Here is a 144,179-nt window from a genome sequence, read left to right on the forward strand (position 1 = left end):
CATACTTTGGGCGCAGTCAATGGTAGTATAGTTATTGGGTCTTCATCTTCTTCTACCCACGTGAGCATTGGTACATACTTGATCCACGTCGTCCAACATCGATGATTGTGTGTCTCGATAGTTGAGATAGTTTCTTTTGTTACCATGTTGCTGCCAATCACTCCTATCTCCCAGCTGTTGCCCAGATACACCTTTCCTGTTATCGTCAGTAGCGGCCTCTCCCAGCATCCTTGTTTACCCGGAACTTCAGTGGCGTACCAATCACATGGTAGATACTGCAGTGTTACCTTCTTTGTTTCTCCTTTTGCAGGGCCACTTGTTATGTACCTGAATGCTTCAGCATGTAAACTGGTCTTGTGATAACTCAAATAGGTCTTGAGGAAGTTGTTTTCATATGGGTATGAGTCTCGTGTTTTCCATGTCATGTGCACTACTGTTCCTTGAAATCTTCCTTTCGTTTGGAACAGGGCCAAATAGATTATGCACTGTGCTGTTTTTTCATCTATTTCTGTGGCAACAAATGTTCGTGAAGCGCTCATGGCGTATGGTATTAATGAGCAAACGTAACAGCTGTCCTCGGTTGTCTGCTTACCAATGCGGGTCATTTGCTGGTACCATATGTTGTTTGCGACGTGTGCTGAATCTTGTACATAATTATCAATACCTTTATTGTCTGAGTATGTGCTGCGTTTAACTCTATTTTGCTTGGGTGCAAAATTACTATTACCACCTGACGTAACACCTGTTGCAGCAGGGAACGGGGGTATATTAGGTTTGGGTGCAGCAATAAAATCATTAGCATAGCTGTACTGCCAGACAGAGGCAGCCAAGAACCCGGTGATCATCAAAATCCCTATTATTTTTATTACATATGCTAATCTCACCGGCATTTTGCTCTTACCTTGCTGCAGTCCTGGCAGCGTATTCTTGCGACGTTACAGTTGCCCGCCTAAAAATTCTCAAAAGTGCTCGTTATTAAATGTTAGTTTTGTTTCCTTTAAGCTCTCCCTATCAAGTAGTCATTCAGTGCCCAGGCGAAGAGCTGCTCCCACGCTACTCTAAGTGATTGGTCTCTTAGGACCGGCAAGTATGGGCGGAGGTGGAGCATGTAATATTCTATGGCCAGGAGGAAGGCTGTGTAGTAGACACGTACCCTTCTCTTTTTTAGGTATGTTGGCCTTTTTATTTCGTATACAAATTGGTGTGACAATTCTTCTGGGTAGTTATCGTCTGGCAGCACCATCTACGTCTGTACACTGAACTTGTTAATTAGCTTTTTCTTAACAATACAATATTACGCAGTTCCTGTATGTGCGAGAGAAAAAAGAGAACATTCACGTGTTTACATGTGTATTGGTGCAAGCAATGTCCTTCATTTTTAGTTACAACTGTACTTAGCAGTCAATGGGGGGGGGGTTTGCGCTCAGATGGCGGAAGTATTTTTACTCTTTGAGCGTGTGACCATGGGGTGGGCAGTATGGGGATCACCCCCTTCTTCATCAGTTATTGTCTCCGAGGGAACAATTGGGTCGTTGTCTGTGGTGGAACTTTCTTCCGCTGTCGGGGATGTTGTTGCTGTTCTTCCAATGGACCTGTCGTTGGCGCTGGGGCGGGTCTGCAGTTTGTAGATCTTTACGTCATGTAGGTGGTTCCAGGCACGCTTATCCTTTAGTTTTACTGCTCTTGTTGATACGTCCTCTACCAGATGGGGGCCAGTGAACCTCTTCTCGTTCCACTTTCTATTGAAATTGCGAAGTAGCACGTGGTCACCTTTGGCAATTTGCACAAGTTCTCCTTTCCCAATTCTGTACTTGCGCCTTTTTCTTGATTGCTGGTAGACCCGCCCCGTGTGCGCTCGAGCTGTTGAGACACAAACACGACACTAGTAATCAAAGAAGACACATATTGATACATTTCATCACCTAACACACTCGCTGAACTTTCGTGGTCGGTGAATGCCCTTGACGTTGGGGTTAGGGGAAGGCGCATTTGACGTCCAGTAACCACTTCGTGAGGGGTGAGGTGGTGGTCGGACCCTGGCCTATTTCTAAGTTCAAATAAAGCTAACGGAAGGCAATACAACCAACTTTTCTTTGTTGTTTGTTGTATTTTTGCAATTGCCTCCTTCAATAAGCCATTCAGGCGTTCACATACGCCATTAGCCTGTGGGTGGTATGCACATGCAAATTTGTGTTTAATGTTCAGCAGGGATGTGATATGTTGGAACATTTCGTTTGCGAAATGTGGGCCGTTGTCTGATCTTAATACCTCGCACACTCCCCACCTGGGGAAGACCTCCCTTACTATGAATTTGGCTGCTCTAAACGCATCAGGGTGTGAACAGGGCCCTGCTTCAATCCACCTAGAAAATGGGCATACTACTACAATCATATACCTATTACCTTGACATATGTTGATCATATCAACATAGTCAATGTGAAGGTGCCGAAAAGGTCCTTCTGGCCGGGGTATGGTACCTCTTATCACTTTTAGAGTATGACGGGCCGTAAACTGTTGACATGTGAGGCAATTGCTGATAAAATTTGACACATGAGAGTTTAACTCAGGACAAAACCAATCTTCTCTAATTCGTGCTGCGATTATTTCCTTGCCTGTATGGGCAGGGTGATGTAATTGGCTCAGGGCGGTATTTAACAGTGCCAACGGTATTACAACTTTCCCCGTGCCACCCTGGCGCCATAGTGCGTCGGTTGGGGACATTGTACATCCTCTTTTTACCCATACTTCTTTTTCGGCCATTGGTGCCGCCGCTTGTAGTTCCATAATCTGTGTGGCTGGGAGATGGGTGTACCCTTCTTTTATTAACATCTCCCTAGCTATTCCCCTCCCTCTCCCTCTCTGTGAGTCTGTGGGGTTCCATATCTCACCAAAGTATGCAGCATATTTCGCATGTGCGTCTGCTGCTGCATTCCCTTTTGAGACGTAGTCTTCACCATTGGTGTGTGCGGTGCATTTGACTAGGGCTAGTTCTTGGGGGTCGTTTATTACTTCAATTAGATCAGCCAACAAGAGGGCATGTTGTACTGGAGTGCCATCAGCTCTCCTAAACCCTCTTCTTCTCCATTTTGATAACCCTGAGTGGACAGTGGATGTAACATATGCACTGTCGGAATATATGGTTACTCTTTTATTAAAACTTTCCTTGAATGCCAATATTAGTGCAACCAGTTCCGCGGCTTGAGCAGAGTAGTGCTGTGGTAATTGTACACACTTCATAGCCACACACACCGGCGCCTCCATCATTTTTACTACTGCTGCCCCAGTCCTTCGTATCCCATCTCCTTGATCAATAGTTGATGACCCATCAATAAACAAAAGCTCACCTCCCTCTAGTGCGTTTTCTTCAACTTTTCTAGTACATGAGTACATTTTAGTTATTTGGGTGCAGTCGTGGGCGTAATCTCCCTCTTCAATTACTTCTGCTAGGAACCTTGCAGGGTTAACCGTGCTACATCTAACAATTGCTAGTTCAGCTTTAGACAAAATAATCTCATAACCTGATGCCCTCTGTGTCGTTAGTGTGGACTTAGGTTTATTCAATATCGCAAATAGTGCATGTTTCACAAACAGTGTAGTTGGACACCCCATAGTTATTGCTGATGCTTTTTCTACTGCAAAAGCAGCTGCAGCAAGACCTTGTTCACAAGGGAAGTGGCCTAACATCACAGGGTCTAAGTGTCCGCTGTAAAATGCTACTGGTTTATATCCCATGCTCGTTTTTTGTGCCAATACTGCTTTCATCACTGCTGAGTCGCAATGTGAAAATATAAAAAAGCGTCGCTCATAGTCTGGGGATGCCAGTACTGGAGCAGTTGATATCGCGTCTTTCAATTCGTCAAATGCCTCCCTCATTTCCATAGTCCATCCCAACTTTTTCTCCCCTTTATTTGCTTCCTTCAAACCCTCAAGCAGGGGTCCTATGTATGAGCTGTAATCAAATACCCATGCTCTACAGTAGTTGCACAGCCCCAGAAATTGCTGCAGTTCTCTCACAGTCTGTGGCACGGGAGTGCTTGAGATGGCCTGTGCTCTTTGTGGTGCAATCCTTCTTCCATGTTGGGATATCAGTTGGCCAATGTAAAGTACCTGTTCCTGACAGTATTGTATCTTTTCCATGTCTACCTTGTACCCCTTTTCAGCCAATATTGTCAACATCTTTAAGGAGTCCTCTCTACATTTACTTTCGTTTGTACTGCAAATTATTATGTCATCCACATACTGTAACACTGTGCTTTCCACCTCAACGTTACCCAAATCCATCTGTATTACTCTATTGAAAATTGAGGGTGATTCACAATACCCCTGTGGTAATCTGGTATGTTTCCACTTTGTATTTCGGTAAGTGAAGCTTGTCAGATCTTGTGAGTCTGGGTGTAATGGTATTGAGAAAAACGCATTTTTAAGGTCAATCACTGTAAATCGTGATGCTTCTGCTGGAATGCCACACAATATTGTGGCCGGGTTTGCTGTTACTGGATACTCTGCTTCTACTATGTTGTTTAAGGGTCTGAGGTCCTGTATGAAGCGCCAAGACCCCCCTTTAGCCTTGCGCACCGGGTACACAGCTGTGTTACATGGTGATTCTGAGGGGACCAATATGCCATTGTTTATAAGGGCCGTTATGGTTTCATATATGCCTTCATCTGCCTCTTTTGACAATGGGTACTGTTTCACTCTTGGTAGTATGGCACCTTTTTTCAATTTTATCCTTACACCCCCTATGCTTTTTATGCATCCCACGTCATAAGGGCTAATAGTCCATAATGATTTGGGCACCTTTGGCATATCCTCCTTAAAAAATGGGACTGGGGTGCCTGCGGGTGCCTCAAGTGCCATTGCAATTTTCTGTGCTACTTGTTTGTGAGCCACTCTTAGCCATATTTCTACACTCATCATGAACACCATTTCATCTTCTTCCTTTTCTTCTGAGAACAGCTCTTCATCTGACACCTGGGTCAGCCTACATCCTTCTGCTAGTGCTATCACCGCCCTCCATGCTCTCCCTTCTTTATCTTGGGCGTGCACAGCAACATAATCAGCTGTTGCAATAATGCTCTCAATGTCTATTACAAACACCTTCCCTTCCAGTTCATTAACTGGTGTTTCTGGTCGGAACAGATAGGCTGCTGGCCTCCTCCATATTTTCCCTTCTATCCCTGGCATCCATGCAAATGCCATGTCTGTGCCATACTGGAATAGCTCGCCATCTACTGGCTCCGCCCTAATCGCTGTCTGTCCACAGTATGCTTGCAAAATCTGTCGTGCTGCGAGCATGTTAATCCCTGGAGTAGAGCAAATTATGCCATCCTCTGTAAAGGAGATCGTCATATTCAACCTGTTCATTATGTCTCTCCCCAGTATATTTACTGGTGAGGCACTATAATACAAAAGTGGGACTGACAGATCATAATCTCCAATAGATAATGGAACGTTATCAGTAAATGGAACCAACCCCTTAGCCCCAGAAAATCCTTGGGTGTTCATGGCTTCACCTGACATTTTAAATTTACCTTCCCTTATGCAAGACCGGGTTGCCCCGGTGTCAACAAGAAATTATAGTTTTTTGTCACCTATCGTTACCTCTATGCGTGGTTCCTCCGCACTATTAGGTGTTACTGACAGGATGGGACACACCAAGGCCGTCTGTGGGCTGGCCTATTGGGGGTACAATGATTGGCCATTCCCTGTGTAAGGGTTGTGTCCCAACACCGTCACCCTACCCAATTGCGTTTGTTGAGTTTGGAGTGGTGGTTGTATTAACGCTACTTGTTGTTGTGGCGGTGGCAGTTGTTGTGTTATTTGTTGTTGTGGCAGTGAATAGGTTTGTGGCTGTTGTGTTGTTTGTTGTTGTGGGTCACTCCCTTTTTGTGACATCTGCTGTTGTTGTATGCCCTGCTGTTCTTGTGAGGTCCTAGGTTGTGCTTGTTCATTCCATGCCGGTGTTCCTGGCCTGACCCTACATGTACGTGACATGTGTCCTAATAGTCCGCAGCTCCAACACACGGGTGGTTCCCTGCTTTGCCATGGGAAGCTCCCTGTGTTGTCCTGGTATACGGGTTGCCCTGTGGGGTAGTAATTTCTAAGTCCCCCAGCCTGTTGTTGGGTATTATATCCGTATCCTCTCCCCCTCATAAACCCTCCTCTCCCTCTGTTATAACTATAATACCCAGTTCCTTGCATGGGGTACCCTCCTCCCATGTTTGGTGCGTGTAATTGCAGAGGCGGCACTTGCTGTATTACACCTTGTGGAGGCGCTATTTGGGCGGGATCTTGTGCAGCCACTACTTGCGTTGGGCTTTGGGCCATTGGTGTGGGCGTAGTTATTAGTGCCCCTTCCATTGTGTATTTAGTAAGTTTTTTCTGTACTAGTTTGGCCTCTTCTGTTTTCCTATCCTCTTCCTTTTGTTTCATTTTTCCTTGCCATGTCCTGCAGTGATGTACTATAGTCAGTTGTATTTCTGGCCATGGTTTTGCTTCCATCCCCACTACTTTCTTTAGTTGTTTCTGAACCCCTTCTGGGAGCCCTTGTACTAGTATATGATAAAATATGGCTGGTGTTTTGTCCCATTGCTCTCTAGTTTCCATGCGCCACTTCTCTTGAATATCCTGGATATAATCAACAGGGTCCTCATTTTCACCCATCTTACGGGAAGTAATGGCTCCTATGTCTGATGTGTCTGGGTACTGCACTCTCAGTGCCTGCCATAGCGCATGTCTACAGTTTGCAAATGGTGCCCCATCATGCGATGTGTTCGTTATTGTTACCCCATGGAATCCCGCTCTTTTCCAAATGTCATCCGCTCTATCCCCTAATATTGATATTAACAGGCCCTTCACATCTCCTACTGCTAGTTTCTGTCCTGCGGTGTGTTTCTCCATTTCATATATCCACTTACCCGCACCTCCACTTAGTGATGGGAGCCTACATTTTATATTTTCTTTATCCGTATGTTTCCAAGGTACATACTGTGGTCTAACCCCTCCTCTCTCCAACAGTGGCATTAAATTCTGTCTTGTGTCACCCTTTACGCTCCATAATATTGAGTCTTCACACCCCTCCTCTTCCCCCGTTTCCTTTACTACTTCAAATTCTTCCTTACTACCTCTGCTCCTACCTCCCTCTTCTTCCTTTCCCCTTTTTTCGTCATTTCCTGTGTTCAATATGGGTATGTCTATTTGTCTGTCTTGCCTGCGACTAGGGAGGTCCCTAAGCCGACATGCATAAGGTGTAATTTCGTTCATGAAGGGCGCGAGCTTTATTCTGTGCAGTGAGCGTGCGGTGGTTGAACATGTATGGTGTGACGTGGGAGGGCGTGGTGGAGATGTTGGTGGCGTGGTTTCATGGGTTTGTGTTTCCCCTATTCTTTTCACTCCCTCCTTACTTCTCTCCAGCTCCTCCCATCTTCTACTCATCCAGGGCGAATCTATGTTTGTTCTAGTGAGGTATAGCTTATCTAAGCTTTCCCTTTCACTCTTTCTTCCATCCTTCTCCACTCCTTCTTCCTCCTCACTGCAAAAGTCATTCATAAATGGCACCCCCCACTCTGCCTTTTTTCCTTTTATTGTTACTGTTTTTAAGTCTATTAAGTCTCTTTCTCCCCTTTCGTTGTTACCAACTGTTCCCCCTAGTACTGATGTTGTTGCTACCTCTCTACTTTTATATACATCTCCCCATCTTTCACTCTCCCTACTCCCCCCTTCTCTTCCCCCTTCACTTCTCTCCTCCATTTCCCTACTATTTTCCTCCCTTTTTCTTTTCAATTCCTCCATTACTTCGTTGCTCATCTGTTCCAATATTCTTTCATCCTCTTTCTTCCTTTCCCATTTCACCCTTTCTCTTTCTACTATACTCTCTATTACCTTCCCCTCTTCATATTTCTTAGCTGTCTCTGATAGTACCCTCCTCCTCCATATTTCCATTTCCTTTTCCTTTTCTTCTTCTTCCTTCTTCTTCTCCCTCAGCACTACTCTTGATACCCTATCTGCTGCTGCTTTTACCCTTTCAGCTTCTCTCTTTTGCTCCTCATTTCGTTCCCTTAATTTTTCCAATTCGTTCTTACCTTCTTTCCTTTTCCTCACTCTCTCTCTTTCCTCCCTCTCAAGTTGTTTGATCAATTCATTCTGCTCATCCCTTAGTTTTGCTAATCTTTCCTCCAAAATCTCTTCCTTCTGCCATAGTAGCTCCTCTCCCCTCATTTCACTCTCTCTGGCACTATCCTCGTTTGTTCTCCTTACCGCCTCCCTTTCTTCTCCAGTTAGTGAGCCTCGTAATTTCAATAATATCTGTGCAGCTACCCACTCATCGTTTCCTATCTCTACAGTCTGCTCTTCTCCAATCCTTTCTTCCCCCATTGGTATCTTCCTATGAGCCACATATGGTGGAGGGCTGTATGTCGGGTTCGAGTATCCTTCAGCCGCCCTGAACTGTCCTTCTATTTCTCCTAGTTCTCTTAAAGGGTACAACCCTCCTCCCTCTGTTTTCACTCCCGGTGTTATGGGTGTCTCATTGTTCCGTTCCTTTTTTATGTCGTTTGATTTATCAATCTTTTCTCCTCCCTGTCCTCCGTTCCCCGTATTCTTTGTGCTTTCGCACCCCTTTTCCTCATCCGTTCCTTCTTTCTTAATCTCCTTTTCTTCCGGTGTTTTCCCCATAGTGAACATTCCATTTGGTCCTGGTCGGGACCCCTGGAACATCCTCCATAAGTTAAACACCTCCACATGGTTTGCCAACTTCTTCCCCTTGTATGTATTGTGCAGATGGTTTAGTAGTGAATGTTGGGCATATGGATCGAAACTACCATTAGGCGGCCATGGTGTTAACATTTTGTTGCCCGTCCCCTGGGTCCACTCTATGCTGTACTTAATTAATTTCTCCCTATGTGGTGGCAGTGTGGTGCATATGTGTTGTAATGGGGTAGTGAGGGTGTTCCCCCACCCTCCCGACCCTCTCCCGTATGACATAGTGTCCCTCCCCTTGTTACCCTTCTCTTTACCAGCAGTTTACAATATACAACCTCGTATTGCTTACCTTGCCCCGCAAGTGTGGGGACTTACGACAATCCCTTGACAGATTATGCAATAATAATAAGTATGATGTTATATTATATTCCTTCCCCTACGGCCCCCTGCGGCCGAAGCGCACGCAGCCCCCTGCGGCTGCGTACCCCTAACGACGATCTTATACAGTCGTCCTGTTTCTCCGTTCTTCTCCCCCTTTTACACTTGCCGTGGCCGGCGTTCTCTGTGCGCAGCCACGCCCCTTTCCCCTTCTCCTCTTTCAATCCACTCGTTTATCGTTTATCTCCGTATCCGCTCCTTTATCATTTTTCTCTTCCCCACCACTCTCAACCCAAAGTTTCTTGTGCTCGCGATATCTTATTAAATCCCTACTGGTGACGTCACCGATTTCTTCGAGCTACTGGTATATTCTTGTTATGTTCTTTAAGTTCAAAATACACTTGCAATCTACCCCGTTAACCCTACAGCTGTCTTCCTGTCTCTCCTGGAACAAGGTAATCTCATCAATAATATAACCGGACTGCGCACGCTGCGTCGCCTCGCGTGTGATACGCCCCTCAACAGGAGGGCTTAACCAGCCAATTATCTTCCGTTTTGGGCAACTATGTAACTAGCTACCGGCCACAGGGAAACGTCATCTACCTATCGAGTTTCTTGCTCGAACAATAGGAAACCTCATCTACTCATTGATCAATAAATGTCAAGTCGTAGGAAACCACACACACCCACCCTCACACGTAGTCGCAATTTAGGCCATCAGTGTCTTACGAGCGGCTGCACGTGATGTTTTCGTGCCCCGCCCCCCTCTTTCGCGTAACGTTAGCCGACTGTTCTCGCACTCGTTTCGCTACCATTCATTCCATTGGCAACACTCAGTTAAACCTTCGCTGCACATCTGTACAATACCTCCCTCCTCCCTTATTTACTTCCTCCCCCTCCCTCACAATTTCGCATTGCTTGTTGTGCGTGTCATGCTCACCAAGTTCTCTAGATGCACCGCCGCTCGACTGCGTGCACCCCTCCAAGCGGCTCGCCACCTCCCCTCGTCTGGACCACGTCTGGACACTCGCCGACCGCGGGCGGGATACTTCTCAACCGGCTCCCGAGGGCCAATATCCGGATTGCGCTGTCCGGTCTTCTCGCAGCTCCGCGATGGTCCTGTAGTCCTCAGAAGGGGGCAACGGCAGAGGGGGCCGCGCCGCCGGGCCTCCTCGCAACGGGAGTGCCTGGAAAAACTAAAAATAAAAGTTGATCTTAAACAGATCTCAGCAGTGCCTCCAACTTGTCGGGGGGAAATTCTGCCGGGGTCGGCCGGGCCGTCCGCAGACCTCCGGGCAGGGAGGCCCCAACTCCTCCCGTATATCCCAAACGAGATTGAGTATGAGACACACACAAGGAGCAAGGTGACTCTGCTGTTTATTTAGACAAAACGGCAGGGATGGGTCAAGGAGCGTACGCGTTCGTCCTGACACACACACAATCGTGGGGCTCGCAGGCCCTTTTTACTGCATTATGATGCGCTACTTGCGTCACTTCAGAAAGTTAACAAAAAACCTATCGCCACTCTTAATTGGTTGCTCGAGTGGTAGGGTTAGTATAGTACACATATAGAGAATGATATTAGTGGACAAGGTGTAGTCAGGTGGTATATCTGGGTTGTCCCTACAATTAGATACATAAGAATTGTTACATGAAGACTCCTGAGGATTGGCTAGTATTACTGACGTCTGAGATAAGAGCCCCATGTTCTGATTGGTGCATCCGTGAGCTTCCCAGCCTGGGACCACCGTTGTTCCCAGCTCTCGGTGTACCTGTGTTTGCAACAATGTTTCAATATGGGTACGTGCAGACAATATGAGGATTTATTCATAGGTGGAAGGCTGACCGCTCCCACTGTAGCAGATGTCCATTGAGCCTTTCAAGTGTATCGGCCTGTGTCTCGTAGTGAGGGACCCAGACGCCTTTTCTCTCCTGGGTTTTGGCATCTCGTCAGGTTCGGCTTGGTCACGTGGGGAGGGACCGTGAAAGAGGCAGAATTCTGCACAATTAATATTGTTTTTTCTACTGCGCATCTGGTTTAATTTGTCGGCGTGCCTTTATCGTTGAGGCGCGGAGTGCGAGGTTGCAACATCGTGCCTTTGATGATTTGTTCTTGGATGTGGGTTTGCAACATTGCGACCTTGGCTGGTTGCTCCACCGTGTTCTTTCTGCAGGATCAGCAACCTGACTCTTGCTTTGTTAATGTCCACGGTAGCTCTTGTTTGAGGCCTACTCGGGCCTGGTGCTTAAGTAGTCTGTTTGGTGCATAGGTGCTTTTAGGTTATAATAGCATATATTTCCATGACCAGTATCGTGTTTCCATTATACCTCTCATGGTGGTAACGGGTTTCAAGAGAAGCGTGAGCAAGCGTTATAGATGAGTTCATGATGCGTCTTGCGTTTCTGCGTTCTGAAAGCCTATGTAAAAATAATAAAGATGCACGTCCGTGAATATGCCTGTCGCCTACGTCAGAGCACTGAGTATGTTCTTCGTGTAGATTGGTGTGGAAATGTTAAGTGTGTATAGTTGTACAGATGTGCTTCCCGTTGTCTAGGTCGTCATGGCATCTCTAACGACGTGTGGTTTTTAGTCTAGCTGATCCGAGCCGCAGGTGTCGGCATGGCCAGTGCGGGCTGCTGGGCAGGCAGGTGGACACATCCGTATGTTCCTGTACCAGGGTACCTGGTCGTCTGGTAAATGGACAAACTCTTCTCGCGGCGGGTGTCTGGGCCGTGACCCTCTAGGCCAAGCGCGAGAGGTGAAGGACGGGAGCCTGGTCTTCCATTCTCCCACTTCAGACCACTTTGAAGTGTACATGGTATTTGGCACCTCTTGGCCTTTATCGCTCCCTGACAGCTCCACTTGCCAGCACAAGTACCCCGGTGCGAACTGCCTTTGATAGGGCGGGGGGTGGATTGGGGCGGTGGTCGTGCAGACAAGACACAGGAAGACTCGTGAATGGAGACACACTTATGTGGATTGCAGGGGGGCGTTCAGCGTGAGGGGGGATGCTTGGCAGGAGACACGGGGTCTGGAGGTAGACATGGGAACAACAACCCATGCTCTATAGACCACTTTGAAGTGTACATGCTATTTGGCACCTCTTGGCCTTTATCGCTCCCTGACAGCTCCACTTGCAAGCACAAGTACCCCGGTGCGAACTGCCTTTGATAGGGCGGGGGGGTGGATTGGGGCGGTGGTCGTGCAGACAAGACTCGTTTGCCGCAGGGCCTCACCAAGGAGAGGCCATCTAACTGCATGTAAGAGGCAGGCTGCAGGATCTAGTACATGGAAGGCAAGGGGGTGAGTTTATAAATACCTCAGCCTCCCAGGAGAATATATGGGTGCAGTTCACCCTGGAGACCCTGGATGCCTAGGCAGTTAGTCAGCAGCAGGCAGGCCTGTGGTGGCAAGGCGGCACAGGCCAGAGGGGGTCATCTCTGTACCCGGTGCCCAAAAGGATGATTTATTATGATCAACCATATTGATTATTTACCTATAACCATGTTTTGTATCAATAAAATCCAATGGCCTTTTATTGCCAACGCTTGAACAAAGTGGTGTGGTAAGTATTTTTGGGGGAGGAGGCAAGGCCGGGAGGCTTGATGCCAACCCGCAAAATAACATATGTATGTCTGCTGAATATGGGTTCAACGGTTATGTGGATTGAAGGTGGGCGGCCAGCGTGAGGGAGATTGCTGGCCGGAGGCATGTGGTGTGACAAGACAAGGCACAGGAAGACTATTCAATGGAGACACACTAGATTCATTTAAAAAATCAAAACAACCATTGTTAAAATATATGTTGGGTTTTATTTTAGATCTTAATTTCAATTGAACATAAATAATAAACATTACACATTGTAAAGTTCCGGTTGCAGCACATCCAGGGAAAATCCGCGGTATTGTCCACTGTCGCTGGGGAAATGTTGTCTAATGGCAAGTACCGCACAGGCAGGTATTACTCTCCGAACGCGGTGTCCGAGCCTCCCGTGAAGCCACCAAGTGAAGCAACGATAGGCCACCAGCCTGTACCACCTGTGAAAATGAAAGATGCAAACTGTATTAAAATGACAAAACTTTCTTATCACTGTCGATTCAGGTAAAAAATGTCATTCTGCTTTGAAAAAAATTCTATCTAGAAAATGCACAATATGGAACCAATTTACATGCATTCGAATGATATGTAGATGTAATTTTATATGTGGGAGACGACCATGAAATAGTAGTGGCATCACTGACATCACAACCAGAGTATACTTACTCGTTACTCGGATTACGCGGACGAACAGTGCCGCGAAGTTCGTGCATAAGCACCATCATCATCCTCAACACGGTCCGTGAGAGGCAGGCTTCCCTGAACTCTGGCAGCTCGGTGATGCATTGCGGACTTGGCTCGCCTTCCGAAATGTAGGCCAAGCACCCGGAATTTTCACGGCAGCAGCAGTTCTCCTCCTCAGTTGGCATTAGCTCACACCGATTGCACGTGCACCAGGTGGAGACGCCGTCCATGCAACATGGTCCAGGCTCTTCATCCGTTGACTGGTCCTCCCAACTGCCGTCCGAATCCTCATCGTTTCCGCGTGCTTGCCTTTCCAGTAGTTCTTCCTCGGTGTACTCGGGCTCGTACATATACGGCATTATTGTAGCCATTGTGTGGTAAAGAAAGTAAAATAATTTACAGAGATGGTACAGGTGTTCACAAGGCCTAGAAGCGGCGAAGGTAGCTGACCAGAGCACAGAAACGAGTCACAGAATACTCAAAGTAACACAGAGAGAAAAATGGAATCGAAAATCTGCTGCTGTGTGTTGTGAAACGGTGTGTTTATACTTATTGAGGAAAGAGGCGTCCTGCCATTTCCATGGCGACACGTCATTAGCTGAGGCGCAGCGATTGTTGACACGAAACGTGCTTTGGCGTTGGGAAATGGGCGGTACGTGTCTGCTGATGTCAGGCTCAGGGGCGAGGGATTTGATTTAGTGCCGCAAAAGCAGGTGAGCCAGGGCGATGGGGGGAAATGATAGGATTATCAGAAAATGGCGGCTGATTTCGAGTGCGTTAATGGACGAAAAGTCGGGTAAGGTCCATAGGAAAGTTTTCTACGATCTACCGATTTATGCTTAAAAACACATGGCCGAACTGTAGGGACAATAAAAAAAAAGTCCCGGAACTATCCTTTAAGCATCTGCTACGAGCTGGCACAAGGGGACACTTTGGTTACTTGGATCACGTCTGAGCTCATGGCACATCCTGCTTTAACACAAAAAAATACAAAATAACGGTTAGTAGTGGGTGCTTGCCGGGGCTGGTGAGCTTCCAAGAAGACACTGAATTGTCTACTACCACCAGCCTTGCTGCACAGCAGCCCGATCCCACAATCTGCATTGTTAGCAGTGTATTTGTATTTGTATTTTGTATTTTGTTTATTTTTATAGCACGCTTGGCCCAAAGGCATCTGGTCGCATATCTTCAGTTACAGTGACATATTATACAGCAAGTGATAGCATTACAAGACAGAGAATATATGTACAGTACAGGAATGTAGAATATATAATAATATAATAATATATATAACGCTACGCTCACTTCTGGACACCTAATTCTATGATGGTGTAAGATCATTTTATGAATACACTGCAGTGTGCACGTCACTTTCACCGCAACGTCCTATCTGAAGAGCCTCCATAGAACAGTGAACTTGCAGGCAGCCTGCACCTTACGTCAGCACTTTGCACACAACATGGCCACCACCACAGGTGCTTTAAAGAGTTCATTTTGGGTGGAGATAGGCAGGAATGGGTGGGATTAGCCATAGGGAATATCATGGATAAGAGCAGGGAATAGGAGGGCCTACAACCGAACACCACCTTATGCCCCTCCCCAAGTCTCAATCAAGTGTGTGCCCCTTGTCAGAATCCCTTCTCCAGATGTATACCTGTATCAGTATTTGAATGCAATAGTTTGGGCTATTATAGGTGTTGAAAGCAACATCTACTAGGCCAAACTAGAAATGATGGGCCATAAGTCAGTTCAACATTGATGAAAAGACTGGGGGTTAAAAATTGCTTGTATATACATAACAGAGCCTTCTCAGTGACCAGCAGAGGTGGCATTGTAATCAGTTTCATTGAGATCAAAGAAGACATACTTTGATTCTCATTATAGCCTTATAGTCTAGGGAGGTGTCATATTAGTACATAACGTTAGAACCACTACATGATTTGGAGCTTTGGTGCTGAAGTTAGTTTAAAAATGAGAAAGTAAATTGACAAACTGAGTTAGTAAATTAAATGTGGTTTTATTTTTGTATCATATAAAAGTTTGTCTTCATAAGTGAAGCATTTCATATGCAAAGCAGCTTAACCCAGAGCGAGTTTAACATGGAGATTCATTAAGGGTCAAGTAGAAGTAAACAATGTCTCTAGAGGAAAGTAAAAGCATTTTCCTATTTTTCATCCTTCTTGTTGGTGTACTAAATAGGATGTTGCAGGGAAAATAATAGTTATTTTACAGAGAAAGTGCCTTGTTGAAATACATCTTGCCCAGAAATTGAATTATTGTTCCATGCCTGCTTTGAAGTCAGAACGTTCAGAATACAGTCAATACCAGCAGTTATTGACTGGACTCTTAACATTATGATCGGCTGAGGGAGGTCAATAACGATGTCCACGTGCTTATAAACATTGTAGGAGCTTTTAAGCAGTTATTGCATTTGTTTTCTTGGTAACAGTTATAGTTTGGTAAGTATTGCATGGCAAACACTACTGTCTCTTGAAACTACACAAAACCTCTGTCTTCATCAGAATGATTACTGTTATCCCTTGGGGTGGACATGTGTGCTCTCTGGGTTTCTCGCAAGCACTTTGCAGAGTTTCCTTGAAGTAGTCGTATGCTTTGTCAGGAGATAGTTAATGTACCACACATCTCCAGAGCAAAGGCCTTCTTTTGGGTCTGAGGCGGTTAGATTGTTGGGTATGTCAGGGGCAAGATCCACTTTTGGCAATTCTGTATTTGGGCTCATTCTGATGAACCGAGTAGAATCACTGTATGAAATGTGGCTGATAATGTAACTGCTCAGTCACTCTCGTTGCAGTATCTCTAATCTTTCACAGCATGTAAATTAAATGGATTGTGGCGTAACTGGAAGGACTTCAAAACCCTGAATCTGCATAGGTTTCTGTGTCTTTCAGCATAAACCTTTTCAAGGTGAACTCTGCCGTGGGTGCATGGGTTGCAACATGTATTGGGAATGGTGACAATCAGAAGTAAAATGGCTGTTGTCATTGGTCAGTTGATGCAAGAAGATGGTGCTGGAAAATTGGCACAATTCATTGAAATCATGATGGGTTGCAGGGCTGAGAATGATGATGCATGTGGGGCATGAGGAGTTCCTGCACCACACAGGAACCCCACACAAATACACCAGTGCAGCATTTCTGCATGCGGATTGGGAACACATTGAGCAGTCCTCATTAACTACTATGATGCACATTAGGTAGATGCAGAGAACAAAAGTGGAGAGCCAATTCATACATTAATCCTCTTGATCATGTTAATTTAGAATGAGGGTATTTTTTGATGGTCTAACAATTGATATTCCGTGTTGGATGGTGCTACTGTGTGCAACCAGCATCACCAAATTGCGTATGTTTGCATATTTCATTGGTGTTTATTGTTGGATGTCGACCAGAGAACAGGCTACCAACCCATGCAGTCTGCTAAACTGTCCAGTTGCTATGCTGCAGCCTTGCTCATATACTAAAGTTCTTTGACTTATTTGCACTGCATACCAATGTCCGGCTGTCTCTGAACCATACTGAGGATTCTGTACAAGGAAAGATCTGTCAAAACAACCTATTGGATCCCTACACTCCGAACAAGCCAAGTGGCTGGTAATCCTACAACGCATGTACACATGCTTCACTGCAGTGTTATTCTGCTTCCAGAATAACCTCTTAGGAGACAGAAGTCTAACCCTCAACCTGATGTCTTCACCCAGGACGACCCACTGCTCGCACATGCAAATGCAACAAGAATCTATGTAGTCTCTTACTGATGTTCTACTAATAAAACAAATAAAAACACGTAAGCATAAGCAGATAATTATTAAAAGACTTGTCTATGTTCACATTAGGTTCCCTTCCTTCGAATCAACTCCCATGTATCGCTAATAAGAATTATATTGTGACCTGTATGCAGACAGGTCAGTAGTATATCAGATTACTTTTTGTCAAAGGACCGGAACACCCCAAGGGAATGACCACTAGTCATGATGCCCCGCCCCTTTTTAATTTGTTTCATCACATTGTGCTTTAATATTCTTTTAATTTCTTTTTGATGTTTATTTTTTTATTTTAATGTTCATTTAATTTGTTTTACATTACTTTTATATATTATATTTTTTATCAAGTTCATCATATTGCCCTAAATCAAACAATAGTACAGCTGTGACCAACCCTCTTAAAGTGTGCCACATGAGTGAAAGATAGATGGCCTGTCCCTAATGGTCTGGACAGCTTCTGTTCTGATGGGTGAAGGCAAGACTCTGTACGCACTGTGAGAAACCTGAGGGTATTCTTCCAACTAGATCCTGGAAATCCCTTATTCAGGTGGCCAGAGAAGAAATAGTCCTCGCTTATCCCAAACCTCAGAGTGGCCAGATATGGAAAGGACCACCTGGGTAGAGAGACTCATGGTTATGCTAGGGGAAGTACCCCGGGTGACACGTGGAAGAAGAAGAGAAGGGTGAAGTCACTGAGATCTTCCTTGGTTATTCCATAGCTACCTCCCTTCTGCCAAAAGGAGCTCCCTTAAAAAAATCCTGCCACCTCGACAACTCTGGTAGACCAACTAAGAACCTTGATACCCACAAAAACCACAACCTGCTGAATTATTGCTTTCCTGTTTTCTGACCGAATACTCACAACCATTCTTCTCCACATCGCTATGACTATTGTTTCCCAAACACCAAATCTACTTTGACAAAACCCTACCAATCCCTTCCCTCTGATTGTCATTTTCAGTACTCTCAAATTGCATTGACAAAACACTAACATTCCCACAATTCCCCATGTTCCTTTCACAATAATAATCCCGGTCAGTCATGTCTCTTTCACAAGCCCTATCCATCCCATCCTTCCGAGTTAACCAAACAACCCCAGTCTTATAATACCATTTCCACATGCTACCATGAAGGATATTCCAAAACATTGCCCCCCTCTTCCAACACAATCACTTTCGCACAAAACAAAAGACAATGGACTAACACAAGAGCCATTTACCTGACATTTCGCCAATACAAGTGTTCGGAAAAGTCAGGCAATTGTGCAGACTCGCACACACCTGACTGCCCTTTTCCTTCCCCACAGGGATAAAAGGTGGAGTACAAGAGCACAGGACAAGCAAGGCAGACTGCACAACATGACAGATGACTCATCACAGCACTTCAAGGGAGTAGAACGATGGTGCATACCGAGAGTGTGACTAGAAGAGAAGCAACCTTGCCCTTTCTGACTAAGGCCCATGAAACCTCCTCAGAAGGAAACATAAGACTACAAAAAATAGCCAGCATGTGTTGCAGCAGATGTCAACGGTACATGAGAACCTCCTCCACTGATTACCAAGCTGGGAAGAGACACTTGTCTCTGTGGTACCAACCTTGTCTCCAGAGATAAAGAAAGCCAAGCGGATCATCACAGCAGATGAGTTGAGGGGAGAGTTGATAAGAAACTGAACTGTGTTGAATGAAAAGTAGCCACTGGCTTATTTGAACTTTGAAAGGTTTAAAGAAAGGGGACAAACCAGCAACAGAGGAGTCCAGCCCCATGTGGGTGCTCACGCTGGAAACTCTGGGTGATTATCCAATGGTAGAACCTACGGTAACAAGGCCCTGGAAGGAGGCGAAAAGAGGTTAAAGTGGTCATATGGGGGTCTTGTAAAATCCTCTGTACCATTGAAAGTCTTTGACCCACAGATGGTTGTGAAAGAAAGGGAGATGAATCCCGCTTTGTGAAATTTAGCGCATGAACAGTATGTTGCAAAGGTTGGCAAGAGTGAACCCAGCAAAGGGATGCTAATGAAAAGGGGTGGAGTCTAAAGTCCCATAGAATATGTTGACAAGAGTGAACCCGACATAGGGATGTCCATAGTAAACTGTTTGGTAAAGGATGGCAAGAGTGAACCCGGCAGGAGAAGGCTAAAAAAAAGGGGTGAGGCCGGAAGTCCCTATGAACAGTGTGTTGACCAGAGTAAACCTGACGGAGTGGTGTCCACAGTGAACTGTTTTATAAAAGTTGTCAAGCGTGAACTCGGCAATGGAACGCCGACAAAAAGGAGAGAAGCCTGAAGAACTGGGTAAAAAGACATTAAGATTTGCGAATGCAAGAAGTATTGTAAGACCAGGGGAAGTGAATTGTCACCCTTGTCATTTGTGGCCAAGCCTGACTGAGGGAGACCCAGGGGTGAAAAATCATGAACCAAAGTCCATTTGGAAAGGAACTCTTTGTTTGTTTGTTGTTGAATACAGCAGGCCCTCGAAGGCAAGAGACTTTTGATTGAAAAGCGACTTAACCATCGAAGAATCTGATAGCTCGTACGGAACTGTCGGCTGGTGCTGGGAAAGCTTGAGTGTGTGCTCAGGAAATCCACCTTGTCCCATGCTCAAAACATGGCAATCACATCCTGACACATTATTTGTGAACACTTCTTTCTTTATTGAAAACTCTATCCCACACTCTTTCTGTAATTATTTGTAAGGATTTGGCAATAGGTTTTCTTTTAGTATAGGCCTTTTTACATTGACATTATTTTTCATTTGATGGTCGAAGCTTGCTCCCATTTTAGATTTAGATTTATGTCAGGTGCTTTTCCACCCTGAATTTACAGTTGAATAAACACCATTGAACTATGATCACTTGTGTCTGTATTTACTGTTACCACCATGAGTTCCTTACAACACACAATAGAAATAATGCAACCCTCTAGTGAAGAAGGCCAATAGATTGCTTGCAAGGGAAACAAGGTTTTAATTGTACAAAAGACAAGGGTGCTAGCAGAGGGCTCTGCTGCTCGAGAATTTACAGTGCATTATAAAATGTTCAACGCGTCATTAATGATGTCATCCATAGGGTCTAAACCTGCACAGCTGAGTGATGAGACAATACACAATCGGCCTCATTACGAGGTAGGTGGTAAGGAATTACCATCCCTTTCCACCCTATTCCTAGGTCCCTTAGCGTGTCCCTTCCTTAACGTCTGGTTTTACCAGGCGTTATGGAAGGGACCCGTTAAGGGACTTCAGAGCTAATACTGGTACCGCAAATTGATGTACCGTTATTAGCTCCATCCCCATTCCCATTGAGCCCTATGGGGGCTTGAATGGGAATGGGGAATGGTTCCCGGAATGGGGACATACCGGGTCCTTCATGGTTGGAAGGACCCGGTAAGTCCCTATTTCGGGAACCCGGACCCGGAATGCAGTAAGGGGGTGGCCATGGTGCTAGTAGCACCATGGCTACCTCCTACCTCATAATGAGGCCCAATGTCCTGCTCCATAGGGAATGCCAGGCTATGATTGGTTCCTGTCTCTGATGTCTTTCTGTTTCCACGTGGGTGAGCTGGGCTCATCTTTCCAGGGAGTCAAGGTCTGGCTGTTCACATGTTGCTGTTCCAAAGCTTCTATTTATACGCTAACGCTACTACTACATCATTATGGCATGCACCTGGGTGGCTCGGGACTGGCACCATGGGAAAGGGAAGAAATACAATCATGCTCATCCACACATTCTGTGCTCTGTGTATATTGCACTCCTCACACCCAAGTCTTCCACCCTTGATTTGATGTTGTCATGATTCCTGTCCCTCATGTCCCCAGCCCTCCAAGATGTCAGGCTAGAGCCAGGCCACAATCACCTACATGGCCCTCAAGGGCCTCTCCATCCCTCAAAAGACCCACTTGGAGTCAGACCTGGCTCTTGTGGCACCAGACTCCCTCACTCCCATAGGATAACATTGGGGATTGGACTTGTAGTGCATTGATGGGGACAAGATGGATGACCCACATATTTTGGTTCCCAGAACTGCATGTGCAGTCTAGTCATTTGGGTGTGGTTTAGCCCAGAGAAACCTGGGATACCCAGAGACTATTTAAGCCACGCCCAGGCTGAGAAACATGTTTTGTGTTTTCTGCACCTGCAGCGTGACACTCACCGTGTTCGGATCAGTCTCCAGTAGGCCTGCATCTTTCTTCTGCGCTCAGCTCCTGCAAGAACAAGAACACTGTTAGGAACAGCCTTACCTTGCGGCACTTCTGCCCATCATTCATCACTTCTTCTGTTCTGCGGGCATCTTCGGCGGTGTCATTCCCATCCTGGCACGCCGCTTCCTAAGGAAAAGGGAAAAGAACAGAAAAAAGGCATTAGGAAGAATTCAGCAAATCTTCGCTTATTTTTAAAGACTGTACGAGCTTCAAACGCTTACCTGAATCCCAGCCACTCTGAGGGAACCCTGTCTCCGGAACTTCTCATCCATCTGCAAGAGGGAAAAGACACTTCAGGTTAGCGTGGACACATCTAGAGGCGTCACATACCGCGCTTACTCACTGCATTTCTTCTTCATAACCAGCATCCACGCTGAAAACGTTGCGGCACCTAAAAGACAAAGAAAAAGAACTCAGTTCAGTACAAATACAAAAGGGTTTCATTGCGCACCGCGCTCTCACTCACCTTCAGCACCAGAGGCATTGCTAGGGGGTGGCTAAGGGGGCTATAGCCCCTGGTCTTTTTGGTTGTAGGCCCGGATAGAATCCCAGGAGCTACAACCAAAAGGCTAGCTAGCCCCTAGTCCCGACAGTCCCAACATTAGCGTAGCCCCGGGTCTTGTACAGACCTAGCAACACCCCTGTTCAGCGCTACTCATCTCAGAAGCACGTCGCCATCCCCGGACGCTGGCCATCATCTAAGGAAGGAAAGGAATGAAGATAGAAAACTGTTCAAAAGACTCATTATACTTACCTGTCGGACTCTTGCCAGTGAAGTAACTAGGCAGCAACGAGCCTGCATCAATCAAGGCGCCCCTGCGCTGAAAGCAGGACGCAGAGCACACTTTCCAAGAAAACAAAGTGAGCTGTGGATCAAAAGGAAGGGTTGTACCCCGGGGAAGAAGGGATTCAAGCACACAGAGACAATATTGATTGATACATTTTTTTAATTTTTTTTATAGGGAGTTAAACTCTACCAATCCTGTGTTTCAGGCCCAGTCTCCAGTCGAGTAGACTCCAGGGAAGGGTTCCATATTGTAAGAGATCAGAACAGGCTGAGTGCCATCCCCGTGGATACCAGGTGAGTGTTACAGATCTATAATTCATCCCTCCCTGTACCTCCTACTACAAAGGGTGTTTTTATGGGAAGGGGTCACTTACTATCAGGGAGTGCAGAGGGTCTTGGAATGGGTCAGTGGTGGGTGCCATTACCCCTGGAGGGCTGGGTGGGGGTTAGAAGCCTGCTTTTGGCCTGGCAGTGAAGAATGGGCACTGCGAGGAGCCTGGTGTTGTCTCGTGGCCTTGCAGGGCCGAACACATGCACACACGCCAACAGACATACATGCGTCTGTACATCTCCCCCACCTGTCACAGTGCAATCATCTGCAACTATGTCACATCTGCCAATCAGGTTCCTACATGTCTGCGTCACATGCATCCTTGGCGTATCACTGTCACACACATGTAAAACACACACACGCACATGTATGCCGTGCACGTACATGAAGGTAGAACCAGCATCCATGTGTCACACCTCAACCATGCCATAGTACATACACAGAAACTAACATGTGTGCATCTCCACATGCAGTTGTGCATCATGCTTTAGAACACATACACCATTGATGTGCATCACACATGACAGGACTCACATGTGATACCAAGTAATTGCAACAGTTAAAGAACAAGGTGAATTCTATGTGGGACTCACAGCACAGGCTCATCTCATCTCATCATTTTGGGCCAGTTCAGGCTTTCCCATCAAGCCTACTTTTTACTGCCCATTTAGGGCTGAGATTGTGTACCATAACTACAAAATGGTGTCTCCTTATATGTGCCCTAAACCTATGCATCTATAATTCTCTCGATATTGTTTTTGTGCTAGGTTTCCTAACACAGCCCTTTCCCCCGTAGCCCATCACTGGACTTTTTATGGGATTCCCCACTCTCTAAATAACCTACGGAGGTGGGATAGACTAATTTCCATCCCAACATGGGCATTTCTGTGCCTATCTAGAAACCAGTCTTGAGAAGACGATACACATGTGGTATATAGCGGGAGGTGTAGTGGATCTGAGCTGTATACAAAGGCAGCATGGCTGGTAAATCTTTTCAACACATGCATTTATTTCTAAACCAATATAAGATGTCTGCTGAAAACCTGAAACAACTTGAAGGAGAATGAAGAAACCCTGAATGAAAATGGCAGTAAATATTTGCTATACATTCTGAAGCCCACTAGCAATGGAAGAGGATGTTTTTGATGGCCACTGGATGTTGTTAAACAATACCAAACCTTTACAGCCATTGTACATGGACATTATTAAAGAGGCAGAGAATGATAGTGGCTTTTACTAGGGTATGGTGGGGCTAGAGGAAATCTATATGCCATGAATTGAGGAGGATGCCCTTGCGGCTGTGGAAATCATGTACAATGAATCTGACGGACATGTGGGAAATATAATTATGGTGCAATCTGTAATAAATGCTTCTACTAGCTCACCCTTTGAATTGCAAAATATGATGTTCCTTTTTGTGCCAGCAAAATGTTGAAAAGCTGTGCAAACATAACGAGAGCCTGTGTCTCCAAGAGCTGTCATCTTCTAGTGTCACTGCTATTCAAAACATGGAGAACACAACGATATACAAAGTCGGAACTTGTGTAAGGATTGTACATCTGCAGACAAGTTGCTAATGTTAAAAGAGGGATGGAACAAATGTGACTGTCAGAGAAGGTGTCTGTTCAAGTTGTAATGGCTGCTGTGGTGAAGGAGTGCTTGAAACATGAGTATTACGGCGATTTGTACAAGCACCATTAACTGGAACTGCAACAAGATGTGCATGAATGACCATGTCACTCATGTTTGCCCCGTATATTAGAAACATATGTTACATGTTAGATCCCAGTAGAGTCTTTCAAACATTGAACACTGTTCATAACATGCTCTGTTTGACAGTCCACCCTGCTACGGTAAAAACTACAAGCAAGACATTGAGAAAGATACAGTGTACCTGCGATCCAGGCTCTGCAAATAAAAACCGACACCTCAAATATCGCCATGAAATGAGGATGATGGTGTGTAGAGTGTTCAATAAACAAGAAGCCAATTGTTATTTTGCTGACAAGAAGTGCAACAGATGTTTAAAACCCAGAAAGATAATGCATGGTGTTTCAGGCATTGACTGACCCCCCTCTATTTATATATTTACTTTAGAAAACAGTGATGGATGACGAGCAAACAAAGCACCACTAAATGTGAAACGCCGGATGCTGATATTGGTTTCAAAGTCTTGTGTCTTCTCATTAAAGAAAAAAAAAAGATATCTCTTCTGAAAATTGACTTTCCTAATTTGAGAAGGTTCAAAATGCTTTACAGATCATACATAGGATAGAAACAGTGGAAACCAGTCCTGTTCCTGTAATAAAGCACACTCGGTGTACCACTATCAATTGTATTATCTGTGGAATGTATTATTATTAAGTCAGGCCCACAAAAGGTGTGTCAGAGAGATCTTTTATAAAACTGGCAAAAACATTGTACAGCATTTTACACAAACCTTAATTATGATACCTATCGAATTCAAACTATCCTTCTTTGAAGAATAGGTAACAAAATAAAAGTGTTAACGTGTGAAACGTCTCTTGTGGATTTATTGCTGGGGGAACATGTCGGACACGTGGTTACACAATATCTATTGTGATTGGAGGCTAGTGGAGTATCAAACCACACTATAAAGCTGCAGGGGCCACTGATAAGAAGATCAAAAGAGAGAGTGTGATATGGTGGTTACCAAGGGCGGAGTCTTATATGCTGCATAAACCCTGCAGGGCTGTAATAACGGGGCATCTTAGCCAACAATTTCAGTCCAATAGCGACGGCTGTAAATATGTACTGACGGTCATAGATATGTTATCCAAGTACCCATTTCCAGCTATTCTGAAAGACAAGACAGGCATCTCGGTGACTAATGCTTTCAAATGAATTCTCAAACCATACCCATAAACCTACAGACCGGCGCTGGACAATGTCTTTTTGTCATTTAGAGCCGAGCTGAAGAAATTGTATAATCAGCAGATAGTCACACACACCAACGGCGAGGGCTGTATAGTTGAACGCTTTAATAGAACATTGAAAAGCATATTAAGGCATTATGTTAGTGGACTGAATACCTGCAGGTGCAAAGACATCTTACAGATGTCTACAAGTACTTTTAATGCTAAATACCGCAAGTCTATCAAACCGACCCCTCAGCAGGTGACGCCCGACCCAATAACACATTGATGGCATGGCAGAACCTTTAAGCACGAGATAGAACTTGAAAAAGGCTAACATGTTGAAAAAAGGGGGACTTCATGAGTATTTCAAAACTGTGATGTATGTGTACTAAATGATACTAATAAAAGTATAATAGTGATTTATAGTAGATGAAGTAGATGTAAGGGTGGGTGTACCAAATACCATTTGAAGGACTATAACATCAAGGTTTTAAAAGGTATATTTGATATGGAGGATTAGTAGAAAATTGGCAACAATCCTGTTGGTGTATACTGGGTGAAAAGATGATTGCTATGGTATAGCCTCTAGCTACATCCACATTTGTTACTTGGACTTTGCATTTGGCTCCGTCCACCACTAGCTGTTAACTCACAATCAGGTTTCTAATCGCATGGATGTTATTCAGAAGATTATTCAGTTTAGCAGAGAATGTGCTTACATGCACTGTCACCTATTCCCAACGATGGCCTTCTGCCTATGTTTGGTTTCACATTCATATTCCCTCTCATGTAATCAATGTACATTCACTGTTGTACTCGTGTATTTACATATCTTAGGGATTCTGTGTTTATGTTACTGAAATTGTCGTCCTTTGTTGGTTTTGCCTTAAGTGCATTACCATTTGGTAATTGCTGGACGATTCTGCGTTGTCACTTTTGTATGCGTGATGTCATCATGTTCTCTTTAGTGATGTCACTGCGCTTAAGGTTGGCTGTTTCCCGGGTTTCCAAATGGGCATAAAAATAACGGGTGAGCTCCCCTTCGGTTGCTGTTCCTGCTTTACTACACACAAGTGTTTCCCTTGTGGCTGCCAAATGACACATGTACATGTTTCCAGACAACATGAAGCATAGTTATGCTGCTTACATATTGTATTATTAGTAACTCAGATCATGACTCTTATTTACCTTTCCAGTTCCATAGCTAGAGGTTTTGCAAGTGGTAAACAGTTCTGAACGTAGCATAGTGCCATTGTTCTAAGGCGGGTAGTCAGTTTCTCTTTTTTTTTTGCAATATGGTTGACAGTTTTTGTTAAATAACACCCGGGGCATATCAAACACAGTGTGCCGTGTTGGTTGATTCTATTCTAAGATAGATTTTGTAGCACATTCTGTAGACATCCACTTTATTTGTATGAACCTTGGACCCCAGTAAGGTGTACAGGAGAGCTGCGTCATGGGCCACTGTTTTAGGACCACTCCATTCTTATTTTTGTGTAATGCTAGGCACCAATGAGTATCTGTGGATTTGTTATGTATCTAAACCAGATTGGAGGCGCAGCCTGTTTTTAGAAAGGCAATAGATGATGTACCAGTACTCACATTTTTTAGTACAATTTACAAAGAGATTCCAGCAAGTGATACCATGATATAGCATGCCGGTCTCTCACTAACGTTTTATCTCTTTGTTTTTGTTGTCTTCCTTTTTTTGTGTTATTTGCATTCTTTTGTACTATTTGTATTTTGCTGCCTGACTGTATTCTTTGTAATTGGGTGTATATATTACACTATCATGGATATGGTCCCTGGTGAAGGACTGTCAACAGTCTGAAATACACTGGATATCTCCAATTTGGTCTCTTGATCATTTAACGTGATATATTATGCTTTACAGTTGGTGCTTCAAGACTGTTAATTCACATTAGGTGGACATAATTATATTTATAATTCGCAGCATTGTTTGCAAGGGATCAGACGGCACCCAGGGGTTCTCCCCTCGGTCCTAGTGCTACACAAATGTGTTCCTCTGTCTGAGATAGCAGTCAGTGGCCTGGTCCAAACACCTAATACCTATATTGTATATCCTGAACACGACATAAGGTGGTGCCTGCTTCCACAGCATATTCTTTCATGAATATGCTGCACTGGATAGTGAGAGTGTCAACTTGATCAAAAGGACCTCATATGCAGCCAGAAGTTGAATGTAAGCTGTGCTAAGAAATATACTCATGGATCTGTCTTTTCCAAACAAAACGAATACTTAATGAGTTGGACGTTAAACTAAACCGTATAAGATCCAGCAACAATGTCTGCCTCAAGAGTGGGGATGCTGAGTCATAGAAGTAAAAAAAGAAATGTTTGATATGTGCTTACAAATTTCACTCAGGATTCTACTAGTGCATTCAGATGCCAAATATCTGGTGGATGGAGTTGTCACCAAACGTTCTATGTGGCAATAGCCAAGGTAACCTCTCACAGTCATATGATGTGGGGATAATGTCACTTTCTAAGGCTCCTGCAGCGCAAATCCTTCCAACTTGAAGCATGTGAATATATCCTACCTTGATCTATACAAAGATGGCAGGATGATATGTAGAACACTTTTATGCCAAGTTTCCATTCAAACAACAGCACATGAAGCTGGTGGTAATAACTGATAAAGACCTAACAAATATAGGGTTAACAGTGGATCATCAGGAGTTAACAAATGCTAGCTCTACATTTCACTACTTTATTCATAGAAACTATCTGTGTCTCATGTTGTTCAATGTACTGTTGGTGTGTTTCTCTGGGTGAATATGTATTATTAATTGCATATACAAAGTAAAACAATCATAAATGCAAACACAGTCCCAAATGTGAACACACACACAGGCAGATGCACACATGGGTACACACATGAACACGCACATGCACAGATATGCACATGCACACACATGCATGCACATGTACGCAACTGCACACACTTATACACAGCCATATGCATGCACATGCTCACACATGCACACACACACATGCATGCAGCTATACCCACATAGGCAAGCATCTGTGCAGACATTCTCACTATATTTTCAATTTATTGTCTACGGTTCATGTATCTTTTATATTAAAAACTGAAACACTGGACAATGTGCCATAGTTCACTCTAATATTAACATGATCATGATTTTCGGATATACTTACATATTTTTAAATTTAGTTAGGTTTTATAATTTGCTATGGCAACATCTGGTGTGCTACTGCGCTGCACATCATGTTTCCTAACCGGAGTGTTTACAAATATGATGTATTATACCCTGACTCAAAGCTGTGCTGGAAAAGACAATGCCTGAAATATAGTGAATTTTGTATTTAAACAAACAACAAAACACTTGTTTCTAGGCTGTGGGTGCTTTACATCAAATGCAGCGAGAAGTTAAAAAAAAAAAAAACACGGACAGCCTTGCAGGGCCCTGTAGGTGGCTGGTGTTCACAGTTGTGCTTCTCTGTTTAGACTACTGTTACTCATATCAGATATTCCTCTGTTTTCTTTAGGAACGATGCTGTTTAAGACGCACCTCATGTTTTTTTTTTTGTTTTTTTTTTAAATGGGGAAACATGTGAGTGGACTTCTTTTTATATCAAAGCCCCACATGGCACCTAGGCACTGTACGTTTGTTAGCATGTCAGACAAATGAAGACACAGCTGCTGCTTGTGACCACTTACACTTTGCCGAAAAACGTATCCTCTCTCACTTTCAAACCAGAATGGTGTGAACATCAGAGTCTTGCAAGCCAGGATTTTCCTTGTAAATAGGATTTTCTCTAAACACACTGACTCACTTTTTTTCCAAAAGCTTTTCTACTAAACATGCCTCGCGTGGCTCGGCACATGAGCCCAGATTTAGTTTAGGATGCAAAGTGTCCCTATGCTTCAAGAAGGGAAACATAATGGATAGTGAATGCTTTTTAAAATGCAGTCTGTGGCATGAGCCGTGACTCGCATGCTGGAAATTATCATTAAAAAGCATGTCGTTTATCATTATTTCCTTTTAAATGACATCGCCTATCAGCCTGGTCTACCTTTAAGAAATGTTTGCTCTATTCTCTACTTCTCACAATGTTGCCCTTCTTTCACCGGGATTCATTCCCTGCCATCCATTCGTTCCCTTCCACATTTCCTCCCTGTCTCTCCTCTTTATTCCGCCTCCGGAATTAATAGCATTTTTTTAAATCCATTAAATCATTGATTGATTTCATTTGAAATTACTTTTTATATTTCATTTTGTTTTAAATGATCCCCTTGTTGTGCATGTGCACAGAGTTTACAGTGTTGATATACATGTTTCATCCTACATAGTCAGGCCATGGCGTATCCTCGAATACTGAAGAAGACAACTCTTTTACAGCGATGTAATGTAAGTATGCAGCTGTGGCCCATACTAGAAACAACAAAAGAGGTGACCACATTTCGTGTGTTATTGTAAGAGTGTTGTGTTTTTTGTGTTTTTAATACTTTCAGCACAAGGCACATTGCTACCAGTAGACTGGGTTCTGAGCAGAGTGTCATTCGACATATCGTACATCCAGTGATCAATTCTGTGCTAGCCACGAAGTTAAAAACCCCATTCACGAAGTTTCAAATGATGTTATATACACTGAGCAGTGTACACTTGTGCAAACCAGCCTGCACAACAAATATGACCAAGAGGGTAAAGCAGCAGCAGCAGTAGCCACCCACAACACCATTAAAACTAAAGGTTAGCACAACCGCTCAAAGCTGCACCAGTTCTAGTTAGGGTTCAACCTATGCATCAGCCATACAGTTTTAGAAGAGCTTCATTATTGCATGTATGGCCCTACCATGATAATTATTTATTTTATTTGTTATAGATTAGGGAAAATGCAAAAGCCTACATTGATGTGGCCAGAACAGAAAGTGCTATGTTTACTGCATGTATTAGGTATGCCAGTGCCAACCTTCGAAACTGCTACAAATAAAGGGTAGCACAAACGTTGGAATAAGCGTTAGTTCTAGTTAGGGATCTTTCTACCTTTGGATCAGCAGGCTAGTTGTCAAAGAGATTATGTGACTTAGCAGGAGGACAAAATGACACTGTAAATTAGACCTTAACTGTTTTTCTTTCTCTGCTTCTTTGCATGGGCAAGGAAAGCTAAACATAAGGAATCCCAAAGACTCAGAGTTCCATGTTTACTGAAGACCCCTATTTGTTGGGTAACTCGTAATAACAGGTCCATTGGTGCTGAGGGAGCTGCAACGTTTATCAAGTATCTTTTGTATTTTGAAGCAACCTTATGCTGTGTGGCTGTCGCCTAACCTCACTGTAATCATCTACAAACCAGCTCAACATGAGCCACAAGCAGGGACATGGCCACCCCTAACTACCTTTATATTGCCTAAAATGCACTCATGCATTCTAAGCTCCTCTGATGAATCTCCAATAGCACAACCTTTCGTCCCTTGAGGGTGTTGGTACAAACTCCCAAGTAGGTTCGAGGGCTGCTAGGAGTTTGCAGACTCATGACTCATGGAAGGCCCAACACCTTCACCCAAAAGAAACACAGGTCCAACAAGACAGCAAGTTCAAACTGCAGTTTATTACAGCCAAAAACAACATGGATCTGTACAAGGATCGAAGAGAATCCTGGAACATCTCAACGTTCCCTGGCTCACAGGGCAGTTTTGTTATTCCATTATGTCACAATGACATCACAACCTGGGCCCCTCTAAAGCAAATGTAACACACCACTGGATTGAATACAGAGTAATAATCCATCTATAGTGGACCCTATGCATGTTAGTTTATTGATACTCCCATGTCAGGGGTCAAGCCTGGCCCATCTCAATATTGCTATCAATAAACAATGTTGCAGTGTGAGGGTCTTACCATTGGTTCTCGCCCATTGCTACCCACCCCTAGGATACTGAACTGTGGTTGGATAGAGCTGGCGTCCCCAGGTCTGGGATCTGAAATGATTTGGAGCTTGAGGTGTACCTTCTCGAGGTAATAAGAACTATGTGTTTGCATTGTAACATATGTGTACTACCATAATCTATGAGAGTGCCCGTTCACATCGTACAACACTTGTCTTTTCGTTGTAACAACTTTGTTGCAAGCTTCTGTCTGGTGGCATGAGATCAACTCTTTCCCAGCTTCTGTTTTTGATTCATCATCTGAGTCGGGCGAATCATGTGTTCAGAGACTGTGGTTTGAATTTCTGGAGCTCTGAATAAATCTGAATTATGATGAATTATTAGCATTTACTGCAGCTGCTGTTACTGTAGTTCAGGGAATGGCATGTCACTTGTATCTGGAGGCCTTGGCGCCTCTGTGCGCCATGAATTCAGCTCAGCTCAGCTCAGCCCTTGCTGAGGTCTTGTGGCTTATTGTATTTTTCCTAAGCCATAGCATGGCTTTTACATGTTTGTGCTATTCTATAGTTCCCATTGCTTATAAATGGTTCTGTCAGGTCCTGAATGTGCTCCTGCAGCTCCATAGGGTTATTTGTGTATAACCATCTACAAGCTTGTTCAGGATCTTTTGCTTCTTGCGGTTTCTGCATTGCTGCATAAGATAATGACAAAATAATAAAGCAAATACAGTATGTACATGTGTCTGTCCTCTAACTTCTAGAACTGTTACGCATGTGTTCTTTGTGTATTTGGCTGTATGTTTTGTTTGTTTGTTTGTTTGTTTTGTTTTATTTATTTGTATAGCGCTCCAAACCCAGAGGTGGAAGGGCGCTTTAAGAAGACGGTTACATAGTAGATAGATATCTATGTGTTACATAATTAATACATACATACATACTTATATTATATAATTATAGTGTACAGTTTCGATATGCAGTCATTTACAATACATGCAGCAGTTTACCGAGCGGGCGATGTGAGTTCAGGAGACAGTAGTACTACTCTTTGGTCAGGAGCCAGTTTATAACCTGCTTCCTGAAGATCTGGAAGGACTCAATGGTTTTGATGTTGAGGGGTAGGGTGTTCCAGAGTTGGGAGGCAAGTACTGTATTTGTGTCCCAATGTTTGAAAGGCACGCGTCCTTCCTATGTCGTGGTGTCTCTAGCGATGTCAGTAATGTGGCATCTTGGCGCTTTAGTTGCTACTGTCAATTGAAATCTCCTTAGTTGCATCCTGAGGCTCCTAGTCCACTCTGGGTAACGCTTGCACTGCTCCTGGGTTGTAAGTTTGGCTGAGTGAGTACCTCTCAACATACTTGTCTATCATAGGAGCACTAGGAATTGGTCCGAAATAGTATGTGTGATCACGGTATCTCTTCTTCTTCTTCCGTGCCATGTATCTTATGGGAGGGGGACCAGGGGGTGGATTTGTCCATCCCTCTTCAATTGTGTTCACCTACAGAGCTTTGAGGGTGTAACAATGGGAAAAGGGTCTATACAAATGGCAAATTGCTTACATAACATTACAGTCTTGATGTAAGGAGATTTCTGGTATAGGAGAGCTTCTCATGTAGGCCATGATGCGTACAGCATCAGGGAGTACCTCATGGGAAAGGGAGTCCTTGTCCCCTAAGGAGAGTCTCTCCCAGTGAGGTCCCACTTGCCTTTTATCCTAGGCATGGTGTTGCAAAGTGAGCTCACCTCCCTAGCCTCACAGGGGAGAAGGGAAACATTCCCTCAATTTGTCACAGTGCTCACTGGGGCAGCTTGCTCATCAGTTCACCAAGCATTATGTAATAGTTTAGCAATCATGCACCTGGTGGGGTTTCATGCTATTTTTTTTTAAAACATGCACCCTCTTTTTTGCAGAATCTTTGAATGTACAGAGTGTTTGTGGCATTGTTGACCCATCAAAGAGAGTACCCAGAGGACTACTGTTTATCATGAATGTCGAGAGCCCTCTCATTATCTCTATGTGCACAACAACTGGGTTCCTTACACTGGCGACAGGTGCCACATAGTGGAGCAAGTCATTTTCCATCTGTTTGCACCTGTAGAAATGGGTAGTAATGATGTCTCTGTGGAAACAACTATTAAATGAGACCAACATACTGATCAATGGGCCTCATTACAAGTTTGCTGGTTCGGAATCATTGGTGCCGGTAAGGTTACCTGCACCGTTGTTTCCGGACCGGCAAAGTACGAGTCGGCTGGCGGGTGCCGTTTCGGCCACCAGGTCTGACATTGACGGGCGGAACAGCACCCGCCAGCAGACTTTGATGGAAGCAATGGCACTGTTGCACACAGTTCCAGTGATTTTGTGCTTCTCTTTCTCATTGAGTCCTATGGGACTCGAATGGGAATGGGGAGTCAAAATTGCCACCGCCTGACTTACTGGAACGCTGGGTCTTTAATGCCCCGGTTATTCCAGCAAGTCAGGCCGCGGTAATTCATCACAAGTCCGGCTGCACCCTGCTGGTTTTACCGGCATGGCTACCACCAGACTCGTATAGAGGCCCAATGTCTTTAAAGTCCTTATAGTTAATGTGAGAGTGGCCCCTGGGATATCTCTTTGTTTTGTTCACAAAACGATTACAGTAGTGTATTGTTTCGTCACCAGCAGTTTTGTGGTACAGTATAATGTTTAGGTGCACCCACCATAAAATATGTCTCATGACTCCAGAGGTTCAAAAAATTGATATTGTTAGGTGAACTCATGCAATGGTGCATCATATTTGAGCATGGACACACACTGTTGTAGCCACAGTGTGCATACTGTCATACAAAGACCTTGCAGATAAGTATGGTTTATCATAGTTCTACAGTACAGACTGAAGTTCATTTTGTTAGGGGGTTTAAATCATTTTAAGGGTAGCACATCGAAAAAACATAAGCGTACCTTAAACTCACCTCAACCGTGAAAGACCCTTGGTATGAAGACACCCACACTTTCTGCTACATACATTAGCCACAGTATGGATGACATGAAATACAATTTGTGACTACGATGGTAGGGATCCGTTAGCACCAAAGTAATGCCATGAACACATATACTACCATGACAAGGCGAAGGGGGTCTAGAAAATCTTCATAAGCCATCTCCTCTAGGATGTCAGGGCTTGTTATAAAGCTTTCACTTTGATACCATCTCTAAAGAGGGTACATGCATGTCTTAGACGGTTGGCATCCTGTTAACAATAGAAATGTAGCTCCTTTGAAAGTCAAAAATATGACTTATATTTCATGCGCGCCATTAGAGTAAATCTGATTTAACAGCAGGCATCATTGTGTCCATTCCAAACAATGTGTAGCTCCTACATTGTCATGGTTTTGCACAGTGTCAGCAGGTTTGGAAATTACCCCTTGGCTCATTCAAAACCTAGAGCCTTTAGTAGTGTTCACACGCGGATAGGCAGAAAGTACAAAGAATCAATAAACATGTTTTTAAAAGGACAGCTGTCAACATCATGATCTTACAACCCTGCTCTGAAGAGGATATTTCAGTGTTTTCCTTATTCCGCTGGATCATGGAAAAGTACCCATCATGGACTTTGCATGTGTGCATTTAGAAAGGGTCGCCCAAAAATGGGGTTTCTATGAAGGTGCTGATAAAATCATGTATACAACTTTATCCTTGAACTACCAAGCTGAGTCGTTTGATAGATGTCTGGCACAAATGTACTTGGGCAAGTATACACCAGTTTCCTGACAGCATTCGATGTCAAAGGCAATGCATGATTCGTTTTTGGGAGGAGGTTTTATGCGACTCATATAACACGTGCCCATTGCTCCATGAATCATTGACAGTATGCTAGTGTTATATATCCATACTTTACATTTGTATTCAGTCACGATATGGTGTCCACATAAAGCACAGTCAATTCAGGGTTCACAAATAACCTCCTTGATGGTCTCTTTCTGAATGTGTCTTTCTAAGCTTATGCACTTAACATTTCCCAGCAGCCACTCAGTTTGCTAACAAGTGCAACAATTTAGATTTCGATGTTTGATTTTAGCACTAAATGTATTCTTACAAAAGTCAAGGATGAATTTAGCACCTAGAAATCCTTTTAAATTGAGTATGCTCCAGAAATGTTTCTCATGACGTGCGTGCACCGTTTTAGCTTCCTGAGAGCTCCCACTCTCAAATATGTTTAACTTGTGATCAAAATGCAGTACCTTAATATTGGAATCAAAATAAGTTTCAAAAGCTGCAATGTCACTAATGGATACTAAATGATCACCCTGTATGTTTAGCACAGCATGTGCTCTTCTATTGGTGCCAAGTAAAAGGACATCTGAGAATCTATGGAATTCAAAAATGCCTGCCACAGTACTGGCCGACATAAAGTACCCAACTCTCAGGGAAATCCATCATGGATTTGTGCATATGTCCAATGATCTTGGTAAAAGTCACAGTGCTTATGCATCTGTAACCCCTCCTTCTTTAACTTGCATAATCAGATCCATGAGTCTTAGAGAGCCATAAATGTTGATCTCAACAATATGCTGTAACATATACGGAATTTGGCTTAGAGAGCTGTCAGATTCTACAAGTGGTGTAGATTGCCACTTGGTTAAAAGAGGTATGTTCAGATTCCCCCTATTCAAGCATAGCTGAAAAAAATCAATTTGACCTACGTCCATTAGAAGTCTGTTTAATAGGCTGTGTGTTACAGCATTAATAGCTGCTATAACACTAGAGAACAATGTTACTCTGTTTAAATTAACAAAGGGAGCCACTCAAAGTTTTTTGCTGCCACTCTATGTGTTTAAAATGCCTTGAAAATGATTAACACACTCAAAAAAATACAGGTTCATCATTGTCTTCGTCATCCCCCGTTAGACTACTGTCACTCGTCATAGATGCTACCAGGCACTTTGGGGTCGATATAATAGATATCCCTTAGTGCGATTTAGGGTATTTTTAGAATTTTTCATAAACGTTGCTCAAGATCTCTTTAACTTGCTGCCTATCATTTGATGCAGAAGACAGGTGGCTGCCCATTTTGTAGCGATCCTATCTCTTTCCATGCAGGTCCGATGAATCAACATTAAATTTAAGAGGGCTGTAACAAAGTGTTAAATTCTGCATCTAGGTGTTTTGGTTCAAATTGTTGGAATCAGGACCTCTCACTGTTTCAACAACCCTTATAGCATCCTTAATTATATTAAAATAGTGCCATCAATTGTACTTTCTAAGGAATCATCGTATCTCGCTCACCAATGCTGATTATGTGTTGAGACTGATTATATGTCAAGCTAGTCCGATATTTTAGTAATGGGACATAGCTGCATTCTAATGGCAGAAGTGTTGTGCAATGATTGTTCAAGTAGCTTATGATTGCAGAAGTGTGTTGGTGGCTGTGCCTGCGGCTATCTTCCATCGACATGGAGTGCGATACGTACTCATGTGTCTTGTCTGGTGTGTTGTTTCGTGGCACGGATCCTGTCGTGTGGTTTGCTGGAGTCTAATCTCTGAGTTGTTCAGTACGTTCTTTGAGAGGATCATTGTTGCCTCTGCCTTTTTCCCAGGGGGGTTAAAACAAAACAGGGACAGAACGGGTTTATCAGGATGCAGGGGAGCCAGGTTTTGAGGACCTTCTGGAAGGCAAGCTGATCCTCTTAGCGGCGGATGATAGGGGAATTGCATTCCATATTGCGGGAGCTTGGACGGAGAAGGATGATCTCCCTATTGTGGTTGATTTGATGGGAGGTCTGACAAGGAGGAGTGCAGTCCCTAATCACAGGTTTCTATTGGGTTTGTAAGGGGTGAGCCTGTGTTGTAGGTATTCTGGGCCTGACTTGTCCAGTGCGCGGTGTGTGATGCACACAGCTTTGAAGTTGGCATATCGTCTGAAAGGGAGCCAGTGGAGGATATGGCAGGCAGGTGTGAGGTGTTCTCTGGCACTAAGGGATAGGAGGAGCCTAGATGCAGTGTTTTGGACCCTTTGGAGATTTCTGTGTAGAGATTAACAATAACAACATAATGGTATCAGATCATGTAAAAATGTTAGGAATCTACATGGACTCACATCTCTCATTTAAGAGGCACACGTCATATCTAAAACCAACCAGTGCCTTTACTCTAATCTATTGTGTCAAATTCACCCATATCTGACTGAGCAAAATCTTACCTTGATCTCTGGTGCCATTATACATTTGAAATGCAATAGTTTACTGATGGGCACTTCCAAGACTAATATCCCAAAAATTCAAACAATACAGAATGGAGCGGTCAGGGTTGTTTTTGGATTGAGTCGACACTCTAAAATCTCATCAGTTAGGAGGAAGCTACACTAGCTCCCGGTCGAACAGAGAATCAAATTTAAAGGTGCAGTTAAAGTCTATAAAAGTCTAGCTGGCACTGCACTGTATTACCTTGCGAGTAAGATAACGAAAGCACCTATCAGAAGAGACCTCTGTTCTAATAATAATCATGATTTTTATCAACCATGTCAAACCCTCAAAAGAGTTGGTGGCACGGCACCCAGGTAAAGGGAGTTAGCATAGTCTAGGCGGGAGAGGATGATAGTTGTGATTGCTGTGACTCAAAGGGTAGGAGAGGAAGGGGAAGATGCATCAGAGAACGTGAAGGTGTAGATATTCTGATTTAGACACAGAGGGATGAAGAAACTCTGCAGAGATGCTATGAACAAGACAAAGTCCCTTATATGAAAATAACCATTTAAGTGAGACGAGTATGTTTATTAACGTAACCTCAAAGAACCAGAACAGAGAGAGAGACAGAGGAAAGCATTCATTGTCCCGGGAAGACATGACAACTGCAGGAAGCAGAAACCAGAGAGCCTGCAAGTTTCAAACCCGGTCTACTGCACATAGCTGAATGCCAGAGCTGTAGCGTAGCAGCAACATGAGAATCCAGCAGGGCAGGTGCCCGAGAATAGATGGTAGTGGGGCACAGGGAAGTATCTGTGGTGGAACGCTTGTCCAAACAACATCAAGTGAGATTATATAGACAGTGTAAGGTTCCCAATTTGAACACCGGACCACCACAAGGAGGCGAGAAACCAGGAGGAGATGAGAGCCCAAGAGAAAACAAACGCATACAAGAGAAAAGCATCACCGGCAGAGTACAAGTGAAATGGATTCTGAGAAACCCAACTGCAGACGGTGTTCTCTCTTGAAGAAGACAACTGGGAGTACTGGAGTCACAGGCGGCCTCAAAGAGAAAATCAATATGTTGTAATGCCAACTCGTCTCAATACTAATTATGAAACTGAGTTAATCTTGCAATAAGACCATTGTAAGGGTGCAGAAGGAGGAGACTGACACAGAGGTGGCATGGCGATAGCTAAAAACATTTATTTGAGATGAAAATAAAAGTGCACCTATATCTCCCTATATCTAGGAGGGTTTTCCCAGTCTCAACTGAACTGCTAATGGGTATATCAGAATGTTTAAATACATGAAAGAGTCCACTATCGTGTGTCAAAACTCCAGTTCTGTCCCTTAAACCTATAAAATGGAATGCATGATCACAGTTCACAGTGCGCATCACAGTTCCGTGCGCATCACATCACTATGACATTGGTGCCACTTGACCCGATATGTCACACTGTACATAACTGTATATTATAACCCTATGACTATGCAGGAAACATGCACCCTGTTACCTCATTGTTCCTTGACCCTGACCCTGCCTTGTACATTCCTGCCTATTGTAACATCATTGATGTCTGTATTTTCCTACTTATCATGTACTTGTAACTAAGTTGAGCATATTCTTGTCTGTTTGTGCCCTGATGCCCCAGGGTATGGTGTGCTATATAAATAATAAACTAAACTAAACTATACAATGCCAGGGAGTCTGAGACACTCGCCTGTCTCAGACTAAACACGGCAGTTCGCATTTCTAAGGGGCATGACTCTCTTTCCTAATATCTGTATTTCGGTACTTCAACACACCCAGGGGGAATGACTCCTTTCCTTGGTCTTTCTTCTACTTGCATTATCACTGGTTACAATACCAGGGGGTATGCCTCCCTCCCCCTGGCCTTTCTTAGTCTTAATTTCACAGTTAACACCATGGGAGAATGACCCCCTTCCCCTGGCCTTTCATCTTCTCAATTTCACAGTTCACAACACCAGGGAGAATTAATCCCTTCCCTTGACCTTTCTTCTATTTCCTGCTCTGGCAGCCCTGGTTCATTACCCTGCCAGGTACTGCCACAAAGAAGAAGGTTTAAAGCTTTCTTTTTTCTTGTGTGAGGATCCCAAACTCGGTTTTCCTCTTTGCCTCACCTTGGCAGACCTGGTTCACTATTGCCATTTACTAACACAAAGAAGATGGCCTAGGAGGCTATTGTGTGTGGGACTCAGCCCCATCTTTCATCACTCTTAAGCCCTTCTGGTATCCCACCAACCATCCCAGCACCCCAGATACTTGCCTGGTACTTGGTGGCGTTCTCCCGTTGTGAGTTAACAGCATTCGTTCTCCGGCTTCGGCTGCTTCTCTAGCTGCTGCGGAGGTGCTGCCATGTCTTATGGTTATCGGGCTGTGCTTCTCCAGCTCACTGTGTGTTCCGGCTACCTTGGCTGGCTGGATACCCGTTCTTCCACCTGTTTCATCTGCCCAGCCACGGAGGACCTGCCAGTACCACCTCTGCTGGCAGAGAAGAGTCTTGGCTCTGATTCTCCCTGCTTGTTCCCACTAGCCAACTTCAAATTTCACGACTCCTCCAGGGACGGTTTCTCCCCCTTTTCCATAGTCCATCCTTTATTTCTATGTGTGATTCTCCAATGGGAGTTAGAGAACCACTAGAAGGTGTATTGAAGGTTCTATTGATAGTCTGTATCGCTGCACACCTCCTCTTACTCCCAGTACTTGCCCATTGCATTTGTTCTGGGTTGTCTTTGCTCGTCTTCATCCAGTATGAGTCAAGGATTGTCCACTTCTTCATCCTGGTGTAATTTAAGTACTGAATTTTGCAGAGACACATGGATGTCTGTGGTATGGAGGGGAGGTGTGTGGAATGAGGGTTAGGGCTAGGGATGTATAGAGGGTTGGAATACCATGTTCTCCCGAGATGTACTCCCTGGTCCCAAGAGGGGTAATCTCCTCCCAATGGATCCTCCTGTTGGGTGCCACCACTGGGGGACTATCGGGTAGCAGCCTCATTCGAAGTGGCTCACCCTCGGGGAGAAGTGACAAGATCTCTGGATTCATGACACCATCTAAAGAGTGAGAACATGAAAGAGGAAGCTATTGCAATGCTGAATAAAGAGAGAAAAGAACACATGATTGCTGTACCCTAGGAAAAGAGAGTTTGAAGTAATTTCAAAGTGTAATAACCAGAAACTCAAAATATTGGAAAGTTGAATTAAGAGAGAGAAAAGCCAGTGATAACAATACCTTGGAAAAAGGCACCAGTTGTGCAACAGATAAAAAGTCAGAGAGACCAATGGGAACAGAACCTTAATATACCAATTTGGATAATAGCCCCAAACTATGAATATAGTCAAGAATATATTGATACCTACAATCAAGATGGGGAAAGTTGTAAGAGACATAACAATGTGCGTCTTAGAAGAGCTGCAGGGACTGATCAAAGAAGTAACACGAGGATATTTAAGGATCTGATACTAGAAGTATCCCAAGGAGCAGAGTGTCCTTCTATGAGCCTTGCTTAGTTTATATAGTGGTAGGTTCAAATAAGTTATTTTCATACAGCAGACTTCTTTATTTGCACTTGCACAACAGAAGAATGAGCACATTAGTTAGTAAGGTAGGTAGGGAAAACCCATAGTGTTACTGAAATGTAGACCTTACAATTCTTACTTTAATCAACCATGCTGTAAATTAGTCTGTGTCCTTCTTCTGACTCGCCACAGCACAATGTTGAATTTGGCTCAACCGGCACAAAGACGTATGCCTCTCATACTTATATGGGCAGGACATGCATAATGGTGAAAGGGTTTACTTTAAACATCTGTAACAGCGTTAAAGTAAACATTGACAGCTTAAAGCAGATGCTCAGTGAATGTGCAGGATCCGGGTCCCTGGGACTTGTAAACTCTATAACTATTGCAAAAGATAAGATTGTCAGAATTAAGAAACAGTGTTAAATTACAACATAACTCTTACACACGACTCCACATGTTGCATTTCATTAAAAGAAAATGCCTCAGACAGCTATAAAGCACTCACTTATGGGTATTAGCGGGTTTAGTATCTGACTATTTTTCCCACTCTTAACATGGACTGTTGTTTACAGCATCTGTTCTAATGTATCCTAGCGGGAACATCTAATTGTGGTAAAAGTTATTTTATGAAAAGAAAATTAGGAAATGCAGCTTGTGCACTGTCACATCAACTGACCAACATTGTTTGGATTTACTTGTGTTAGCAAAAGATGGATAGGAACTATCCAGGAAGATGCAGCTTAAATAACTTGTTGAGGGGATGAGTGCCACTTTTAAGGATGATAGTCTTTCCCCCTGACCTTTTGAACCTAGTTAAAGTGGATGGCCTGATGGGAGAGGCCTGTGATATCCTAGAGATGGATAGGCTGCTCATGCAATATGTGGAGCATAGAAACATGTTGATGATTTATTATTCACAAGACTTGCTTCAGAAGGGATGTTGCTCTAGATCAATGAACTTGAATGCATCCTACATTGTATCAGTTAAAAAAATCCATGTTAAATTACAGATTAATGTATTGGGGAGGAAGATGTGCACCTCCAAATCGCAAGTGCATCATATTCCTTTAAGGGTGACATCAACATGGCCTAGGTTATCTTTTAGCTGATTTCAAAGTCAACATTCCAGAAAACCACATACTGCTTATGCGACTTTGCAGTCCTGACAATCCTGCAATCCAAATGTTCAGGAATGTGGGGGTTGGTTCTATAAACGGATGCACCTACACCCAAACCCATCATTCCTGAGTGACACCTGCCCATCCCTAAAATGTTGTTATGTTTATGGTGAAAACTGGGTATTTTACACCATCTAGCCACAGCTTCTTTGGAGCAGAGAAATGCTGTCCTTTGCTTAGTCCCTGATGATGTGGTGAATGCCATTGCAGACATTCCCCTCAATGTACTTAAAGCAATTTGCAATTATTACCCAAATACTCGCATACTTTAAAAAGGAAAATAGCTATAATCTAGAAACTCAGCAACAAAAAAAACATCTTAAATATAAATGGAAATTGGTAAAACTACCAGTGGCTTTATAGGTAGCCTGCTGGAAAAAAGGATTCCTCATATCAGATGCCTCTTAATGAACCAGTGATGGATCACGTACAGAAGCACTGCCTGGTCCCCAGACACTAGCTGGAAAGTCTACATTGTTCAACCCCTGATGATGAGGGTGCCATTCGTAAAATGATGACCCATTTGAATTCTGAGATGAGCACAGTCCTCAAGCACACAGCCATGTCAGAACGTGACAAGCTGATCCTTTTTAACATCTTCTACAGAAATATCTGGCCTACATATGCTAAAATGCTCAGGAATTAAATACCTTGTAATTTTAAATTCTGAGACTGAAGCTACCCAAGTACTAGCAAAGCCAACAGTATTGGCTACAAACGTTGAAGCACATTGAGCATATGGTCCTTTGGGTATCATGCATGCAATGGATGGGAGGTCAGACACCAAATAATTGAATCAACTCACGAATATGGCAAAGGTGCTCTTTTATTACCAATTATATGAAACAGGCAGTTACAATGAACATGGATGGACTTCGCTTGAGCTCCCAGTGCTTTCTCATAAAAACATCCTTATATGCAAAAAATACATCATACATGATGTCATACTACATGGCAACTAAGACAAACGTTTGAGGGATTGTGATACTTTCAAGGGGAACATTTAACTATACTTTCTATAAGGGTTGGGATTGTGATTGGCTATCTACTGTCAGGTGGACAACATATGCCTACCTCCAAACACTATTAAGTGCACAGTTTATCATTGGTCTTCAAAGTAGAAGACCCTTCATTATACAGCCCTCTATAATTGGTTGGCACACTCATGCCATGTCTGGAACATTCGGTAGAATTAGCAGCACATAAGCTCAGACCCAGGTGCCAGGAGGTGGACTTGACTTTACCTCCCCACCGAATTAGCCCAGCAACTCTCGTCAATGATGCCTTCTTCCTTGAAGATTGTTTTGAACTTAGCCTTGCAAAGTTTTCTTTTCTCTGGGAATATATTGAGCACAGGGTTTCACTATCATTGTTCTAGGACTGCACGCTCAACTCTATTTCCTTACTTGGCTCACCTGACAGGAGAGCACAATTTGATCCATTTTGCAGCATTTAAATGTCTTAAATTAATAAAACCTAGCACGCTTGGTGTACTTTCTTTGCACCTTAACAAGGTTTGATTCAGCTCCACAGGGTCACTGCCTTCTAGAATAGATAACCGACATTGGCTGCTTCAGCTTTGATGTCAGGCCAGACAGCCTCGCAATTTGTTTTCATGATCTCATCTTATTCTTGCCTTTTCTCTCCATGGATCCTGGCTTACTAAATTCATGAAACCAATATCCAGCTTCTATACAATGGCGGCCTCGTCTACAGTCTATTCACTACGTATAGCCAGCTTCTATGATCACTTTGTCTACTTGGGTTACAGCATCTGTAAAGTCATTAAATGGCTTGCATTTTTTGCAGTGTGTCACACATGTGCAATCTTCTTTTTCTCATATGACAGTTTACTCAATTTTTTCTGTGAGATACATTTTCTCTTCAGCCAGTATTCTCAGTGTGTCACACTTGTTTCTTGTTACGTCACCAGCTCCTCTTGTTGCTCCTTTTCATATTCTTTCAGGAAGTTCCACCCTTAGATTATCTTCTCTTCGGGGGTGCATTTGATAGGGTTTTCTCAGTGGCTACCTTCTTTCGAATACTCGCCGTGGTATGGTCCCAAGAGCTTGTGTTAGGCATGGTACGATCTCAGGCTTCCAACATATAGAAGGTAGGGGGGCAGGATTTCCTGCAGAGGCATATAACTGCTCCTATACATTCCCCCCTCTGGTAGATTCAACGACCACCTCTTCAATTGATTAATTGATTGATATTTTATTTAGATCACTCTCGTACACATGTATATCAGAGCGCAAGTGTTTCCACATCTTGATATTTTCTCTTGAAAAAGTGATTCTTTGGAGTCTAGATCTTAATCACCCCCCTTAGGATGCCAGCTGATTTGGCATGTTCATCTACACCCCAGGTCATGCAGGTGCATTGTCTATTAGAATTACAATAGACCCATCGTCCCACAAACTTTTTATGATTCTTTGGATATAAGAACATTGCTCCTTCAAGTGCCACAATGCTGGTGTCTATATATTTTCTGACATCTTCATCAGTCAATTCCTTGACTCCAAACCCAGTTTCGACATCGATAATAAGCTTCATTCCTACTGCTTTCTTTGCCATCCTCTTACATTGTGCAATTATTATCCCGATCACACAGAATTCAAACATCACCATGACCAATATTGCTCTAAGAAACTTGAAGATGTTTGCCATCCACTGCAGAATCCATGAAAATATGGAAACAAACCAACTGTCATCCATAATGTCCTCTATCTCGTCTTCCATCATGTTATGCAGGTTCGTTAGCAACGTCATGGCCTCTGTCAAGGTCCCATTCTCATCATCGTCAGAAGATGTGCATGTGCAACATGGTGGCCCAATTTTGGTACACACTCCTCCTTCCATTGCTGTGATCATATCAAGGACATATCTTTTCTGCAGGGTCATTAGTCGTATGGCCCTTAGCTGTTCTTTGATACCATTGAATCCCTTTATGGTGTTGTTGATCATCTGGAGGAGCTCCCATCTTGTAATCTGCAACAACTTGGCATTGGCCATCGTCTGGATCCCAGGCATGAATATATTCATAAATAATGAAGCAGTCTTGCTGAACAAACTCTTTTCATAAGGAATGGAGTAAAATGCTTCTATTGACTTGGTGTAACGCTCACCTGGTATCCACGGGGCGCCACCCAGTCTGGACTGCTTCTGCCCTTGGAGCCCTTCCCTTGGACTCTTGTTTGGCTGAAGACCAGGTCTGAAAATACAGGAGTTAGATTTAGCTTGATTGTCTCCTCCAACCCAGAGCCCACCTCCCTCATGGGCCCAATGACCCCTTAGTGCACTTCTCACCTTGCTTTTTGATAAGGTGCACTCTCCATCCTGCTGCTCCGTTCAGGGGTGCATTGGGGAGGGGCATGCCGCTGCCTAGTTTTTGCACTGGTGCGGCCCCTTTAGAGTCCAGACCTGCTGTGACTGCATTCGTCAGGTAAGTCTTGCATTGACAGATTGTCCTTTATTTTGCAATTATCTCTATCAATATCTTTCATTTGTTTTCAGGTGCGGATGAAGTTGTCCTGATGTCGTGCTGCCTGAGTTATGCACGAGATGGTAAGTGAGCGCGGAGCGCTGCACTATGTGCCTTTCTTGTGCTAACCTGTTTATTGTCTTTCTTGCAGGCTGCAATGCTGATTGGGACTATGCGTGCTGAGAAGATGGAGAGCGGTGAGTAGTGTTGAGCGACCCACCTACTGGCACTCTGCATAGTAATCAGTCCTTTCTTTTCTTCATGCAGGTGGTGGAAGGCCCGGAATGGTCATGGATCCAAAACGAGTTCAATGCAGGTAATCAAGCGCCTTTGCTGTTTTTTAGATGTGAAGAATAAACACTTACTAATGCTGCTTCTCTGTCTTTTTTTCTCCCAGGTTGTGGTTTCCTTGATGGAGTGAGGTACACCGAGATGCTGGATGTTCGGGTTACTGGAGCCGAGTACTAGTGCAGGGCTCGCTAGAAGGTAAACGTATGCTAACAGTGTTTTATCCTTGTTCTTGCAGAGCAATGCGAAGCGTGTTCTGCAACTTGGGCTTGGCTTATATTGCCTGCAGGTATCCCAGCTGCCTCTGGACCAGGCCACACCTAAAATGCTAGACCGCATGGCTCAGTTATGTAACTGAGCCATGTGGAGCATCCATGTTGTAAAAATGCCATTATGGCCCCCAATTCACTGGCTTTCCACAGGAGCCTGACAAGAGAGTCTGGGGAAACATGACAGGGCCCTTGAGGCCTTGATGGGGGTTCCTGGTGGAGTCCAGATGGCCTGACGGCCAAGGCCAGGGGCAGGAGTCATGATCTTGGCTGAAAGGTAATTCTCTCTTCTGGTTCGATTGAGTAATTCAAGCGATCTTCTTTTTTCTCAAATGAGCATCTACTTTTGCAAATTCTCCAATGTTCAGGTTACTCTGAGCAATCACTAATGCTGGAACATGGATGAGCACCAAAGAGCATACTCCACCCCAATCCTTGGGCAACATCATGTAGGCCTAGGCCCACAAGACCAATATCAATCCATGAGGACAGCTGTCCCTTCTCCCATACTGGAAACATCAGTTGTATTTTTGCAGTCTTTGTTATCTTCCACACAATTATTTCCATGGGCCTCATTACGACCCAGGCGGTAAGTTACCGCCTGGGTCGTACCTTTACCACCATGGCGTAAACTATGTTTACGCCATGGTGGTTGGCGGACTTACCGCCCCATTCCGAGGTTGGCGGGGCGGTAAGTCCCACAATCCCCATTTACCCTTCCCCATTCCCATTTTTGCCCCATAGGGCATAATGGGAGTGGGGAAGGTGTTAATTACGCCACCGTAAATTACGGTGGAGTAATTAACAACATGGTCCCTTAGCGTCATGGATTTTAACACCTGCTAAAAGCAGGTGTTAAATCCGCCATGGCGCTAAGGGACCTCGGAATCAGGCGGTAAGGGTCGGCGCTGTTTACGCCGCCGTAAGCCCTTTACCGCCGGGGTCCTAATGAGGCCCCATGTCTTTGAAAGCACCATGTTGCATACGCCAATGGGATCACAACCATTGCACCTGATTTTTCTTCTACTCATGTCAGTAGTTTGGCATGTTTAGCCCATCACTTGAAACATCCATTGTTCATGCTGCTCTGCACATCTTGTACACATTCTGACTTCAGTTGATGAGCTGCAGAGGAGGTCTGTACTTCTTCCCATGCCTTCTAGGACTTCACTGATCCACAGACTAAGACTTAAGTTTGTTCTAAACATCCAAGTGATCCAGCTGTTTCGGTTATTTCAGGGCAATCCATTCTCTTCATGTCTTCAATGACTACCTCTTCCTTTCCTGCTGCAGGATACGCAAGCATCTTGCTCTCCCATCCAGGTTCCCTTTCCATCTGTGTAGTCTTGATATAATCATCCTGGAATGGAAACAAGCATTTCGATCTCCATCAATCTCCTAATTTAAGGTCCGTGATTTCACAGGCATCTAATAGTGGGTATCAATGTATTCCTATCTGTTTACTCTGGTTTCCACTACTTACTCACATGATCATGTTGCTGCCTGTAACTAACGCAAACAAACTACCGCTCATGTGACCTGTAACTAATGTAAGGTAATGCTGTAATCTCTAATCTGACACCATTATGACCTAATGTAAGATATTGGTGTAATATGCAATATGTAATGCTGTAATTTTCAATCTGACTCTTTTGTGACCTCTCTAAGCAATGACTGCAAACTGCTGCTACAAGTAACTAATGTAAACACATTCTTAAGAAAAAAGCACCTAGATGCCTCTGGGTTATACATGCTATATAGTTGTCCACATAAATAAATAAATCATAAAGTGGCTCAACTTTCCTGAAATTGTCCTCTGGTCATACATGCTTCAAGATGTACGAGGCAGCTAGCATCATGTTCTGGGACTTCTCTGGAGATTAAATTTCACACTGCATTCATGGCATAAGGGATGAGAGCACAGACGTAGCAACTCTCCTTAGATGTTTTCCCCTACTTCCCTCAATGCTGTACCAGTAGTTATTACCCAAGTGTACTGCATAATCTAGGTAGGTATTAATCCCCTCATTATCTTCCTCTGCAACTCTCCTGTGTCTTTTAGAAGCCCTGTGCCATTCTTGAAGTATATCAAAGGAAGTACCCATGGAAGGAAGAACAATAGGGACCTCTACCTCAGTGGAAGTATAACCATGAAAGAGACTATGGAAAATGAGGAACAGAAAAACAAAGAGAGTAAACGTAGAGGCATATATTATGCACAAAAACATAGGCATCCACTTCTCGTGCCATCCTGGTACTTGCTGCACTTGTTCATTCTCTAGAACCATGCTGGCTTCTACATTTCCCATCTTTAATACAATCATCACATTTCTTTATACTTGCAACTGCAAAATCTGTTCAATTATTGCAATGAGAAGCATTCTTATCACTAGACCATTTTTGGGATCCTGTAAAAAAGTATGAATATCAACAGCTCTTCTGACAAGAGCAGGATAAGCTTGAAGTATAAACACAAAGACAGCAAGCACAAGCCGATGAACATCACTGTTGGTAAGTACCATATGTTTAACTGCTTAGAACAGGTTTTCACCATGAAATGAATCGGTATACTGATCTCGTTTCTAATTTCTGATCAAGAACTGACATTTAGGCATGACACTAACACTTCAATGTGTATTTCTAAAGTTCATTTTTAGAATTCCTGAAATACTCGTCAAGTCTTTGCACTCCTGCTAAAATATATATAAGGAGTGTCAACCAAATTTCTGTTCAAATGCACAAATCTGCATTATCAGCTGGTTGCATTATCGTTCTTCTTCCTCATCGATCGAGTCTGCACACAATGGCATTCTTCTTCTTGTTTTGCTTCTGGATCAGCAACAGGGGGAGGGCAGGTCTCAACTTTATAGGCTTTTATGTTGCCCAGGTGAAGCCAGACTTGTCTTCCTTGGACCTTTACAGATGAATCGGTTATATTCTCAATGCAAAAGGGACCATTGAATTGGGCTCATGCCACTTTCTAGTAAAGTATTTAATGAGAACTAGGTCTCCAACATATAACTTAGGTGCCGATAGTAATTGCAATGGGTTGATTGTTGATTTATCTTCTTCTGTGTTCTGAGACCAACCCCCGTGCACTTGATTTGATCTGAAATGAGAGAAATGCTAGAGGGCATACATGTCAAATAGTGATGCATCTCATCACCTACAGTTTTAGCTACATTTTGGGCATCACTTTTACTTCTAGATGGAGGAGTGAGGGGTGTTCTCATTTGACGCCCTGTCCTTAGTTCATGGGGGTGAGGTGGTAGTCTGATCCTGGCTGATTCTGAAGGGCCTATACAGCTAGGGGTAGGAAATATCGCCATCCCTTCTTCAAAGTCAATTTAATCTTGGCAATCATTTCTTTAAGGAGACCGTTGAGTCTCTAACATTTGCTGTTTGCTTGTGGGTGATAAGCAGAAGAGAACCTTTTCTTTATATTCAATAGAAGCCCTATTTGTTCAGATAGCTCATTAACAAAATGTGGCCCATTGTTGGATCTCAGCACTTCACACACAACCCATCTCAGGAAAACTCTGCACACTAAAACATTGCTGCACAAGTGGCATCAGGCTGTGTATACAGACCTGCCTCGATCCACCTAGAGAAGGGACGCACCACCACTAATAGATACCTATATCAGTTACATACTTGCAGCATATTGACATCATTGATATTTAAAATCAGAAAAGGACCATTCAGTCTCAGTGTATGTCCAGCAGTAAAATTTTGACACACAATGCAGTTTACCATATAGTGCAACGTGCTCCAACACATTTGGAATGAACCACCTGGAACCAAAACCTTATAACAGAAGAAAACTTGGAGGATCCTCTTTCTCTCACCAGGCACCAAAAACCTGGAATGACCTACCTAAGAATATACAAAACACAACAAACCACCTATGATTCAGGAAACTCCTCAAACCATGGCTCTTCAGAGTGTAACTACAACAGCGACAAACTAGAATGCCCACCCCGTTAAACAGCAATGAAAATAACACCAAACTCGGTCACTCCCAAAATGGACATACTCAGAACCCAAACAACGGACCCCATGACAGACCATAAGATATTATGGGAAATATCCACAAAAGGAGGTCACTATAGACTGGTCACATGTTCAGACCGAGACGCAAGCCCTAAATGATTCATCCACTGCCTACCGACCGTACCATATCCAAACCCCCAACAGACACATTTACAGATCGATTAGGAACAGCACAGGGAGCACCTCACACAAACCAAAACGCTCCCAGGCATAACCCCCTCATCCATCCTGATGAGATTGGGAGGATTGGCGAATGCCACACTCGGACTAAGTTCTGAATGTCAGCATGTTAAACGCCATACTACCCACTAATAAAAAACTCAGCATTTCAGCAGACTTACCTCACTCAAAAATCTCACACAACCATCTCTCGCTCAACAACCCGCACGCACTTCACAACACCGCAACAACACATAAGTCGCACCAACAGCACACAAGGACTGACATTGATCCGATAATCACACCAAAGATCAGCACCCGGTGTATACCGAGTTGAAGCCGCCAACAGAACACCACTCCTCTCACTATCCTACTCCCGCTGCACCTACTAACCCATCCCACCTTCTCGTTTGCAGATCCTCCAGAGCACCTGGGGACCAACACTGTTGGTGACGGTGCGCGGTACAAATACCTTTAACATTTAACATTAACCAGTCTTGTAGCAGTACGACTCTCCCTAGTTACATGTCAGGGTAATTCAGCTGTTCAAGCACGACCTTTAATAATGCTATTGGCATCACCGGCTTTCCAGTGCTGTCTTGACTACCTTGAATCCTCATTAATTGGGTTATCAACAATGTATTAAACCCTTCTTGCACTAACATGGTTGTAACTACCTTTTCTTTAATACTCTCAGTAATAAAACTTGAAATATCTTGGTAATATGCAAACCTTTTTTCCCGCAACAGAAAAAATCTGCTCGTTTAGTTTGCACTGCGCATTTACTAACCACTATGGCCACTAGGAGTTGTAGTGCCATAATAAGCCTGTCCAAAAAGGATGCATGCTGCACCCAAGTGCAGTCCACATGGAGGTAGTCCCTAGTTTTCCAACGTGCTAATTTGACGTATATGGTTGACATCACATAGGCTGAGTCACTGTACACCATCACTTCCTGCCCTTTGTGTTTCTCGAGCGTTACAATAAGCACTACTAATTCTGCTGCTTGCACTGAAAAGTGAGATGGTAGCCTTGCACTTGCTACAACTTCAAATTCTCCATTTAACCTGTGTCTCACTACTGCAGCACGTGAATACCTTTCCCCACTAGTCTGGTCAATTTTCAAAGAACCATCAAGAGAAATTCCCATATCATTATAAAATTCAACATAATTAGCACAGTCATGCAAATGATTACCTTCTTCTATTGGCTCAGCTATAAATGTGGCAGGATTCACTATTTTACATTTTACCTTTTTAATTGTTGGATTCAAAATCATTAGCACATAAGCTGAAACTCGTTGGGATGTTAATGTTCCTTTGGGTTTCTCTAAAATAGCAAATAGAGCATGGTCCACAAAGAGAGTCATGGAGCAGCCCATAACAATACTCATAGACTTCTCAATTGCGAACGCGACAGCAGCCAAAGATTATTCGCAAGGAAAGTGTCCTCTCATAACTTGGTCCAAAATCCCACTGTAATATACGCTGAAGTATTGTACCCCCAATGTAGTTCTCTGCAAAAGTAGTATTATGCTATGTTTGAAAACAAATAAAATTCCTCGTCATAATTGGGAATTCCTAAAACGGGCTGTAAAAATTGCTTTTTTCAGCTCCTCAAACCCTCCCTCCATGTCTTCAGTCCATTCTATTTTTACTTTATACACTTGTGTTTTCTTGAAAGCTTGCTAAAGAGGTATTGTGTATGTACTGTAATCAAACACCCAAGCTCTAACACAGTTATGTAACCCCAAAAACACATTTTTCAAAATGGTCACCGTGAAATATAGAGCTTCCACTGGGAAACTGTATAGTATCGTCGCTGGGTTAGGAAACTAAAGGAAACTCTGCATCCACAATCTGGTTAATCAGTCCCATATCACAACCCTCCTTTAGATGTTTTGATAGGATACAGCACAGTATTACATGATGATTCCGATGGCACCAGAATCCCTTGTTTCATCAGTGCTGAAATGGCCTGAAATATACCTTCATCAACTTTTCGAGACATGGGATACTGTTTTGCTCGAGGTAAAATTGCAACTGGCTTCAGTGTTATCTGAACTTCCCCTATTCCCTTTAATAAACCTACATCATAAGGGCCTGTGGTCCAAAGGACACTTGGAACCTTCTCCAAGTCTTCTTGAAAAAATTCTTGACGCTGCCACATTATCGCCATTCACTGTGGGACTGCCCTCTTTTTTATCTTGCTATCCAGTATGTGATGCTCATAAAGAACACCACTTCATCATCTGTTGTTCTTCCCTGAACATGTCATCAGTTATGTCAGTCAATCTGTACCCTTCCTTGAGAGCTATTACTGTTCTCCATGGTCTATCCTCATCATCTACTCCTTCGAGCATTGCCATTTCCCTTCGTACTGTGGCTGTTCCTAATTCTATAGGGATAGTCTGTCCCCCCTCTTTGAACATAAGTATTTGTGGTCTAAACAAAAACTCACCAGGTATCCTCACAATTTTTCCCACCAACTCAGGTAGCCATGTCAGTCGAATGCTCACTCCATATAGAAAAATCTCTGGATTTACTGGAACGCCTTGCAGAGCCAATTGCCCTGTGAACACCAGCATACATTCGCCCACATTTAAATAGTGTATTCTTGGAGTGGAAAACACTATTCCTTGATCAGTGAATGAAATTGTCATGTTAAGTTTTTTTTATTTAAATCTCTTCCTAAATGTGAACTGTGTTTGTCGTGATAATAACAAAGGAATAGACTTGTCACATTCTCCTATAGAGATGGGTAAGTCATTGGTAAAAGGAACTCGACTCGTAGCTCCTGAAAACCCTTGAGCATCCATGGCAATTCCCGACATTGGATATTTTCCTTCTCGTATACTAGATCGAGTTGCTCCAGTGTCAACAAGAAAAGAAAAGGATTTACCTCCTATCATCACATCGACCCTTGGCTCCTCATGGGGGTCTGTTGTCACAGATAGTACTGAACACATCAAGTCACCCTGTGAGCTGTCCTATTGTGGGTACAGGGTTATTTCCATCCCTGTAAAAGGATTTCCTCCTACCACAGTGACACCTCCTATTCTGGGTGTCAGCACTTATCCTGTGTTTGCATACTGCTGTGTCTGCATAAGGGCTTGTTGCGATTGCCCTGTTGGTGGATTCATTTTCAGTTGCTCTTGTTGCTGTACCTGCTCTACTTGCAGCGCTTCTGTCTGATACAATGTCAGATATTGGGCTAACCCTGCTCTAGTCTTACTATATGGTGAAGGATAAGCTGTGCCTCCTCTTGGAAATTGGCCATTTAGAACACTCCCGTGGCTTCCACATACGCATGCAATATGCCCTGTCATCCAACAAGTCCAACATACTGGGGTGCTCATCTGACAAGTCCCCCTTGGTTACATCCTCCCTGGGTACTCTGATTCTCATTCTGTATATTCTGAAACACACCTTGATTATTTTGGAATCCACCTCGTCTTCTACAATAGCCCATATCTCTGCCTCGTGGCACAAACCCATATCCACCTTGATCCATCAGGCACTGATTACTCACCTGTGATGCACCCACTGCTTCCTGCATTTCCAAACCCTCTCCACTTGCCAATAGTGCCCCTTCTATGGCAAATGTATTAAAGCATTCTGAACTAACTTGATTTTCCTAGTCTAATCTTTCTTTTTATTTTTCTCTTGTAATAAATGACAATGGTGTACTGTATCTGAGCCCATGGCTTAGCTTCCATCCCGACATATTTCTTCATCTGCCTCTGTACTGGCTCAGGGAAACCCTGACATACAATGTGGTAAAATAATGCCACTGTCTTTTCCCACGGCTCACAAGTTTCAAGTTACCATTTCTCCTGAATTTTCTGAATGTAAACAATAGGGTCTTCATCTTCCTTCACCTTACGTGTCATAATTGTACCCATATCTGATGTATCGGGGTACGGTACCCTGAGATCCCTCCACATGTTTGCTCTACAATTATTAAATGGTGCTAAGTCATGCACTGTGTTTTGTGCTGTCACACTTGAATATTCTTCACTACTCCATATGTCGTCAGCCCTTTCCCCAATAATAGCTGCTCAGAGACCTTTTATGTCCCCTATGGCCAGCATGTTAACGCCTGTCATTTTTTCTGATTCATATATCCATTTCCCAGTGCCCGAAGTCAAACTCGGGAGCTTGCACCTTAAATTATCCTTCCCATCTGTGGCCATGGTATATAATGTGGTCTTGCTACCCCTTTTTCCAATAAGGGACACTGTGTGAATCTCAACCCAGAGTCGGCTCCCATATTACTCTTTCCATGGCAGGGACGATTGTCCCTGTCTGTCTCCTTGTCATTTACGACCTTAACATCCTCACATAATGCAGCAATTCTCCATTCTCACTATACAATCATCCTTGGGGATGCTCTGGATATGCTATGGGATATGGCACCCTATCATTAGGTTGTTCCAGATCCGACCCTCTGACTTCTTTATCCATTTGCAGGCTTCCTTGAGGGGAACACTCGCTCCATCCTCCTACCCCAAAACTGGATTTTCTTTCTTCATCGGACATATCTTGTCCCCAACTAGTGTGACATTCCATACTTGCTACCTTCCTTTAATTCTTGATAGGCCTTATTGATCTTTTCTCCAATGCTCACTGCATCAAAGCTCTCTTCTTCCAATACTACTCTAGATGCGTTTGATATTGCTTCCTTCATCAGAGAAATCTCTTCTATTCTGTACCATTGTATTTCTGAGCTTGGCCCTACCCGTCCTTACAAATGAGACTGGTATCAAGACCCTGCTGTCTTCTTCTTCATTCTATTTCTTCATCTAGTTCTCTTCACTTTCTTGCATCCCTTCTAATTCTTTCATCCTCTTGCCTTCATTCTTCTCACCTTACTCCTTCTCTTATTTCCTCTTCTTCCTTTCATCTCTTTAATATTGTGTCCCTTAGTCTTTGCGCTTCCTCCTCTTCTCTTTCTTTCGCTTCTATCCCTGTCTTCTATCACTCTCGGTCTACTGTCATACTTTATTTGCTCTTCTTCATGTTCTTCTTTTTTCTCCTGCTGCTCCTTATATAGTTGTTCTTGTTGCTCCCCTCTGTTCCATTTGTGTTTGTCTTCTTTCAATCTCTTCTCTCGTTCTTTGTCTTTTCTTTCTTGTTCATCCTAATATTCTCTTTGCCTAGCTTCCTCAATGCTTTTCCCATCTATTTCAAGTAATATCTGTCTTCCCATCCATTTGTTCTGCATGAACGCTATCTCTTCAGCTTTATCCTTCTCTCCTTTCCATCTATTAATATTCCTGTCTATTTTTATCGACAGATTCGACCACTCACTCCAACTTTGTTTTGTATGCACTTATACATCTCTTTGTTTCTCGTATTGTTCTCTGAACTATCATCGCTATTGTAAACTGGGGGTTTGTATTTCAGATATACCTCATTGCCGCTTTCAACTCCTTTAAATGGTACAACCCTATTTCTTCTGTGCTAGTACCTTTTATTTCAGGCAAGGCAAGGGCAGCTGAGGACTCAACACCTTCCTCCTTTTGCTGACTAAGCATCCATTCCTCAAGTCGAGCGTCTTCCCTTTCTTCCTGGTACATTTTCCATAGCTCTAAAATCGTTAATATTTTCTCAAATTTCTTCTCCGTGTACGCAGCGTGCAAGTATGTAGTCATGTTTTACAATACCGCTTTTGACAATGATCCGCCTTGTGGCCATGGCATAAACATTTTATCTGCCATGACTTTCACCCATGCCGCACTATACTGTTTGAGCTTAGTCATATGCTTTGGTAGTGTTTTACAGAGCCAAACTCACCCTTTCATCCTTCCGAAGTCGATAAATGAACACAACACAGTTGGTAATAATAAGCAGTGCTCAGATACCTGAGGGTTCTTAGCGCTATGTAAATGCAGAGTTATGATTATTATTATTTTATTATTACAAAGGTACATATGTGAATCAGAGGAGTATCTCCCATAAAGGCAAGTCTCAATTGACTGTCAATACGTACCAGGCTTATGAAATAACCTTTATACTTTTGCTTAAATCACCATTTTTTCAATGCCTTTAAAACAACAAATATGAACATGTACCATCAATTGCGGCTCAAGCCTCTAATTTCTTAATTAGCTATCTCTACCTTTTGATTTGTACCAATCACTTTGATATGCTCAATCACTATTGCTCCTTACATTTTTCAGTAACTTCACAACTTCTGTCGCTCTTTGATATTTTTTCTCAGCAAAAAACATACAGACCAGTCAACATTACACATTAATAAACATTGTGATCACCTTTTTCTCTCTCACCTTTATTCTTTACCCTGTGCAGGGTTTTATACATCAATTTACGTAAACCTTTTTATGCGTTATATGTTTCTGCTCTACCCTGTTGGGATTTTAAACGTCTCCTTTTGAAACTTCCTTGAGCCAGGATTCTATGCGCTACCTTTTCTTCACACAATATTTCCTGTTACTTAAAAATTATCACAATCCCATCCCCTTCATTTGCCATTCCCCTTAGTCTACTCACCATTCCTTTGTTAATTGATTCAGGGCCTTTGGTATCGACTCCTCCTCCAATTTGACCTCTTTGCATTCCGTACACAGAGTGCCCGTGAAAACCGGGCAGGGATTTCTTCAAAGGGGGACCTGCCTACTGTCTCAGTTCTTCTTGCAAGTTTATTTCTATCGGCCGCTGTCCACCGGAAATGCTGCAATCTTCCAGCTAATGTCAGAAGATGCCTGCTCAATTGAAAATCTGGAGACAAACTAGTTTGGATCTTTTCCAACCATCCGCACCGCTACCACGTGAGCATATGACCCTTTGGCTATCGAGAATGCAATGGATGGGATGCAGAATAGCTCTGACAACAAGTAATCAATCCAACTCAGGAAGATGGCCAAGGTGCTGTTTTATTAACAATTATCTAAAACAGGGAGATACAATGGACATCAACGGACATTTGCTCGAGCTCTCAGTGCATTTCTCATAAAAAACATCCTTATATCCAAATATACATGGCAAATAAGAAAAACCTATGAGGGATTATGATAGATTCAAGGGGAACATCTAAGTAAACTTTCTATAAGGGCTGTGGTTGTGATTGGCTATTTACTGTCAGGTGGAAAACGTATGCCTAAAAACATTTCATCTTCAACACTATTAAGTACACAGTTTATCATTGGTCATCAAACTGTAAGGCCTTCATTATATGGCCGTCAATAATTGGTTGGCATGCTCGTGCCATGTCTGGAACATTCGGTTCACGTAGCAGCACGTAGGCTCAGGCCCAGGTACCAGGAGGTGGACTTGACTTTACCACCCCACCCAATTAGCCCAACACCTCTCCTCACACATGCCCTCTGTCATGAAGATTGTATGTGAACTTGGCCTTTCAAAGTATTCTTGTCTATGTACAGGCGTTCACTATCATTCTTCGAGGACTCTAGGCACAACTCTATTTCCATCTTTGGCTCACGTGACAGGAAACCACAAGTTGGTCCATTTTGCAGCATTTAATTGTCTTAAATGAATACAACTTAGCATGCTTGTTGTGCTTTCTTTGCATCTTAACAAAGAATGATTCAGCTTCACATGTTCACTGCCATCAAGAATAGATAACCGCCATTGGCTGCTTCAGCTTTGATACCAGGCCAGACAGCCTCGCCTTTCATTTTCACAATCTCATCTTATTCTTTTTGCATCACTTTTCTCACCTATTCTAACCACGGGTCCTAGCTTACTAAATTCATGACACTGATGTCCAGCTTCTATACAACGGTGGCTGTGCCTGCTTAGCCAGCTTCTATGATCACTTAGTCTACTTGTGTTACAGAATCATATGTACAGTCATTAAACACCGTGCATGTTCTGCATTGCTTTGCATTGCTTCACACACGTACAATCTTCTTTTCACATATGAAAGTTTACTTGATTCTTAACTTCTTCATCAGCTTCTGTAAGATCCATACATTCTATTCAGCCAGTATTCTCAGTGTGTCACATTTTTCTCTTGTGGTGTCACCAGCTCCTCTTTTTGCTCCATTTCAAATTCATTCAGGGAGTTCCTCCCTCAGATTATTGTCTCTTCGGGGATACATTTGATAGGGTTTTATCAGTGGGTACCTTCTTTCGAATACTTTCCGTGGTATGGTCCCAACAGCTGGTTTTAAGCATGACACAATATTAGGCTTCCAACAAATAGGAAGTATGGGGTGGGATTTCCTCCAGAGGCATGCAACTGCTGCTCTACAACATGTTAAAGAGTTGTGGGTGAACATTAGCCTTCACAACAAGAATACAGATCTGCTGATGTCCAAGTTGGGGGTGGTACAGGTGTGATGTCAGGGACAGATAAAGGGGAGGTTGTGTACGAAGGACAGACTGTGCATGTTTCCAAACAGCTTGACTTAGTATGGAGCATGAACCAGAGTTATGCCTCTCCAAGGCCAAGACACCTGCGATTTGTTTATGAGAGTCGCCATGGAACTAAATGTAACCTATGCAGTGGTGGGTAATGCCACCAACCATTAATCCTTTGATGATCTAAAACTTTAAATCCATAGACACTGACAATTCTGGCAGGCTGAGAGGCTCTACACCTGGCCATTCTTTCTTCAGATGTCACCCTGGCAAGCAAATCTGACACCCTGGCTGTCTCTCATTATAAAGGACATCACTGTACTTGTGTTTTCAACAGTCCTGTTTCGTATATGTACCTTACAATGTATGTTTTTTTGTAAAGGTGTTGCTATGTTGAAATTAGTAAAATGATCACCACCTATGAACACACATATTAAACATGTAATATCATATGTTTTGTGAAGGTAACTCATGGTGTGTAATAAAGAATGATGAGCATTGGTTTAACATGTAAGAGATTAAAGACTGCACATAAAAACAAAGATCGGCTTTCATTGCGTATCCTAATTTGTCACTGAACCTTAAAAATATAAGTTGAGTTGAAATAAACACAATGATCACCACGTATTGACTATAACATTTTGAAAATGTAATTTCATATTTTGCGAAAGTAACCCATCACATGTAAAAAAGATGGATGCACATTGGCTTAACATTCAAAAAGTGTGAGGTGTTCAATATGAATATATGTTCATGCCTTGTATATAAAGTGTATTTAAAAACAAACATACGTATATACCCATGTCAAAGGGGGCCCCAGTGTAATAACGACTGGTGAATATCATTGGTCACTTCAGGTTTAAAGCTGTACTATATGTTAATTGTTTGATGTGTGCTGTATATTAAAGGCTTTGCACTTTAATAAATATTTATTTTTTCAATAAAATAAAATATGTTATTACATGTATTAACCTACACGTCTTTTTTTCAAATACTATCGCTCTTGAATGGGTTTAGGAGGAGGCGAGATAGAGATAGGGTTGGTCCTCCGTATCGGCCACCACCTCTGCCTGGATTAAACAGGCAGTAAGGGGAATGCCACATGGGCACACCCGGAGAGGAAAAACCCCAAATGAAAAAACCTCTCTTGTCTAGTTATAGATGGTACTTGAGTTGAAGTGCTGGTAAGCTGATAGGATGCGGTGACAGAAGCAGCAGGAGAGCACCACTGAAGGAATGCAGGAAGATGGGAAGGACTGGTGTTGCAGGGCTGGATATCTGGCAGGAAGCAATGACAGAAGGAGCAGGGGAATGCCAGTGTATGGAAGAAACAACGGAAGGAACCTAGAGCAAGCGCTGCAAGGTCAAAAAAGGAAGGCAGAGGGAGGATACCGGAAATTAACCAGGAGCAAACAAGACGTGAGGAACATTGGAGAGGAAATCCACTGAAGCAAACAAGATGGTGAGTAAGAGGAAAGGGCAGGAACACACATGAGTGCCATGGAAACAAATGGGATTACCAAGTAGTTTGCGACATGGTGAGCCTCTGGATCCACTGTTGTTTTATGCTAGTTGTTCTGGCCATGTCGGCCATGTTGGTTGTGACCTCAGAATGCACCTGGTGGTATCCAGCGTGAAGCCGCCATGTTTGAATGGGACTGCTCAGCACCATCATTGCCATAGGGACCAGTGCCCGGCCTGATTTGTGACACTATTTTAACCAAATCTTTGAGATGAATAAACAAAATTAATTTTGCAACGTACTGGATCCCCAACATATCCCTGTATGTATCACAAACAAGTCCTGGTTGCAGTACGCTCAATGGTTTCCAGACAGGTACGGACATGCCCATCTTCACTGTGGTTTTTCAGACCAATCAGGTCAGGCCTGAGCATGCCCACTGGTGCGGTAACTCATCACGTGGTGACTTCCTTCCCTCATTTATTGCTAAATGTTCTTGCACTGTCAGCAATGTCACCCGGCCTAATACGATGGTCTATTGTCTGTGCATCACCTACCCGCTACTCCTTTTTTCCCTCATTTATTGTTAAATACTCTTGCACTGTCAGAATGTTGTCAGGCCTAGTATGATAGTCTATTGTTTGTTCCTTACTTGCCCCTCCTCCCCACCTCTTCCTTTATTTATTGTTAAATGTTTTTGCAGTGTCAGAAATGTTGTCAGGCCTAGTATGATAGTCTATTGTTTTGTTCCTCACCTGCCCCCCCTTCCTCCCACATTCATTGTTAAATACTCTTGCATTGTCAGAAATGTCATCAGGCCTGGTATGATAGTCTATAGTTTGTTTGTCACCTGTCCCCACCCCTTCCCTCATTTATTGTTAAATGCTCTTGCACTCTCAGAAATGTTGCCAGGCCTAGTATAATAGTTATTTGCTCATTCTTACTGTCTTAAGGCCATGTAAGAATGGTATTGTATTTACCCTTGCTTCCCTCTCCTGACTTGAAGTGCTTTGAAACACTTGTGTATAGGTGCTATATAAATATCATATCAGATTTTTTCACCCACAAGGCCCACCCTACAGGGTTGGGGCACTGCCGTGATACTTTATGGTTTAGGGCAATAAAAGGATCTTGATAAAAATATTTATTATAAAAACGACATTAAAACATTTAAATATATAATACAATTAATTTAAATAAAATATCAATGTAAAAAGAAGTCAAAAGAAATTTGGAAAACTATATGAAAACATTGATTAAAAAGAAATCAAAAAGCGATGAAGCACAGTGAGCTAGTGGTCAACCCGCTTTGGCGCACCAGTCACTTTGACAAAGGGGACCCCTATATACTACTCATGCTCAATTGACAGGATATGTGCAAATGGAAAATACCCCTGATAAGGCAGAAACATAAGACAGTGGGCCTCATTACGAGTCAGGCATTAAGGGGTTAACGGCGCCGTAAACGGCGCCGAACCTTAATGCCTGATTACAAGGACCCTTAGCGCCATGGTGATTTTAACGCCTGCTTTTTGCAGGCGTTAAAATCCATGGCGCTAAGGGACCTTGGAGATAATTACGGCACCTTAATATACGGTGGCGTAATTATCTCCTTCCCCACTCCCATTATGCCCTATGGGGCAAAAATGGGAATGGGGAAGGGTAAATGGGAAATGGGGATTTACCGCCCCACTCACCTTGGAATGGGGCTGTAAATCCGCCAACCACCATGGCGTAAACAGAGTTTACGCCATGGCGGTAAAGGTACGACCCAGGCGGTAACTTATCGCCTGGGTCGTAATGAGGCCCAGTGTATATCAACAACTATTTGTCAGTGTGGAAGTAGTTATATACAAGGCTCACTATTTTCCGTTTTTACTGATATTGCCACATAAATACTGATGAAAATCACTCTTTCACCTTTCAGTATCTGTTTGAAAAAAAAAAAAGCTAAAAACGGAAATGCATGTCTCTTTAAATTATGATACATGTATGGCAGGTCAATTTCTTTGCAAATTAACATAACAGAAAGGTTGAACAGTTATGCAAATGACTTCAGATATGTCGCCGTTGACTTGCAGTGCAAGAACGCAGCTCGAGGAGTTTTCCATTGCTGGCATCCATGTGCTAAAGTACTTTTAATTGTGGAAATACACTAGTTTAAACCAGCAAAAAATGAATAATATAAACATATTGAAACTGACTGAAAAATAAATATGTATAAATACGGATGGAAATGGTGCAAAGATACAAATCACACAACCAAGAGCCTTAGTTATAAATAAATGTTGAGAAAATGAATGAATAGTGGAAACTGCAGCTGCATTAGAACAGGCAATGAGAATGCCCACTAGTGTCACACATTCTATCCGCAGGTTAAAAAGCGAATGGACTGGTAAATACAGCTAAAGGGTCAAAATGCACAGAGAACATTGGCACGTTGGGAAAAAGTACTCATTTTCAAAACCAACATTTATGCCATAGTTAGAAATTCTGCACATACCCTGATTGTGATTCCAATATGAATGAATTAGAGTTTTTTTTGTTTTTTTTCATATTGTGTCTTTATAACCCACGCAATCACACCCTTAAGGTTCTTTCAGGTAGGTCTGTACCATTCTAATATGTCTGCCACACCGACCGTCTAAATGGAGGCACCTGCAAAGTTTATGTTTGACGTAGACGTCAACACTATGTTCTCTGGGTCTATGGCAGAGCAACAGCTGCAGACACAACAGCGTGTTTACTCAGTTGTATCTTGAAAATCGAGAACCAACACAGGGGTAGCATTAACCATACAAAGTTATTTTGGGCATGGCATTTTCTTCAAGAGAGTATATTCTTAATGATATACCTCCAACATAATCCATTTCCACTAAACAATTGACATTCTAAGCTTTATTGGGATGGTGTTTTGACAATGCTGAACGCTTAAGAAGTGGCATGCTTACTCACCAAACTAATGGTAATGGGCAGTAGTAGTGACAAACTATTAAGTCGTTTTCCACAAGCGATATGAGCATAACTCAAAACATGATTGTTAATGTGTTTTCAAAGCGTCGGATTCGCGAAAAGCGGTAGGCTTAAAAATAACAGAAATTCATATCAAAAAGGAAGTCATATCAACTTAAGGACCCGTTAACGATTCTTTTTTTCTGTCTCCAAATTTCTTGGAAACCGAGACAAATTAAGATTGATGAGTGTTATTTAAATTGATTTTCATTCGAGTTACTGTGCAGCGTCACTCAGAGGTTTGTGTTCTACAGTATAAGCTCTATCTAAATAGTGTCTACGCTCTATCTAAATAGTGTGCATTCCCAAGTCCACCAAAAAAGATGTTCCAAGAAGGTAATGTTGATATTTGGACTTTGTACAACGCCCAACCCATTAAAGTTACCTGAAATGTAGTTCAAAATGGTTTTGTTTCCCTTGAGGTGTTGTTTGCCTCCCAAATCAAACCCTCATGGTGTCTTCGGCTGAATGATATGTCAGAATGGTTGCGCACATGGGTCATTTGAGGCTCAAAGGACATTCAAAATTATAAATAAATGTTATGCTTCTGTTGTTTCTCATTTTAATAACATAATCAATCATCCACTATAGGTACAAACAAGGACAGCGTTAACTCTAAGCTGGAACTGAATACCAGTTAGGAGATAGTCATCAGTGTTTGGTTTCTTGAAGTCGAATTCCCTCTGAAGAAGGTTATTCACATAAAAGAACCGAAAACATGCTGTGGCTTAAGGGTTTCGCAGAAGAACACAATGTAGACAATCATGTGTGTTTAAATGTGTTTTAATTGCACTTAGTCAAATAGTGTGGTGATGATATCGTTATATGAATCTAACGGATGATACAATGTGGCCTGTGTTAATGTATTTAGATGTGCCTTTTTCAATGTTTTTCATAGGGATTTAAATGCATTTTTACATTTAAACTAACATAAGACAATTGAGTATTAAATACTCTTGATTGCATTTGTATAATGATTAGAGGCATGTAATCAAGGTGGATTGATTTAGTGTTTGAGAAAATGAAAGACAATTTTAGGTAGTAACAAACACGACAGTGTATACCTCATATATGCTGCAGGTAAAGTGAATGCAAGGACACTCTGGTAATTCCCCCTAAATAACCTCTTTAGTTAAAAAATGTAATAATAGTAGTGTACCTGAAAGACATTTTGAAAGACCAAATACGTATATAAGAACTTAAAGATGTCTTTTTTTTTGTTTCTACGTAGAGAAACCATCTGTTCCACGTTTTAAAAACAGTTAAAAAAAGAGAAACCATCTGTTACAGCATAAAACCCACGTCTGTAACAAGGAGCGATAGGAAAACAATAACATACCAAGAGAAAGGACATGACGATCATGTGCGTAAACCATCCATCTGGCAGGCACGCCAACTGCACTTGCATAATTACACCTCCTAGCAATATCCATAAAAGGATGGAAACACAGAGAGTATAACTCAGTGACGTGTCATTTTTTGACAGGACATACATGCATGGTCAATCAGTTATTGAAACAAGTAATACACCAATCTAAAAATCCAAATCCCAAGTAGCCTGTTGCAACACCCCTAACCCCCTCCCCCACTACCACAATCACAACCCCACTACATCACGGAAGGAATGCAGATAGGCCTGTGGAGAGGATGGCGAATTAATAGAGGGGGGTCACAAGTTAATCATGATACCAGAGGTCAGGCTTCAGCTATCACCGAGGGACAAACTGCTAAAACTACAAATTGTTCTGAACAATTAGTTCATGAAAACAGTTTGTCTGAAACAATGTTTTTTTTTTTCCTGTTGGGGCTCCGCCTTATAATTCACTTTCAAATACACACATATTTAAAAACATGTGTATTCAAGCTCGTTGAATTAATACTTGCACTATCTCCTGTGTACTTATAATTTTGCTAAAAGTGCACCTGTGCAGAAACACTTATCAGTCACAATGAATAAGGATGGGTTTTAAATCAACAATACTCCCTCAACTCTCATGATGTAAGGTGACAAGCAGCTAAGCATCAGAGCTATATCTTAGCAAACGGGCACACTAGCACGGCTGCAATGATAGCTATGTCTTTTTCGTTGGTTTAAAGTGCTGAGTCTCGCACTTTTGTTTTAGTGGACGGGTGGCACCATTCAACACCGTTAACCCAAACAACTCAAAATACAAGCGCAAATACAAACACGTAATGTGCCAGGACATTCAAAATCAATATCTCATGAGAACACGACAGTTCAAAATGTAGAATTAGTGAGAAGCTCGGCAGGGAAAAAAACATATCTCCAGATCAAAGTCTGAGTATCAGTGGATTAGTTGAGTATTACGAAATGTGCACCAGTGAAATTATCTTCTACTGCACACAACCAATTTCTATCCACATGATGAAAATGAAAATGGCTGCAAACAAATTGTAATCATGCATGTGAATTCACTGAAATACCACGGGTGGTATTTCAGACAATAATAAGCATCTGTTACCGCTGTAACGGCTTAATTCCTGTCATGGCATCAATTTCTCAGATTTCCTTCCATGGAAATGGGGCAAAAAAAGACAACCAACTTGTACTGAAGAACTTTGCAGGTAGTAGGTATTATAGTGCAGAGATGTTGGCTTTTATATTGTAGCATTTAGTGTGATAGTACAAAGTAGTGTAACTGAGAGCTCCACACTCAGAGTGTAGTTACGGGACGGGTTCATCATTAACTGTATTTCCTACAGGCATACTCCACTGACCTCAGTTCGACACTGAAGATTTGAGCTCTAGTTCGGACATGTATGTAGGAACTAGGCCATAGTCTGCCTTTGCATCCTGGTCAGGAACATTGTGTCCATGTGACACCTAGTATGTACATGTCACCTTAGCCTGCACTTCATCTTTGTAACTACATATTCACTTTATGGGTGTTGTAAAGAATACAACTCTATGAAATGAACTCTAAATATTAAAGGCCCCAGGGCTCCCTTTTCGGTCTCTGTATGTTAACACTGCACCTTCTTTTTTCTTTTTTGCCTATGAGACAACTTGTGCAGGATCCAGAAGTACGATTTGTCCTTTTGTAAGGCGCCCGTGTATTAATCCTGAACCCTGCAATATGTGAAACCAATGTTTTGTGATATGCTAAGCATAGATGTACATGTGACCACCTCACCACTAGTGTATGATGTTCCCTGTATTCATCTGTGCTTTAGAGCTCTCAGTAGACAGAGGTGATAGAGCAAATTGTTTCCCACTTGCATAAACTCAAAGCATTCCTCTTGTTTTTTGTGCTCAGACCATATTATCAAGGGAGGCCTGCTCACTGTCCTTATCTTGATGTCCTCCCCCCTTTCCTCATTTTGAATAGAAAAGGGATGCTAGGAGGCAAATAGCGTCATCAATGTGGCTGGGTATTGAGATTGCCCACTTTTTGTATTTGTTTGTATTTGTGTATTATTTATATTGCGCACCGAACCCTAGGGTAACTTGGCGATTGTGATACTTAGGAGTTAAATACACGGTGAGGCAGTATATACATTGACAGGCAAATATAGAGACAGAAAGAGGGACCCCGGTTACAGATGGGTCTGTAAACAAGAGACATTATACAGCAACATAAACAAACAGATGTCAAATAGACGAAAGTGCAGCAGGAGGTGAGTGGTAGTGCAATATGGTACCAAATAAAATGGGTAAAAACTTAATGTAGGGGCTTGTTACTCAGCCAAACTTTTATTTTAGCTTTGAAAGTGAGGAAGGAGGGTTCTTGATGACTGAGAGAGATGGGTATGGAATTCCATCGTTTGGCATCGGACTGGGAAAGTGGCTCCTCCAGCTGTTTTTAGGCTAAACCTTGGTACCACAAGGCTGTGAGAGTGAGTTGAACTGGTGGTGCATGAGGGTTGGTGTTTTCAGATTTTATCGGACAGATATTTAGGGGTTGAGTTTCTGAGGCATTTTTGTGTAATTGCCAGTGCGTAGTGTGATTTTTTCATGGACAGGCAGCCAATTGGCGCTGTGTCTAAGAGTGCAGATTCAGCTGGATCTGGGTAGAGTGAGTGCTGCTCTCAGTGAGTTGTTCTGGAAGACCTGTTTAAGTTGTGTTCAGAGGAGCCTAGGAATAGTGTGTTACAATAGTCTAGTTTAGACAATGCAAGTGCTCTGGCCAGAGCTAGGCAGCTGCTAGTAGATAAATATGATTTACAGCTTTAAATCAGTTTATTGGTGTATGCTGTGGAAGTCGCCACGCTGCTGACTTGTTTTTTAAGGGACAGTGTTGAGTCAAGGTAGACCACCAATGTTTTTATCTCTTTGGATACATTGATCACGTTGCCGTCAATGTCAAAAGATGAGTACCTGGGGTCAAGTGTATTCAGTCGTCCCTGAGTGCCGACAATCACATTAGCTCAGTCTTATCATCATTGAGCCGACCTTCCAGGATTTTGCGGCATGAAATGGCAAATTTTGCGGCATGAAATGGCAAATTTTGCGACACAAAGCTTTATTTATTGCTGCATTTTTGCGGGACATTTTGTATTAACTGGAGGGTGTAAGATTGCCACATTGCAGGAAATAGGCAGAGTGCAAGGCTACAAGAGAGCCAGGGTATCATTATTATGTATCTTTTGTATTAATTTAATAGGAAGAGTCCCAGATGTCTCTGGCTTGGCAGAACAGTGTTTGATTTGGCTACATTTCTGGTTTAATGTTCAAGCCTATTTAATAGTATTTCAAAAAAGGTAGCAGGCACTCCTCTCCAGAAAGAACATGGCATGATTACCTGTTCTGAGATGAGAGTTTGCAGCACATGCTTTTTGCTCACTGTACCTTTCACAGATGGGAAATGTCCATTTGCATATCAGTCTTTGTCCCGCTCACGTGGGCAGTCCAGCACCGAAACGCTATGGCAATTCCTCTCTGAACAAGAGTACCAAAAGCAACCCCATACACGTGTTATCATCCCATGTTCTTTCTGGAGAGGAGCGCCTGCTACCTTCTTTGAACTATTTAATAATATTAACTAAATTGATCATTATAAATTGTAATGCTGAAAATATTCCCCTTCTATGTTCTCCAATCACCCAAACACCCACACACCTCTCTCACCAACACACATCTCACCAACTCTCCATCCCAACTTACATTCCTTAACCTCTCACTCTGTCATACAAATACTCACGTGCTATGTCACACTGTCAAGTCACAATTTGCACTGCCCAGCCCCTGCCACACTCCAAATCATACTCCCAACTCACACCTTACACTCTACAATTCCTCCCGCAATATACAGTTTCATTATTTTGTGCTGCTTCTGCATCTTGCATCCTTTCTCCCATTCTATCACACTCTTCCCTCATACTTTTTCCCAATCTGCAGCTCACTGCCTCTTTCTGGCCAACCGCTTCCTCTCTGCTTTCTGGCTCACTGACCACACGCTTCCTCTACTTTCTGTACCTCTGCTCGCTCTTAGATTTCTGGCACACCGCATCACTGCTTCCTCTGCTCTCTTGTGCTGCGCTTCCTCCCCTGACCCACTGCTCTCCCTTTGCTTTCTTGCCTATCACTTCACATCTCACCCATCACTCTCCCTCTTTCATAGTGTAACCATTTTTTTATTTTTTTTAAAATGTAGATTTTGACCCAGTTCCTCAAATAGTGGGGCATTTAAAAAAAGAACGGAGGATATGCTATTTTTAGACAACCCATTTTTGGAAATGAGCAGGTCAACTTATTCTCAAAGGTGACCGGCGCATTTCCACAGGCTTGAGCTGTAGCGCAAATTGTGCGCTGGCCAGCTGCCTTGAATGGTGTTCTGGGTTGTTTGACCGAAGTGTAATTATTTGCGGCAGAATTGACCGTAGTCCATTTCGCTGCGAATTGATTTGCACTTTAGCCAAACAACCCAAAATGTACCTTTCACCACCACCCCATCCCCTCCCCTACTTAACTACTTGGTCGCTGCCACTTCCCCTGCACCCCTGCGGTGCCAGATCCGTCCCTCTAACGTGGGTCGGATCCGACTCCGCAGGGTCCATTTTTTGTTATTTTTTGTTATTTTCTTTTTTTTTTTTGTCCCCGGCTCCAATTTTGAGGAAAAAGGGGAAAACACTTATGCAACCACCCTAGACCAAAAATGCGGAACATGGGGAGCGGGTGACACCCACGCAACACATGTTCAGTATTTATAAAAATTGATCGAATAGTACTGGACGAAATAGGTCAAATTGTAACATTCGATAGATTTTTGTCATCAAAATGGGCAGTACCTTGAATAGAATCGCTCTCCCGACAGTGTTCTGCAAGCTCCTAGCGCCTTTCACAGGGACAGGCCCTACAGGTGCCTGCCGCTGTAAAATGCCACCCAAAAAATGCATTTTTATCCTGTTTGAGGAACAGAAATGCAAGCGGCACAGCAGCGGTTCATACCTTAAAAGAAATGCATGACAGGGTCAGGAAAGACCCTGCCATGAAGTGGCAGCCCCACATCCCGTCCGTGTAGGGTTGCCTACAATTTCTGCACATTTAAAAGTGCATCTTGCTTGGAAATGAGGGATGCGCTTTTAAATTGACAAAAACGCCACTTTATTTGATCAAGGAGGTGAAAAAGGCCATCTGACTGGGCGCGCATATAGAATGTGCCCATTCATGTGTCCCTTGTGAATTGGGCTGCACTTTTTTGGTGCGCAAGTGATGAGATGTGTTAGCGCATTTCATTACTTGTGTAAAAAAAGTTGAGAACTTGCCACCCTGAGTATTATTTTCTTTAAAACAGTAATTTTTGCAGATTACTTAAAAAAAAAAAAAGTAAAACATTTTTTTTTAAGATGCAATTTTTGCACAAAACGGCTGTTTTTGCGCCATTTTGCACAAAACGGCCGTTTTCGCGGCATTTTGCGGGATCGCAAAATCGCTATAAGCTGGAGGGTCTGATTGAGACATAAGCTGTTGGTGGCCATCCATGCTTGAATTTCAAGATAAATATTGTTCAGTAGTTTAGAGTCTTGATTATAACAGCCAGTGAGGGGGATGAGGACTTGAGTGTCATCCGAATAGTTTGTGTAGATGACACCCAAATTATCCAGATGATCGAATAGCAGCTTTGTAAATATTACACGGCCAGAGTAGTGGCCGTGTAGTTATGGTTAAGTTGCTGTTTCTATAGGAAGAGCAGTTTTTGGTCGGCCTATAACTCCGCTCCCCCGGGACGAATCATCACCAAACTTTTCAAAACAAGTATATGGGCCACTCTGAATTGCAAAGTTTGGAGATGGTTGGTCCAGGGGGGCAAAAGTTATAGGGGGGTCCCAAAACGTCTTATTTCCCATAGACCGAATGGGGGAAAAACTTTGCGCACGGCTACAGGTGAAACGGCTGGACGGATTTTCACTAAATCTGTGGCAGGTACAAGGACTTGGTCCAGAAAGTGTGCTTTTGGAAATTTGGTGACCTTCCGTGCAGTACTTTTCATTAAAATGACCAAAAAGTAGGTCTGAAAAAATTAGTGATATCTATGTCCGCTTTGTGGTCACACTTCCCAGTTCGGTCCACGGACAAGATACTGATTGGGTAAGGGCCTGGCTTCATGACCGTGGACACGCAATGTCTCTGCCGATTGGCTGCTGCGAGACGTGTTCTGCGTCAGATTGTTTGGATGCGCCCGACATCTTGGATCCGCCGATAGCAGAGCAACAACCAGCGTACACATGCTATTTTTATAAAACTTTTTTGCTGTGTCACAGAGCGTTGGGAAAGGTTCAGACAGTAAGACATGGGTGATCAATGCATTTCTTCTGGGGGTCGGTCTTCATGATGTATTTTCTATGGCCACCTTGTACGCACAGAAAATGAGGGGTGTAATAACGGTAGCATTTCAGTCCATGCAGTGCACAGGAAACTTGTAACTGTTGTAAGGACATGCATAGTGGTAGCGAACATTGAAATTGACAACATGCCGTAATTGCACTACTTTTTCCTATGGGTATTATTATATTCATTAGTACGCCGCCATGGGTGTCACATGCTACAGTGGTTGTGGCCAAAGGCCATGCTCCCAAAACCAACTCTGTACATAGTGAAATGACAAGGCACAATGGTTCTGATATGCTGTGGTGTTTCTGGCCAGGACCCAGAGTCCTGACTGCATTCCCAAAGGCCATGCACCCAAGACTGAAGTCATAAGCAGTGGAGTTATAAGTGAATATGGGTGTGGTGTAATGCGCTAGTTGTGTGCACGCCCTAGTGTCTTGGCTGCATGGCTTCAGACGATGGTCCCAGAAGTAAATGTATAAGTATCTAATTTACAAGGACCATGGTTTTGATATGCAGCGATGGTTGTGGCTAGCGACTATACTCTTTGTACCTTGGTCGTAAGGCGTAGGTGGTAGGTTACACACCGAAGATGCAAGGGCCAGTCTGCAGCCACTGCAGCATATTACTACCATAGATTAGACGTGTAGATTTTCATGTGTAGAAAATGACTGCCAATATACTTAGTCCTTACTTTGTTCACAATCCACATATATTTTTTAAATGCCTTTTCGTACTTGGTGGAAGTATCCCTTTTTAATTTCTTTGATAAAAGAAAAAGGTATGTTACTCTTTGCATTTTATGAAAACTTACTACATAATAGACGGTTTACCTTTTTTTTTTTTACCCTCATATTTAGTTTACAAACCAGAGTACTGTGCATTGTGCTCAGTTTCTGTGTTTGCTTTTCTAATCCTTGAGTCTGGGGGAAAAAAATCCTTGTCGGATTAAAAAAAAACCCTTCATTTGCTATGGTACTAACAACTTCCTTGTTTCCTTTGAGTGTTTCCTTCATCTTTCTGATTAATGTTATGTTTGTTGCCTTCCTGCTGATTTTTAACAACAGTTAGATACCTGTTGGCCTATTCTAACTGTTTGTAGTCTTTCACATAATTTTTTGGCAATCTTGAAGTACACATTATTTATTAAATTTTGGCTTTAAGAAGATTAAATATGCATGTGTAAGATTAGCTGGCAATCTCTGCTTTAGAGTAATGGTGCTATCATTACATTCAAACCATCCACATTTCTTTTGAATGTATGCAGTGTAGTGACCTGCATTGGTTTTAGCTCATGCATGGTAGATTATACCTATTGTTGTAAAGGTGTTATTTCCAAGTGACACTTGACCGTGTGTGAATCCAGTCAGTTTGCAGTTGTTTTTGGTACCATCTGCATTATAACGTAGAAGCATAAGTATTATGTAGGCACTATGTGATTGTATCAGTAAGGTTATTGCAAATAGTACATAATCTGCCATGGTTTGCATTCTGTACAAGTTGCTGAAATGGAATGCTTTCACAATTTGGTATGGAAACATACACACATCGCTCATTTGGGATTTCATCCTGTATCACATTGCTACAGAGAGTGCATGTATGTTTCCACATGTACAAAATCAGGAAGATTTCATTTATAATATGTATGTTTTTTTTTTCCAATAATAATAGTAAGTACATTAGAAATTCTTGTAGATCTTCTGGTGAGTACATAGAATTTCTCACCATTCCAGCACAGTCGTCCAATTCTTGCCTTATTCCATGAACACTGAATGTGTTGTCAGGATTGCTTGTTGCATTTCCATGAAGCACTAACATTTGCAAACACAATTGGTCCGTACTGTGCAAGTAAATATTGTTAACAATTGGTGGCAATTGAAATAGAATATTCATTGCTACATTTGCATAGCAATTTACCCCACTTTCATTTGCAAATTTGAATGGACCAGCTATTTCTGTATCTGAGTGCATTTTTCTGAATTTCTGTTCTTTCTTTGACGATGTGCCTGGTTTACATTCCCTAATAGGTTCTTCTTTGTTTGTGGTAATTGATGAAACCTTTGCTTCTTTTCTTTTCTTTGAGGAATTTTCTGTTGGATTCTGTTGCATTTCAGTGTCATTTAGTTTTCTTTTACCACATTTTACTTTATCTGGAACAGGATATTGTTTCAGATGAGGGATGTACAGTGAACGCAGTCTATTGTATTCTCCAATGCAAGGAATATCAGCTTTGACTTAACTTGCATCAAAGTTCATTAACAATAGATCGTCAAGTGTACATAAGCGTGATCATGCTACGTATCTCATGCCTTCCTTAAAGACTGTCAGGCCGATTCATGGAATAATTAGCGCGGCGCAAGTGGCCAAAAACGTGCGAATCGCAGTGGAATAGCGAAAATCGCAGTGGAATAGCGAAAATCGCACGAAAAGCAGCGCACATCGATTCATGGAAGGCCGTGCGCGAGAAAACCATCGGACGTGCGATAAGAAAGTGCGCGGCGCACGTTGGCGCACAGGCCATCTAACGGCATGCGCCAGGTCACAGCGAAAATCGCACAGTCCACAGCGAAAATCGCACATAGCGCGGCGCACGCAACAAAAGTAGGCGGAACACGGGGCGTAACACTCGGAATGGGGAACAACTTGCCAAAATGTGGGCGTCACGGGGGAAGCACAGGGTAAAAGTGCGCAGAACGCCCACACGCTCGCCTACAACACGTATTCATGGAATAGAATAGGTCAAAAAAGTGCACGCTCAAACCAGCGCACAGGCACAAACACGACCGCCACAAGAAAGCAGGCGGTAGCGTCTCAGCGGCTGTAAGAAATGTGCGCCAAAAGGTGCGCCAACAAATAGCACCCATATACTGCCATGATGAATGTCCTATACTGTGGCCCTCCAGGACAAATGAGGTGCAAAGGGGTACCCACAAACACGGACACGCTGACAAAAAATACGTGTGCGCGGTAAGTCTCACAAGCGATTTGGCCGGGTACGTGGATTTCAGGGGTGCGCGGGAAGGTCCACACGCGATTCCATCAGGGTAGGTGTATTTCAGGGGTGCGCGGGAAGTTCCACACGCGATTACAGCAGGGTATGTGTATTTCAGGGGTGCGCGGGAAGTTCCACACGCGAATAGCCTGGCTGCGTGTATTTCAGGGGTGCGCGGGAAGTTCCACACGCGAATAGCCTGGCCGCGTGTATTTCAGGGGTGCGCGGGAAGTCCCACACGCGATTACAGCAGGGTACGTGTATTTCAGGGGTGCGCGGGAAGTCCCACACGCGATTACAGCAGGGTACGTGTATTTCAGGGGTGCGCGGGAAGTTCCACACGCGAATAGCCTGGCCGCGTGTATTTCAGGGGTGCGCGGGAAGTTCCACACGCGAATAGCCTGGGCGCGTGTATTTCAGGGGTGCGCGGGAATTTCCACACGCGAATAGGCTGGGCGCGTGTATTACAGGGGTGCGCGGGAAGTCCCACACGCGATTACAGCAGGGTACGTGTATTTCAGGGGTGCGCGGGAATTTCCACACGCGAATAGCCTGGCCGCGTGTATTTCAGGGGTGCGCGGGAAGTTCCACACGCGATTACAGCAGGGTACGTGTATTTCAGGGGTGCGCGGGAAGTTCCACACGCGAATAGCCTGGCCGCGTGTATTTCAGGGGTGCGCGGGAAGTTCCACACGCGATTTGGCTTGGTACGTGTATTACAGGGGTGCGTGCGAAGTTACACACGCGATTAGGCTGGGTGGGTCCTGTCACCCTCGACGGCCCCTGCAGGCAGCCCACAAAACAGGGGACTACCCTGCACACCTGCTCATGTCTCCCACCACCCCCACCCCCCAGCAGTGCAGGGGCAGCCTCCACCAGGCCCCCACTCATGTCTCCCACCACCCCCAGCCCCCACCATCCAGGGGCACCCTCCACCAGGCCCCCACTCATGTCTCCCACCACCCCCACCCCCCAGCAGTGCAGGGGCAGCCTCCACCAGGCCCCCACTCATGTCTCCCACCACCCCCAGCCCCCACCATCCAGGGGCACCCTCCACCAGGCCCCCACTCATGTCTCCCACCACCCCCACCCCCCAGCAGTGCAGGGGCAGCCTCCACCAGGCCCCCACTCATGTCTCCCACCACCCCCACCCCCCAGCAGTGCAGGGGCAGCCTCCACCAGGCCCCCACTCATGTCTCCCACCACCCCCAGCCCCCACCATCCAGGGGCACCCTCCACCAGGCCCCCACTCATGTCTCCCACCACCCCCACCCCCCAGCAGTGCAGGGGCAGCCTCCACCAGGCCCCCACTCATGTCTCCCACCACCCCCACCCCCCAGCAGTGCAGGGGCAGCCTCCACCAGGCCCCCACTCATGTCTCCCACCACCCCCAGCCCCCACCATCCAGGGGCACCCTCCACCAGGCCCCCACTCATGTCTCCCACCACCCCCACCCCCCAGCAGTGCAGGGGCAGCCTCCACCAGGCCCCCACCCATGTCTCCCACCACCCCCACCCTCCCGCCACCAGGGGCAGCCTCCACCAGGCCCCCACACATGTCACCCACCACCCCCACCCCCCAGCAGTGCAGGGGCAGCCTCCACCAGGCCCCCACCCATGTCTCCCACCACCCCCACCCTCCCGCCACCAGGGGCAGCCTCCACCAGGCCCCCACCCATGCCTCCCACCACCCCCACCCCCCCAGTCACCAGGGACACCCTCCACCAGGCCCCCACTCATGTCCCCAATCACCCCCACCCCCGCGCCACCAGGGGCACCCTCCACCAGGCCCCCACTCATGTCTCCCACCACCCCCACCCCCCAGCACTGTGGGGAACCTGCCAGCAGGCCCCCACCCATGTCTCCCACAACCCCCACCCTCCCGCCACCAGGGGCAGCCTCCACCAGGCCCCCACACATGTCACCCACCACCCCCACCCCCCAGCAGTGCAGGGGCAGCCTCCACCAGGCCCCCACCCATGTCTCCCACCACCCCCACCCTCCCGCCACCAGGGGCAGACTCCACCAGGCCCCCACCCATGCCTCCCACCACCCCCACCCCCCCGCCACCAGGGGCAGCCTCCACCAGGCCCCCACTCATGTCTCCCACCACCCCCAGCCCCAACCATCCAGGGGCACCCTCCACCAGGCCCCCACTCATGTCTCCCACCACCCCCACCCCCCAGCAGTGCAGGGGCAGCCTCCACCAGGCCCCCACCCATGTCTCCCACCACCCCCACCCTCCCGCCACCAGGGGCAGCCTCCACCAGGCCCCCACACATGTCACCCACCACCCCCACCCCCCAGCAGTGCAGGGGCAGCCTCCACCAGGCCCCCACCCATGTCTCCCACCACCCCCACCCTCCCGCCACCAGGGGCAGCCTCCACCAGGCCCCCACCCATTCCTCCCACCACCCCCACCCCCCCGCCACCAGGGGCAGCCTCCACCAGGCCCCCACTCATGTCTCCCACCACCCCCAACCCCCACCATCCAGGGGCACCCTCCACCAGGCCCCCACTCATGTCTCCCACCACCCCCACCCCCCAGCAGTGCAGGGGCAGCCTCCACCAGGCCCCCACCCATGTCTCCCACCACCCCCACCCTCCCGCCACCAGGGGCACCCTCCACCAGACCCCCACACATGTCACCCACCACCCCCACCCCCCAGCAGTGCAGGGGCAGCCTCCACCAGGCCCCCACTCATGTCTCCCACCACCCCCACCCCCCAGCAGTGCAGGGGCAGCCTCCACCAGGCCCCCACTCATGTCTCCCACCACCCCCAGCCCCCACCATCCAGGGGCACCCTCCACCAGGCCCCCACTCATGTCTCCCACCACCCCCACCCCCCAGCAGTGCAGGGGCAGCCTCCACCAGGCCCCCACCCATGTCTCCCACCACCCCCACCCTCCCGCCACCAGGGGCAGCCTCCACCAGGCCCCCACACATGTCACCCACCCCCCCCACCCCCCAGCAGTGCAGGGGCAGCCTCCACCAGGCCCCCACCCATGTCTCCCACCATCCCCACCCTCCCGCCACCAGGGGCAGCCTCCACCAGGCCCCCACCCATGCCTCCCACCACCCCCACCCCCCCAGTCACCAGGGACACCCTCCACCAGGCCCCCACTCATGTCCCCTATCACCCCCACCCCCGCGCCACCAGGGGCACCCTCCACCAGGCCCCCACTCATGTCTCCCACCACCCCCACCCCCCAGCACTGTGGGGAACCTGCCAGCAGGCCCCCACCCATGTCTCCCACCACCCCCACCCTCCCGCCACCAGGGGCAGCCTCCACCAGGCCCCACACATGTCACCCACCACCCCCACCCCCCAGCAGTGCAGGGGCAGCCTCCACCAGGCCCCCACCCATGTCTCCCACCACCCCCACCCTCCCGCCACCAGGGGCAGCCTCCACCAGGCCCCCACCCATTCCTCCCACCACCCCCACCCCCCCGCCACCAGGGGCAGCCTCCACCAGGCCCCCACTCATGTCTCCCACCACCCCCAACCCCCACCATCCAGGGGCACCCTCCACCAGGCCCCCACTCATGTCTCCCACCACCCCCACCCCCCAGCAGTGCAGGGGCAGCCTCCACCAGGCCCCCACCCATGTCTCCCACCACCCCCACCCTCCCGCCACCAGGGGCAGCCTCCACCAGACCCCCACACATGTCACCCACCACCCCCACCCCCCAGCAGTGCAGGGGCAGCCTCCACCAGGCCCCCACCCATGTCTCCCACCACCCCCACCCTCCCGCCACCAGGGGCAGCCTCCACCAGGCCCCCACCCATGCCTCCCACCACCCCCACCCCCCCGCCACCAGGGGCAGCCTCCACCAGGCCCCCACTCATGTCTCCCACCACCCCCAGCCCCCACCATCCAGGGGCACCCTCCACCAGGCCCCCACTCATGTCTCCCACCACCCCCACCCCCCAGCAGTGCAGGGGCAGCCTCCACCAGGCCCCCACCCATGTCTCCCACCACCCCCACCCTCCCGCCACCAGGGGCAGCCTCCACCAGGCCCCCACACATGTCACCCACCACCCCCAGCCCCCAGCAGTGCAGGGGCAGCCTCCACCAGGCCCCCACTCATGTCTCCCACCACCCCCAGCCCCCACCATCCAGGGGCACCCTCCACCAGGCCCCCACTCATGTCTCCCACCACCCCCACCCCCCAGCAGTGCAGGGGCAGCCTCCACCAGGCCCCCACCCATGTCTCCCACCACCCCCACCCTCCCGCCACCAGGGGCAGCCTCCACCAGGCCCCCACTCATGTCTCCCACCACCCCCACCCCCCAGCAGTGCAGGGGCAGCCTCCACCAGGCCCCCACCCATGTCTCCCACCACCCCCACCCTCCCGCCACCAGGGGCAGCCTCCACCAGGCCCCCACCCATGCCTCCCACCACCCCCACCCCCCCGCCACCAGGGGCAGCCTCCACCAGGCCCCCACTCATGTCTCCCACCACCCCCAGCCCCCACCATCCAGGGGCAACCTCCACCAGGCCCCCACCCATGTCTCCCACCACCCACACCCTCCCGCCACCAGGGGCAGCCTCCACCAGGCCCCCACCCATGCCTCCCACCACCCCCACCCCCCCGCCACCAGGGGCAGCCTCCACCAGGCCCCCACTCATGTCTCCCACCACCCCCAGCCCCCACCATCCAGGGGCACCCTCCACCAGGCCCCCACTCATGTCTCCCACCACCCCCACCCCCCAGCAGTGCAGGGGCAGCCTCCACCAGGCCCCCACCCATGTCTCCCACCACCCCCACCCTCCCGCCACCAGGGGCAGCCTCCACCAGGCCCCCAAACATGTCACCCACCACCCCCACCCCCCAGCAGTGCAGGGGCAGCCTCCACCAGGCCCCCACCCATGTCTCCCACCACCCCCACCCTCCCGCCACCAGGGGCAGCCTCCACCAGGCCCCCACCCATGCCTCCCACCACCCCCACCCCCCCGCCACCAGGGGCAGCCTCCACCAGGCCCCCACTCATGTCACCCACCACCCCCAGCCCCCACCATCCAGGGGCACCCTCCACCAGGCCCCCACTCATGTCTCCCACCACCCCCACCCCCCAGCAGTGCAGGGGCAGCCTCCACCAGGCCCCCACCCATGTCTCCCACCACCCCCACCCTCCCGCCACCAGGGGCAGCCTCCACCAGGCCCCCACACATGTCACCCACCACCCCCAGCCCCCAGCAGTGCAGGGGCAGCCTCCACCAGGCCCCCCACTCATGTCTCCCACCACCCCCAGCCCCCACCATCCAGGGGCAGCCTCCACCAGGCCCCCACTCATGTCTCCCACCACCCCCACCCCCCAGCAGTGCAGGGGCAGCCTCCACCAGGCCCCCACCCATGTCTCCACCACCCCCACCCTCCCGCCACCAAGGGCAGCCTCCACCAGGCCCCCACTCATGTCTCCCACCACCCCCACCCCCCAGCAGTGCAGGGGCAGCCTCCACCAGGCCCCCACCCATGTCTCCCACCACCCCCACCCTCCCGCCACCAGGGGCAGCCTCCACCAGGCCCCCACCCATGCCTCCCACCACCCCCACCCCCCCGCCACCAGGGGCAGCCTCCACCAGGCCCCCACTCATGTCTCCCACCACCCCCAGCCCCCACCATCCAGGGGCACCCTCCACCAGGCCCCCACACATGTCTCCCACCACCCCCACCCCCCCAGTCACAAGGGACACCCTCCACCAGGCCCCCACTCATGTCCCCTATCACCCCCACCCCCCTGCCACCAGGGGCACCCTCCACCAGGCCCCCACTCATGTCTCCCACCACCCCCACCCCCCAGCACTGTGGGGAACCTGCCAGCAGGCCCCCACACATGTCCCCCTGGCCCCAGGTCCTGACGATACACAATCATGGCAGTAATGGCCAGCATACCCAGCACAAACACCCAGGCAAGGATTGCATCCAGCCACATAGTGAATGCAATCACATGACACAACCCCAATGCCAAGTATGCAAAAGAACACATGTCCGTCACACACACATACACAATGGGTGCAAGTGAATGTCAAAACCCATATCATGACATGTAACAAACCAATGAGAAAATAACACAAGTGTAAGAAAATATAAAAAATGTATTAAATACCAAAAATAAGTGAACTTTTCAAACATACAACGATGTGGCTAAGTAAATAAATGGTCCATGTCCGAGAACAAAAGTGATAAACAAAAAAACAAAGGAATAAAAAAATAAAAATGATTTTGTCCAAAGCAATATCATGTCATAGGAAATTAATGAAAAACCATTACGTCATGGTGAAAACAATAAGAAATTAAAAAAATGTATCTCCCAAAAAAACAAACTATACACAGGAATGTTCCAGGGTCCATGAGCCCAACACCAAAAATGAAACCTACCACTAACTAATGAAAAATATATGTACAAAAAAGTGGCCATTGTCCGAGCGGTCCAAAGTAATAAAAATAAATAAAGGAAACCTAGCACTAACTAACTAAATAACTATATACAAAGGCAGCAGGCAAGTCCTGCGGCTCACTTGGTGATGTTGCTGGCCAGGGCATCATCGAACTCCATGTCGATGTCCTGGAGGCGGGACTCTGTCCTGGCCCCGAGGTCTCGCAGGGACAACCCCATGTCCACCTCAAACTCCCTGCGAGCTTCCTCGAGGCACTCAGCCCGCCTCAATGCCCGACGCATGGAGAACTCCGCCCTGACCATGGCGAGCCGCTCCTCTTCCGCCCGCTGCCGCTCCGCACCTATCCGCTGGCCAAACTCCTCCCACACGGAACACACCACCATCCCAGGGTTGCCCTGCCCTCCGGCCGATGCCTGCCCCTCTGATCTTGATGGCCCCGAGCCATGATGCCTCCCACGTCGAGCCCGCTGCTGCCTCCGACGCCACTGCCTCTGCCAGCACGACGGCATCCAGGCTGATGGAAACCACCGACGCCGTAGTGCACGTGCCCTGCCCGATGATGCCGTCACATCTTCCATCTGCTGGGGTCCACTTGCTGTGTTGTCCACCCCTGCTGGACCTCCGACTCCCAACTGTGGCAGGGATGGGATCCCCACCGAGCTGGCTGCATTGGTCGGGGCAGGTCCACAGGGGGCCCTGGTGGCATCTGGGCCGGAAGACGGCAAGGAGAACGACCGGTGGATAGCCTGCACAGAGGAAGAGAGGGCCGTCAGATTGGCCAACACATGCAGGAAACCCCCGAACATGGCCGATCCCAATTGGGCCACGTCGGCACGGTGCACTTCGTGATGACGTGCGTGCTCCTCCCGGGAAGCACGCACGTCATCACGAATCACAGCCGTGCACATCGCGACCCCAATCAGGACCTTCTCCACGCGGCCAGGGGTTACCACGTCCGCAGGTGGAGGGGAGTCAGGTGACATGGACATCCCCTCTACCTGCGGACGGGCCTGGGACGGGGCATCCCTGCTGGTGCATGGTGGTGCACTCACAGGGTCAGGGACAGTGACATGCACAGGCCCCTCCACGGTGACCTGTGCTGCCTCCTACCCCTGGCCCTGGACTGCACCACTTGCACCAGCAGGGATGCTCCCACCAGGCCCCATGTGTGCACCAGTGTCGGCCTCCTCCTCCTCTGTGCAAACCACCAACCTGGATGGCTCCTCACCGTCTCCCGCCGTAGCAGGCCCCTGTGGGGGCTCACCCACCCCTTCCGCTGCAGCCGTGGGGGCATCCCCGCCGCCTTGCTCCACAGCGCCGTCTCCGCCCTCTTCTTCACTAGCCGCTGCGTAGAGGGAGACAAAGGACACAAGCATCAGGCTACTGTACAATGGTCCCTAGACAGGAAGCAATAGCAGATGAGCACCACTGTCAAAGTACACTTCCACAACACATGGGTCAGTCCAGGCAAAACACACACAGTAACAGGCATGGTGCATGCAATGGACATTTCCATGCATGTCCAATGGACTCTTGAAACATTCAATGATATGTAACTCACATGCATCATGGCTCATGCATATCACATGCACACACTTCACCTCAGTCACATCCATCTGGCCCCAAACACACCGAACACAGGCGAAACAAGGGTAAGTTGGGTGCGTCACTGAATCTGTGCATTGTCACACACATGTGTCATGCATCCATGGCATGCACAAGTCACAGACACGCAGGTCAGGCACACAGACATGGCTACCATATATGTACCTGGCATCAGCACCCATCCTTCACCCCCATCCATGTCCAGGTACAGAGACTGGCATGCTCTCATGTCCAAAATCTGCATAGGGCTCCCCATGCCGCATTTCAACACATGCAACAACCATGTGGGTCACACATCACTGGTCGCACATGCATTACCATGATGTCCCTGCACACATACATGCATACATGGCCCATGGCACACATACAGGCAAGTATCATAGAACCAGCACACCGCAACATGCCCTGTCTCACACAGTAATGCTTGGACACATACCGCTCAACTCCAGACGGGCCTCCCTCTCAAGGACCTGGGCGTGGAGCGCTGGGCGTACGCGTTCCAGGACCCTCTTCTGGATGGAACTCATGCGGCCCCGGCCCCCCTCCACGAGGCGCCGGGCCTTCACAAGGGTCCTGGTCCTCAAGTCCTCCCAGCGCTTCTTGATCTTCTGGACGTTGCGGGTTGCCACCCCCTCCGCGTTGATGGCAACCACACAGTCGGCCCAGATCCTCTCCCGTCCTTCCTTGCTGGCGCGGGACGATCCAAAGAGGGCATCATACTGCGCCAGGACATTCTCCACCAGGACACCAACTTCGGTGGCAGTGAAGTTGGTGCCCCTCTGCCCCTCTGGCCTGGGGTTGCCACTGGTGCCAGATGTGGAAGTGCCCGACATGGCAACCCCAGAGGCAGGTGTGGGTGGGCAACTGGGTCCTGGGGCTGGGCTGTGGAGCGATGTAATCCCAGTTGGGAGTCTTCAGTTCCAGCAGGGGTGGACACAGCAACTGGACCCCTGCAGATGGGCTGATGTGCAGGCACCAAATGGCAGGGCACGGTGGCAGCAGGCAGGCAGGCAGGCAGGCAGCAGCAGATAGCACGTGGGAGGCTGCTCGGGGCACTGGGGGGCAGTAACTCGGCCTTCTGGGCAGGAGCGTGGTGTTCCGTGTGTTTTCGGGTGGCCAGCTTGATACGGAGTGATTTGGCACGTGAAAATCCTGCACGTCAGCGTGAAATCCGAGGAAAGGCCCTTAGCGCGTAAGCGCGTCAGCACGCATACACGATTCTATTGGACCAGAGTCCCTCAGCGCGTAAGCGCGTCTGACGTGACCCGCATGGGCGTTCCCCACTCAGCACGTGATGACGGAACACACGTGGAAATACTGCACGTCAGAGTGTCATCGCGTGATTGGCCTATGTACGTGTATTTCATTGCGTGTAATTGGACAAAAGTGTGCGTACACGCGATTGGCCTATGTACGTGTATTTCATCGCGTGTAATTGGACAAAAGTGTGCGTACACGCGATTGGCCTATGTACGTGTATTTCAGGGGTGCGCGGGCACTTACACACGCAAGTACGTCAGCGCACCTGTATGCCTGCTGCGTTGGGATTTCCACACGCTATTGGAGTGGGAACTAGATTCCAGGGGTGCGCGGGTCACACGCTCGCCTAGAACACGCGCAAAGCATTAATTTGCGCACTTTTCAAATAACAAGCCAGATGCCAGGATGAACATACCGTTCCTAGCAGCAGTGGCAGTGGGCTACCAAAGGAGGAGGAGGAGGAGAGTCAGGGCCAGAATATTCACACCCAGAACCAGCCTTTTCGGGATGCCTGATGACCAGGTGTATGGAAGGTACAGGTTTCCACCACACATAATACTGGACCTGGTGAGTGAGTGGGAGGATGACCTCACATCACCCACCCTGTGGTCTCAAGCACTCAGCCCCCTGGAGAAGGTCCTCAATGTACTGCACTTCTTAGCCACTGGATCATTTCAGCGGACAAGTGCCATAGTGGGTGGGGTGTCACAGGCCACCCAGTCACGCTGCCTACACCAGGTCTTGGACATCATCACTGCACGCCCATCAGTCCGCAGGCACATATACCTGCCCAGAACACCTGCTGAAAGGCATGCTGCCGCCCTGGATTTTTACGGAGTGGCACGATTCCCCAAAGTGCTAGGTGCCATCGACTGCACCCATGTGGCTCTACGTCCCCCCAGGGCATCTGAGCACATCTATAGGAACCGCAAGCACTGGCATTCCATCAACGTGCAGGTAGTATGTAATGCCAAGGGAATCATCACCTCAGTATATGCCAACTATCCCGGGTCCACCCACGACAGCTTCATTTACCGAATGTCCACCCTATGCCGGGACATAGATGCTGGGCGGCATGGCGATACATGGCTTCTCGGTGAGTATGTATGCCACTGCACATGCATGCATGTTGGATACTGAGCAAGGTCACAACCCCACCAATGATACCAATCACCACCTCCACAGGGGACAGTGCCTACCCTCTCAGCCCCCACATGATGACGCCAATTCGGAACCCCACCACGCCACCCGAGGTAAGATATAACACAGCCCAAATTACAACCCGGGGCATAGTGGAGCGCACATTCGGAGTGCTAAAGTCACGCTTTCGCTCCCTTGACCGTTCTGGCGGGCAGCTGTTATACGCTCCCCCAGTAGTGTGCAGGATCATAGTGGCATCATGTGTCCTGCACAACGTTGCAACACGCCGGGGCCTGCCCGTGGACATGGTGGTGGCCCCACATCCCCAACCACATGCACAGCCGCTGCGCATGGGAGGGGAAAGGGCACGAGGGGAGGCAGCCCGTACACAGCTAGTGGCTAATTACTTCACATAGTATTCACTCCCCTGTGGAGTGCACACTGGCCTGGCACATTCCATCTGACAATCAATGATGACTCAACCTGACACTGATCCTGAATGTCTGGAGATTCAACCGTGAAAAGCATATCAGCCTGAGATTGTTCACCTGGAAGTGTTACAATGTGTGCATCCCTACCCACACACAACACCAATGCAGTTTTGTAAAGGAACACATTCAAGCAGCCAAAATTAATACCCACTTGCTAAATGCAACAAGAGGACAGTGCCATGTCACCCAACCCATCCCCAGCACCGCCACACAACACACTGTGCCATGTCATGCTATGTGCAGGTAAACAAAGTAATCCCCACAACGTGACAAGTGTTGCGATGTACAGTGTCCCCAATAGAAACTTCCTACACCTGAAATGCTCACTGTAATGCAGGACAAACAACATACTTGAGCACGTACTACCATAAACATGACTTCAGTAATGTAATAAATCAGTTGTCTCACCACCTGGATATGCCTGCACTCCCACCACTTCCAACTGAACAGTGTTGGTGCCATGTAGAGTTGTAGGTGCACTGCTGCCAACAAGGACCCCATCTCCAGACTAGAGGGCCTTGTGTAGACATGAGGAAGGGACCTGCAAATTGGGAGGCAGACACAGATGATGAGTTACACATCAATGCAACATGCAGTGTACAACACAACAGCAATATGCACTAGGAATGTATACACAGTATTGACTAGACTACCCACACATGTAGTGGGAGTCCAATGTCACCATGTACTTCAATGTCACTTGGGCACACCCTTTGCAAGCCCATGGAAACGGGAAGCAGGAGGGGTGTGTGTGACTCAAACCCAGGCATCTGAACCTAATACATGACAAGCCTGCATGTGCCCAGCCACAATGCAGCGTATGTCCACAGGAACCACGGAAGCCAACAATTTGTCCCAAAAAAATTGGGAAAAATATAAAAATAAAAATAAAAATAAAAATTTAAAAAAAATAAAAAGAAAAAGAAAATCAAAAATGGCCATTAAAGGGCCGGGGGGGGTTGGGGAGGCCACCCAGGAGGTCCGAGGTCAGGGTGCACACCAGAAACCACCTGTGTGGATCCTGGGAAAAAAAAACACCTCCATGGGCTCATGGCCCACACGGCTACCCTATTGTGGGAGTATCACTGCTGTCGCTATTATCACCCTGTGCAGCTGCATCCGGAGGTGGTTGCACTATGGGAGGCAGCCCACGCAAGGCCCTACTCTGTTCCTCCATGGCTGCAAGCATGCGGGTGTGGTAGGTCTCGTTCTGGAGGATGAGGGTGCGGAGGTCCCCATGCAACAACTCACGGGATGCCCGGACCTCCGCCCTCGTTGCTTGCATCTCAGCTGAGAGCGTACGGGTGAGACGCTCCAGCTGCTGTTCTGTCCTTTGGTGTGTTGAAGCCTCTAGCTCAACAAGAGTCATCCTGAGTTGATGTAGCTCCTGCCTCAGGGCTTCCCTGTGGCCCTGGGACTCTATGGAGATGGCCTCCTGCAGAGTCGCCAGTGCCGCCCGCCTGTCCCTGTTGGACGCCAACATGTCCTCCCTGTGTGACTGGCAGATGGAGTCGGTTGCCTGCTCTAGTCGCTCCATCAGCCTTTCAGGGGGGACAATGGAAGTGGCCACCCTATCCATGGCCTGAGCCATCATCTCGGATGATGCTGCCTGTTGGGTAGCCATACCGTAAATGGATTGCTCCCATACGGTATTGCCAGGTGGCGTACGGCCACCACGTCGGCGGGCACCACACCTGTCTGGGGCAAGGCGGACTGCGCCTTGCTGTGCCGGCACTGCCTGAGGCTGCAGGACTGCATTCCCCCTCTGATCTGCTGGCCCAGGAACAGGATCAGATGTCGCGGAGTGTGACCCTGCATCCGTAACCACCAAAGGCCTAGCTGCCAACACTGACATCCCCATTGAGGGTTCTGACCCTGGTGCAGGTGGGTGGGACAGAACAGATTCCCTCCCTGGAACACTCACCTGCGACGGCACATAGGTCTCATCATCCGAGTCAACAGCTGAGTACAGCTCGGGGGAGGTGCAGCCAGAGACACCCCTTGAGAGCACGACCTGCAGCACTTGTGGGTTTTCACCCACCAGCACACCACGTCCCTCACTGGTGGTTGGTCGGCCCTCGGACCCCTCCTGGCTCTGCACCATCTCCACAACCCCAGCAGTATCAGGTGCGTCTTCCCCTGCAATGACATAATGACAAAGAAATGGAAACCCGCATTAGCACCATGGCACACAATGAGGGCTGTGAAACAAGAGAACCAGTACTTGATTGACACATGTCCCACATGACTAAGACCCTCCCATGCATGCACCCTCACTGCGTATGAAGGGCAGGCAAATGGCACACACTCATTACACAAAGATGGAAGATGAACACATTTCATGCATGCTGCCTGGCAGTGGCATCACACATTTCCCTGTGATTGGCAGGTGACACACACATGCCATCACACAGATGGCATGTGCCATTGCTATTGAGTGTAGATGGAGAGGAGGGCAGCACTTATTCATTCTGTCCAGTTCCCACATGCAATAGCTTTTCTAATTCTGACAGGTCTGCTTTATCACCTGGAGCTGCCAGTCCAATATGGTCCAATTGCACAGGGACATGTGTGAACATATGATATCCAGGTAACAAAGTAACTCCACTTTACCATGGCCATGCCATACATGTGACTAGAGGACTGAGGGATGCCTAGTATAAGTGGTGGAATGCATACAATCTGTCTGATTGAACATAGGAAAATAATGAACAATGTAGTGGCAAGGTGACACTTCAAGGCCAACTTGGGTGCTGTTGGGCTAGATGTCTACTGTTGGCAGAAGGGATACTGCAATGGCGAAATGCAGCTGCGCAGGATGTGTTGCATGAAGCACATGGCTGACCCATTCGACTCAGGCGCACACACTCTCACCTGGCACACAAACAGATGCCCTCACACACACACCATGCACATGGATGACACACACATGCATGTGCACTCACCGGACAATGCCTCGTAATCAGGCAGATCTCCCAAGCCTTGGATCTGTTCCTCCGTGACGTAGGTCCCAGTGACTGACTCATGTGGAGTGAGTTCCATGTCTTCTACTGGAGACCCACCTCCAGTCACTAGAGTTGCGGCATGACTTGAGGCCAGCTTCTTCTTTGCCATGCGCTTTAGGTCATTCCAGCGCTTGTAGCAATCATTGGCTGTGCGCCTCACGATTCCAAGGGCACTTACGATGTCCGCAATGGTCTGCCAGTGCGCCTGGCGTTGTGCAGGTGTGGTCTTGGATCCTGCAACAATGACCATCTCGTTATCATGTCCGGACACATACTCGACAAGTGCATTCAGTTCGTCATCCGTGAAGCTGGGCTTCCTCGACGGACCGGACTGTGTAGCCGTGTCGGGGGCATCAGCCTGTGCCGGACGAGCACTCTTCCTCTTCCGCTTGGAAGGTGGTGGTGATCCTGAGTGTCCTGCGCCGCTCTGGACACTAGGGGCAGGAGCCCTGGTGGGCTCTGTATCAGGTGTGTGGGATTGCACACTCAGCATGGGAGTTGGTGCAGGCATTGGCTCAAGTGTAATGGTGTTATGGGGAATGTCAGCAGAATGGACTAGGACGGACACTGTCCTGGCTGGGTGTGTGAGAGCTGGGGTGGATGGAGCTGCAGCTGCCCCTGCAGCCTCTCCGCCCTGCCTACTTGGGGCAGCAGATGACCTTGCTGCCCCAGATCCACGTGGCATGATAGCATCAACGTGCACCAGCGCACGTGTCGTAGCCCTGCTGACCTGGAAGTCAGCCATGGAGTCAGCCAGGTCTGGTGCCACAATGGGCTGGTCCAACAAGGGCTGAGCATGGATGGTGTCAGCCACTTCAGCCTCAACGGGAGGGGGGGAGGGGGGAGGGGGGGATGATGGGTGCCCTTGACTGGTCCTCCACACATGGGGGGACAGGCTCACCCTGCAAGTTACGACCACGTCCCCTACCGGATCCACCACGGCCACCACTTGTGGCTCTTCCACCTTTGCCACCCTTACGGAATCCTCGCCTCCCAGCCATGGCACTGATATTAATGTGCGTATGGGAGTGGCTGTAGACAATTGTCCTGGGCAATTGGGGGTCAAAGGGGTTGGGTACCAGATGGTAATTGTACCCTAGTGCTCTAGCACGGCTGATTGTAACCCCTGGGGAAAGATGACGGGTCACGCTACGCACAGGAGCCCCAAAAAAGGGAGATGACATGCAAGCAACCCCTCCTAGACCACGTGTGCGGAAAAATAAACCTGCACTACGCTGTGGCACCCAGTAACACAAGAATGAACGTGCCATTACTCCTTTCCACATCAACCCCAGTGGGTATTTCGGCACCCTGCAGCCGCTCCGAACTCGTACCTGCAAAATAAAAGACAGTTAGAGCGCATCGTGAAGCAGGCAACAAGCGCTTACTTACGTGCTTCCAGGCGCTTCTATTCATCATACGGACTCCATCTTCAACTCACTTCAGCCCATCATCCGCCATCGCCAGAACCTGCAAAACAAGAGACATCATTGCTAAAGACTTTAAAGACAATAGAATTACTCGAAACTTACCGTTCGTGCAGTAAACGACGGACAGCAGTCCTCTGAAGTCAAGAGGCCTGCGCTACCGATCCAGTGAAGAAACTGGTTACAGCACCCTGCCCCGAGGCAGATGGAGAGCTCGGCATTCACTTACCTAAGGTGAGAGCGTTAACCTTTGGGGGTCTACAGGAGAGCAAAAAAGGGAAGAGATAGGGACACCCCAATAACCCCAGTTCATTAATCCCATATTTTCTGTCTGCAGACATCTTACTCTTGAAGTCAGGCATACAGTGCACAGAGGTCCAGCCCAAAGAGCCAACCGGGTGCTACGCATCACCTTTGAAGATACGGTAGTCGCCCAGTCAAGACCGGCGCCTCTGCAAGAATCAGGTGAGCGTTACATCTTCTCTCATTGGTTTCATGCATGTCACAATGTGGGTTTTCTCAGTCAAGTGTTGCCACTGTGTGGGTCGGACAGACTTGTACTCATGCGCATACTGCTTATTTGTGATCTATCATGTAATGGGGATTTCAATTTGGAGTGGATGTAAAGGTTGGTTGGGTGTTTGGACTGGGGTGCTGTGGGGTGGGATTTGTGTGGCCATAAGAGCCAGGGATCTGGATTGTGATGACGTGTTGGCTGGGGGACATGTGTCAGGGCCTGCTGGCAGGTGCCTGTCAATGATGGGGGGGTGGGGGTGCAGGAGGACATGTGTGGGGGCCTGCTGGCAGGTGCCCCTGACTGCTGGGGGGTGGGTGTGCTGGGGGACATGTGTGGGGGCCTGCTGGCAGGTGCCCTGCACTGCTGGGGGGTGGGGGTGCTGGGAGACATGAGTAGGTGATCATATTGCAACTTGACATGTGGCTTGGCTGGGGGGCATGCCCATGGTGGATGGGCTGCTTGCGGGACATGACCAGGGGTGCAGGGTAGTCCCCTGTGGTGTGGGCTGCCTGCTGGGGCCGTGGAGGGGGTAGAGGGGACACCTAGGAAAAACCACACTGCCAATTCACGTGTAGGACTCCCCGTGCACCCCCGAAATACGCGTTCCCCGCTCTGACAGCAAAATCGCGTGTGAAACTTCATGCGCAGCCAGGCAATACACGTACCCTACTCCAATTGCATGTGAAACTTCCCGCACACCCCTGAAATACACGTATCCAGGCCAATTGCGTGTGAAACTTCCCGCGCACCCCTGAAATACACGTACCCAGGCCAATCGCGTGTGAAACTTCCCGCGCACCCCTGAAATACACGTACCCAGGCCAATCGCATGTGAAACTTATAGCGCACCCCTGAAATACACATACCCAGGCCAATCGCGTGTGAAACTTCCCGCGCACCCCTGAAATACACGTACCAAGCCCAATCGCGTGTGAAACTTCCCGGGCACCCCCGAAATACACGTACCCAGGCCAATCGCGTGTGAAACTTCCCGCGCACCCCTGAAATACACGTACCCAGCCCAATCGCGTGTGAAACTTCCTGCGCACCCCTGAAATATACATACCCAGGCCAATCGCGTGTGAAACTTCCCGCGAACCCCTGAAATACACATACCCAGGCCAATCGCATGTGAAACTTCCCGCGCACCCCTGAAATACACGTACCGAGGTCAATCGCGTGTGAAACTTCCCGCGCACCCCTGAAATACACGTACCCAGCCCAATCGCGTGTGAAACTTCCCGCGCACCCCTGAAATACACGTACCCAGGCCAATCGCGTGTGAAACGTCCCGCGAACCCCTGAAATACACGTACCCAGGCCAATCGCGTGTGAAACTTCCCGCGCACCCCTGAAATACACGTACCCAGGCCAGTCGCATGTGAAACTTCCCGCGCACCCCCGTAATACACGTACCCCACTCGCACAGGCCCTTTCGCAATGTGAAAGTTCCTGCGAACCCCGTAATACACGTACCCTGCTGAAATCGCGTGTGAAACTTCCCGCGAACCCCAGTAATACACGTTCCCCGCTTGGCGTTTGCTGTTTGGCAGCCCTGTAAACTGGTCCAGGGTTAGCGCAGCCCTTTGTGCTGAATTGGGAATTTTGATGGCTTTTCCTTGCTCAAGGGCGTTCTTGGGGGGGCGTAACTGGTGCTGCTGCAGGGTCGCTGCGCCACTCTGCGCCAGGGCTGGTTTTGGAGGCTAAAATCCATGAATACGCTGTGTGCGGAAATCGATTTTAGTGCACGCAGCTGGCGCAGACATTCGCACACGCACACTGTGCGCCAGCCGCGTGCGCCACTTTTGTGCGAAATTCTATGAATTACCCTGATTGTTTCGCAGCTCTTTCATTTTTCGCAGAGATGGAATCCATCTGACATATGCTGGCAATCAGATTTTTCTTCGCAATGTACAAAACGCATTGCAACCTCATTTGGATTCACAAAAACCTATGTGACAATCCTTTTTCTCCAATTCACAGTTTTTGACCAACACAACATACCACCGAAAGGCTCTTTTCAGAGCCACCACTTACTCCCAGCGTACACTTTTTTGTGTTTGCTCCGCTTGCACCCTCCTTTTATCCCTACGGCTGTCCACAAACTTTTCCACAACTCTGCGGGTGTCTACAACGGTCACTTCATATTTCTATTGTTAAACTGAGAAAGGCGGCTCTGAAAAGAGTTTTTTCTGTATTTTTTGCTGTTTTCATGTTTATTGCTTCTCAGCACACAACACACTAGGAGAGGAGGCCAAAGGAGGGTAAGGAAGGGACACCAGCCACGGGGATAAGAAAGGGCAGTGGACAGAGAAAGATATAGGGTGAGCTTTACTTAGGTAAGGAGCAGATATTCTGGTGCACTGTGACCGTAGCCTCAAAAGCACTTCAAAAACTCTCCACCCTGCAGAGTACTGCGTCACAATACATACAAACTATTGTCATCTTTGAAAGGTAAGGGTCAACAGCATTGTGAATGGCTTGTGAGGCAGCTGGAGGGAGGCGCTCCCCCACAGGAGTGTCTCTTGTGGTGAGAGGATTGGACAAAGAGGATGCTGTGGAGGAACTCAATCGACTACCATCTTCACATGGCACCACCTTGCGAATGTCCGTAGTGTGGAATAAAGTGAGGTGTCGCTTCATGGTTGTCGTACCAAAGCTGTATGCACCAAGTCGCCCCCGACTCAGCACTACCTGGCACTGGTTACACCTCACCAGGTTCGCACATGCTTTTGGTACGTTCCCACAAACGGAAATCAACCGCCACACCCACGACTCCCGACGAGTGCTCGTAGTGCTGAGTTCCTCCACCTCATTCTCTTCCTTCTCTTCTTCCTCGCTCTCTACATCCTCACCCGTATATCTCTCCTCAGGCTTTTGGGGAGGTGGTGGTGGTGGCGGAGTTGGGGGTGGTGCAGAGGCAAATGAACCAACAGCAGCCATGGAAGCCATACCAATTACTTTCCTTTTGGTCACTACAGCAGTAAAGGCTGTACACCACAATCTGCTATAGCTAGAAGACAATGAAGATGCGCTCGGGGGTGTGGCCATTTATAGGGGTGGAGGGGTGTGCCTCGTGACTGTCTTCATAACTGCAAAGCGGTACGAAAGTTTTACACAACAAGTCCTCAGGTAAACTATTGTCTGGGATATGTGAAATTATATTTTTAATATAATAATTTACCTTGTGTCTACAAGTTCTTTTGTACTGTTGCGGAAGAAAACAAACTGTGCAAATGAGTCCACACGCTCAGCGTGCGTGCGGTCACATGTTGACGTCCTGAAAACATCTGTGACAGAAATGGGAGTCCACTGGACAGCAAATGCAGAGTAAAAAACTTGCGCATGCACGCAAGTGTCCTACGGACAGTGTTCGGGTTCTCAAACTAATTCAAAGTGCGACACAAGTGAGACGGACAGTTAGGGACAGGCGCGATGTTCGCTATACTTACGGTTGTACTGCACATGTGCATACATGATATGCTCACTGTACGGACAGGTGCAGTGTCCTTAGGACAACTCCATTTTGTTTGAATACGAACTTGCCGGCCACCGCGCCTGTTCTACGGACGGCACCATTTTGGCTGCGGACGATACTGACAGGTATACTGTCCTTAACACACTCCCATTTTGCTAATTTACAGCCATCCCGGACACCTGGTGTGTTCTACGTACATGTTTCATCTCGTTTGTAAGAGGCACTGCGAGGTATAATGTCCTTAGGAGGCCCCTTTCTTTTCGTGTACGCACAACTCGAACAGATGGTGCGGTCAAACATCAACTCCATCTTACTTGACATTAGTAAGGGTAGGTGTACTGCCTTTACAACACCCATATTCCATTCCTTGCAGATAGGTCAAACAGGCACGCTGTTTGCAAACATTTAAGTATTTAAAAAAAAAAAAAGTCCTCAAACTCTTTAACTACAACTACTATACAAAAACATTCCAAGCACACACACACACCCACACACACACTTCAATCCAAAGAAATAGCGGGGGAAGCAGATACTGACACAAATATAGGGGAATTAGGATTCAACATGGGCTGGTTATGAGAAGAAGATTTGTGAGGGGAAGAAGGGATGGATGTTTTGTCAAAACGTCTATTTTCTTCTGGAAGATTTGGGGATGGTTCACTAGGGAGTGGGGAAGCGGGGCAGGTACAGGTGGTAAAATGGTAACATACTTTTCCTCTCACAGAGTCCTCCACAAATCCCTTAAACTTTTAAAATTCTCATTCAGTATGTCCATTTTCTGCTCAATCCTTTGCATCCTGTTTTCTTCTGTCTCATTTGTTGGCCTTTCTTCTTTTCTTTCCTGGTCTGTACAAAAAAAATATGCATATGTTAAATGCCTATAAATACTGATCATTATTTTGTATATGCAGACCAGTGTGTACCATTATTGTCGCTGTCTTCAGACATTTCCCCATGCGGAAAATTCTCTTCCAGCCACTCCAAAGTACTAGCCATTTCTGTGTCAAAACAACAGAAAGACATTATTATTTCTGCACCACATACCAAAAAACATACACACACATAAAAAAAAAATGACCTTCAATCACTATTTTGATGTAATTTCCCTTCGTCCTACTGTATCCATCCACTTTCGGTCGAGGCTGCAGAGTTTCTGTGAAGTAATTACAATGGAGACATCCTTTTTTTATGGTACCATCCATTTCATTCTACATGGTTATTAAATGTGTTGCTTTCATTTCACACCTTTAGGTTTCCATATTTACGTATTACTACTTATAATGTCTTTATGTCCTCCTTCTACGTTGCACATTTTTTGTGTAAGACAATAGTACATTTTCAGATACCCCCTGCCTCTTTGGGTAATGTTGATCCCTGTTAGGCGGAAACCTGTGCAGTTCCCTCTGGGACCACTGCAAAAGATTTAGGACTACAGGTGTTTGGCGGTGAACCCACTTGGTAGCAGTCTGTACCACACAGAATCACTTGGTAGCTGTGGCTGAGCAGTCAGACTTCCCTCAAGAAGAGTTGAGCAGTATGTGGAGTATACAAAATAGGGCAATTCTTCACAGCAAGACAAGCAAACACGCAACGAGGCTTAGTGTAAAGATATTAAGGTATTTATTTATAACGAAACATCTATCAAAAACACTATGGCACTTTCACGGCAAACAAATCAAACACAATTACTCTACGAAGAAGAAACAATCAATCCCCCTAGCAATATTTCGACAAGTCTAGGTTCTACCGGCACCACTTATTTACAGACAGAGGTGTATACCTCAACCTAGATGGCACTCTAATATTAGTTAGGACGGGAGAGAAAAAGATAGGCAGGTTACGAAATCAACACAGTTCAATACTTCACGGGTAAAATGCAAGGCAGGAAGGCAAGAATCACAATAGATCGTAAAGTTCAGAGGCCAGGCCCACTCGGAGAGAGGCAAGGCGATATGTCCCAAAAAGTCTCTAGTGGAGATGCATTCCAGTCTTTGTAGCGAACTGTTATCGGCAGATTGAACCAGTTTCAAAACCATAAATGAGAAAAGCTTGGAGGCGACCCAACGGAAAGGAGAGGATTAAGACACCTCACTCGAACCGATCGAAAGGGAAGCCAGGCGGACACGGTACCTTGTTGTGGAGGGCAGCTCTGGCGGGGGCAGTTGTTCCTGGTGGAGGATGCACGTCGGGTCTTTGCCAAGAGTAGAGATGATCTCGTCGTCGAAGAAAAGTGAAGTCCGGTGCACCACCAGGGAAGAGACCAGCCGCAGAGTGCTCCGTCACAAGGCACCTTGGTCGTCATTGCAGGTCGGCTCAGCGTTACCCTCATCGGATTCTTAGGTCCTGTGGCGACTTCTGAAGATCCAGTCCCAAAAGCCCTACTTTTATGCAGAAAACCCCCATTCATTCAGCCTAGCTGTCAATCAACACATGCTAAGTTGTGAGCGGGGAGGCTCACCACTTGGGCCAATCACTCCAGAGTGCGACCAGAGTTGGCAAGGCAACTCGGTCCAGGGTGTCTAAACCCCCTCCCACACCCCTGTGGTAACCCAGACAGAATGGCACCACTTTGGAGGGTCTCTGTACAGAGCCCGCCAAAAGTGGAACAAAGGGCTCTGTAACGCTCACCTGATTCCCACGGAGGCGCAGGTCTGGCTTCGAGTGCTGATGCTTCTACAATGGTGAAGCGCAGGACCCTGAAGATGGACAGGAAGGGCCCTCTACTCTGGCTTCTCCGGCTCGCAGGAATATTCCCCTGTGCGTGAAAAGGGAGTATTACCTACTGACTGAGTTATGCTCAAGCCTCCCACTCTCTTCCAACCCTCCACGATACCCTTCCACGATTCCCCGTGAAGTCTCACCTTAGGGACAGGAAGGATGAGCTCTCCATCCTGCTTCTGATGCAGGGGCGCGTTGAAACCCAGTTACTTCACTGGATTGAGGATTGATGGGAGTTCAGGTAAGCTTGACTATTCAGGTAAGGCTCTGTAAAAGTTCTGTTGCAAGTTCAAAAGTCCAAGCTTAATAATAATGTTCTTTGTCTTTTGCAGCAAGCGCTAATGCTTATGTCTTTTTTCCCCTTAGGGGCCGGGGTTCGGAATGCCAGAGATATGGCACCGACCCGAAGTGAAACGTGCAGTTCCAGTTCCAGTAAATGGCAGGTTAGTTCTGGATGAGCGCTCGGGAACTGACTTTGCAAACGCTCATTCAATGTCTTTGTCTTTTTTCCCCATAGGGGCCGGGGTCCGGAAAATGCCTGGAAGCGGCAAGACCCGAAATGAAAAGGGAAAGACCCAACAGGTAAGTCTTATTCCCTTCCTTCTCTCACCTCTTATTCTTGTCTTTTTCTCTAGGCTCTGGGAAGTGGCTGTGTATCCGGATGACCGCTGCTGAAGATGGAGGAACCCAGGAAAGGTGAGTGAAATGCAGCGCTGCAGCAATCGTAACGAAATGCTTTTAAAAATAATGTCTTCCCTTTCAGGATCGTCGGTGATGTCTCCGTGGTGCAGATTTAGCTGGTAAGGTCTCTTGTCTCCCTTTACAGGTGACCCAGGATGCTGACAGGCGTGGCTGAAGTCCAGATGCAGGAGATGACACGGTGAGCGTCCAGCTGCGAGGAGCAGAACAACGCGAAGCGTGAGTTGCTGATCGGGTGTGGTTTAAATAGCTTTGGAAGAAGTCCCAAGTGTGTATCCTTCCACCGATCAGGTATGTATCCTTCCCCGACCACACCCAGGTGGAAAGTAGTCCCACAGGTAAAGTAGTTCCATTCAGGCCTCAAGAGGGCCTGCATGTAGCAGCATGGTCTGCATCAGGTAAGTGCACCTTAAAACACTTGAACACATGTCTAGCTTTATGAGCCTGGCGCCTAAGGCGCCAGGACAGGGGTCCAACATGAGCCTGGCGCCTAAGGTGCCAGGACTGTGTCCAAAGGGCCCCAGCTTGGGCCCGCTGGCACTTCCCTGGGGGAAATGATGCCTGCCTCTGGGGTTGCTGTGTCGGACCTGGCTCCTTGGAGGTAGGCATCATGACAGGCTCGACCTTTGGTTTAGGAGTTACAGAGACAAACACAGATGCCATTTTACAAACCGAGTTCTGGCAGAAAATACCATCCGATAAACTTATTTAAGATAAGTAGATCGGTGGTACGTTAGAGATTAACGAGAAAAAGTATCAATCTCCAACAATGGGACGAATCCCATAGGGTTAGGTTCGGGGTCGAACATAACAAGTAGTTTCCACTGCCACCAGCCAAAACTCGACGAAGGGGGACGGGACAGTGCTCCCTCCAGTAACAGATCCATGAGTAATCGAATTACCCCTACTAGCACGTCCACAATAAGATGGTTTGTACTAGTTCTGTTAGTAAATTTAGGTCTAGTAAAGCCAATGGTGACTTTACATGCCCGGGGAGACAGTAGTCAGTCCCCGGGTATGGAGCCTATGGTGGAGGTCCGCTAGGACATCCCCGTGTTACGGCACGTAGGGTGCGGTGTAACACACATAGAAAAACATATGAGACCCTATGGAGTAAAAGACCCCATAGCCCATAGAACACATTGACATTCAAAGGAATTACACACATACATGTCCAAGAGCGGGAGAAAAGAGCCCCACTCTTGGCAGGATGGAAAAAAAACAAACTCCAGAAATCCCGCAAGGCTGCTGGGGGACTCACTAGGTTAGGAAATTCAGCCTAAACAGAGAATTCTCCCTAACACTCACCCCCCCCCCCCCAGACTAAGGGACAGGAGGATTTAATCCACTCATGGATGAATCTCATACCTCTAGTCGATGACATACATCCTAGAGAGACCATCAGCATTTTGGTGGTGACACCCTGACCTGTGCTCAATGGTGAAATCAAACCCTTGCAGGCAGATCGACCATCTCAATAGTTTTGGGTTTTCCCCTTTCATTTGCATTAACCATCTCAAGGGTTGGTGGTCAGTCTGAATGACAAAAGTAGAACCATACAAGTACGGCCTAAACTTCTTCAGAGCCCACACGATAGCAAAGCACTCTCTTTCGATTGTTGCCCACCTTGTTTCAGGATCCTTCAGCTTGCGGCTGATGAAGCAAACAGGGTGCTCCCTACCTTTCCCATCCAGTTGGCTGAGTACGGCACCTATTCCTACATTTTAAGCATCTGTCTGCACAATGAAATGTTGGCGGTAATCAGGAGCTCTGAGTACTGGGGCTTGGCAAAGAGCCTTTTTCAGGTTTTCAAAAGCCTGATTGCACTCCTCGTTCCATTTAACCTTCTTAGGAAATTTGGGCGAGGAGATGACATTCAGTGGAGAAGCTATGGTCCCATAGTTCTCTATGAAATTCCTGTAATACCCAGTGAGGCCTAGGAAGGCTCTCACCTGGGTTTGAGTAGTCGGTGTTGTCCAATTTTGCACAGCTTCAATTTTACTGAGCAAAGGCCTTATTTCTCCACCTCCTACCTCATGTCCAAGATAGACTACCTTACTCTGTCCAATTTGGCATTTGCTCGCCTTTATGGTCAGATTGGCTCGTCCAAGAGTATGCAAAACATCTCTCAGGTGGGTTACATGCTCTTCCCAGGAATTGCTGAACACTGCGATGTCATCCAAGTATGCCATGCAGAAGTCCTCCATCCCATTCAGAACCTGGTTTACCATCCGCTGAAATGTAGCAGGTGCATTCCTCAATCTGAAAGGCATGACCTTAAACTGGTATAAGCCAACGGGGATAGAAAATGAAGTTTTTTCCTTGGCATGGTCTGTCAGGGCTATTTGCCAATAGCCTGACGTCAAGTCAAATGTGCTGAGGAACTTGGCGGCGCCAAGTGTATCCACCAACTCATCTGTTCTTGGCAAAAGGTGGGCATCAGTCTTGGTGACTGCATTAAGAGCGCTATAATCCATGCAGAATCTAAGTTCTTTAGATCCGGCCTTTGGTACTAACACAACTGGGCTAGACCATGGACTAGTAGAGGGCTCTATTACCCCGAGATCGAGCATCTTGCTGACCTCACCTTTGATGTGGGTTTGAGCGTTTTCTGACATGCCGTATCCTCTGCTTTTGACTAGCAGACAGTCACCAGTGAATATGTCGTGCTGGCCCCCAGGGGTCAAGCCTGGTGAAAGCGAGAACAGAGAGGCAAACTGATTCAACATAGATTTGCACTCTTCTTGTTGCTCGAGTGTCAGTTTGGAGGAGAGATTTACTCCTTCAATTTTTTCATCTAAAGGTAAGCCTCTGAGGAGATCCGGAAGAGCTTCACTCTCTTCTTCTTCCTTGGATGACGCTAGAAGCAACGCTCCTACATCAGGTCGTGAGACATACGCTTTAAGTCGGTTGGTGTGAAAGACTGTCGGAGCCTCCTTGGGATTGCCCAAGTCCACCAGATAGTTAACCTCTCCGAGTTTACCCACAACTCGGAAGGGTCCCATCCACTTATCTTGCCAGGCCCTCTGCCCTGTTGGGATCATAACGAGACTGAGCTGGTCTTGAGCGAACTCAACCATGTTAGCCTTTTGATCGTGCCAGTGCTTGACCAATGCTGGTCCAGCTTTCAAGTTATCGCTTGCTTCCGTCATCATGTGTGACATTCTCCTCCGGAGACCTATCACGTAGTCAGTCACTCTGACTGGCTTGGGGGAAGGAGTACTCTCCAACCCCTCCTTAATCAGGGCCAATGGACCTTTGATGGGATGACCATAGAGTAGTTCGAAGGGCGAGTAACCTACTCCCTCCTGAGGGACTTCTCTATAAGCAAAGAGAAGGCATGGCAGTAGAAGGTCCCACTTACGCTTAAGGGGTTCCTCTAAAGCACCTATCATGCTCTTCATGGTTCGGTTGAACCGTTCTACCAACCCATTGGTTTGTGGGTGGTGCGCTGTTGAGAACTTGTAAGTAACTCCACAGGTTTTCCACATGGCTTTCATGTAGTTGGACATAAAGTTTGACCCCCTGTCAGAGATTACTTCCTTAGGAAACCCGACCCTAGTAAAAATACCAAGGAGGGCCTTAGCCACAGCCGGGGCTGTAACAGTCTTCATAGGAATTGCCTCAGGATACCTAGTAGCATGGTCTACTACAACAAGTATAAACCTGTTGCCTGAGGAGGTTGGAGGATCAAGGGGACCAACAATGTCAATCCCTACTCTCTCAAATGGGACTCCCACAACTGGGAGAGGCACTAAAGGTGCCACATTCTTGGAGCCAACCTTACCAGAGGTCTGGCAGGTGTGGCAGCTCCTGCAGTGTTTTTCTACTTCGGCCCCCATCTTTGGCCAATAGAAGTAGAGAGAGAGCCTTTCCTTAGTCTTCGTGAAACTCAAGTGACCAGCCAAAGGAATCTCGTGGGCTAACTGCAAGAACTGTGGTCTGTTCTCTTGGGGTACTACAAGTCGTTTGTAGTCTCCAGGTGCAGACTCGGTCGGTTCACTGTAGAAGAGGCCATCTTCCCAGTGCAACCTGTATTTCCCAGGCTCTTGCCCTTCAGCCTGAGCTTCGGCCTGGTGGCGAAGACCTTCCAGAGTTGGACATTCCCTCTGTCCCTTACTGAAGTCTGCCCTGCTGGGTCCACCTTCTGCCAGTAAAGACTGCAGCTCAGGATGGTCAACAGGATCCAGATCTCCAATGAGTTCCTGGCCTTCCTTTAGCTCTTCCTCAGAGTCTAATTCTACCACACAGGGTTGTACCTCCCTCTCAGCCTCGGCTGGAGGTGGAGTTACGGGTGTACTTTTGGACAACTGCGGGGAAGTCCTGGTTGGCTGCACTGAAATTCTGGCTGCGCGTTTCGGGATAGAAGTCTTAGGTTTCCCTTTCGCTTCTGATTTCTTGGAGACAGCGGCCGACAATTCCAGTGGAGCAGGAGTGATTTCTTTCTTCAGCATCTCCTGGAGAGTACCGCGCATGGTCCTGTAACCGTTTACTAGGAGGTCTGGGAGTATGCGATACAACTCAGAGAGTTTTCAAATCGTTACCCAGCAGTACGCGTCCTGGTACCTCACTCTGTATGCTGACAGGTATCTTCACAGTCATGTCGTTACACTGGATGAGAACTGGTAATTGGGGAAGCATCTGCACCGGCCCTCCAGCTAGCTTGGTGAGGCGTTTGGGTGCCTTAGCAACATCCTCAGCCTGAAAAAACGATTTATCCACCACAGCTATGCTGGCCCCAGTGTCCCTAATGGCAGGAGTCTCCTGACCATTCACCTGAACACTGTCCTTATACTACTCTTTAGTATTATCAGGGATAGAATTATAGACATCTAAATTCTGTGGTTCCCACAACCCCAGAGATACCAAAGAAACGCTGGCTGAGACTCCAATGGGTTCGTCAGCTAGCAGTAGAAAGTTTCCACTTGCCATTTGGACTTCCTCCTCTGGAGCGAAGGCTAAGGAGACAAGCTGGACCCCTGAAGGTTTACCCTTACATCTGGGATCTCCTTTCACGTGGTCAGTTGAGCCACAAACAAAGCATTTTCCGAATGCTTTCTGGAATGGTGGCTTGTTCTGACCTTCTTCCGGTTTGGCACCAGAAGACACACTATTCTGCTGTGGTTTTCCTTGTGGCTTGCCCTTCTGGTTTTGTTTGGGGCCCTCTTTGGAATGTGAGTTATTAGAATTCTCTTTTGAGTCTTTATTAGGCTGTTTTCCCTCATCCTTTTTTCTGAGTTGCCCCAGAATCCTTATGAGTAGCCCGGTTGGCAACCCATAAGTCAGCAGCCTTAGCTAGATTCCGGGAATCCAATTCCTTCGAATCAGCCAAGTGCTGTCTGAGCTCAGGAGAACAGGCATCATAAATAGACTCCAACATAAAAAGATTCCCCATACCCTCATAAGTGTTCACTTTGTAACCCTTAATCCATCCCTCTAAGTTTTTCAACCCTTCACTCACCCAGGTAGCCCAAGGGATACCATCATGCTTTTTGAGGGTTCTAAACCTCTTAAGATACTGGGAAGGGGTCTCCCCGAATCTAGCTATTAAAGCTAGTTTCACACTTTCGTAATCCGTCTTATCCGCCTCCCCCAACTCCATTACCACATCAGTCGCAACAGGAGGGAGCCTAGAGAACAACCAGGGAAGCAAAGTATTCCCGGTGATGTCCTGGAGCCCATGATTGTATTCAAACAGTTTCAACCAATTCAACACATCCAATCTCGGTTCATACATACCCACTAATTCCTTCGGCATCCGGGGTCTTTTGGGACTGGAGCTCCTAGAGGAACCAGAGGAGAGAGAAGCATTGTCCATAGACAACTTTTTCATCTCTAACTCGTGATTAAGTTCTATTTCCCTGAGTCTTAACTCAGCTTGCTTCTGCTCAGCCTGGGCATTCATCCGTCTGAACTCGAGCTCTTGGTTTCGTTCTGATTTAGCCAAGAACCGTTTGTATTCTAATTCGAGCTTCATTTTTTCAAGTTCAAAATAAGCAGGGTTACTTGTGGGACCTGGTATGGGCCCCGTAGGCAAAGCTGGTAAGGCAGGTAGAGGAGCAGGGGAGACAGTTTTGTTAGCCTCTCCGTCCTCGTCAGCCTCTTCATCGCTATCAATCGAATTACGATTCAGATCAACACCATCACTGTTATCTACATTTGCTGGAGAGATTGGTTCCTCTGAAATAGTACCCAGACTTTGGTTCGCCAGCAATCTCTCTATTAGTTCTAACTTCTTGCCTCTTACAGAAAGATTCTCTTGCCTACAGAGAGCTTGCAAACTCTCAGTATTTTCACCTGACAAGGACTCTTGACTGTAAGTTTCCATCGTAGACATGTTTTTTTTTTTTAAAGTTGCTTTTTGTGCTAAGTTTTGTGGTTAGTTATCCCACAGTGTCGAAAAGCACTCTAAACTGTATACTCAATACAAATCCCACCGCTGCCACCAGTGTTAGGTGGAAACCTGTGCAGTTCCCTCTGGGACCACTGCAAAAGATTTAGGACTACAGGTGTTTGGCGGTGAACCCACTTGGTAGCAGTCTGTACCACACAGATTCACTTGGTAGCTGTGGCTGAGCAGTCAGACTTCCCTCAAGAAGAGTTGAGCAGTATGTGGAGTATACAAAATAGGGCAATTCTTCACAGCAAGACAAGCAAACACGCAACGAGGCTTGGTGTAAAGATATTAAGGTATTTATTTATAACGAAAAATCTATCAAAAACACTATGGCACTTTCACGGCAAACAAATCAAACACAATTACTCTACGAAGAAGAAACGATCAATCCCCCTAGCAATATTTTGGCAAGTCTAGGTTCTACCGGCACCACTTATTTACAGACAGAGGTGTATACCTCAACCTAGATGGCACTCTAATATTAGTTAGGACGGGAGAGAAAAAGATAGGCAGGTTACGAAATCAACACAGTTCAATACTTCACGGGTAAAATGCAAGGCAGGAAGGCAAGAATCACAATAGATCGTAAAGTTCAGAGGCCAGGCCCACTCGGAGAGAGACAAGGCGATATGTCCCAAAAAGTCTCTAGTGGAGATGCATTCCAGTCTTTGTAGCAAATTGTTATCGGCAGATGGAACCAGTTTCAGAACCATAAATGAGAAAAGTTTGGAGGCGACCCAACAGAAAGGAGAGAATTAAGACACCTCACTCGAACCGATCGAAAGGGAAGCCAGGCGGACACGGTACCTTGTTGTGGAGGGCAGCTCTGGCGGGGGCAGTTGTTCCTGGTGGTGGATGCACATCAGGCTTTTGGAAGGGGAAATTAATCATAACATTGTGACAATGAAGGTGTTGTACTGAATATACACTGCCATCATGTGATGTTGGGAGATATGTAGAATAATGTACGTACTTGATATACATTTAACATAGAACATACAGAACTCCCTCCCTATTGATATTAGAAATGGATGGACTAAGAGCCTGTTTGTGGATGGGGGCGGACGGGATTGTTAGGGAGAATCCTCTGTTTAGGCTGAATTTCCTAACCTAGTGAGTCCCCCAGTAACCTTGCGGGATTTCTGGAGTTCGTTTTTTCCATCCTGCCAAGAGTGAGACTCTTTTTCTCCCACTCTTGGGCATGAATGTGTGTAATTCCTTTGAATGTCAATGTGTTCTATGGGCTATGGGGTCTTTTACTCCATAGGGTCTCATATGTTTTTCTATGTGTGTTACAACGCACCCTCCGTGCCGTAACACTGGGGCGTCCTAGCGGACGCCCATCATAGACTCCATACCCGGGGACTGACTACTGTCTCCCCGGGCATGTAAAGTCACCATTGGCTTTACTAGACCTAAATTTACTAACAGAACTAGTACAAACCATCCTATTGTGGGCGTACTAGTAGGGGTAATTCATTTACTCCTGGGTCTGTTATTCGAGGGGGCACTGTCCCGTCCCCCCATGTCGACTTTTGGCTGGTGGCAGTGGAAACTACTTGTTATATTTGACCCCGAATATAACCCTATGGGATTCGTCCCATTGTTGGAGATTGATACCTTTTTCCCGTAAATCTCTAACATACCATCGGTTTACTTATCTTAAATAAGTCTATCGAATGGTATTTTCTGCCAAAACTCGGTTTTGTAAAATGGCGTCTGTGTTTGTCTCTGTGACTCCTAAACCAAAGGTTGAGCCCTTTGTTCCACTTTTGGCGGGCTTCTGTACAGAGACCCTCAAAGTGGTGCCATTATGTCTGGGTTACCACATGGGTGTGGGAGGGGGTTTAGGCACCCTGGACCAAGTTGCCTTGCCAACTCCGGTCGCACTCTGGTGTGATTGGCCCAAGTGGTGAACCTCCCCGCTCACCATTTAGTGTGTTTTGAGTGACAGCTAGGCTGAATGACTGGGGGTTTTCTGCATAAAAGCAGGGCTTTTGGGACTGGATCTTCAAAAGTCGCCACAGGACCTAAGAATCCGACGAGGGTAAAGCTGAGCCGATCTGCACGACGACACCTCCGGTGGAGCCCTGCTAAACCGACTCACCATTTCCCGACGACAGAGGAGATCTCCCTGCCGGAGAGTCTCTTCCCCTGGCTGGTGGGAACAACCAGTCACCTTTGCTTTTTCTTCGCCCAGGACGCAGTGGTCGAATTGCCCGTGCAGAGCACCTCGGTAACTGGATAGCCACTACCACTGTACCGCGACCAAAAGGTGGTGCCTTGTGATGGAGCACTCCGCGGCTGGTCTCTTCCCTGGTGGTGCACCGGACTTCACTTTTCTTCGACGACGAGATCCTCTCTACTCTTGGCAAAGACCCGACGTGCATCCACCACCAGGAACAACTGCCCCCGCCGGAGCTGTCTCTCCACAACAAGGTACTGTACCCGCCTGGCTTCCCTTTCTGCCGGATAGAGTGAGGTGTCTTAATCCTCGCCTTTCCATTGGGTCGCCTCCAAGCGTTCTTTAACTTTCTGTTCTGAACTGGTCCAACCTTTCCATAACCATTTGCGATAAAGACTCGAAGCGCATTTCCACTGAGACACTTTTGGGACATACCGCCTTGCCTCTCTCCGAGTGGGCCTGGCCTCTGAACTTTGTGAACTGCAGTAGACCCTGCCTTATTTGCCTTGCATTTGTCCGTAAAGTATTGGTACCGAGTTGATTTCATAACCTGCCTTATTTTTCTCTCCCGTCCTAACGAATACTAGAGTGCCATCTAGGTTAACGCATACACCTCTGTCTGCAAATAAGTGATGCCGGTGAACCTAGACTTGTCGAACTATTGTTAGGGGGATTGATCTTTTTCTGCGTATAGTAATTCTGATTGAAGTTGTTTGCCGTATTAGTGCCAGAGTGTTTTCCATAGATGTGTTGTTATAAATAAATACCTTTATATCTTTACACCGAAGCCTTGGTCCGTGTTTGCTTGTTCTACTGTGTAAATTGCCCTATTTTGTATCCTCCACATACTGTCTAACTCTTCTTGAGGGAAGTCTGACTGCTCAGCCACAGCTACCAAGTGAATCTGTGTGGTACAGACTGCTACCAAGTGGGTTTACTGCCAAACACCTGTAGTCCTAAATCTTTTGCAGTAGTCCCAGAGGGAACTGCACAGGTTTCCGCCTAACATCCCCCTACACCCCCACCCACCCAGCAGTGACGGGCACCGGCCAGCAGGCCCCGACTCATGTCCCCCTGCACCCCCACCCACCCAGCAGTGACGGGCACCTGCCAGCAGGCCCCGACTCATGTCCCCCTGCACCCCCACCCACCCAGCAGTGACAGACACCTGCCAGAAGGCCCCGACTAATGTCCCCCTGCACCCCCACCCACCCAGCAGTGACGGTCATGCCCCACTCATGTCCCCCCCAACACGTCCGAAAGATGCACAATCCTGGGCCTCATGTACACCAAAATCTCACAGCACGCCACCCCAGTCTTGAGATGCAATGAATTTTCCAATCCACCCCACACTGACATGCCTATCCCATGACACAAACCAATAGTCAACTATGTACATCAACACATGTCCGTCACACACACACACTGGGTGCCAGTGATTGTGTAAACCCACATTTTGACATGCATTAACCCAATGAACAAATCCCACACATGGAAGTAAAATATCAAAATGTATTATGAACAAAAAGAATGTAATGAAATGAAAGCATAAAAAAATGTCAAGTATGAAATGAAATGCATGTCCAAAACATAATAAAATGAAATGTAGGAACAATCCAAAGAATTCCAAAAAAATAATCGTCCAAACTATCCGTACACCAAACAAAATTCAAAGGAAACGTAAAATGTAAAATGTAAAATCCATTGATCCATGGTGAATTTCAAAAAATAAGTTCCAATGTTCAACCATGTACAACAAATTTTCAAAGGTTCCATGAGCCCAACGAAAGAAATGAAACCCATCAAAGAAACTACCTAAAAAATAACTATATACAAAAGTGTGAGGCATAGTTCACCCGAAAATAAAGCAAAACGAAAATGAAACCTAACACTAAAAAGTATAGACAATGACGGCGGGCTAGTCCAACTGCTCACTTTCCGATTTCCCGTGCCAGGGCATCATCAAACTCCTGCTCTATGTCCTGGAGGCGGTCCTCTTCCATGGCCCGAGGGTTTGCAGTAACAATGCCATGTTCAACTCCACTCCCTGCGAATTGCCTCAAGGCACTCGGACCACCTCAGCACCGTCCGCATGGAGTTCTCCGACCTGACCATTGTGAGCCATGCCTCTTCCGCCCGCCGCCGCTCCGCACCTATGGCCTGGCCCAACTGCTGCCACAGGGAAGACACTCCCAATCCTGGGTCCTCCTGCCCTCTGCCCCTCGGATGTTGATGGCCCCGAGCCATCATCGCTCTCACCTTGTGCCTGCAGCTGCTGTGCCTGTGCACTGGCTCTTGCTGCCTGCACGTCCTCCTCAGGCTGGGGTGCAATTGTTGTGGTGGCCACCCCTGATGGATGTCCGAATCCCGACTGTGGCAGGGATGTGTCCTCCACCAGCCTGGCCGCTGGGTCAGAGGCAGCTCCACAGGGTGCCCAGGTGATACATGGGTGGGAAGATGGCATGGAGGATGACTGGCGCATAGGGGGTTCAGGTGAGGAGGGGGACAGAAGAAGGTCCAGCACACGGAGGAATCCAGCACTGGTGACCAGTCCCAGTAGGTTAACGCGGTCAAGAGGCATCCGAGATGACGTGCAGTGTCTTCACGAAAACACTGCAGGTCACCTCGCATGCCCTGTTGATGCAACGCTATCCCAGCCAGGACAGGCTCAACCCGGTCCCGGATTGCCACATCCACAGGGAGAGGAAGGCCAGTTGTTGTGCGCTCATCCCCTCCCTGAAAACGGGTCTAGACGTAGGCATCCCTGCTGGTGCGGGATGATGCAGTCACAGGATCGGGACAGGATTACACACAGGCACCTCTGCGGCAGCCTGTGCTGCCTCCTGCCCCTGCCCCTGCACTGCACCATTAGCACCAGTGGAATCCCCACCTCCAGACCCCGTGTGTCCTTTCCACGGCCTCCTCCTCCACTAAACCCCCCACCAACCTGGATGACTTCGTGCCATCTTCTCCGTCGGACCCTGTGGGGTCACAGCTGCCCCTTCTGCTGCCTGGGAAGCGGCACCAGACTCCTCACTCCCCTGACGAGATTACAACATGGGAGGGAAGCCTGGCCTTGCGTTTCCGGCTGGCGGTGCGATCCCTGCCGCTTTGCTCCAAGCACCCTCTCCGCCCCTCTTCATCAGTTGACGCTGCAGACAGGGAGAGATAGAACACAGACTTCAGACATCGCATCACACTCCCCACCACACATGTTGATTTTGATTATGATTTTGAGGATTTCTAAACACGCTCCAGGCAGACTGAACTGCATTCGGGCGCAGATGATTACTAAGTTTAAATCGATCAAAATGACCAGAACAATCAGAATGTTCAGAATGTTCAGAGTGTAGCGGCTGGCATATAGATTTCTTAGATTTACTTAAAGAGGAAGGTTTTTCAAGCCTTTCTAAAGCTTTCCAGCGATAGGCATGAACGGATGATAAGTGGTAAATGATTCCATACCTTTGGTCCAAAGGCCGAAAACCTCCTGTCTCCTTTGAGACCTGCTTAGCCCGAGGTATGGACATTAGCATTTTATTTCCTGATCTAAGGTCTCTGGATGGCTCTAGATGGTGAATCTTAGCACTAAGATATTTTGGTGCATTGTCATAGTAGCACTTGTGCATCAGAAAGGCTTAAACTTGACCCGATCCTCCACCATCAGTTAGTGAAGGGATCTCCGTGAGGGAGTCACATGGTCTCTTTTTCCCAAATGGGCTATCAGCCTAACTGCTGCATTCTGTGCCCTTTGAAGTCTCATCATCTGTTTGATGGGAATCCCTGTCAATAAACTGTTACAGTAATTGAGATGGGAGAATGTGATTTCAACTCGCACATATGAACAAATCAACAGGAATGTTGCACCAGGCAGCACCATCCATAAACAAACAACAGCACAAGCAGCCGAAGGTGAGCCTGACATCACATGCAACACGGGGAGTGCAGAACACATGCACACACGCCACCAGAGCTACATGCATCTGTACATCTCCACCACCTGTCGCAGTGATAACATCGCCATCCATGTCACATCTGGCATTCAGCCTCCTACATGTCAGTGTCACATGCATCCATGTTGCATCAAGCACACTTGTCAAATACACACACATGCACAGGTACATAGTGCAGATACATGCAGCAGGAACCAACATCCATGTGTGACACCACAACCATGCCACAGTACATAATCTTTGCAGGTGTGCACCCACACATGCATTTGCAGGGTTGCAGTTGCTGTGACCACATGCATTTGCCCATCATGCTTGCCAACACATACACCATCGATGTGTCTCACACATGAGAGGAATCACATGTGGCTGGTTCACGTCCCTGTACATACCCATCCATACATGGCCCTACAAAGACATATGTGCAACCTTCACACTCCTGGCACACAACAACACGCACATCGTCCAATCAGTACCCATGTACACTTACCGCTTGACTCCAGACGGATCTGCCTCTCAAGGACCTTGACGTGGAGCGCTGGGCGTATACATTCCAGGACTCTCATTTGGTTGTTGTTTAGGTGGACCCGGCACCCCTTGCCATCCGCTGCCTTCATGAGGCGCCGGGCCTTGTTGAGGGTCCTGGACCTGACGTCCTCCCAGCGCTTCTGGACATGTTGAATGTCACGGACTGCCACCCCCTCCTCATTGATGGCAGTCACGATGTCCATCCAGATCCTCTTCCGTCCTTCATTGTCGGTGCGCGAACTTCCAAAAGAGGGCATCATACTGCCCCAGGACTTGCTCCACCAGGATACCAACTTCACTGGCACTGAAGCTGGCAGCCATCTGCCTCTCTGGCTGGGGGTTGCCAGTGGTGCCAGATGGTGCTGTGTCCGACATGGCAACCCCAGAGGCAGGTGTGGGTGGGCAACTGGGTCCTGGGGCTGGGCTGTGGAGCAATGGTATCACAGTTGGGAGTCTTCTGTTCCAGCAGGGGTGGTCACAGCAACTGCACCCCTGCAGATGGCTGATGTGCAGGCACCAAATAGCAGGGCATGTGGGCAGCAGGCAGGCAGGCAGCAGCAGATGGCAGGTGGGAGCATGCTCGGGGCTATGGGGAGCAGGTTAATGGCCTTTTGGGCAGGAGTGTGTTGTCGAGTGGCCAGCTTGATACGGAGTGATTTGGCACTTGAAAAAAGTGGACATCATCATGTAAATCGAGGAAAGGACCTTAGCACGTAAGCGCATCTGTGACGTTACGTGCGCGGGCGTTTCGCTCGTGGCGGGTGCATAGTGAATCAGCACGTGAAAAAACTGTACGTCCGCGTGTTAATGCGTGTAATCCGAGGAAAGGGCCTATGTGCGTAAGTGACGTGACGCGTGCGGCCGTTTCCCTCAGCACGGGTTAAAAGTGAGCAGCTCCCGGCAGTTCATTGTACGTGCCTTTCGTGGAGACCGACGTGTGTGTTGCTACTTCGTGTTGTTTCGCACACCATCACTACTTCACAGCGCATCTAGGATGTATCTCTTCTTTTGGTGGGGGTATTGGCTATGCGTGTTTTTCATTATCACTCTAGTCTGACGGTGAGTCGCGCATGCTACTTTTCCCACTGCGGGTGCCCCTGTGTATCGCGTACCCATTTTCGAGGTCATAGTAGCCTGCGTGTCCCACGCATACATGTTTTTCGTGTCCCTGGGTGATACCGCACACTGCGGGAGATTAATTCCACACACACAGGCTACCGGGGTGCGTGCACAGTTTTACTGCAGTTTTGGGGTGCCTGAGCGTTGTGTGACCCGTCACTTCATCACCGGGGTCACATACAGCCTTGCAGGTGTAGGGGTGCTTATAACATTTTATATCCCACTCCCTTCACCCCAATTGCCCAGGACAATTGTCGTGTACACCTCCCATTGGCACTTCTCCATCTGTGCCATGGTTGGGAGGCCACCAAAGGTGAGGGGTGCCTCAGCTGGGCCTACTCCTCGTGGCGGGCGTGGTCAGGGATGTGGCCGGGGTGACAAGGGAGTAGGGGGACTCCAGGGTGTCCACGCTGGCTGCAGACGGGGAAGAGGCAAGGGTGCGTCAGCTCCGGACGATGTTGTGCCACATGTTGGTGCAGTCATGCCACCACCCCCTGCGGCTCCAGGAGATGCAGTTCTTGCATCTGGCACTGGCGCCCGTGTGACCTGGCAGTTCATTTCATTGACTGCCACGGGCCCAAGGGTAGTGGTAGCTGCAGGTGCAGCTGTGGACACCACCACCCAGGCTCAGGGTCTGCCAGCGCATGCTGCGTTGGCACTTGAAGAGTCCATGGAAGATTTATAGGTGGTCAGGAGGCACACCGTAGGTGCACGCAGGGATGCCCAGACCCAGGCATGTGTCCCTGGAGCAGTAATCCCATCTGCTGCCCCGACCAGCTGGGTGTTGGCAACTGCAGGGGCAGATGCAGCCAACACAACCCCGGTTGTGAGTCTACCAACCAAGACAGTCCCGGTCAATGACCCTGGCCCAGCGGATGTTGCTGTGCAGGGTCCATTCCAGGGCACCCAGTAGCCACTGACACAAGTCAGGGCCTCACTCCATGTTCCACCTGCCACTCCCTCTGCTCATTCCACCAGTGCCACTGCCCATACAGATCAGGGCGGCATTTGCCAGCCAGGGTCCGGACCAGCGTCCAAGAGGAGGAAGGTTGCACTTGTAGTACAGGCTGGGACCCCAGACACAGCTATGGCCTCCTGCACGTCGAGGAAGAAGCCTTTCTGCAAGCAGGAACTGGACTACCTCGTGGACTACATGCAGGACCACAACTGTGACATGCTAGTGGGGCCGAATTGTCAAACTATGGCTGCCCATCGTGATACCCACTGGAAGCAAGTTGCGGAAGATGTGAGTGAATTCGGCCATGAGGTGTGCACAGCCCAAGAGTGCAAAAAGCGTTGGAATGACCTCAAACGCAGCGCTAAGGTGAAGCATGCCTCAAATTACAACATGACTATGTTGACTGGCAGTGGGCCGACACCTGGGGAGGTAGACCTCACACCGCACGAGTCACTCGTTGCGGAGTTCATACCACCAGAATTGGTCAAAGGAGTGGGAGAGATGCAGGACTTTGATGCCCAGTCCAGTGAGTGTTGCTGCGTGTTTGTCGAGGCCATGGTTGTTTTACTCGTGTCATGTGTTGGGCATGACTGACACTACATGTCATGTGTACATGGTTCTCATGGGTGTCCTGTCAAAAATTCAACACCAAAAGGATTGAATGATGAAAGGGTCGAGGTAATTGGACCTAAGACAAAAGGGTCGAATTTCTCATACAGAATATATATGGTTAATGGTTTTCGTGTGGTTAAAAATATAAGTGGTTTATGCTACAGTAACTGGGGTTGGGGGGTGAACCCCCAAACTATTGGGCCAAAAAAATGGACCCTTTGCTTTTTTGGTCCTTTTGGTTCGACCCTTTGGTCATTCGATCGTTTGCATTCGAACATTTGACCTAGAACCGTTTTCATGTGCAAACATGCAATGCTTCACTGATGCGTGCTTACAGTGCAGGATGCTGGACATGTTGAGCAGACACGGACTGTCCTCATCACCACACTTGCATCATGCTCACATGCTTGTCACCCGGATGCCCCTACGGTCCATGTTCCAGCTCACTGGCCCTTCTGCATATAGCCTGGAGTGTCCTTCCTCTAAGCACTGGGAATATTTAATTGCATGACTGACATGCATGTGTCCCCTGCCTCATGCGGGTACTCCACGTAGGCATGCTCCCTTGCCCCTCCACCCCTCCTGCACCCCAATTTCACCATTGCACTGTTGTGAATCATTTTGCAGTACTGCAATGTCCTGTTCAAGCCTCCTGTGTACATGCTAACTTCCACCAGCCAACCTGCCAGATACATGCAGTGGGGTACATCCTCTGTCCTTCATGCAGGGTGTCTCACTTGGACTGTGCAGATGGCAGATGCTCCGCAGGGACCTGATTGCCCATTCATGCTCCATGTGCATTCCACGCATCCCCCTATGTGTCCTTGACTGCATGCTCATTGTAGTACGTGTCCAGGGTGACCGTCATTTCATGCCATTAAACCATCCATCCCATGGCCACTTTGGCCCAGTCCTGCATCACACACATGTTTAGGGTATCACAGTCTGTGTGGGGCACAGTCCTCCCCGAGATTCAGGCCCACTGACTCTGTCCAACTGGTGTAGTGGGTTTTGCACACATGGGTGTACTACTGAGGGTTCCTCATGTGTCCTGCTTATTGTCCCATCATCATCTGCTGTGTTGTCAGTTGACTCAGATGATGCCATTGATGCTAGTCAACACTGGCTGCCAATACACAGGTCTCTGGTCACCCTTTTGCCACCATGCAAGGCATCCCTGCATTTTCACTGAAGGGGGGGGTTTGCTTGTAGCCATGCAACCCATTGCATGCACATTGCACTTGATGCCTGAACTTTCCCATGCACTGCCTTCACGTGTTTTGATGCACATCATGAAGTACTTGTTCATGTAGATAGGGAGTAACGTACACATGTTCTGCACTGCATCAACCCACTTTGGAGCCATGTAACACCGTTCTACATGCATACTCACCGATGCAATGTCAAATTGACCAGGCATGCATGGCAGGTTCTCTTTTGTGTGTGACATGTCTGCTTCATGTGTTGGCTGTCTGATGTCCATGTGTGACTAAGTTAAGTGCTTCTAACATGTGTACTAATGTTTTTTTCTTTCCACTTTTCAGATGATGATACAATAGAGGCAGAGGATGGTGTTGTCATGCCAGGCACAGGGTTGTTATCACAACCGCAACCCGGCACAAGTGGGGGTCGTGGGCACGGTAGACCACGAGAACCCACGTGTGCTACAGTCTATCTTGTCTTTGGCTGGCAATGAGTCCAGCCCAGATGACCACTCTGATGTCCATGTCGAGTTGTATGTGCATCAGGTCCATACGTCAGGGTTGAGTGATTCTGATGTAGACAGTCCTCTTACCGCAACACCTGCACAGAGGGGCCAGCCAGTGGTGGAACCTCCACCTGCGGTGGATCGGGATGCAGGGTCACCCTCCACACCAGTCGCTGATGTGCCTGGGGCATCACGTTGATGGGGGCATGTAGTCGTGCAGCTGGGGGCGGTGCCAACCCAACAAGGACGCCCGGTTCCCGCAGGTGTCAAGCCCAGCAACGCGGTGGCCGCGTGCCACCGAGGTATACTGAGTGGGAGCAAGACATGACTCCCAATTCAGAACGTCAGGGGTCAGCACTTGATAACATCGCTGTGAGCATGGAACGTGTGGCCCAATCTATGCTCTCCCTGTTAGGCAGGTGCTTCTCCAGTGGCAGGCAGCGCAGTCCACGGCCCGCTCGCTCAGGCTGGGCATGGCGGCCTCTGACAGGGCACACTAGGCTGAAATGTTGTCTCTGCATCAAACAATTACTGCTCATGCAGGGGCACACATGGAGGCCCTGAGGGCTGAGTATCAGTCCCTCAGATCCACTCTGGGTGCCCTCTTGACATCCCAGAGGGTGCGATCAGAGGAGAGGTTTGAGCAGCTTGAGCGTACCATCTCGCCTGAGCTACGTGTTTGCCGGGAGGTGCATCAGTTGTCCAGCCAGACCGTGCAGGAAGCACTCTGTGTTACACGTGTTACCTTGCAAGAGGAAGCATGTGTCTCACGGGAGGTTCAGCATGCAGACCTGAGTGTCATTGCCACACAGAACCAGGCTCAACCGTCCGGCAGACTTGCTGCCAACGAGGGGCAAGCTGTGCCTAAGCATGGCCAGGCTCCTGGCCCACATCCTCCGATTCAGGATGAGGCAGACGCGGACTACGAGACGCGGGGACGCGGATCTCACACACAGGTCATGCTGTGCAGGCGTTGAGCCCATGGTGTTTTTTTTTTGTCTCAACATCATTGCATGTGGGTGTTGAGGTGCACCCTGTACCTCCCCCCTCCTGGGTGCCTCCCCCCCAGGTTGCATGTGGCCATTTTTGATTTTTGATTTTAGTTTAGTTAGTTAATATTAACTATTTGATAGTTATTTTAATTAGGTTATGTAGGTTGTTCATTGTTAGTTTAATTAGTTAATATAGTTTAATATTGTTTGTTTATTGTGCTTTCATGTGACGGTGTGGTGCTTTGTGGCTTTTGAAAGCATCCACTGTCTGTTCCAGCTGGGCCCTTCAAGCTTGTCTTGTGTATGTGTTTGCAGCTTGGGGTCCTGACTCACATAGGCCACTCCTGCTTCCCTTATCCATGGGCTCGCAAGGAAGGTTTGGTGTAACAAAATATTACACAAGGGCTTTGGACTTGCCTCATAACTGTGGCCTGTCTGCTGCTGTACTACTTGTGTTAACACCCCTAGTGGGGATGGGTTGCGTTTCATCCACCCCATGTCTGTGATGAATTTGGGTGATTGATTTCTCCATTGATTGATGTGGATTGTGATGTATGTTATTTTCTTGCCTGTATGCACTTCATGCTGTAGACAGTAGCCTGCACCCTTGGCCTGTCAAAGTGATACTGATGGTGGGAGGAGTTTGGATGTAGCTCTGTAACCTGGCCCAGTGACAACCAGCATGTAGACACACACACAGGGAACTTTCCAGCCTTATTGCTTTGTTTAATGCCCTTTCTGCAGGAAGATGAGCCTCCAGACTACCTTTGCCAGCAGACACAGGGATGACTAATCCAGGAAACTGGCCACGTTCGGTGGTGCAGACGTGTGGATGTGTTTCAAGCAGATGCACAGGGCTTGTGCTTAGACGTCCGACAGAAGCAGATGTGTTTCCAGGAGCTCCTGCCAAGTTGAGCAACACAAGGGCCCACACCGCAGACTACCTTCCACCAGGCCACTTGCACGTGGATGCTAAGTAGCACCAGTGCTGGGGAGGTTTGCCAGGCATTGTTGGGGAAGCACACAGTACAGCTGACATGCATTGAGGGCCAAATGCCAATTGCCTTTACAAGTTGTCAGGGGCACACGCAGGTGCCATCAAACATATCCTCCAGTACCCCCTACTCCATTGAAGCTGAGCAATTAGGGTAGTAGCGTTCCTAGCCGAAACTGATACAGCACACAGGGACGACCAGCGAGGCTCAGACTTGTGGTGAGTGCATGTCATTTGCATGTGCAAATTGCTATGTGCACTGCCTATTTAAATATGCGGCGGCCAAAACACAACTTGTATTGAAGTTGCACCTTGCTATACGCATCTTGCAGCTCACCCAGGGACCATTATTTCATGTCTGATTCTTGACCCATTGCTCTTCCATTTCCCGCGCAGCCACATGAGCCGGCCTTACTGCATTGACAGTGTATGTACCATCGGTGGGCCAAGCTAACGTATGGGTACATGGCAGCAGACAGGGGTGTTTGTTTGTGGAGGAGTCACTTTATTTGGGGCATGGATGGGGTTGTGTGTGTGTGTTGTAAACACACATTCAGATCAGTAACTCACCCTCTCTTTGCAGCATTGAAGTGCTCCTGTTACCAGACCTGAGAGCGCACAGGCAGGAGGCCAGCACTCACCCCAGAGATAAGTGTCTCTTTGGCTTGCATTTGACTAATTTGGTACAATGTGCATGATGAACATGTTTTCTCTAATTGAGTATGTGTTTTTGTGATTAGTTGTATTTTGCCTACTTTCCCTTACCTGACCCTCCTTCCCCGCCGGGGTCTCAGAGGCCTGTGTTAGTTTGACCTTGCAGGCGCCCAGACCACAGAGGGGGTGGTTGGTTCGTGCTACTCCTGCGCCTGGACACCAGAGCTGTGACACTACCCATCAGTTGCATCATCATTGTATTTAATGTACCGTAAATGGTACCCAACCTGTTGGACCATTGTTCAACTGTGCTACCTTGATTGTTCTAGCATTGTGCTCATACATGTGCTTTGACATTTCCTGCTACTTCAAGTCATCTACTGGAGACTCTTCCAGGGTTTTTTGGTGCTTACAGCCTTTTTCCCTGGTTTGTGGGTTTGCCTACTTGGAGTTCTATGCGATTTGGTATTTTTAGCAGTCAAGGTGGACTCTGAGGGGGCTGGACCCTATTTACACGCAAGCTGACCAAGGGGTAGGGTGATCATGTAGCCAGGTAGATTTGGAGGAAGAAGGCTCCATACCCCAGAGACAGTTGTTCAGAAGGTCACGGTGATGTGTAAGGGAGGGCATTTTGTTGTTGGACAGTTGGCTTGGCCTACAGTGTTTTGGGCACTCTGACATTGTAATTGTGGGGTACTATGTACATGATGTGTTGTGCTGCTCAATGCCTGTTCCTGTGTTGTCTTTACTTTTCAGGTGTCAGGGGATTGGTGTGGATTGACATGCTGGGGTGTTCACATGGCCAATGTGCACATGTGATGTATACAGGACACTGAGGGTCACTTGATTTCACATGCATATATTGAGTGCATGTCCCTAATGACACACACAGTTACACAATGATCCACCACACGTACATCCACACTTCCATGGCCACAGGTCCACACAGATTGCATTCTCATGCCCGCAGTGTCCATGGAGCACATGATCTATTACCATTTGGGTACCCTGTACATGGGTCATTTGGTTCTAGATTTCATTAGTCTTTTTCATGTGATGCTCAAGGTGTATCTGCAACACTATGGCTGCTCAAAGTGCTTTGTGCTGAGCAGTGTGTTGCAGGAGACACACACAGCACACGGGTTCAGGAGTCAGGATTTTGCCATGCCCAATGTGCATGTGAACGGGCATTCAGTGTTGTGTTCATGCTATGACTGTTGGAAAGCATTTGTATTTGACGTTGTATGTGTGGGAGGTTGTTGGTCAGTCATTTCATCTGATTCCATATCAGACCTCATTGTCTCATGCCAGTTTTCATTTATTACATGTCACTTTGTATATTATTGGTCATGTGTTGGCCTTTTGCTATTGCATGCCATGTGATGGTGTAGCAGACAAGGGTGATGTGGTTTGGAAGGGTTTGGGTGACATACCAGGGATTGTGATGGACTGTTTTGCATGGGTGTGTGATACACACCTTGCATGTGTTTCTTTTGGTCACTCAGGATTGGTTATGTTTAAGTAGCTAGGGATGCACACAATGTAGCACTTCCGTGGCAACATTCTCAGGGTGGTAAGGTTGTGACAGTTGACTGTCTCTTTGTCATCATCGATTTTCACCTGGTATGTGCCAGGACTGTGTGCACTCCGCAGGGGTAGGAGTTTAGGTGAAGAATGTGGCCACAAGCTGGGTCCGGGCTGCCTCGCCACATGCCCAGTCCCCTCCCATGGGCAGCGCCTGTGTCTGTGGTTGGGGAAGTGGGGGCACCACCATGTCCACTAGTACCTCCCCCTGTGTTGCAACATTGTGCAGGACACATGCTGCCACAATGATCCTGCACACTACTCGGGGTGCATATAGTAGCTGCCCACCAGAGCGGTAAAGGGAGCGGAAGCGTGACTTGAGCACTCCGAATGTGTGCTCCACTATGCCCCTGGTTGCAATATGGGCATCGTTGTATCTTACCTGTGGTGGTGTGGTGGGGTTCCGGATTGGCGTCATCATGTGGTTGCTCAGAGGGTAGGCACTGTCCCCTGGGGAGGTGATAATAGTTGAGATTATTAGGGTTTGGGTATTTGTCTGTATGTGACTTGCATGTATGTGCACAGGCATTTGTGCTCACCTAGGAGCCATGTGTCGCCATGCTGCCCAGCTTCCAGGGCCCGGCTCAGGGTGGACATTCTGTATATGAAACTGTCATGGGTGGAGCCAGGGTAGTTTGCATAGACAGAGGTAATGATTCCTTTAAATTATTATTATTATTAACATCGCATACAACCTGCACGTTGATGGAATGCCAGTGCTTGCGTTTTCGATAGATGTGCTCAGTGGCCTTAGTTGGACGTAGGGCCACATGGGTGCAATCTATGGTACCAAGCACTTTGGGGAAGTGTGCCACCCTGTAAAAGTCCTGGACCACGGTCTGCCTTTCTGCGGGTGTTCTGGGCATGTATATGTGCCTGCGGACAGAGGGGCTTGTAGTGATGATTGCCAACACCTGGTGTAGGCAGCGTGACTGCGTGGCCTGTGAGACCCCATCCACTATGGAAGTAGTCTGCTGAAATGACCCAGTGGCCAAAAAATGCAAGACATTGAGAACCTTCTCCAAGGGGCTCAATGCTTGGGAGCACAGGGTGGGGGATGTAAGGTCATCTTCCCACTCCCTGACGTGGTCTAGAATGATACGAGGTGGAAACCTATACCTCCCATAGACGTTGCCGTCAGGCATCCCAAAAAGGCTGGTCCGGGGTAAAAAAATGTGGGCCCTGGCTATTCTCCTCCTCCTGCGGTGTCCCACGATCAGTGCTGCGACAAATGGGGCATTCATCGTAGCTGTATATACGTGTTTGTTATTTGCGTGCACTTTTATACTGTGCACGGGGACACTTCCGCCTGCATTCGTGTGGTGGACACGTTGACGCCAATGCGTGTCTTTTGCCGTGCGCGGGTTTCACGTATTCAAATCCATGAATACAGGTTGTTTGCGTGCGTGTGGACGTTCCGTGTATTTCCCTGCAGTACTCCCCAAGTTACGCCTTCTTTTTCAAACATTGTTCCCCATTCCGCATGTAACGCCCCGTGTCCCGCCCCCTTTTTGGTGTGTGCGCGGACGTTGTGCGCTTTCCCTATGCGCATCGCGCACAGCGTTCAGGATGTTGCAATGACGTGTGCACGCGTGTGCGCCACGCACAGTTTTGGCGCACATCCCGAGAAAGACACGCGCAGGGACTTCCATGAAACGCATGCTTGCGCATGCGCTTCCTTTTTGCGCTTGTGCCTGCTTGCACCAGCTTGCGCCACTTTTTTCGGCACACGTTTGTTCCATCAAACGGCCCCTCAATGTTGAAACCCACTTGCAATTTATAGGATTCTTTTCTGTTGCCATCTGCAAAATGTTCCTTATTCGGCTGAAGTGATTTAGTGTTATTGAATTTTGTATTTTATGTTCTGCATTCATGACCCTGACTGGAATTGTGAGTGTTTCATATTTACTTACATATGGCATAAACCTTTAACGCACTAAAGAGAAGTCAACAAGTCCATCCCTAAGTCATTCAAGAACTTGTATGCATCCTTCGATACATGACAAAAGACATTTTTACACCAAAAAACTGCTCAATGGAAACGTGTATGGGGACATATTTGGTCACAGACTTTAGTTATTTCGGGTATCATTGCAACTACAAAATGGGAAAAATGTACTGCGCCTGTGTTTCCATGTGCTAGAGACTCTGTGGGGAAAATGGTGAACAGCTTGTGTGTGCTATGGTGTTTTTATAAACTCTCCCATTGATGAAGACGGCTCCTTCTCTTGATTCTTGGGTGCCCTGGTGAATTTCTTAGGGTTCTAGGATGGCTCAAGTGGTGCCACAAAGCCTCAGTGCTTTGCAGCTGGGATTGGCACACCACAAACTAACACTACATACATTGCTAGTAGGCTAATTTTCTATAACTCATAGTAACTGCAGTAAGGGGACAGCTTGCAGCCTGCATTATCTGAGGTTTATAGCCATTACACAGATGTGAATTGTTGCACATAAGAATGGACTTCTGTCAAAAGAAAACTGTAAACTGCACGGGAAGAGCTGCATCATACAGGCACAATAGCTAGAAGACACTTCAAGTGTGAGAACTTTGGGCGTGAAAGAGGAAATTATGAAACTAGAACCCTGAAACTATTTCGGCATGCTTAGCAGAGTGGGCCAAAGCACAACCCTGACTCCAAAGCCAGTTTTGACCAATGCCAAACACAGTAGCTTGTGGCAGCTGGTGGGTAACGTGGGTCCATATCAAGTAAAATGCACCCATATAAATGATCAAAGAAGCCAGATCAAAACAAATGCACATTTCCATATTGCCAATACCTAATTTGTAAACAATTTCCAGTTTGCAAACAATGTTCTCAATGCCACTAGTGTTAGGGAGAATTCCCCAGAATGGCTAATTTCCCTTACCTACTGAGTCCCTCAAGTCCCTTAGTAGCTTTTTCTGGATTTCTAGGATTTTTTTTCACCTGGTAAGAGTGTGAGCCTTTTTTCCCACTCTTACATGTGTTTTGCTGTGCGTTTTACATTTTTGTGTTCATAGACTGTGGAGACTGACCTACTCCATAGGCATCATCTTTTGACTGTGTGTCACACAGCACCTTTAGGCTTCCCACTTTAAACTCCATTTTTTGGTACTGACTACTGTCTTCCAGAACATGTAAAGTTGCCATTGACATTTTTAGTCTTTTTAAATCCACAGACCCAGTACAAACTATCTTCAATTGAGTAATGGAAAGGGTTTATAGTTATCCCTTTTTGTCTGTCTCTCATGGAACATTATTTTGTTCCCTTTTCTTTAAGATTTGGCTGGTGGCAGTTGTATCTAACATTTTTTTTCCTACGGCAGACTATGAAAATAGCCTTTTTACTGTTTTAGGCTCAACTTTATTCCGCTGTACCCCATTTAATTTTATTTGGTTCCAGCTGGGTTCCTTCGCCATTTCTTTTTGTAAAGGTCTTTCTTGTGTTTTACTCTGCGTGCCAAACCAGGTTTGGTTCCTTTGTTTGCCGTCCTTTGGAGGGCTTCTCCACAGAAGCCCTCCTTAGGATCCTGAGTGTCTGGGTGGACAGGATGTGAGGGAGGGGTTTGAGGACCCCTGCACAGGGTCTCCTTGGAGTGCCAAGTCACACTCTTGTTTGATTGGCTAGCTGACTGTCCTGCCAGGACATCCACAATGATGTGTGATTGACAGCCAAGCTGTTGAAATGGAGGAAATCTGCATAAAAGCAGGTCTCTGGGACTTGGAAGGTAGAGTCGCCACTGGATCGAGAGAACCAAAGAGAAGCTGAAGGTAGAGGACTACTGCAACTACTGAACCTCCCGGTGAAGTCCTGCTGCGGGTCCAAATCTCCTGAACTTCAACAACAGAGAAGATTTGCAAGGAATCTTCTTCCCTTGAACTGGTGGGACCAACCAGTTCGCCAAACTCCAAGCAATGTCTCCCTCCCTTGGTCGAATTTGCTGTGCACCACTGAAGTGAACCGGATAGCCAGGAGGACCGAACCCTGTTTGGGTTTTAAGGAGCACACCTTGTATTTGTTGCTTTGCTCTGTTGCTGGTTTCCTCCCTGGCAGTGCAGGACCCTCCAGTCTTCCTCCTTCTTGTCAGTGAAATTTGCTTCAGGAACTGTGAGCCTGCAGGACCTGCCAGGAACTTCTGCCGCAGCTACAGCATTCTTCTTCTACTAAGGTACTGTGCAAACCCGGTTGTTCATTCCGTTCGACTGTGGTGAAAGTGTTTGAAATCTTTCGCCAATCCGAGGGCTTGTCCTTCTCTACTCTTTTAAATAACTTTTCTGCCAACCAACTTCATTTCGAACTCTTGGCAAAGACTTAACCTCTAACTACTCTGAACTGTGTGATCCTCTGCAAAGACTCTGAACCATTAACATTGGCCCAGGCCTATTGATTTGAATCTTAGTTGTAGTAAGCCTTTTCTATATTGCCCTGCCTACTTACTTGTTGAAACTGCTTGATTTTTTAATAACCTTGTCTTTCCCTCCTTTTTTAAATTGCTGGAGTGCCATTTTGCTCACACTTCATTTTGAGCTTAACTTGTACAGAATTCATTGAGTAGTGTGTAGTGTATTGAGGTTGTGATTTTCTGCTGATTTATACAAGTGAACTGTTTTAAAACTGATGGTGTAAATACATGTATATTGTTTTACGCAGAAACTTTGAGTCAGTGTATGTTTCAATCATAGTAATTGCTGTCCTTTGGGTAACTATTGATACTGCTCACTTGCTCTTCAGATAAGTCTGGCTGCTCAGCCATCACTACCACTTTACTGTGTACTACAGGCTTGTACCAAAGGTGAATTTGTATAGTCACTTGTAGTCTAAATTGTGTGTGGTGTTCACAGAGAGTACTGCATATAATTCTGCCTAACACTGGTGTACAGCAGTGAGGATCAAGTATAGTAATTACACTTAGAGTGCTGCTATTATTTTAACATCACTAAAAAGCAATATTAATCATGTTTAATATGGAAAGCTACAGTCAGGAGACCCTCCTTTGTTACACTGTGGATTATTTAAAAAATCTGTGTAGAGAACAGAACCTCTCTGCCATAGGCAAAAAGTCTGAATTGATTGAAAGGTTGTTAGAGTAACAAAGTCTGGAGGGTGTGTCTGAAATACCTGACCCCTCAGCAAATGTGGAAAATAATGAGGATGATAATTTGTCTATTATTGATGAGTTAGTGTAAGTAGATGTGTCTCCTAATGTAGGCCTCACTGCTCCCTTACTTGCTCAACAACATCAAGCTCTGTCGAATGGGACCCCATCAGGTCCTACACTCAGTCCTGAATTCATTGCTCAAAAAGAGGCTTGAACTGGAATTCAAACGTTTAAATGCTCAAACTGAACAAAGTCACCAAGAACTTAAGCTCAGAGAAATGGAGTTGAATCATCAACCAGAAATGAAAAGGTTATCTCTTGAAAATGCTTCTCTCCCAGAGTCTTCTAGGTCTTCCAGTCCTAAGAGACCCTGTATGCCTAAAGACATTGTGGGTATGTATGAGGTTAAGACTGATATTTTGGATTGGTTGGCAATGTTTGAGTATAACCATGGGATTCAAGGTCTTACAGGGAATCAATTGCTTCCTTGGCTCTTTTCTATGCTACCCACTGTTTCATCTAATGTTGTAATGGAGTTCGGGGAGGTGGATAGGATGGATTATGAGTGTGTGAAGCTAGCTTTAATTGCTAGATTTGTGAATACCCCTTCCCAGTACCTTAAGAGGTTTGGGACCCTTGAAAGCATGATGGTACCCCTTGGGGTACCTGGGTATGTGAATGTTTGAAAAACGTAGATGGTTGGGTTAAGGGTTAAAGATTGAACACTTATGAAGGTATGAGAAATCTTGTTATGTTGGAGTCAATTTATGAAGCATGATCTCCTGAGCCCAGATAACACTTGGCTGATTCTAAGGAGATAGATCCAAAGAGCTTAGCTAAGGCTGCTGACTTGTGGGTTGCCAACAGGGCTATTCACAAGGATTCTGGGGCAAATCAGAAGAGGGATGAGGGAAAGCAGCCAAAGAAAGATAACAAGGATAATTATAATACCTCCAATCCAAATGAGGGAAATAAACAGCAGCATAAGGGTAAACCACAAGGGAAACCAAATCAGGGTAGTGCCCCACCAGACCCAAACCAGATGGAGGTCAGAACAAGCCCCCATTCATCAAGTCATTGGGAAATGTTATGTTTGTGGGTCAACTGACCATGTGAAAGGGGATCCCAAATGTAAGGGTAAACCTTGAGGGGTCCACATTGTCTCCTTAGCCTTCTTCCCAGAGGAAGAATTACCTATGGCAGGTGGAAACTTTCACCTACTGGATGATGAACCCATGAAAGTCTCAGCTAGTGTTTCTTTAGTGTGCCCTGGCTTGTGGGAACAACAGCATTTAGATGTCTATATTTCCATCCCAGATAATTCTAAAGAGTATTACAAAGATAGTGTTCTTGTAAATGGACAGGAGACCCCTGCCATCAGAGTCACTGGAGCCAGCATAACTGTGGTGGATGAATCATTTTTCAAGGAGGAGGATGTTGCTAAGGCACCCAAATGACTCACCAAGTTAGCTGGAGGCCCTATGCAAATGCTTCCCCAGTTACCAGCTCTCATCCAGTCTAATGATATGACTGTCAAAATACCTATTAGTGTGCAGAGTGAAGTGCCTGGGAGAGTCCTGTTGGGTAATGACCGGAAAACTCTTGGAGTTGTGTCTAGCACCCCCAGGGATCCCAATAAGAGATACAGAAGGTCACTAGGCATGCAAGGGAGAGGACCTTAAGAGGCTCTCCAGAGGAGTTGATAGAGGAAACTATCACTCCCACCCCACAGGAATTGCTCACTGGTATTTCCGGAAAGAAAGAGGCAAAGGGGAAACCCAAGACCTCAAGGAAAAAGTCAGACAGCACCCCTGTGCTACCAACAAGGACATCCCCAAGATTGTCCAAAGTCACACCTGTGACTCCTCCACCTGTTGAGGCAGAGTGTGAGGTACAACCTTGTGTGGTTGAGTCAGTTTCTGAAGAGTCAAATCTGGAAGAAGACACTTTTTTGTTTGGAGATCTTGACCCCGTTGACCATCCTGAGCTGCAGTCTTTACTGGCGGAAGGTGGACCCAACAGGGTAGAGTTCAGCAGAGGACAAAGAGAGTGTCCTTCACTCGACGGTCTTCGACAACAGGCTGCTAACCAACTTTATGGGCAAGAAGTTGGAAAGCACAGGTTTAACTGGGAAGATGCCTCTTCTGCAGTGGACCAACCAAGTCTATCCCTGGGGACTGCAAAAGAATAGTAGTGCCTGTTTACAACAGACTCCAGTTCCTACAGTTGGCCCATTAGATACCTTTGGCTGGTCATTTGAGTTTCAAAAAGACCAAGGAAAGGCTCTCCTTATACTTCTACTGGCCTAAAATGGGTTCAGGAGTTTACAAATTCTGTAGGAGCTGCCACACTTGCCAAACTTCTGGCAAGAGTGGAGCCAAGAATGTGGCACCCCTGGTGCCTCTCACAGTAGTGGGAGTTCCTTTTGAGAAGGTGGGCATCAACATTTTTGGTCCCCTTGACCCTCCCACATCTTCAGGGAACAGGTTTGTTATGGTTGTAGTAGACCATGCTACAAGATACCCAGAAGCCATACCTATGAGAACTGTTACGGCACAGGCTGTAGCTAAGGCTCTACTTGGTATTTTTACCCGAGTAGGGTTTCCTAAGGAAGTGATATCCGACAGGGGATACATGCAAGCCATGTGGAAAAACTGTGGTGTCACTTACAAGTTCTCTACAGCCTACCATCCACAGACACATGGACTAGTAGAGAGGTTTAATCGTACTATGAAGAGCATGATAGGTGCTTTAGAGTAACCCCTTAAAAGAAAGCGGAACATTCTACAGCAATACCTTATCTTTACTTATAGGGAAGACCCTCAGGAGGGAGTTGGTTACATTCCCTTTGAACTTCTCTATGGCCATCTAGTCAGAGGTCCATTGGCCCTGATCAAGGAGGGGTTGGAGAATGCTCCTTCCCCCAAGCCAGTCAGAGTGACTGACTATGTGATAGGTCTCTGGAGGAGAATGTCACACATGATGTCAGAAGCTAGTGATCACTTAAAAGCAGTCAGGCTCTGGTCAAACATTGGCATAACCCGAAAGCCAGCATGGTTGAGTTTACTCACGACCAGCTTGTATTAGTTATGGTGCCAACAAGGCACGGGGCCTTACAAGACAAATGGATAGGACCATTCAAGGTTGTGGGCAAACTTGGGGAGGTGAACTATTTGGTGGACTTAGGCAGACCTAAGGAGGCTTCCAGAGTCTTTCACACCAACCGTTTGAAGGCATATGTCTCAAGACCGGAAGTGGGAGCTTTGCTTCTAGCTTCAGCTCAAGAGGAGGAGGTGAGTGAACCTCTACCTGACCTCCTCAGAGGCCAACCTTTGGATGAGAAAATAGAAGGAGTCATCTCTCTTCGCAACTGATTTCTGAACAACAGGAGGAGTGCAAAGTTCTGTTAACTCAGTTTGCCTTCATGTTTTCACTATCACCAGCCTTGACCCCTTGGGGCCAGCATGATATTATCACTGGTGACTGTTTACCTCTGAAAAGCAGAGGTCACAGAATGGCAGAACATGTGAGATCCCACATCAAAGGAGCGACAACAAGATGCTTGATCTCAGGGTTATAGATCCCTCCACAAGTCCATGGTCTAGTCCAGTTGTTTTAGTACCAAAGGCAGGATCCAGGGAGTTGAGATTCTGTGTGGACTATAGAGCTATAAATGCAGTTACTAAGACTGATACCCATTCTTTGCCAAGGACAGATGAACTGGTGGATAGACTTGGTTCAGCCAAGTAAGTCAGTACATTTGATCTGACGTCAGGGTATTGGCAAATAGCCCCGACAGACCAAGCCAAGGAGAAAACTGCATTCTCAACCCAAGCAGGTCTCTACCAGTTCAAGGTTATGCCTTTTGGATTAAAGAATGCACCTGCTACAATCCAAAGGATGGTCAATCAAGTTCTGAATGGGATGGAGGACTTCTGCATGGCATACTTGGATGACATTGCAGTGTTCAGCCCTACATGGAAAGAACATCATTCAGACATTTCTGATATGGATATTCTAGAAGCTCTTAAAGAATGCATTCCCTTTGCCAAAAAGCGTCAAATAGAATGTGCTCCAAACCAGACTCTGACACTGCTCGACAAGAGCATAGAAGAGGCTAAACCAAATTCACAAAAATCACAAGAAAAAGAAGAAATGACTCACGACCAGACTGCTGCATCTGGGAAAAAGCAAGAGCAACATCCCCAGGAGCCTCCACACGCTGCGATTAAGTGAGGCATCGACAGATACTAGCCCACCCCAGAACATCGGTGGTCCCAGGTAGAAATGAACTCCAGATGGATAAAAGTCTGTCTACAATTCGGAATGCAAGCCAAATAAAACAAAATGAATTTCAGTTTCCATCAACTGCCCAAGCAAAAGCGACAAGGCGATACTCGTTGGATATGTACGCTGAAATTCAAATCGATCACTGCTTACGATCTACGAGCCACAGTCGCCACCTAGAAGACTGTCTTCAAACTTATATCCAAAAGCTCATCAGACTACTGCAACAGAGACTCCCACAAAGAAACCAGACTTACTGTACACCATGTCGGCAATGACAATAGCCTTAGCACCCTTTACTAAACTCTACAAAGCAGCAGCAGATACTTTACAAGATCACACTTCCATACAAGTGATGACCTACAGTAAACTAATCTTTCTAGAAGCATACATAATGGCTCTAGAAGCCAAAACCAAACATCTAACAACAGCAACAGACCATTGCTATGCATCAACTCAAACAACCCAACTCCACATTGATGTCGGGACGGAAACAATGACATGGATCCTATTAACAGCCATTGACTAAACTTCCCAACGTAAGATACCAATCACAACAAAAATATTGTGTCCGTCCAGGACAAAATGCGCTAATGACCACTTGACCTCCTCACAAAGCATAGAGGAGGGCAGAGAAAATCCTCCATATTCAACTAACTCAGAAAGGCTTAAACCTACCAACTCAGAGAGAATCATCAAATCACAAAGGACTGCTAGTAATCACTCAACTACACAGCCTAGTACCAGTAAGAGTCAGACAATGGAATCAATTTTCCAAGGCCAAGGGAGTAAAACAAAAGTGGCAAGTAAAACCCTGCGAGGTCAAGGTCGTATAACAAAAAAATAGAGAATGCATGTGAAAACTCCAACTTAGTCTTATTCAAACCAACAACTAAGAAAAGCATTTCTGATTGAATCTCCCCGTACAGTAGATGAGTTTCTGAACACTGACACTCTAATGAACCTCAGTATACGTATGACAGAGCAAATACCCCATGAGATGAAAGAAGAAGAAACACCAAATCTGGCATGGAACAACCCATTTCGGGAAGCAAGGGAGAAACAAGACGGATTCAGTGACATTATACCAAGCACAAGCTCTGCAAACAAGCCAGCCAGCAATCCATTCCATGAGGTAAATGGGAAAGATGACAAACTCAGTGACATCATAAAACTGATGAATAAGCCTAAAAATAAGAGGATTACCACAAACCCTGTTAAGAAGTCAAGCAACAAAGACTCAAGATGGCATAAAAAGGCCAGCACCAGTTCAGCCTCTAAACTAACCTACAAGGTCAGGCAGAAGTCCCATACCCTATTACTACTAGAAGAAAAATGGAAGTGCATGCATCCAAAAAATCTTTTAAGGCATTGGAAAGAAGTGTTAAGACAAGTAATAGACACATAAGTCGACAAAGAAAGTACGAAGATAGAGTAAGAAGACATTCACTCACCCCGAATACTACTTGACTCAAAAGAAATCAATCAAAAGAAACGAAGCCCGCGATGATCCACTACAATCCAAAATCCAAAGCTACAACGAGGATCCCAGAAAGTGGGAATCTGCAAAATGGAGACTACATTTGGAAAAAATTGAGCGAAATGAAGATGACATTATTCTAAACCGGAGTTCTGTGCTAAGACCTTTTAAATATATCCCACAACTTGGACATTTGAAATCAGAGGACCTCTTAATAGTGGAGCCTAGCCACAAGCAACATAAAGCGAGAGCCTACCTCTACATCACATCATCAAGAGTAAAGTCTGCATTAAGCGACAGTAAAGAGTACTTTTTAAAAATGGGATTCGACCTAACGGTTTCCGCCAAAGTTGAACAAACAACTGAAAGACCTACGCATCTAGATCGCTCTTACTCTAGAACAACGTCATACAAGAGTGCAAAGAGGACGAAGGACACGAGTCATTGGACCCAAAGGTTGCCACGGCCTACAGACAAAAATTCCAAGGAATGTCAAGCAAAGGAAAAGCAAGGGTCCATAGCTTGTCAGAACTAAGGCATAGGACTTATGCAACACATCTTGAGACAGAAACATCTAAAAAAAAGTGTGACAATCAAAAATGCCAATGGACAAATATCAAATAAATACTTAACATCTTCAATCAGACTACTGATGACCTCCCAAACAGAGAAACACTCCTGCAAAGAATGTGGTCTTGGCCCCCGAAAGTCTTGAAGACCCAACAAAACAAATAGCAACTCGCCAATATGAGAGAGATAGGGAATGAGATCCACCTATCAACGTCGACTTCTAACACTACGAAATTGTGCTCATGGAACACTCGTGGTCACACCCACCTCCAAGCTCCAGGGGACATAAAATTCTGTGACTACAACCTGCTATGCTTCCAGGAGACCTGGCTGACAGAACGTCCAACACTGGAGGGCGTTGACATAGTTTTAGCACCAGCCAAATAAAGGCCCCTTAGGTAGGCCATCTTCGGGACTACTGATCACGTGTAGAAACTGATGTGGAATTAAACTAGGAAAAACACTACTTAGCACTCAAGCAATTTTGATGATCAAGGCAGAATGGACTAGTTTGGATCCCTTGAAGAACCGTCACCAAAAAATCATCAATAACAATTTCAAATACCTACTGGACCTGGCCTCTATGGATGTTCCAAGTTACCTGGATATACTAAGACAGCAATCGAAAAAGCTTTGGCAGTTCATCTGATTCCCTATTTTCTTTTATGCAGAGACTTCAACGCAATATGCTCAGAGAAAGAAAACAACTTCCATGGACCCACTAAATCATCTGCGGCTGAACACAGAGGCACTGTATTAGCACATTTGATGAAATCAAGAGATCTGCAAAACGTAAATGAATCATTTCTGGACATCAACAGAATCCCGACATGGGAACGTGAAGAATCCAAAGGGTCAATTTACCATATATGAGTCACAACATATTTACTCCAAAATACACAATCATTTGAGGTCAAAAGATCCAAGACAAGTGATCACAATCCACTGTCAATATCTTGGGCTATTACCGCCTCTTTGGTTAACAAATCATGAGCGCAGCTGGAAATAAACACTCAAGGAACTCGCCTTAGACTAACTGCTAATTCAATACAAGATCTAGAGACTCAATATACTGGTATGTCACATGGTGATCACATAAATCAAATTGACTACTTGCCACTTCTAACAGTCTACAAGAAAGCAAAGTCTCGCAAGCAACATTCGACTGAACCCCAAAGACTCTTGTACGACAAACTACTGGTGGATAAGAAGCGCGAATTGAGGAAATTCAAACGGAACAAAAGGCAGTTAGGTGAAGTGGAACAAGTCAATGAGACAGCAAAAGCAATGAAGCGACACAAAGCATGGGTAAGCACACATTGATCTAATCTTTACAAGCCGGATGCAGAAAACATCTTAAAAGCTATAAGCGGCAACAATTGTCGAGAATTTTGGTCACTTATCAAATCAGCAACTACGTTTCCAGAAAACACCATCAATAACAGTATCAGCGAAAAAACATGGATACTACATTTCACTGACCTCTTCAAGACCTCACAGGTGTTTCAGGCTCCAGACATAAAGGAGAACTCTCATCCATGGATAAAACTGAACAACCAATCAGACATCATGGACTGTATCAAAAAACTCAAGAACTCACAAGCCCCAGGTCCTGATGGTGTAACCAATGTGGACTTAAAAACCTGTCCGATGGAATGGCCCAGACTACTAAGTAAAATCTTTCAAAGATGTGCCGATCTGAAAACCAACCCGCCTTCATGAAAAACCTCTATAGTCCCAATTTTCAAAAAGGGAAACAGACATGATCCAGCGAACTACTGCCCTATAGCACTGATGGATGTCATAGGAAAAGTCTTTGGCACCCTCCTACTAGATACATTCAAGAAATGGGGCAAACAGGCTCCCTTCGATGACTTCCTACAGGCAGGCTTTAAAAAGAACCAAGGAACAACAGCCAACATCTTCTTAACAAATGTGCTAAAAAAAAGTTCTGGAAGGAGGTCCTCGCATTTTTCTGATCTTTATAGATCCGACCCAAGCTTTTGATAGAGTGTACATATCCAACTTATGGTCCAAATGAAAAGCTTGTAATTGTCCACCTAGTCTTCTTGAACCGATCAAGGCGCTATAATCAGACACCAGCATAAGAGTCCGCCTAGACAAGAACAGTGTTTTATCCTCTGCTATTCCAACATGTAGAGGAGTGAAACAGGGGTGCCCATTAGCTCCAGCTTTGGTCCTGGCCTATACTGGTGATCTACAAAAATCAGACCCAGAAGTACGATCATTCCCGCCTAAGTTGAACAAAACTACGATTACATGTTTACTGTATGCAGATGATCTGATACTGCTTGACTACACCCCAGTTGGTTTGCAACGCCAGCTGAACAATTTACTTCAATACACACAGTAAAATAACCTTGGAATAAATGAAAAAAAAAAGCAAAGTTTATGATCCTGGAAAAATCTAAGAGGAGCAAAGGAATAATTCAGCTAACTTTGAATGGAAACCCCACTGAAAAAAATCAAAACTTTAAATACCTGGTTGTAATGTGAGATAGTTCAAAAACAGACAAAGCGATGGAAGAGACACTTATTGAAAAAGCAAAACAACTAGCAACGCAAGGCAAGGCTATAGATCGTAAATATGGGCGATACTCGGCTGTCCTTGTACTTGAATTTTATAAAAGAAAAGTGGTACCGTCACTAATATATGGAGCTGAAGCTTTTCCAAATATTCCACCAAATATCTGGCCCAAGCTAGAAGCTCTATTTTGGAGAAAGTTCCTGTTGTTGCCGACTTCGACACCGGTTGCCTCCATCCATCGCAAACTCAGTTTACTTTACCTTCAGGGTACACTTAGATATGCAACTCTTATGCTCTACAGAAAGTGTCAATTGGCAGAAGTTCCTTCTATCTACAACCTAATAAATCAAGAACTGAAGACCTCCAACAGCAAGTCACTGTCCTTATGGAAACAGAACAACATCAAGTCTCTCAAGTCTATTGAATGTGACGTTGACACATTGTTAAACAACCCAGTACACTGAAAGAGCCAGATTGGATAGATTCATTAGAAGCAGAAGCTGGCAATACATTGACCAATCACCTTCCAACAAACACAAGGAAAAGAAACAAACTGCAACCATATATCAAAACATTTCTGAGCAGACAAGGAACAGATTTTCTACTAAGAGCCCGCTTAAATTTGCTGCCAACAAATGAAATCATGGCAGTGAGAGGACTTTCAAATATCAACAGCTGTCGATTCCCTAATTCTACCAACAAAAAAGAAACCGTTTGTCTTCTCCTGCTTCATTGTCCGGGCAATCAACTGATCAGAGCCCGATATCTGTGGCCGATTTTGTCCAATTTCGAACAAATGGATGAACCTACATGATGGGCTTAATTGATCGGCGGGGACAAAACGAAGTGGCTGTTAACAACTTACAAAATACTGTACCACATTGACTTACCGGGCAAACAGCCAACATGTGAAAAGAAAGAGAAAATATCGAGGCTGAGCACCCCAAAAGGAAATACACCGAACACAAGTTACAAAGGAACATACAAAAGATCTTTATTTTATACTGAACAGTTTCAAAAGACGAAAACAACAGATAGCTATCGGCCCGCAGTACAACACAACGAACTCCAGCGTGGTTCGGTGTGCTCAGTGAGTGGGACTGTACATTAGAATAGTCACACCTTATTTACCTTTGAAAACATGATGTCCAACCCTACTGTGGGTTAATATTCATTAATACATGACGGATCTAGGGTTTGTGCCGAGTTCTCACATCTGTACACTTAGGGTTTGCCTTTAATACATTTGCCAACAAGCCTAAACGGTACCAGTGTATTTTAGGATTTCTCATAGAGCCTTCTCAAACATTAATACAATGTAGTTTAAACAAGTGTTCTCAGTTCAGTATTTGGATACATTGTTCTTAACATATGCTTGTGCATTAGCTTCATTGGCATAAGTAATCCTTTACACACAGGTCAACGAAGGACAAGCTCTCAGTTCATGACCCTAAAAAGTTGCCTGCAGGCAAGTTACGTATTAGTTTGAACACAGATGTCAAGACAACCATGTTATGTTCGGAATGACACCGTCCACAATTTTAGCTCACAGGATGACTTTGCAGAGAGAACCTAAAATGGCGGCTTACATTGATTCTAAGGTCGGGACCTTGCAACACGGATTTCTTTGCAAGCTGCTTACAAGCAGCTTGGCGTAGGCCAATATACATATATTCATCACAATAGGAGGCACGATATAATTTCCCGTTTGACAAACAGACAAAACGGTCCCTATCATTCAGAATTGAGATTAAAGTGTCATTCTGTTAAGAAATGTGAAATTTTCGTACAACTTTTCAGTGCTGCTCTTTCGTAAAAATCTTTTAGATTAAACAAAAATACATTTTAAAAATATATATATTGATCACTTAGGTTATGTTTTGCAGGCTCTTGCACAGGCCCATCTGACCATAAAGGCAAGCAAATGTCAAATTGGTCAGAGCAAAGTGGTCTACCTTGGTCATAAGGTAGGAGGGGGTGCAATAAGGCCATTGCCCAGCAAAGTACAAGCTGTGCAAAACTGGGCCACCCCTACTACTCAAACACAAGTGAGAGCCTTCCTAGTTCTCACTGGGTATTACAGGAATTTCATAGTGAACTATGGGACCATAGCACCTCCCTTGAATGTGATCTCCTCTCCAAAATTCCCTAAAAAGGTTAGATGGTATGAGGAGTGCACTCAAGCCTTTGAAAACCTGAAGAAAGCCCTTTGTCAAGCTCCAGTCCCAAGAGCTCCTGATTATCACGAACCCTTCATTGTACAGACAGATGCCTCCAATACAGGTATAGGTGCAGTCCTTAGTCAACTGGATGGGAAAGGTAGGGAGCACCCCATGTGCTTCATCAGTAGGAAACTGAAGGAACCAGAAACAAGGTGGGCAACCATAGAGCATGAATGCTTTGCTATCGTGTGGTCTCTGAAGAAGTTTAGACCATACGTGTATGGATCTCATTTTGTGATTCAGACTGACCACCAACCCTTGAGACGGTTAATGCAAATGAAAGGGCAAAACCTAAAACATCTAAGATGGTCAATCTGCCTGCAATGGTTTGATTTCACCATTGAGCACAGGTCAGGATGTCACCAGCGAAATGCTGATGGTCTCTCTAGGATGTTTATAACTAACTAGTGTGAAGAAATTCATCCAGGAGTGGATTAAATCCTCCTGTCCCTTAGTCTGGGGGGGCAAGTGTTACAGAGAATTATACAGAATTGCTAATTTCCCTTACCTACTGAGTCCCTCAGCAGCTTGGCTGGATTTCTAGGATTTATTTTTTCACCTGGTAAGAGTGTGAGCCTTTTTTTCCCAATCTTAGATGTGTTTTGCTGTTTTTTTTACATTTTTGTGTTCATACTGTGGAGTCACAAAGCACCTTTAGTTCAGTGACACATGGTCGTCTTTTTCAGGCTTCCCACTTTAAACTCAATTTTTTGGGACTGACTACTGTCTCCGTGAACATGTAAAGTTGCCAATGACTTTATTAGTCTTTGTAAATCCACAGACCCAGTACAAACTATCTTCAATAGATTATTGGGATGGCTTAATAGTTATTCCTGTTTGTGTCTCTCAGGAACATTATTTTGTTTCCCTTTCTTCAAGATTTGGCTGGTGGCAGTGATATCTACCATTGTTTTCCTACCGCGGACTATGAAAATAGCCTTGGTAATGTTTTAGGCTGTGTTAGTAAAATTAGTTACATTGCTGGAGTGCCATTTTGCTCACACTTCATTTTGAGCTTAACTTGTCCAGAATTCATAGGGTGGTGTATAGTGTATTAAGATTGTGATTTTCTGCTGTTTTATACTAGTGCACTGTTTTACAACTGATGGTGTAAATAAATGTATATTCTTTTACTCAGAAACCTTGAGTCAGTGTTTGTTTGAACCATAGTAACTGATGTCCTTTCTGTAACTTCTGATACTGCTCACTTTACTCTTGATATAAGACTGGCTGCTCAGCCATCATAACAAATTTACTGTGTAGTACAGGCTTGTACCAAAGGTGAATTTGTACTTACACGTGTAGTCTTAATTGTATGTGGTGTTCCCAAAGGGTACTGCATATGATTCTGCCTAGCAACTATCTTTACCTGAATGTGTGCATGGTCGTGAACGGAAGGTAATATCAAAGGAACTTGAGGGGAACAACTCAAGGTTTATCAGGAGGCATCAAAATGATATCTGCTCTGATAACCTAGTGGTGAGCAGTGATTAAACACAGAGGGCCTCATTACAACCCCGGCTTTAACCAATGGCGCTATTAGCACCATGGTTAACGCCGGTAACTTAGCGATTCCGCCATGGTGAAATGGGGAATTACCACCCCATTCCAAGGTTGGCGGGGCGGTAATTCCCCATTTACCATTGGCCCTTCCCCATTCCCATTTTTGCCCCATAGGGCTCAATGGGAAATGTGAAGGCGGTAATTACGGTACCGCAAATTGTGGTTCCCGTAATTACCTTCAAGGTCCCTTGGTGGGTCCCTACCTTAATGGCTGTTCCAGACCAGCCGTTAAGGTCGGGAGCCGCAAAGGGACCTCGTAGTAAGGCGTTAAGGGGTTAACGGCACCGCAACCTTTTACGGCTCCATTAACCCATTAACGCCTGGGTCATAATGACCCCCAGAGTGCCTGTTTTAGAAAAATACTTCTGAATTGGAAAACCCAGTTGAAAAAGGCTTTGTAAATCAGGCCCATAGTATCCTAAGCATAGTATCCTAAGCAGATTTGCCTTCCTGCCAGATACAGAAGATGACACAGATAGTTTTCCGAAATTTAACTTATAAGATGTATATTAGGATATTCCTTAAGATGTCTGTATTACAGTGCCTGTGGTAGTGGTCCTGTAGTTATGGTTAAGTTGGTCAACCCATAGGAAGAGAACTTATTTGATGGCTTATAACTCCGCCCCCCTCGAGAAATTCTCACAAAACTTTGCAAAATAAGTATATGGCTCTGTCAGATTGGTTGTGCAACGTTTGGTAAGGTTTTATGCAGGGCGAGCAAAGTTATGGGGGGATTCCAAAATGTGTGGTTTTTCCCATAGACACAATGGAAACAAATTTTGCTCATGGCTACAGCCAAAACCGCTGGATGTATTTTAATCAAATTTGCAGCAGGATTGACAGTGTGGTCCTGAAAGCTTGGTTTCGTAAATTTGGTGTAAACCCGTCCAGTATTTTTTTTTAAACAGCCAACAATTAAGTACAGAAAATGAGTGCTATCTGGATTCAGTCCAAGAACTCTCTTCCCTGTGCAGTCTGTGGACAGGCTTTCAATTGGTACAGAGGGCGGCGTGAGATCCGCGGACATCGGACACGCCAGCTGATTGGATCTTGAAAAGCGTGAGATGCATCTGATTTTTTGGAAACACCCGCCATGTTGGATTTGCGGACACCGGCCCTTGTCTGCGAACATAGCCGTAAAAACATAATACAAAACACAACATTGTTTTTTCAACTCCGATGTCCGCCAACAGTCTGGATGTCTGGGGCAGTCCTGTGATGTTCACGAATATCAGAGATGTTCGGGGGCATCTATGCCTATTTCTGCATTACAGAGTTAGTGAAAAGCAGTTTGTGGATGGCATATAACTTGGGCGCCACTCAATGAAACTGCATGACATTTTGGAACTTTATTCTAGACCTGATTGTGAATGGTTTTTCAAATTGCAATGCTCTTTTGTCAAAAGGGAACACAATTAGAGGGAGAAGGGCAACAATATTATGAAGGCTTATAAATGTGGTGCCATTTGACAAATCTGCATAAAAGTTTGCAAAAGATTTTAGATATAGATATAAATGTTTTTAAAAAGTTTGGTAAAATTTTTTTCAAGAGGGGGGTCTCAACATTTTTAGATGGTTTATAACTTTGATGCTGTTTGACGAATGTGGACAAAAGTTTCAGAAAGATTATAGACCCAAACTATAATGTTTCTGAAAAGTCTGAATTAATTTTGTCAAGTGGGGGTCAAGTTATATGACTAATGCATGTATGTACATTTTGATACTTTTAACACATGAAACAAGGGTAGTTTGCAGCAAACTCATGCAAGGAGCATTGGCAAGGACCTGAAAGCATGGTTTTGCAAATGTGACAGTGTTAATACCTTTGGTTACTGGGGTATAGCCTGTGGCCATGTGCAGTGGCCAGCTTGTCCAGGTTATGACATAAGGCCATTAACTAGACTATCTGGTTACTGGCCATGACCATGAGTGACCAGCAATGTGGTTAAAGTGGGCATGGCCACCAGGGACCGGCTATGTGATAGTCTTTTGAAATTGGGATAGTTTTGAAAGGGAAAATAAATGTGCTCTTGAGTACAGGTTGAAGTGCTGGATGGGATTGCAGCAAATATACACGAGGTGGGTCAACAAGAACTGGAAAGCATGGATTTGCAAATATGTCCTGCTTTTTTGTTTAATGTTTTAATGTATAACATGTAAGTACACAGCACATTGATACAACATTGGTGTCTGGACAAAGGGCATGGTTGTCAGCAAGGAGAATTGTGTACTGAAATTTGCTTATTGGGGCCTGCGGCATGGCCAAAGCTGTAGGCTTGAATGGAAAAAAAAATATTCTGCTGCTTGCTCTTACAGTTTGACGTGGTGACTAGACAAAACTGCATGATGAGCATTAGCAAGGACCTGAAAGCAAGTTTGTGGAAATATGTCTTGTGTTTTATTTTTTGAAAGTGTAAGAATGTTTGTTGAAAAACCAGTGATATACATTTGGTGTCTGAGTAATGGGCCTAGCCCTCAGCAAATGTAAACGTGTACTCTGATTCGCTTATTGGGGAATGCAGCATGGCCGATGCCTATGCCCCATGGATTTGGAGAGTGGGCATGGCTGCAAGCCATGAGTACTGGCCATTGGTTACGTTATTAGGGTATAGTGGACACTGAGGTAGGATGCATGGTAGGTGCAGTGAGGAATAGGGGTGGTTTGGTTCAGCTGGTGTCATAGGTGGAGCATTATTCGGTAGACAATTGAATGATGATTTCCATCCCCAGCATGTGCAGCAGGTAACAACAGACATAATATTGTTAAAAGGATGTTATGGTAATATGCTACCCAACCCTTGGGACTCTTCAGCGCCAGTAGTTACTCAGTGGCGTACCACCTTGGCATTTCCCTCTTGGCTTCTCATGAGGACTTGCCCATCTGTACTACCCTTTCTATTTATGCACTTCTCTCACAACACAATGCACATGTGCATTTATAGGAGCAGCAATGTGTAAAAATGTTTGTATAAGTAAGGGAAATGCAAATGCAAAAAATGTGTAAAAGATGTTTAAGTGGCAGTGTGGAAGCTTAATATGGTCTTAGGGTTCTATGTACAGTTTTGGAACTGTTTGGTGTATGGATGTGTGACAGGTTTGATAGAAGGCATTTGAGGGAGTGTTACAAATATAAAATTAAAACAGGTAGATGGGCTGCCCTGTGCGATGGTGTGCACTTGCCATCCAGGTCTTTTAATGATCCATGGTGTGGAAAGGGGACTGTGGACACTGTGAATAGTTATACAGGTCAATCGATTATGGTCCTTTTTGTATATTAGCGAAAATTATTTGGGGCAGAAATGTGTTTCTTATTTAGTCTATTTTACTGAGAAGATGGATTCTATAAGATTATTTTTTTTAATTCTATTTTTTAACTGTGAAAGGTGGTTCCTAAAGGAACCTTTTTTTTGTTGTTTTTTGATATTTCTTTGTGTTGCAAAAAATGCCTGAAAGTAAGGTGGGGAGGGAAATGAGGGAAGAGGCACCAAGCACTAATATGGAGGGGCGGGTGGACAGGGGAAGATGTTGCACGTGTGTTGCATCTAAGGTAGGGCACTGTTTCTCATGCTTCTTTATTACAGCTTCAAAGGCACTTTGCAATTGCTCCCCCCTGAAGAGTGGTGTGCCGCAATATATATAGAGTACTGTTGTCTTCAAAAGATATGAAACAACAGCCTGTTTAATCACTTGCAAGGTAGCTGGAAGGATTGTGTGACCCACAGCAATAGGCTGTGTGGTTACAGTATTGGTAATGTAAGATGAGGTGGAGGAAGACTGCCTACTACTTGCTAAGAAAGGAACAATGGTTCTAAGAGCATTGCAGTGGTTGGATTTGGTGTGGTGGTGCATGGAGGTGGTCCCGTAAGGGTACTGTGCAGATAGTCTGTGACTGCGTACAGTGCATTTCACTTTGGTAGCTTTAGCCTTTGGTACATTTCCAACAGTGGTAAAGAACTGCCACACCCATGATTCTCTCTGGGTGCTAGAGGTAGGCACTTCCTCTAACTCATCTTCTTGGTCCTCTTCATTGTCTTTGGAAGTTCTGTTTTTTTTTTCCTTGTGTAGGTCCTCCAGCTCGTGGTGGTGGCTCTTGGGGAGGAGGGATGGCAATAGCCGATGCCATTTTTGAGATAAATAGCAGTTTTGCTAATATTCTTCCAAGTTTGTGCTTTGTGCTAGATTTGGGCAAGGGTACATTTTGAGCGAAGCACAGACCCATTTGCAAAGTGCGTAAATTGCAGGAAATTAGCGTGCACTGGTAAAAACTCTTTTAATTCACTGAAATAAAACTTTGTTAAAGGGAAATTATGGTTAAGTGTCAATAATACAAACCTATGAAATTCACTTTGTTAACCTATGAAATTCAGTGAAAAACCTTTGTTAAAGAGCAGTTATGGTTACAAGTAAAACCAAATAACCTGAGAAATTCACCAATTATGGTAAGCTGTGCAACCAAAACTCACACCACCACTGTGCACTGCTAACACCAACACCCAGGACATCAAAGATGACATCACAAATGTCATTGAGCGCCAAGCACCTTGGGTATTATGTAATTAGTGATTCAAGCATGCATCCTTTTTATCACAGACATATTTGTCAAATCTAAATCTCTCTGGACATGCCTATGTCCCCTATTTTCTCATTATTATTATTATTATTATTATTATTATTATTATTATTATTATTATTATTAGTATTATTAGTATTATTAGTATTATTATTATGCAGAACTAGCTTTGGGATTAAAATATATATTGGACTAAACCATTTCAAATAAACATTGCACACATTTGAAGAGATACTGCACAATGTTTGTGCATTTAAATTGTGTTTTTCTAATAGTTGTTTCAGACAAAAAAACATATATAACTCTCCCCCAGGTAACACCCACCAGGATATCTTCGGTTTTTCTCTGATCCTCAACTCCAAGCAATGCCCTAGCAGTTTAGCAAACGTACACCTGGCTTTGCGACTTTCACCCACATAGAAAGAGATAAAGGCATAGGTAGAGAGAGCTAGATTGGCAAATCGCATGTGGGTATTGCTAATATTTTATTATTAATCACACAATTATAGGTATATATATCGCATAATATTAAGTTAACTTGTAAAATGTAGGGTAGTGTCTTCCATGATAGAATTCGTTGTGGGGTAATTTCACACACATTTATGGATAGGCTGTCAATTTTAGCTGCAATGTGTTTTAATATAAAGTATTGAAGGCAACCGCTTATTTAATTTAGGTAGGAAATCACATTGACTTCTCTGATGGCATTCACATCCTTGTTCAAAACCTTGATCAGGTACACTCACTGAGGATATAAAAGAAGTCATTGGGTGATGCCACACAGAGAGGGTGACATATCTGCTCAAAATGTAGTGGTGTCTGTTGGTTAACAAATACAATAGTCAAACTCTAAATCCAATTCCTGTGGTTGTGATTAGCACAGGTAGTGAGTGCAATTAGATAGAGAGGCTTTGTAAGAAGTCACAAAGGGTCATTAATCAGAGACTGGGGTGCAGGGGCAATACTAATTACCAAAAGATGTCTACACACTGGCGTCAAAAGACGTCATCAATTATAGCAACCTGGAATGGAAGACAGATTAAGAGAAGAGAGAGAGTAAGAGAAAGCATGACCTGCCAACTCAAAATATTTACAATACTCGTGACTAATGAGGCCACCTGAAGTGGCAGTCAATCCTATTTTTAGAAATTAAGCATTTTGTACATTTTCAAAATGAGTCCATTGTTGTCAGTCTGTAAAAACGTCATGCCTGTCAACAGCATTTGACACATTCCTGTGATGCTTTGCAGTTTTTTTCCCCTCAAATCTCTCAAATATTTCTTCAGATATTAGCAACTTTGGACTTGTATACCTTATTAAAATGTTCCCTTCCTTACACAATTCAACAATGTAATTTTCTATGTCAGCCCTCACTTTTTCACAATGTCTACAAATCCTCTTGTCACTAACATTTCTTCGCTCAGCCTTTCCTGTATGTTCAAGTGCACTATTGCTTAATGTTTTGTCTTCTTTTTTTGTCGGACAAACTTCTTTCTATTATATCTATTTCAGCAATGAGATCTAGAAATGTAGGACATCTCACTTAATGTTATGTCATGTTAAAGGATATTGATATCACACACTATGACCACCGGAGTGGTCCCCTGGCGGTCTGGAGGGTCTGAAAAGGAAAGAGGGTGGGATGGGTTAGTAAGGCTGAGTCGGAAAAAGAGCAAGGGAGCTGTGATGTGCTCTTGGTAGCCTCAGTTAAGTTAACACAATTCACTGAGCATAGGTGTGCTTTTCGGTTGTTAGCCATCATGTGTTGTTGTGCGAGGCTATGTGTGGTATTTTTTGTTGTTGCAATGTAGTGAAGTCAATTTGGTTTGTAGTGCTTTGGAGATATGGTTGTGTTTGTGTAGAATGTGAGAGGTGTTTGCAGAGGGGTGAGAGTGTTTAGTGGGTTTGGGTAGTGGCATTGCTATTTTGTAGTGACACATGCTATTCTTCACAATCCTGTCTAGATATGACGCAAGCTAGTATTACATTTCTATCTAGATGTGGTACAATGCTAAACTTCACAATTCTGTCAAGATGTGACGCAAACTAATCTTTACAAATCTATCTGGATATGACACAACCTAGTATTACAATTCTGCCTAGATGTGACATGACCTAATCTTCACAATTCTGTTTAGATATGACACAAGCTAGTATCACAATTCTGTCTAGATATAAAGCAAGCTAGTTTTACAATTCTATATAGATGTGCCATAATGCTAATCTTCACAATTATGTCTAGATGTGACGTGAGCTAGTTTTACAATTCTGTCTAGATGTGACGCAATGCTAATCTTAACAATTCTGTCTAGATGCGATGAAAGGAGGATAGCTCAGGGTCACATGCTTGTCTGAGAAGCAAGATGAGGCAGAGCAACACAGGTTCAATTCCCGGGTCTGTGCTTAAAAACCTCTGGGTATTAAGTGTGTTATAAATAACCCATTACAAAGTTTATTACACATTACAAGCTAATATTTACAATTCTATCCACATGTAATGCAATGCTAATGTTCACAATTCTGTCTAAATATGAAACAAGCTAGCATTACAATTCTGTCTAGATTTGATACAATGCTAATCTTGACAATTCTGTCTCAATCTGACGCAAGCTAGTATTACAATTTTGTCTAGATGTGATGCAATGCGAATTTTCACAATTCTATCTAGATATGACACAAGTTACTCTTTACAATTCTATCTGGCTGTAACACAAGCTGACATTCACAATCCTGTCTAGATGTGATGCAGGCTTATATAGAGAATTGTATCAGGACTAGCTAGCATGGAGTATAGTATACCTAATTGTGAGATATTGCTAATAATTATCTTGATGTGAGACATGGCTGGGCAACACAGTTCACAACTCAGTGAGTCTATGTGGGGTGACAGTTGCAGAATGGTGGATACCTGCATGTTACCTTCTATTTGGTGGTGCAAGTGAATGCATGGCATGGATACAACACTCAGCTGCACCATGGAAGCTAAAGTGGGTGCAGGTGTGCTGCTGAGTTCTTAACTTGCAGTGGTGAGTATGGCAGCCATTGGGGGAGAGGGAGAGGCAGGCTGGGAGCAGCAAGGGACGCAAAGAAAGACGCAGGGCTGGGGAATGAGCACATGCTCCAAAAACAGGGGATGGGAAGCATATTTAAACAAAAAAGATTTAAGGCAAGGAAATGCATGGCATGGAAACAGCCGTCACCTGCACCCTGGTAGCTAAAGTGGGTGCAGGGGTGCTGGCTGAGTTTTTAACCCACAGTGGTGTGTACAGCAGCCAATAAAGGGGGGCGGGGGAGTGGCATGCTGGGGGCGGCAAGGGACGCAAAGCAAGACGCAGGGCTGGTGAATGAGCACAGGGTCCAAAAACATGGGATAGGAAGCATATTTAAACAAAAAAAAATGAAAGGCAATGGAATGGGTGGCATGGATACAGCACTCACCTGCACCCTGGAAGCTAAAGTCTGCCAAATATGTAATGCCAAATATGT

The sequence above is a fragment of the Ambystoma mexicanum genome, chromosome 3q (assembly GCF_040938575.1).
Source record: "Ambystoma mexicanum isolate Mex_15411 chromosome 3q, UKY_AmexF1_1, whole genome shotgun sequence".
Classification (NCBI taxonomy): domain Eukaryota; kingdom Metazoa; phylum Chordata; class Amphibia; order Caudata; family Ambystomatidae; genus Ambystoma; species Ambystoma mexicanum.